Genomic DNA, 144,179 nt, shown 5'->3' with positions numbered 1-144,179 from the left:
GAACATGTTTAACACGAGTTAAGCATGTATTAGGAGACTATCCTCAAACGAGAACGTTCATGAGCATCGTTGCTTGGCAATGACAAAATAATTTTTATGCTTTTTGTTTTTTTTTAGAGAGAGAGAGAGAGCACAAGTGGAGAAGGGTGGGGGGGGGGAGAGACAGAGACAGAGAGAGAGAGGGACAGAGAGAGAGAGAGTCTTAAGCAGGCTCCACACTCCGCACAGAGCTGGTCCTGGGGCTTGATCCCATGACCCTGGGATCATGACCTGAGCCAAAATCAAGAGTCAGACAACTCAGCCGACTGAGCCACCGAGGCATCTCAAGGCTTTTATTAAATCAAATAAAAAAATGTTTCCAGTTAACGCCTACTCATGTCCTCAGAGGTATTGTTAATATTTTAGTGAGTTTTCTTACAGACCTTTGGGCATGTCTATATGAAATTGTACTGTAAAAAATATAATTTATGTATGAAATTGTAGTTTTTAATATCTAAAAACCGTAAACATCTAATACATTTACCTAAACTGAATTTTACCACATATAATGTTCCACAACTTTATTTTTAAACTTCATCAGATGCATATGTTCTGAACCTTTGATATATGAAAACACCTCTTCTTTGCTTTCTTAGGTGAATGCTCTACTGGTGGGGATTGTGCTTTAGGATGACAGCCCTTTCTCAAGACGGTAATAAATATTTTCTCTCTTTTGCGTTCTCATTTTGCATGTAAACAATCCAAAGCCAGTTTGTTTCCCTTATAAAGTATATTTTGAAATACGTACTCTTGGAATTCTTGGGCACTTATTCTTGGAAAACATTCTCGGATACATTTTGCCTATCAGACCAAGGAGCATCAGTGGTGTCTGTGTGCATTACACGTGTTTAGATTGACCATTCGATCTGAACAATTCACCTCCTTTTTCACCCAATGATGGCTTACCCTTATTTTGTTTCTGTGATTATTGCCTCTGCTCTATCTCTACCTTCTCTTTTTCTTGAATTCCCACTTTTTATAGCTTAACAATCTGCGTATTCTGTTCTCCAAATCTTTTCTCTCCCCCCCACCCTGGGTTGCCGTCATTTTTCTTCATTTTTTGCTTGATTTATGATGGTCTTCCTTCATATATCATGGTCTACTTTTCTTTTTGGTACATCGACTTATTTTTGTAAAACTCAGAATCAAGTTCTTAATATCTGGAACGTTTTAGCATTGAATTATATCACCTTGAAATTACCAATTATGTTTCTAAATATTCTCTTCTAATTAGTATACTCATTCTATCCTAGTAAGAGTCCCTTGTTCACTGTGATGGCCCCTGCACATGCTAATGATTCCTGGTTTTCTTATTTCTTGTCTATGTTGCAGGTACTCAATCACCCCCTCCCACCCCATTCTTCCTATCCCATCTGAGGTTGAGGATTATCCCAAATTTTTGATACTGGCCAGAAGTCTTCTCTGAATCACCTTCATTTTCCTTATTGTAGCTCTGGGACCTACCAATCAGTCTAAGGATTGAATCAAGGAGTGTTTCCTCTTTTTTCTCTTCTCCTGGTGAGTTTCTGAAAGATTGGCATGATCTATTCCTCGGAAACTTCGTAGTATTCAACTGTAAAGTCATCTGGGCCTGCTATTTACTTCTCAAGAAGATCTATACATTTTTACTTGACTTTATACACTAATTATAGGATTATTCAAAAATTCTGTTTCAGGCTGCCTGGGTGGCTCAGTCAGTTAAGGGTCCGACTTCAGCTCATGATCTCACAGTTTGTGAGTCAAGCCCTGTGTCAGGCTCTGTGCTAACAGCTCAGAGCTGGAGCCTGCTTCAGATTCTGTGTCTCCCCCTCTCTCTGTCCCTCCCCCATTCATACTGTTTCTAGCTCTCATACATATATAAAAACTTTTAAAAAATTAAAAAGATAGTTCTGTTTCTTCTTGAGCGATTTTTAATAACTTACATACTTCTAAGACTTCTCATGTCATGTAAGTTTTGAAAGCTTTTAGCATAATATTCTGCATGGTATCATTTGATTTTCTTTTTCTTTTCTTTTTTTTTTTTTTAACGTTTATTTATTTTTTGAGACAGAGAGAGAGACAGAGCATGAACGGGGAGGGGCAGAGAGAGAGGGAGACACAGAATCGGAAGCAGGCTCCAGGCTCTGGGCCATCAGTCCAGAGCCCGACGCGGGGCTCGAACTCACGGACCGCGAGATCGTGACCTGGCTGAAGTCGGACGCTTAACCGACTGCGCCACCCAGGCGCCCCTTGATTTTCTTTTTAATCTTCATTAACTATTTAGTTATGCTATCTTTAAAAATCCTAACATTTGTTTGTCTCTTCTCACTTTCCCCTTTCAGTTTTGGCTGAGGCTTGTCTATTTCAGCAGTCTTTAAAGTATACATGTTATCTTTGTTGTACTTACTATATTTTGTCTTTTACTGATTTTTGCTTTCAAAATTTTCTCCCCTCTACTATTTTCTTCAAATTTAGTCTACTGTTACGTATCTAATTTTTTAGAATGGATTTGCGCTTTTTAAAGTAATTATTTAAGGCTATACATCTCTTTCTAATTACTAGTTTGGATGGATCCCATGGGTTTTGACAAACATTGGATGTGTATTTTTTTATTGTTTTGTTCTAAATATCTTAAATTTGCATTATGAATACTTGTTTTGCAAATGAGCTATATAGAACTGTGGCTTTTTTTTAGAATTGTATTTTATATTTCTAAAAGTATGGGATACTTTATTTAACTTTTGTGTTATTTTTTTAAAAAAATTTTAATCTTTATTTATTCTTGAGAGAGAGAGACAGGGTGTGAGCAGGGGAGGAGCATAGACAGAGGGAGACACAGAATCTGAAGCAGGCTCCGGGCTCTGAGCTGTCAGCACAGAGCATGATGTGGGGCTCGAACTCACGAACCTTGAGATTGTGACCTGAGCCAAAGTCAGACTCTCAACCGACTGAGCCACTGAGGCACCCCTACTTTTGTGTTATTGAATCCCTTAATTACACTGCAGGTAATATAGTTTGTATAACAATTATTGTTTACGATTAGCTGGGATTTGCTTTTAGCTTGTTACATGGTCGCCTTTTTTGTTGTTGTTCCATGTGCATTTGAGCAGATGTGTATTCTCTAATATCTGGATGCCAAATCAATACAATTCAATTTTTTATACTTGGCCATTAAATGGAGACAGATGTTTAGAAATCTTTCACTTTTTGTTAGATTTGTCAACGTCTCATGTTTAAATAAAATTTTGCTTTCCATATTTTGGAGTTATTTTATGGGTGTATAAGTGTCTAGAATTATATTTTTCTGATTACTGGAAACTTCTTTTTGTTTAATGTTTATTTATTTTTGAAAGAGAGAGAGAGTGAGAGAGAGAGAGAGAGAGAGAGGGAGAGAGGCATAGAGCAAGGGGGACACAGAATCCAAAGCAGGCTCCAGGCTCTAAGCTGTCAGCACAGAGCCCTACACGGACAGGGCTTGAACCCCTGAACCGTGAGATCATGACCTGAGCCGAAGTCGGATGCCCAACAGACTGAGCCACCCAGGTGCCCCTGGAAACTTCTATCACTATGTAGAGATGTCTTTGTCTCTAATACTTTTTGGACTAAAGTCCATATTTCTAATATAAAATAGATATTACGGAGTTTTTTTGTTGCAGTTCTTGATTTGGCATATCATTTTCCATGTTCTTAACACATTTGGATCTTTATTTTGTAAATGTGTCTCTTGTAAACATAACATAGCCAGATTTTTAAAAGTTCATCCTTAAAAAAAAAATCTATCTTTTATTTGGAACATTTAGTTTTATTTTATTTGTTTTGTTATTTACTTTATTAGTATGTGTTCTAGTATCTTATATTGTGCTATTGACTTGTTTTTTTCTATGCTTTTAAAAATTCTCCTTTCAAAAACATAGATACATAAAAATAAATAAAAAATAAAAATTCTGCTTTTTAAATGAATGTATTTTGCTTTTGCTTTTCATCCCATTAGGTTGGATTTGAAGGCATACATTTCCAGTTTGTTCTTTCAATGGACATGCTTGAACTTGTACCATGTGCACTTAATAACCTAGCAAGGTCTGAAGTTAGTCGACACAGTTAACCTTTTCTTTTGAAGAAAGCAAAGATACTGCCCATTAACTGTGATCACCCTTCTCTTGAATTGTATGCTATTGTTTTCCAGTATTTCAATTCTTTCTTCCAACCATACGAATATGATAATAATGATTATTTTGTAAATATTTATTACTCTCATCCTTATTAATTTCTTACCATTCCTTCTTGTATCTCAGATAGTGCTTCTGACATCATTTTGTTTCTTCCCAATATTGATCTTTTCAGTGAGAGTCTAATGGTGAACTTACATTTCTTAATGTAAGAAAATCTTTATTTCACATTTTTTGAAATAAAGATTTGCCGGATTCATGATTATAGGCACATAGCAGTTTCTCTCAAAACATTGAAGATTTTATTTTAAAATTTTCCTTATTCAATTTTTGCTCTTGAGAAATCTGCTCTTAATTTATTATCTTTGCTAGTTTTTTTTTAGTGAATAATTATAATGTCCTTTTTTTATCTTCAATAATATACCTTTTCACTACAATATGTCTAGGTGTTAATTTCTTTTGTTTACCCTGAATGGCATATTATATTTTGATTTCATTGCCTAAGGCTGCTTATCTTGCAAGTCAGGGAATTTTTTTCAGCTGTATCTCTTGAATATCACCTCTCCTTCATTCTTTCTATTCTCCCCCTCCACATTTTGAATTTGATGTGTGCTAGAAAATCCTATTCTATACGTCTGTGTTTTCATGGAGCTTTTGCATATTTCATCTCCAAGTTTCACTTTGTTTTCATCTTGATTTCTTCATAATTACTTAATTCTTGATAATTTCTTCACACGGTCCTTTCATCTCTGCTTAATCTCCTATTTAATCCATCCACTAAATGTTTAATTTCAATGCTTCCATTCTCTAAATATCCTACCTGATTCTTTTTCAAATTTTCATCATTACTTTTTTGTCCTTGTGCATTGAAAGAAAAGTCAATCTTTTATTTTTAAAAATACTTAGTACATAGCTGTTTTATATTCTGTATCTGATAGCTCCAATATCTGAAGACTTTAATAATACTATGTGTTACTTCTGGTGACTCTTACATAGGGTCACATGTTTTTATGGTGTTTTTTGTTTGTTTGTTTGTTTTTTAATTTTTTTTTCAACGTTTATTTATTTTTGGGACAGAGAGAGACAGAGCATGAACGAGGGAGGGGCAGAGAGAGAGGGAGACACAGAATGGGAAACAGGCTCCAGGCTCTGAGCCATCAGCCCAGAGCCTGACGCGGGGCTCGAACTCACGGACCGCGAGATCGTGACCTGGCTGAAGTCGGACGCTTAACCGACTGCGCCACCCAGGCGCCCCTGTTTGGTTTGTTTTGTTTTTTTTGTTTCTTGAGAGAGAGAGAGCGTGTGCATGTGCACACCTGAGCGGGGAGGGGCTGAGAGAGAGAGAGAGAGAGAGAGAGAGAGAGACTCCCAAGCAGGCTCCATGCTGTCAGCACAGAGCCGCACGAGGAGCTTGAACTCACAAACCATGAAAGCATGACCTGTGCCAAAATTAAGAGTTGGTTACTTAGCCAATTGAGCCACCCAGGTGCCCCTTATGGTATGTCCTTGATCACTGTAGCTCTTCACCAAATCCCTTTTGAGAATTCATAACCCCTTGATTATGAATATGCTTATAATCCCTTTAAGCATAGAGCAGGATAGTTTAATGGTTTTCTATTTCTTAGTGTATTATCTTATTTTCTTCTCCTTTTGTTCATTTACAAAGGTTTTTGTAGCTTCTGGTTGAGGGTCTCATGTTGGACTCTTTATGTTTGTTACTAGTCTTGAATGAAGAAATTAATGTTACCAGCCCTTAGATTAAGAGCAGTGTGGAACACACTAATGGCTTGAGTCAGGGCCATGGACAGCTTCAGATTGCGAATGGTGCCTCACTAGTCCTCATCAACTCAAAATTGTTTATTGACCTTGTTGCATGGTTCTTTTGGGGGTGAGCAGGTGAACTTGTCTGAGGTCATCTTGGGTTTCAACAGAGCCTCTTGGCTTACTGTGGTTTTAGAAGTGATCACTCTGGATTTATTTCTGCTCAGTTGCATTCATCTTTAACTACAAATCTGGTCTTTGTTCTCTTTATTCTTCTTCTTCTCATGTTACCTCCAGATGGATTTTTTGAGATCAAAACTTTTTGAGCCTCGGTATCAATTACTTCTATGCTATTTGCTTAGTGTTGATGTTGACTCTCTTAGGGCCATTCCCCAAGTCTTTTGTGGACTGCCATGCCTTTATTCCTTCTTATTTTATTTAAAATATCATTGGAAACATCGTTAGCAATTCTCTGGCTTACTTTAAATATGTACGTTTATAGCTTTTGCCTTCATTTTGGTCAACATTGTACAGAAATTGGTAGATTTTGTGAATATGGTCCCATGATTTTTTGTTTCTATGTTTGTTTGTTTTATAACTCTTTTCTGAACTTGTAATGCTCTTCCCCATTTAAAAAGCTTTTGACACTTTTCATAGATGCCAAGGAAAAATATAGAATAAATATGCCTTTAATCTAATATTTCCCAGAAATTCCAAATCAAACAATTGTAGAAGGATAGGGCTATATGTAAAGCCTGTTTCTTTTTTAATGTAAGCCTTCGGGATAGTCCTTTGATGTGGTGTAAAATGAGATGCCATCTAAGGTGGCCAACCTGAATGGCAAAGTTAGAGAAAAAGTGCATACGCTATTAACTTCTTAGAAAACATTTTTAGGAGGGTCTCTTTCCCATGTTACTTTGATCATAAAGAAATGGCACCTTGCATTCCCGTTTCCATACACCAGAGTCTTATAAATATTTTGGATCACAAAACAGTATAGGGGCTTTCACTTATAGCTTCCTTTCTCCATAGAAATTGGACACTAGTTCACATGGACAGTGGGATTGGAACCAAAGGACAAATCCAAGTAGGATTAACCTCCAACAACTGTAGCATTTTAACAGTGTGTGATCAGATTGAGTTCTTTCCAGAAAGGTTCACTCTCGTTACTGTAACTTGGTTCTACATGGACCTCAAGAAACACACAAAGATATTTATATAGAGTTTAGAATTTCTACTCAAAGAACATTGTTGGGTAGAATTAAAATTTCTGTTAGCATTTATCTAATGCTTACTATATGCTCTAGAACTTTTCAAACTCTTATCTGTACTTTATGTCATATCTATTCATCTTACTTTGAGAGCCAGTTATATTATTGTTCCCATTTTTCAAAAGAGGAGATTGTGGAACAGTGAGGTTGTATGTCTTGCCCAAGAGTGTAAAATGTAAAATGTGACTTTAATCAACTTTTACAATGATCAACTTTACAATCAACTTTTACATGATGGAGACTTTGGGTTTGTAGGTGCATAGCTCTGGAATCAAATCCTGCCACTACTTGTTGCTAGCTTTGTAATGTCGGGCAAGACAAAAACTTACCTCCTTCGAGCCTGTTTCTTTCACCATAACGCGGAGATAATAGTAGTGTCTACCTGTAGAGATCTGTAAGAATTAAATGGGATAAGTTATATATAAAGTTTAGCACATACTAAGCTCTCAATAAATGTGATCTACAGAGACGGTAACTAATTATTACCTCTACTGAAAGCAAGAGGTTACCTCACAGGAGAGAATTTCCTGCAAAACAATCTGACAATCGGAGTTCCCTGAAATTTGTACCTAATAATACTTACAAGAGGAGAAGAAAATGGATTGTGTTGTTTATAAATTCACTTAAAATAGGAATCCCAACATGAGACTTTACAGGCGCCTAAAGAAAACAAGGACAAATTATCAGACTGTATCCCATATCATACTGCTCCTTTTGAAGAATTCATTCCCATAAAATATGGCTAAATACCAGGAGGCTGTGTAAGTGGAAATGTTTCAGTGGAGGCTTCATGACATGTACTGGTGTTACCGAACAGTGCAATGAAGTAGTCAAGAGCTAGGACTTTGGAGTCAGATGCTGGTATCCTCTGTCTAAAAATTATATGATCTTGGCCTACTTTGTTAACTTTATTCTTATTTTCTTAATATAATGTATTGTCAAATTGGCTTACATACGACACCCAGTGCTCATCCCAACAAGTGTCCTCCTCAATGCCCATCGTCCGTTTTCCCCTCTCCTCCAGCCCCGCATCCACCCTCAGTTTGTTCTCTGTATTTAAGAGTCTCTTGTGGTTTGCCTCCCTCCCTCTCTGTTTGTGACTATTTTCCCCCCTTCCCTTCCCCCATGAACTTTTGTTAAGATCCACATATGAAATCATGCCATTTGCTGCAATGTGGATGGAACTGGAAGGTATTATGTTGAGGGAAATAACTCAATCAGAGAAGGACAGATATCATATGTCTTTACTTTGTTAACTTTAAAATGGATGCCAAGGGGTACCTGGTTGGCTCAGGCAGGTAAGTGTCTGACTCTTGATTTTGGCTCAGGTCATGATCCCAGGGTTGTGGGATCGAACCCTGCATTGAGGGCATGGAGGCTGCTTGGGATTCTCTCCCTCTCTCTGTATCTGCCCCTCCCCTACTCATTCTCTCTCTCTCTCTCTCTCTCTCTCTCTCTCAAAATAAGTAAATAAGCTTCGAAAAACAAAGAAGCTTTCAGCCTAGTGCCTGATCCACAATAAAGATTCAGTAAATTTAACTACGTTTAAAAACTGTAACACTTCAGTTTCTATCTTCCCAACCCTTTTAAAAAGGTGAAAGGGCAGGGGCGCCTGGGTGGCTTGGTCGGTTAAGCGTTCGCCCTCAAACATCCGACTTCTACTCAGGTCATAATCTCGTGATTCGTGAGTCTGAGCCCCTGGTCAGGCTTGGTGCTGACAGCTCGGAGCCTGGAGCCTGCTTTCAGATTCTATGTCTCCCTGTTTCTCTGTCCTTCCCCTGCTCATGCTCTGTATCTCTGTCTCTCAAAAATAAATGTTAAAAAAAATTTTTTTTAAAGGTGAAAGTGCAGAAATCTTTTTCGTTGGTTCTAGAATTTCTTTATTTATGGCTAATCCTACTTGAGTTCTCAGAACTCAGGTCATTATCCAACTAATAAAAGTCACCTTAAATAATTCCACATTTAGTGCTCTTCTCTAGCAGATCTGATCCCCTCTCTAAAAGTACCACTGAGAGAGAAGAAATTGCGTATCTCGTTAGCCTCTTGCTTTAACTTATTTCCTTCATTCCTAAACCTGTAAAAAAAAAAAAAAAGGCAAGTTTCCCACTGTCTTTTATCCTGAGAGTCTAAGGTAGCAGGAAGAAGTGCATTTATATAAAGGGGTGGTTAATTCATTGCCACTAATAAAATCCCTCAGTATACTTACAGAGGAAGATACAGTATATTAAAGGGAAATGAAAATATGGAACTCTTTTAGTTTTCTTATTTCTTGCATTAACACAGATTTCTTTTAAATACAAATTGATATAGTTTTGCTATACTAGTGAAGACATTGAGAATTAGATGTGAATGTGTTTTCGGTATTATATACCATTGGTCAGCTGCTTTTAAGGTGATATCTCATTTATGTCCCCCAATATCTCCATGAAATTCATTTGGACTCCTAATTTTAGAGTTAAGGACCTCAAGGCTCAGGAAGGTGAAATAACTTGCCCTAGATCACCCGGATGGTAAATAATGGACGCAAACAGGTGTTTCTTACTAGATACCCGTGTTATTGATTGATTGATTGATTGACTGATTGATTGATTTTTGCAAAACCATATGGCCTTCTATAAAGTGACCCCAAAACATGAATTAAGCCTTCATCTTGCTTAAGCATCTCGCTTTTGATATTTTCCCCCAGATTTTTCTTTCACCATCCCTATTTATAGTTCTTTTTCCTCCACTGATGGAAAATATTGCTTCTAGAAGAGCAAACTGGTACTAGAAAAAAAGAAAACTTGTTCTCTACTTTTATATCACACAAAAAAAATAATGTGTCCCTCCCCTCCAGCCCCATTATCCAATTTACCTTGACCATTTTACCATTAATAATATATAAATACTTATCTAGTGTAGCAACACCTCCAATTTTAATTCAAGTACCACTTTGTGTTATTTATTCATGTTGACAAAATATCTTCTGTAATTGTTTAAAAAATGAGTTAAGAGAGTTCAGAGCTTTGAACCTTTAAATTTCTTCCTGTCTTTATTCCATGACTAAAAGCAGCTGACTTATTTCCCAGATGCAATGAACTGATAAAACTGGATGTTTACAATTACCTTGAGACTTACAGAAGTAAAGCCTTATAAAATGTTCTACAACCCAAGTCTACTTTCATGACCTTCTTATTGAAATTCCCTTGCATCCTTTGTAAGGCTATGGAACTAGGTTTACCAAAATACCAATGGTCACAAAGTTCAAGGAAGAAGTTTTCTATGGGAAACCTTGTGCGATCATATTTGTACTTCAAAGACTTAGCTGGCGATGCCACACTATTCTTCCATTAAGTACAATGGGTCCTGGTCATTATCCCTGTAATACAAATACAGATTGCAGACTTTTTCTCTTGATTGTTACTGTTTACCTCTACAAATACAAAGCCTTGACAGACATAATGTGATTATTTCAAATTCCCGTCACAAAGAGTTCAGACCTTTGCATTGCCTGGCAGCCTGACACAGAGTTCTCAGATTAGCCAACAAAGAAGATAAAAAAATAAAATAAAATAGATCAAGGGGAAAGGCCTAAACTGCAATGGTTTGCAGCCCTAATTCTCTGCAACATTTTCCTTTCAGGGTTTCAGAAAAGTTGGCTCACTAGACTTGTCTTTCACTAAAGAGAACTAACCTAAAGAATTAGGTTCAGATTTTTTTCCCCCCACTGAGAAATTCATTAGAGGGCTTGTAGATATGCTTCTCTTGAGTAGATTCACTTTAAATTTTTCGATTAACAAAGACACTTTATCCGTCTTGGCCACCTTTTGAACTCACTCCGTTCAAAACCCTCTCGGTTCAAAAGTACACAGAAACTGATGATTAGAAATGAACTTTCTTTGTATTCCCCAGGCGTGTGTCAGGCTTCTCCCCTCTCTTTCTTCCATTCTCTTTGCTTTTGCATATTTTTGCACTCTTATTTTGTTTTTTCTTTTCATTGTCCACATCGATGCTGATCAAATTTTGTTCTGTTTTGTTGTTTGCTTTTTATGCTGATGACATTTCATTGAAATTAGATAATAGGGCTGTGTGCTTAAAACAACATTGTGCAAAAATTATAGTCTTTTTTAAAGTTTATTTTACTTATTTTGGTGGGAGCAGCAGAGAAAGAGGGAGAGGGAGGGAGAGAGAGGGAATTCCAAGCAGGCTCCGCTCTGTCAGCGCAGAGCCTGACATGGGGCTTGATGCCACGAACCGTGAGATCATGACCTGAGCCAAAATCAAGAGTCGGAGTCTTAACCAACTGAGCCACCCAGGTGGCCCAAAAGTTATCATCTTGGGTAAAATGTAAAGACACAGTAGAGTCATCTGTTACTATACAGGAAGGAAGTAGAAAATTCCACAAACTCATAATCTCTGGTCTTCCTACAGTGATCACAGAACCAGAAGGCTCAACCCTTCTATTATGTGACTACTCTTTTTTTTTCTTTTAATTATTATTATCAGCTTTGAACTCCTACTATGCAATGCACAGACCAGTATAAAATAAATTGGTCCGTGTTATTCAACGTTTCCAAAACGGAAATGATTTCCCTAAGTCTATTCCTATCGCCAATAATCAGAAGAAACTAAAACATGTAGCTCTGATGGGTGCCTTGCTAAAGCTCGAATTGCTTCCCATTGAATTTAGATTAAACACAAACCCCTCATCACGGCGCACATGCGCAGGTAGATTCTGGCTGTTGCCTGTCTCGCTGACCACATCTCCAACCGCATTCTGTTTTCTGTGCTTCAGCAACATTGGCCTCTGTTCCCTGAGCACACCCTGCCCCTGTGGTTCTCTACGCTTTGATGACTTTTCCTTCCAGTGTGCGAGCGGCGGGCTCCTCATCACTTGGTACCTCCCTTCTGAGGGCCTGCCATCTTCTCCTCATCTAAATAGGTTCATCCCTTTCCCTGTTGTTTTCCCTTATTCTGTTTCCCACTTTCTTTTCTTTCTAGCATTTCATTCCATCTGGAATTCTCTATTATTTCCTTGTTTACAGTCTGCCTTTCCAAAACAGAATTGACAGTTTACCAGAGGAGAAGGCTCATCTGTGTTTTTGACTGCAGTATCCTTAGCCCGGGAAGAAATGCCTTAGCCCGGTGAGGGCTCAATAAATGTTGGTTGACTGAGTGAATATCTCAAGATAATAATGTATTGAGAAAAACAATGCATAGCCTCTCCTACTCTGATGTGAATTCTTTATGAGTTAGCCACAATGGGACGATTGATCTGAAACAAATCTATTGTCATAAACATAAAGATATTTAAATAACCCATCCATTTGTCTTTTTAGTAATCAAAAATTTACTGCAGCTTCCCAGCTTCTCACTGAAATGATTCCCAGAGGCTAAATGTGGGGCATATTAAAATAAACATTTAAAAAAAGGCTGAGATGCGTGTATGACAAAAACCACACAGGAAATCTATATTTAGTGTTAAGTCATGTGATTCTTAATTATTATCTCTGCTTGTGCCAGAGAACAATGTGTCATGACAGTCTCTTGGGTATTTCCTCTAGGATTTATTGTCCAGATTGTAACTCAACTTGGTTTGCAGAGATTAATATGAAATATAAACTAATTGGTGGTTCTATACTTTTGAATCACGTAGGAAATCAAACAGCAGACCATGAGGAAGATAAAGATAAGAATCAAGGCAGAACTACTGTCTGGTTGTAGACATCTAGAAGGATGCCTGAATTTATTGTGCTCCTTTGAAAATTTCAAATGCCCAGTTTTCTTCTGGTCAGAAAACAGGCACTGTGCATTTGCTTGAAAGAACTTATTTTGCTAACTGGATACTGAGGGAAACAAAATCCTGTGATTTGAATCATTTCCGGGTTATCGGTTAAGGCATTACAGACATTTTTACAACTTATACAGAATTCTCATACTCATAAAATTTGATTCTCACACCCTGAAAGTCAGATCATAGTCTCCATTTTTCAAGTTAGGAAACCGAATCTCAAAGATACTGAGATCTGCTTAAATTCAGCAAGTAAGAGCCAGGGTGGCTTATGTAAAATAGAAACTTGTGTCCATGTATATTTACAGCTTATTCTCATTTCTCTCTTTTGTCTCACTTGTTAATAAATGTTCTGGATTAGAGACTTCTATTGGAAGAAGTAAAATTATGTTCAGTTATGTTTTGTACCAAACATGGTACCAGTAATCCATTATTTCTATAAGACTTAAGATTTAGTTTTTCAGTATGAAGAAAAAACAATGGGTTAGAGTTACGCTCTAAGATAATAGAATATTGGTGTTAGAAGGGACTATACAAAAGGTACTATTTACTCTCTCATACAAAACAGAAGTACCTTCTGGAGCATTTCTCTGAGATGGTGGTATTTGGTGGGCCATCTAATGTGTCTGCCACTTATAGCCCCTCTTACGAATGTCTCTCATACAGGTTGCGGTGTTATTATCACATCACCCTGGTCACAACTGGGTAGATCATGGCTGAGTGGCTGTCTCAAAGGCCGCTGTCCGGAGAGATCAGTCTGTAAGGCATTTGTAAGAGAAATCTAACGGTAATGTGCTCCCCTGGATGGTTAGCAGGAAAAATCCAATAAGATGATCTTTCAGGAGGTTTTAAGGTATGTCATAGAGAAAATCACCAGAGAGCACAGATGTCAGAAGCCAAACAACAGAGAAACTAGTGAGGAGAAGCCACCAGGAAGGTTCTCCTGCCTTGAAGTATAGGAAGCCATGAAAGGGAAAGACGTTAGTCGGTTGTGGGGCAGGTCAATGCAGTTACAACAGCAAAGAGGAGAAGCACTGTAGCAAGCATAGTCAATGACTGAAGTCACCATGGGGTCAACAGAAGAGTTATTTGATAAACAAAGATGCTATTCAATTCTGGACCAGTAAATACACTTTTATTTCCTTTTTGAACATGGCTATGGCATAAAAAAATATATTTTTTTAATTTTTAATGTTTATTTATTTTTGAGACAGAGAGAGGCAGAGCATGAGCAGGGGAGGGTCAGAGAGAGAGGGAGACACAGAATCTGAAACAGGCTCCAGGCTCCAAGCTGTCAGTACAGAGCCCAACGTGGGGCTCGAACTCACGGACCGTGAGATCATGACCTGAGCTGAAGTCAGACGCTCAACTGACTGAGCCACCCAGGCGCCCCTTAAAAAATATTTTTAATGTTTTTATTATTTGTTTCAACACAGAGACAGAGCACAAGCAAGGGAGGGGCAGAGAGAGAGGAAGACACAGAATCCGAAGCAGGCTCCAGGCTCTGAGCTGTCAGCACAGAGCCCAACCTGGGGTTCAAACCCACAAACTCTGAGATCATGACCTGAGCTGAAGTTGAACGCTCAACCGACCGAGCCATCCAGGCTCCCTTGGCATTTTTGAAAATTCCTTTTTCACTACAGCTGAATTTTCAGAGTGTATTCCCATTAAGTGAAGTAACTAGAAAAACACCTCTGCTCCTTGGTGACTTTTAAGAGACTAACAAGCCCGATCTTTCATCCGTCCATTTTCTTCTGAGTCATTTTGTTATGTGACAACTAAACTTAATCCCTTATAACTATAAAGTGTTACTCCTCATTCAGGACTCTAGGAAAATACCAAGTAAGTCTATTATCCTTAAGTAAGTAAGTCATTATCCTTATCACAATCTGTTAACTGTGGGAAGAATGTTAACTACCGCATCTTAGCAACCTCAAACCTCCAAATAGTTACATCAATGAAATAGTCCCAGATTCCCCAGTAAAGTCATGTGACATAGTTTCCAGAACTTTCAACTTCACTGTCAATGTCTGATCCTCCTTTAATTTGTCAACATTCTATTTCAAGGTTTCATTTATGGCCAGACATATACCTTACTCTCCCTTGATATAGACAGCGTCCTCTTATTAAGGTGTCTAAGATTTCATTAACTTTTAGCTTTGTCATCATCTTTGGCTTGTAGTAGTCCTTCTCCTGGGCATTTTAAAATACACTGTTGGCCTGAATTTTGTTCTTATATAATTACACTTTTAAAATATCTAATATGTGATTTAAATTTATCTGTATTAAATTTAGTCTTATTGGTTTAGTTCCATTATAGCATTTTGCTGCCTTTTCAAAATGCTTCTAGTAGAACATTCATGTGCTCACAAAGGTGGTAAGTACACACACACACACACACACACACACACATTTCCCATCATGTTATAAGTTTGAGAAGTTTTGAATTAAAGAGATATTTAAAAAGTTAAAAAGATTGATCTCTGCATGACCTCTCAGAGTCTAATCTCTAGAAGAGAGAAACAGTATGATCTGCTTTTCAAAAAAATTATGTACCATGGAACTCTTTTTGTAGAATACCTGCCAACGTTTGTGGGAACACAAATATCTTTGTGACTTCAGACATGTTATGAATCTTCCAGAATCATGACCTCCTAATCTCTAAAGTAGGAATAATAATATTCACCTCCCAGGTTCTTAATGAATATTGAAGGAGGTGGTGGTTTGACCCATAGAGAAAGCTCGAAGTTTCCTCATGTTTTATTCCCTTCTGTTAAGATTTTTACTTCATGATTTATTATTTTTTCTTGATGTATTGTCACATTTAGTCATCTCGGCCCACAAAAATGTTTAATTTGTCTCCAGTTGTCCAATGGCATTATCAGACTCCTCTAAGACTCTTTCTCTATTCTTCACAGTATTCACTTTTGCCTAGAGTTATTTTAGCCTTACAATCAAATATGAAAAAATCAGGTGGAAATTCCACTTTGTTAGCTGTTTTTAATTAAGTTCAATTCAACCGTTGTTTCTGGAGAATGCTTGCCAAGCATGTTGACATGGCCTTCTTTGCCATGTATCATGTTTCATCATATCCCTCTCCATCCTCTTTTTACATCGTAGAGTGCAATCACATTGAGTCCAGGGGCTCTCAGAGTTGCTTTGACGGTCTCGCCCCAACCTCTACATCAGACATGCAGCTCATTCCTATTGACATGAAGAGCTGGTTGCAATAAAGTAATTATTTCAATTAAGAACTCAGTGTGATCTTGGCTGATATTTGCAAAGCCTTTTCAAGGTTCGGTTTCGTTTGGTTTTGTCCCTGTTTTTCCTGTGGTCGAAATTGAAAGAAGAATTAAAGAAATGCGTGAAAATGAGACAGGGATCAAGACCACTTTTGCAACTTCTCTGTTTTGGTGGATCCCCTTTTCATCTAAAAGTACCGCTGCCTCCCCTGTCTCACCCCACCCAGGTGTCTGGGGCAGTCTCAGAGAAGGCCACAGCTGCTGCTTCGGCTGTGGTGTGCAGTGACCCAGAAAAGACCAAGGTGGTGAAGGGAAGCAAGCCAGGGCATGGAGAAGATGTGGCCAGGCTAACACATTTGCTCTAAAATACAACTCTTACTCATTTGGAATGTTAGAATCCATTTTACTTTATTTTCTCATTGCCCCCTTCTGGTACTAATTAGTCCACAGCAAAATTTATGGTAGGAACTTATGTGTATTGGCAGAACCCTTGAAATTACTCTGAGTCCGCCCTTTTCTCTCCTTTGGGAAACTGTAATCCCCAGGCTGGGTTACTATGTTGGAGAATTTTATATGTGCACATTACCCTCAGCCCTTCACCTGCCAGGTAGTTTATGCAGGTGATCTGCGTGCTCTGAAGCACACAAGGGAAATCGGCTTACCCACTTTTTCATGCCTCACTCTTTCCTTTACCGTTTCAGAGCAGACTTGCTTCCTCAATCCTAAAGAAGGAAGCTGTGTTAGACCCATAGTTACATCACTATATCAGTCAGGATGCAACCGGAACAATAGAAATCACTATGGGGGACATAGTGGGCTCCTTATGACTTAGAACACACTGTTTGCACTTCAGAGAGATGTGGAAGTCTGTTCTTATTGAGAACTGAAGAGGGGTGGTAATAAGCTGTTCCAATAAATGATAATAATAGTGGGCTCTTAAAAACTGTGGTCCAAGGACTGCCAGAACTTCATAAAAACATTCTTGGTGTAAGAGATCCTGTTGGGGCTTCTTCTAACAATTGGTTTATGAGAAGAACTCAGGGAAGGGTGCACAAATATACACATACACACACACACACACACACACACACATACACACACACATACAATCCATGTACTTTAGGCTACCTCTACATGCCATAAACAGGTGCCAACATGCATTCCTGGTCAGAAAATTTGGGAGTCACAGACTTACATATGGAAGCTTTCAGAAGGAAGCCAGTTGTCCCAAGCTTTGTTTTTCTCTAGGTGAAACTGTGTCTTCTTTGAGAAAGCTGAAGGAATCATAGAATATTTCCCAAAGTTCAGTATATATACATGGGAGGAGTATTATTTGCAGGCTGCTCATGCTTATTCCAAGTGCTGTTGGTCTGTTAGAGATGCTGTTAATGAGCTCCAGACACATGACTTTCTTAAACTTGACAAATAAAGAAACAGTGAAAAGTTATGCATGGTAAACACACACACACACACACACACACACACACACACAGAAGGTAAGTAGAAAAATAGAACTTGAACAGAAGCTTGGGATTCTGAATGATGGACCAATTATAAGCATTAGTAAAATGAGGGAGTCCATTTATTGTCTGTTTTCTGCAGAAGGGACAAGGGCATGGTAGCCATCTTTGTTTCTAACCACATGTATACGAACTGACAGCAATAGCATTTGAACAAAAGAGCTGTTTCACCATCAAAAGTTGCCAGAGAGGATACTAAATATCCTCGGAGAGTTGAATTTCTGATTGGACAGATGAGGAAGAATAGTTGCTTCTTAAGGCAAGTGATAAGCTAATATTGGATGCAAGTCAATTGAAATACTTCTTTTAATATTCTAAGACATTCTTAAGATTGACATTATGAATAACACTGTTACGGAGCTGGCTGTCGTAATAGGAAGAGAATGGATTTTGTATTCAGACAGACCTGGATTTTAACCTTGCTCTGCCCTTCACAGTTCCATAACCTTGAGTAACTTATTTAACTTTCCAAGTTCAGGTTTCTTACTCCATAGAAAACAGCCAGCAAGATTACTTCACTGGGCTGTTGGGAGGATGATGGGAGAAATTAAGGGCAAAATGGAGCTTGGTCTTTCACAAAGTAGTTAAACCAGATTCCTACCGGAGGGCAGATGGGAGTCTGGTGGAAAGCTTGTTATCGGCGAGCAGTCAGCCAGCCCAATATTCAAAGGATTCAGAAATCTAGGCTCCAATGAACAACCTAGCATGCCAGACAAATGTCAGAATTTTGGATTCTAGCCAATTATGTTATTTTGGCAGTCATCCATGTCACTTTTTTTATTAAGGGCCTTAAGACCAAGAGTCAGAAATAAAAGGAAAAGCAAAGTACTAGTTGAGAAGATTATATAGGCTTAAAGAAGAAGCCAGTCAAATGGAGTTGGTGTGAACCCTACTGCCCTGGCTTCAAGGGCAGCGAATTTTAAATCCACCTCGGGCTGGCCTTCCTCAGCAGCTTTTGGATTTCCTTTTAGATATTCTAATGACAAATAATGCTTCTCATGAATATTTAAATATCTCCCATGATGAGGTTCTGGAAACATTTTGCATTTCTTTTTGGCTTAGGACTTTGAGCAACCTTCTTTGTGATTAGAATGTAGAAGAGTTATTTCCCTTTTCCTATTGGTTATTTGGAATTCAGGTATTTCAGACATTAAAATGTCAGGATCCCACAGAGAGTATGGATATGGATGAGATCCCTGAAGAGTAACATCAAAGGTCTCACCTTACCTGTTGATAAAGGTTCTCTTTACGAGATATGTGTTGTCATGGTGATGGGGGTAGAGACCGAGTTGGGAAGGAATTAGAGAAGACAGTATAGCATGGTAACCAAAGGCTTAGCATATCTAAATTATGGAGAAAGTACACTTCCTTGAGCTAGTCTTAGACATCACACACACTGCTTACAGGCTACTGGCTCACGATATGAAATCAACAAATAGCTGAAGAAATGGTTTCTTTCTTCTCTACTTTATCTGAGCTATAACTTCAAATTTGAGAGAGTGGAAGTTAGGTGTGGAAATTGTTCTGGTAGTTGACATCTGAGAAGAGCAGGAGGTATTCCTATCTTAAACAAATTTTCTTGATACGTCTAAATGTCAACTCAAACATTTGAATATTTAGTTAGCAACAATTGTGCATTCAACGCTCAGATGGTTACTGCAGGTCATGCAAAGGAGGCAGGATATTACCCTCAACTTAAAGGAGATAAAATCAGGTATCACATGCAAATTGTATTTTCATTATTTATTGATGAATCCTTTTAAAATTCTGTGGAGGAAGCTTTGAGAGTCAGTCTTAGGAATTTGTGCCAAGCACCAAAGAACTAGTTTCCTTTATTAATAAGAAACAACTTGATAATTAGAATATAACTTCATTGGCTGGGGGCACCTGGGTGGCTCAGTTGGCTGAGCGTCTGGCTTTGGCTCAGGTCATGATCTTGCAGTCTGTGGGTTCGAGCCCCGCGTCAGGCTCTGTGCTTCGGATTCTGTGTCTTCCTCCCTCTCTGCCCCTCCCCCGCTCATGCTCTGTCTCTCTCTCTCTGTCAAAAATAAATAAACATTAAAAAAAAAGAATATAACTTCATTGGCAATGCTAGTATAATACATTTAAAAATGTGTACATTGAATTATAGACTATTTCCACAGTCTTTTATACACTAAGTTCATGATTTTTGCCAAAGCTCAACTCACCTGTACTAGTTTTCACTTGTTATTTAAAATAAATCAATTAAAAATGTTTTAAATTACTTTATTTGAAAAAGAAATGGGAAATTGAAAACAAATATTGCTTGGCATAAATAGAAGGCAATGGTAAAAAGAAATACAATTAAAACAAAATAATGTAATCAAATCGTAGATAAATGCCATTGCCTGCTGAAGAAAGGCCTTTGACCTAGTTTCTCTCTGTTTAAAAGGGAGATTAACAAGTGCTAGAAAGGTGTGAAACCGTACTAACACTGAACGCAGACTTTCTTCTTTACGTAATTAGAAGGACTAAAGAGAACTGAAATGATTTTCTTACTATGTGACTTAATGCTATTTAGTACACGTCCAACAGCTGTGTAAAGCATCATGTTCCAAACTTTGGAATTCACTGTCTTGAGGCACTAAGGTCAAGTTCATGTAGTTTGTTTTATTTACCCTTAACCTTCTGAGGTTGGCACTAACAGCATATTCATTTATTTATTTATTTATTTTAAGTTTTGTTCATTCTTTTGAGAGAAAGAGAGAGAACATGCATGCAAGCGGGAGAGGGGCAGAGAGAGAAGGAGAGAGAGAACCCCAAGTAGGCTCTGTGCTGTCAGTTTGAGGAGGGGCTCAAACGTAAGGAACTGAACCATTAGATCATGACCTAAGCCAAAACCAAGAGTCAGACGTTTAACCGACTGAGCTGCCCAGGCTTCCCAGCATATTCATTCATTAACCCAATTTTAGAGATGTAGAAGCAAAGGTACAAGAAGTTACAAGGTCCCTTCTATGTTTAGTCAATGGTTGACAGCAGACAAACCCAGATTTTTGAAAAACAAAGCCCTTTCCATTATAAGATCATGTATTGTATTATGGTATGCACTATGCAACAAATGTTTCCAGCTCTTTTTTATTCTACACCCCCCCTGCTTTATTGAGATACAATTGACTTACAACACAGTGCAAGTTTATAGTGTACAATCTGTTGATTTGATACACATATATATTGTGAAATGATTACCATAATAGCATTAGCTAACACCTGAATCGTGTCACATAATTACCTTTTTTTGTGATGGGAACATTTAAGATTTACTCTCTTAGCAACTTTCAAGTATATAATACAGTATTATTTACTATAATCACCATGCAGTACAATAGATCCCCAGAACTTATTCATCTTGTAACTAGAAGTTTGAACTTTTTTTTAATGTTTATTCATTTTTGAAAGACAGACAGACAGAGTGCAAACAGGGGAGGGACAGAGAGAGAGAGACAGAATCCAAAGCTGTCAGCACAGAACCTGATGCGGGGTTTGAACCCAAGAACCACAAGATCATGACCTGAGCCGAAACCAGAAGCTCAACCAACTGAGCCACCCAGGCGCCCCGGAAGTTTGAACTTTTTAACCAACATCTCCCCATTTTTCCCACCCCACAACCCTGGGGAACCACCATTTTACTCTGTTTCTATGAGTTCAGCTCTTTAAAGATTCCACATATAAGTGACAGAATACAATATTTGCCTTTCTCTGACATTTCATTGAGCTCTTTCATTAATAAATATCTCATATAAGTAACATAGAAATTAGCAAATTTTTTTTAATCAAGAAACAGGAAACTGAGCTTCCTTATATCACTACCTTAATGATAGGCATTTTATTAACTAGAGAGATATTCAACCTCTGCTAGTGATTTGTTTCAAGAGGGATATAGACTGGAAGTGAGCTTTATTCATCTGCATTTGTATATAGTGTAATAAATGTATGGAGAAAGAAGAGAATTGATATGGGTGGCAATACAGAAATCATATTAGACTTCTCCAATTGACCTTAGATTTACAGCAATGGAAACAAAGGCTCTTAATATTAAAAAAAATATATATATAAGGTGACAACACAGGGGAAAGCAAAGTTCTGAAGATCAGATTTAGAAAGGCTCAGGTCCAAAATGGGTTGCAACTTATAATAAAACCAAAACGATCAAAAGATCTTAGCTGCAGGGCTCCTGGGTGGCTCAGTCACTTGAGCGTCCGACTTTGGCTCAGGTCATGATCTTGCGGTCTGTGGGTTTGAGCCCCATGTCCGGCTCTGTGCTGACAGCTCAGAGCCTAGAGCGTACTTCGGATTCTGTGTCTCCCTCTCTCTCTCTGCCCCTCCCCCGCTCAAGCTCTGTCTCTCTCTCTCTCTCTGTCAAAAATGAATAAACATTAAAAAAAAATAAAAAAGGAGAGAGGAGGGAAGATGGCGGCGTAGGAGGACTCTGGGCTCACCGCGCGTCCTGCTGATCACTTAGATTCCACCTACACCTGCCTAAATAACCCAGAAAACCGCCAGAGGATTAGCAGAACGGAGTCTCCGGAGCCAAGAGCAGACGAGAGGCCCACGGAAGAGGGTAGGAAGGGCGGCGAGGCGGTGCGTGCTCCATGGACTGGCGGGAGGGAGCCGGGGTGGAGGGGCGGCTCGCTGGCCAAGCGGAGTCCCTGAGTCTGGCTTGCAAAAGCGGAGGGGCCTGACGGACTGTGTTCCGACAGCAAGCGCGACTTAGCGTCTGGGAGGTCATAAGTTAACAGCTCTGCTCCGAAAGCGGGAAGGCTGGAGGACAAAGGGAGGGAGAGCTGCTGAGCCCCCAGACCACGGAGCTCAGTTTGGTGGGGAACAAAGGCACTCGCCAGCGCCATCTCCCCAGCCCATCCCCCAGCCAAAATCCCAAAGGGAACCGGTTCCAGCCAGGGAAATTGCTCGCTCCGCGCAAACACCCAACTCTGTGCTTCTGCGGAGCCAAACCTCCGGCAGCGGATCTGACTCCCTCCGGCTGCCACAGGGCCCCTCCTGAAGTGGATCACCTAAGGAGAAGCGAGCTAAGCTGGCCCCCCCTGCCGCCGTGCACCTTGCCTACCCACCCCAGCTAATACGCCAGATCCCCAGCATCACAAGCCTGGCAGTGTGCAAGTAGCCCAGACGGGCCACGCCACCCCACAGTGAATCCCGCCCCTAGGAGAGGGGAAGAGAAGGCACACACCAGTCTGACTGTGGCCCCAGCGGTGGGCTGGGGGCAGACATCAGGTCGGACTGTGGCCCCGCCCACCAACTCCAGTTATACACCACAGCACAGGGGAAGTGCCCTGCAGGTCCTCACCACACCAGGAACTATCCAAAATGACCAAGCGGAAGAATTCCCCTCAGAAGAATCTCCAGGAAATAACAACAGCTAATGAGCTGATCAAAAAGGATTTAAATAATATAACAGAAAGTGAATTTAGAATAATAGTCATAAAATTAATCGCTGGGCTGGAAAACAGTATACAGGACAGCAGAGAATCTCTTGCTACAGAGATCAAAGGACTAAGGAACAGTCACAAGGAGCTGAAAAACGCTTTAAACGAAATGCAAAACAAAATGGAAACCACGACGGCTCGGATTGAAGAGGCAGAGGAGAGAATAAGTGAACTAGAAGATAAAGTTATGGAAAAAGAGGAAGCTGAGAAAAAGAGAGATAAAAAAATCCAGGAGTATGAGGGGAAAATTAGAGAACTAAGTGATACACTAAAAAGAAATAATATACACATAATTGGTATCCCAGAGGAGGAAGAGAGAGGGAAAGGTGCTGAAGGGGTACTTGAAGAAATAATAGCTGAGAACTTCCCTGAACTGGGGAAGGAAAAAGGCATTGAAATCCAAGAGGCACAGAGAACTCCCTTCAGACGTAACTTGAATCAATCTTCTGAACGACATATCATAGTGAAACTGGCAAAATACAAGGATAAAGAGAAAATTCTGAAAGCAACAAGGGGTAAACGTGCCCTCACATATAAAGGGAGACCTATAAGACTCGTGACTGATCTCTCTTTTGAAACTTGGCAGGCCAGAAAGAATTGGCACGAGATTTTCAGGGTGCTAGACAGAAAAAATATGCAGCCGAGAATCCTTTATCCAGGAAGTCTGTCATTTAGAATAGAAGGAGAGATAAAGGTCTTCCCAAACAAACAAAAACTGAAGGAATTTGTCACCACTAAACCAGCCCTACAAGAGATCCTAAGGGGGATCCTGTGAGACAAAGTACCAGAGACATCACTACAAGCATGAAACCTACAGACATCACAATGACTCTAAACCCGTATCTTTCTATAATAACACTGAATGTAAATGGATTAAATGCGCCAACCAAAAGACATAGGGTATCAGAATGGATAAAAAAACAAGACCCATCTATTTGCTGTCTACAAGAGACTCATTTTAGACCTGAGGACACCTTTAGATTCAGAGTGAGGGGATGGAGAACTATTTATCATGCTACTGGAAGCCAAAAGAAAGCTGGAGTAGCCATACTTATATCAGACAAACTAGACTTTAAATTAAAGGCTGTAACAAGAGATGAAGAAGGGCATTATATAATAATTACAGGGTCTATCCATCAGGAAGAGCTAACAATTATAAATGTCTATGCGCCAAATACCAGAGCCCCCAAATATATAAAACAATTACTCACAAACATAAGCAACCTTATTGATAAGAATGTGGTAATTGCAGGGGACTTTAACACCCCACTTACAGAAATGGATAGATCATCCAGACACACGGTCAATAAAGAAACAAGGGCCCTGAGTGATACATTGGATCAGATGGACTTGACAGATATATTTAGAACTCTGCATCCCAACGCAACAGAATATACTTTCTTCTCGAGTGCACATGGAACATTCTCCAAGATAGATAATATACTGGGTCACAAAACAGCCCTTCATAAGTTTACAAGAATTGAAATTATATCATGCACACTTTCAGACCACAATGCTATGAAGCTTGAAATCAACCACAGGAAAAAGTCTGGAAAACCTCCAAAAGCATGGAGGTTAAAGAACACCCTACTAACGAATGAGTGGGTCAACCAGGCAATTAGAGAAGAAATTAAAAAATATATGGAAACAAACGAAAATGAAAATACAACAATCCAAATGCTTTGGGACGCAGCGAAGGCAGTCCTGAGAGGAAAATACATTGCAATCCAGGCCTATCTCAAGAAACAAGAAAAATCCCAAATACAAAATCTAACAGCACACCTAAAGGAAATAGAAGCAGAACAGCAAAGGCAGCCTAAACCCAGCAGAAGAAGAGAAATAATAAAGATCAGAGCAGAAATAAACAATATAGAATCTAAAAATTGTAGAGCAGATCAACGAAACCAAGAGTTGGTTTTTTGAAAAAAATAACAAAATTGACAAACCTCTAGCCAGGCTTCTCAAAAAGAAAAGGGAGATGACCCAAATAGATAAAATCATGAATGAAAATGGAATTATTACAACCAATCCCTCAGAGATACAAACAATTATCAGGGGATACTATGAAAAATTATATGCCAACAAATTGGACAACCTGGAAGAAATGGACAAATTCCTAAACACCCACACTCTTCCAAAACTCAATCAGGAGGAAATAGAAAGCTTGAACAGACCCATAACCAGCGAAGAAATTGAATCGGTTATCAAAAATCTCCCAACAAATAAGAGTCCAGGACCAGATGGCTTCCCAGGGGAGTTCTACCAGACGTTTAAAGCAGAGATAATACCTATCCTTCTCAAGCTATTCCAAGAAATAGAAAGGGAAGGAAAACTTCCAGACTCATTCTATGAAGCCAGTATTACTTTGATTCCTAAACCAGACAGAGACCCAGTAAAAAAAGAGAACTACAGGCCAATATCCCTGATGAATATGGATGCAAAAATTCTCAATAAGATACTAGCAAATCGAATTCAATGGCATATAAAAAGAATTATTCACCATGATCAAGTGGGATTCATTCCTGGGATGCAGGGCTGGTTCAACATTCGCAAATCAATCAACGTGATACATCACATTAACAAAAAAAAAAAAGAGAAGAACCATATGATCCTGTCAATCGATGCAGAAAAGGCCTTTGACAAATCCAGCACCCTTTCTTAATAAAAACCCTTGAGAAAGTCGGGATAGAAGGAACATACTTAAAGATCATAAAAGCCATTTATGAAAAGCCCACAGCTAACATCATCCTCAACGGGGAAAAACTGAGAGCTTTTTCCCTGAGATCAGGAACACGACAGGGATGCCCACTCTCACCGCTGTTGTTTAACATAGTGCTGGAAGTTCTAGCATCAGCAATCAGACAACAAAAGGAAATAAAAGCATCAAAATTGGCAAAGATGAAGTCAAGCTTTCGCTTTTTGCAGATGACATGATATTATACATGGAAAATCCGATAGACTCCACCAAAAGTCTGCTAGAACTGATACATGAATTCAGCAAAGTTGCAGAATACAAAATCAATGTACAGAAATCAGTTGCATTCTTATACACTAACAATGAAGCAACAGAAAGACAAATAAAGAAACTGATCCCATTCACAATTGCACCAAGAAGCATAAAATACCTAGGAATAAATCTAACCAAAGATGTAAAAGATCTGTATGCTGAAAACTATAGAAAGCTTATGAAGGTAATTGAAGAAGATTTAAAGAAATGGAAAGACGTTCCCTGCTCATGGATTGGAAAAATAAATATTGTCAAAATGTCAATACTACCCAAAGCTATCTACACATTCAATGCAATCCCAATCAAAATTGCACAGCATTCTTCTCGAAACTAGAACAAGCAATCCTAAAATTCATATGGAACCACAAAAGGCCCCGAATAGCCAAAGTCATTTTGAAGAAGAAGACCAAAGCAGGAGGCATCACAATCCCAGACTTTAGCCTCTACTACAAAGCTGTAATCATCAAGACAGCATGCTATTGGCACAAAAACAGACACACAGACCAATGGAATAGAATAGAAACCCCAGAACTAGACCCACAAACGTATGGCCAACTCATCTTTGACAAAGCAGGAAAGAACATCCAATGGAAAAAAGACAGTCTCTAACAAATGGTGCTGGGAGAACTGGACAGCAACATGCAGAAGGTTGAAACTAGACCACTTTCTCACACCATTCACAAAAATAAACTCAAAATGGATAAAGGACCTGAATGTGAGACAGGAAACCATCAAAACCTTAGAGGAGAAAGCAGGAAAAGACCTCTCTGACCTCAGCCGTAGCAATCTCTTACTCGACACATCCCCAAAGGCAAGGGAATTAAAAACAAAAGTGAATTACTGGGACCTTATGAAGATAAAAAGCTTCTGCACAGCAAAGGAAACAACCAACAAAACTAAAAGGCAACCAACGGAATGGGAAAAGATATTTGCAAATGACATATCGGACAAAGGGCTAGTATCCAAAATCTATAAAGAGCTCACCAAACTCCACACCCCAAAAACAAATAACCCAGTGAAGAAATGGGCAGAAAACATGAATAGACACTTGTCTAGAGAAGACATCCGGATGGCCAACAGGCACATGAAAAGATGCTCAACGTTGCTCCTCATCAGGGAAATACAAATCAAAACCACACTCAGATATCACCTCACGCCAGTCAGAGTGGCCAAAATGAACAAATCAGGAGACTATAGATGCTGGAGAGGATGTGGAGAAACGGGAACCCTCTTGCACTGTTGGTGGGAATGCAAACTGGTGCAGCCACTCTGGAAAACAGTGTGGAGGTTCCTCACAAAATTAAAAATAGACCTACCCTATGACCCAGCAATAGCACTGCTAGGAATTTACCCAAGGGATACAGGAGTGCGGATGCATAGGGGCATTTGTACCCCAATGTTTATAGCAGCACTCTCAACAATAGCCAAATTATGGAAAGAGCCTAAATGTCCATCAACTGATGAATGGATAAAGAAATTGTGGTTTATATACACAATGGAATACTACGTGGCAATGAGAAAAAATGAAATATGGCCTTTTGTAGCAAAGTGGATGGAACTGGAGAGTGTGATGCTAAGTGAAATAATCCATACAGAGAAAGACAGATACCATATGGTTTCACTCTTATGTGGATCCTGAGAAACTTAACAGAAACCCATGGGGGAGGGGAAGGAAAAAAAAAAAAAAGAGGTTAGAGTGGGAGAGAGCCAAAGCATAAGAGACTCTTAAAAACTGAGAACAAACTGAGGGTTGATGGGGGTGGGAGGGAGGGGAGGGTGGGTGATGGGTATTGAGTATTGAGGAGGGCACCTTTTGGGATGAGCACTGGGTGTTGTATGGAAACCAATTTGACAATAAATTTCATATATTAAAAAAAATAATAAAGTAAAAAAAATAAAAATAAAAATAAAAATCTTAGTTTCATTTAGGACAGGAATAAGATCATCATAAGAACAGACTCAGGAATAGGGCAGTATTTCACCATTAGGGTATGAAGCCAATGGCTGACATAATGGAGTAGAACCTTTAATTCCTATTTTGCTTTGTCTTTTTCTGTGAAAGAGACTGACTTCTACACTGGACTATGCAGAGTAAGCATTAGTATGGAAGAATAAAGATAAAGATGAGATAAATGGTATAAGATGATCCTGCTGCTAAAAATGAGCTCAAGTTTTCTGCTGTGGGAAAACCAAACCCCAGAGTACAATATCCTAGGGTGCAAATGAGGAGAGTAATATATGAAGAAATTTTAAGGATAAAGCCGAAATGGAAGATAAGAAAATGCAAATGTAGATTCAAATTTTAAAAAGAGGAACAAAAAAATGTATTCTGTCATTCCAAATTAGTGAACTTTAAATTAATGTTGGGCACGGTTCCAGAATGAATTATTAAAGAGATGATTCATAAAATCCTAGAAGAGATTCCAACAAAAGTTCACTATGATCAACTTATGACAGAATTCATCATTTTGTTTTTTAGCAAAAAACATTGCCTGTTTTATATCTGATATTCCACAGGCATATTGGAATTTTTTCATAAAGTTTCTGGGGAAAGGATGAAAAAGTATGTATTTAAAGCAACCTATTGCAAGATGGTTCACATATGTCCAAACAAGGGATGCTTAACAGAATGATGTCATTCAAAGAGGATTTTTAATGTTGCCTCCCAGGATCTGTGCCTGTTTAACATTTTGTGCGGGACAGGTCTGCTGGTGATGAATTCACTCAGTGTTTGTTTGTCTGAGAGAGTCTTTATTTCTCCTTCGCTTTAAAAAAAAATTTAATGTTTATTTATTTTTGAGAGAGAGAGAGAGCAAGAGAGTGAATGGTCAAGGGGCAGAGAGAGAGGAAGACACAGAATCTGAAGCAGGCTTCAGGCTCTGAGCTGTCAGAGCAGAGCCCAACTAGGAGCTCAAATTCTTGGACTGCGAGATCATGACCTGAGCCAAAGTCAGATGCTTAGCTGTCTGAGCCACCCAGGAGCCCCATATTTCTCCTTCACTTTTAAAGGATAATTTCACAGGAGATCTAGGTTGGTGGATTTATTTATTTTTTTTCTTTCAGCAATCTATTTCATTCTACTCTCTTCTTGCTTGCATCGGTTGTGATGAGAAGTCTGCTGTCATTCTTATTCTTGTTCCTCTACAGATGCACTCCCCCTCCCCCAGCTTTTTTCATGATTTTCCTTTTTTGTTTGGTTTTCTGCAGTTTGAATATGATATGACCAGGTGTTTCTTTTGTTTATATCATTTATCCTGCTTGGTATTCTCTGATCTCCCTGGATCTGTGGTTTAGCGTCTATCATTAATTTGGAAAATTTGTGGCCATTTTTACTTCAGATATTTCTTCTGCTCCATTATGGACTTTTGAAATTGTTCCATAGTTCTTAGATGTTGTGCTATTTTTTTCCCCTCATCATTTTTCTCTTTACATTTTAGTTTAGGAAGTCACTGTTGACCTATCTTTAAGTTTGTTGATTTTTTTCCCCAGCTTTAGTGGGTCTACTAATGAACCAATCAAAGGCATTCTTCATTTCTGTAACAGGGTTCTTTTCTTTAAGTATTTCCTTTTGAATTTTGTTTGATTCATTTTTCTTCTCGCATTGTTCATCTGTTCTTGCACGTTGCATACTTTTTCCATTAAGGCCCCTAACATATTAACCATAGAAATTATATTATAAAATCCCTTTCTGATTTTCAATATCATTTCAATATCAATGACATATTAAGTCTGGTTCTAATGGTTGCTTTGTCTCTCTTGACTATGTTTTTTGTTTTCTTTTTGTAATTTTTTTGGGGGCGAGGCAGGCAGACAGGTAAATAGGTAATAGGCTTTTTCTGTAAGGATTTATGTGAATCTGGCTACAAACTGGGCTATGCTTAATGTTCACTAAAGTTTCAGGTGCCAGAGGCTTCAAATTCTTTCTTAAAGGTCTCCTCTTTTGATTTGGGCTTCCCCATGCACTTTTCTTCAGAGATACTCTGTGTCTTGCAACTCCTTCATCTGTAATCCTCTGTTATCATACCAGAGCCCCATTGCTGTGGTGGGAGGTATAGGGGAGGGAAAACATTCAATAATTTTATGATTAAATCTCAGTCTTTTCTTTGAGGGGGTACTGTTTCTCTGGGCTGTCACAACTGTTTCTTCAGTGGCATCACTTTTTAATTTATCCCTTAAAATTAACTGGTACAGTGAGGTGAGAGGGGGATGGGCAGGGGGAATGGCCTCATTCGGCTGGAATAAGGCTCAGGGGAAGACTCCCCCCCCCTTTCCGTGGGTAGGCCTTTGTTATGGAGAAGACTACAAGATATTTCACAATGACGATTTTTCCCCTTTTTCCTCCAGAGCCAATAGAGAATCTCTCTCAGATCTTCACCATGAGAACCTGGCTGGGTTTCTGGAGGTAGCACTCAAAAATATGTGGGGCCGCTCCTAAGACTACGGCCCCAGGAGTTTTTCCTCTCACACTAATCCTGACTTAGCCTCTAGCAATTTATCAGACCTACTCTATAAATGTTCCTAATGGCTTATGGTCCCAGTGCCTTCTGTTCTAAGTAAACACTTACAGACTTTGTCTCTCCAGATTACAGAGTAATGTTTTGTTTTGAAACCTGAGTTCTCTGATGGGTACAAGAAAAGTCACTGAGTTTTAGTTTAACCAGATATTTTAATCAGAAGGATGGAAATGATGGTTTCCAACTTCATTACATTGAGGCTGAAAGTGAAGGTCCCAATTCTTCTGTTTAACATCTGTAATTCTTTGTCTGAAGATTTAGAGACTATGGTCAGCTAGTCTGAGGATGAATTATACCAGGAGGAACAGTGACTCTACAGGATGACAGAGTCGTGATACTGACAATCTGAACCCATAGCATAAATTTAACTAAATATAAAACAGGAAGGATAAAATTAAGTCTTTGGCCTTGGGTTCAGAACACATTTTCCAATGGTGGGAAAGGTGAATGGGTCCTTAACAATGACATGAAAATAATATGGGGCTCTGAGTCACCATTTAGATTACCATGACTCAAAAGTGGGGATCAGTTTAAAAAATAATTAAAGCATTGGTTCACTAACGTGTTTTGGGGTATTAAACATCACAAGGGGAAAAACTCAAATACATTAGATAAACCACTTCCTTTATTGAAGACCGTGTTAGAATCTTTAATGTGCTCAAGTTTAACATGATTTTGCAAGAAGATAAAGAACTGGCCGTACTCCCCAAATTTATTTGACCATTGATCTGTTTTTTTTTTTTTTTTTTAATTTTTTTTTTTTCAACGTTTATTTATTTTTGGGACAGAGAGAGACAGAGCATGAACGGGGGAGGGGCAGAGAGAGAGGGAGACACAGAATCGGAAACAGGCTCCAGGCTCTGAGCCATCAGCCCAGAGCCAGACGCGGGGCTCGAACTCACAGACTGCGAGATCGTGACCTGGCTGAAGTCGGACGCTTAACCGACTGCGCCACCCAGGCGCCCCCCATTGATCTGTTTTTTAACTTTAACTCTGGCATTTAATAGTTGTGAAACAATGGATACAATATGTATCCTCTGAGGATCTTAGTTTTCTCATTTATAGAATAAATATAATGATGACTGCTTTACAGTCATGCTATAACAACAAAATGAGAATAATATTTGAAGACACTTGCCATTGTGCTAGGCACAGAAGTGCTGAGTAAATGCAGGGTTTTTTATAGTTTTTTTTTCCAGGCATTACTTTTAAAAAAGATACTTAGGAATGGGTCATGTTTAAAATAGTTAGCAATTGATATGATTTGGTCATTTACCAATCAACAAGACAGTGCTAAGAACAATTCTTAGCTATTGGTCATAAAGATGTCAGAAGGGTCCCAGTTGATAGGGGAGGGCGGTGGTGAGCACTGAGGGAGAGTCTTAGAATCATGGCTTTTTATTCATTATAGTGAAACTATTTCAATATTTTGATGCAGTGTGTCTATAGCAGTGTCTCTCTGCCCATGATCAGCTCTGTACATGGGCAAACAAGAATATGTTCAAAGAACAATGTTGAACAGTGCAAATATACTCCATATAATGTAATATGAGGGATAGCTAAAGGAACCAGAGATGATTATTTCAGAAAAGGGAAGATTTGGGGGACAGGGATGGGCATAAAAGCTGTCTTCAAATATCCGAAAGATTGTTAGGTGGAAGACAGATCAGATTTGTTCTGTGAGGCTCAAAGGGTTTAATCAAGAACAATCAGTGTATGAAAGTTTCAGGGCATGAAAGTTCAGCTCCACACAAGAAGAGGTTTTCAGAACTGAGAGCAGTTCAAATCATGGCTGCCCCCATGAAGTGCTGAATTTTCCATGATTTAGAGATGTTTAAAAAGAAAATAGTCAAATGTTGAACAGATGTTGTAGAGGACATTAAACTTTTGGACGGTACATTTCATAGATTTAACTCAAGTTGCCTTCATCCCTGAGCATCTGGGCAGGGGAGACAAGAGGCAGGAGTTCTCGGTGGTAATTCTTCCATTTCCATGAATTTACACACTCTTCCATTTTCATGAATTACACATTTATATATAAAATATAACTATGTAAAATATAAATAAATATGAAAACATCAATTATTATATGTAATATAAAATAATTTATATAAAATGAAAATATGTATAAAATAACAAGTGCATTCTCTTCTTTAGCCACTAAAATAAAATGAGAGCCAGAGAACTACATAAATTAACCAGTAAGGTAAGGTGCTGGTAAGTTAGACTACAAATTGAGAACCTCTTCACCCCTGAGGTGTATTAACCCAAAGACAGACAAATAAAAGCAATTTGCTATTGTAAAGATGTACAGAAAAAACTCAAAGCTAACTGAAGTCAGCTTATATTTTAAAGATGTGTGTTTAAATGCCTTAATTTTCCTTAATCCACTACATAAACAACATATTTTAGTTACTGATTAATGCCAGTTAGTTTAATGAACAAAGACCCAAGGGAGAACAAGAAGGACTCACAGACATACAGACAAAGGGTGAGAGAGAACTGAGTTTTTCATTTGTAAGAGAAGGAATTTGGGTAAGATGCATCATTTATTCATTCAACAAACACTTATCAAGTTCATATTTAGTGCCAGGCATCTTGTTAGTTCTCTGTGTATGATGTAAAAGTGCAGGTCCTTACTTACCCTCTGTTTCTCCAAGCCCACATCAGTTCAGTGACAAGATGTCTGTGATCCTGGTTTGCCAGGAATTGCTTTTGGAAAGTTCCTTTTTTTTCTTTTACATTTATTTATTTTTGAGAAACGGAGTGAGACAAAGCGTGAGCAGGAGAGGGGCAGAGAGAGAAGGAGACACAGAATCTGAAGCAGGCTCCAGGCTCTGAGCAAGCAGTCAGCACAGAGCCTGATGCAGGGCTCGAACCCACAAACTATGAGATCATGACCTGAGCTGAAGTCGGATACTCAACCGACTGGAGCCACCCAGGCGCCCCAGCTTTTGGAAAGTTCTTAACTGGACTCAGTATGAAATGATTTGCTTCAGTCATATCAAATGAATGCCTGGTTATGAACCCTGGAATGCTCCATCTATACACACATAATTATTATCCCAAAGCCTGTGCACAGACCATGCGGGGTTAGAAAGGAGAAATGAAAGAAATCACTGTTGAATTGCCACCAACTCCCCTTAAGGATGACTATGAGTTCTGACTACTGTCATTTCCTTACTTATTTTCCTCTTCTCCCTTGGGATTTTGGATGAAGAAGTGGCAAGTTGTTCCTTAAAATTGGTTGCAAAATCCAGCCCTATGAATGAATTTTGTTCTTAGCTATTGATCTCCTGAAATACAGCCCAGGAGATGCTACCCATTAAACTATGTCTCTTGCTATAGTTGGTAAAAATGAGGTATAAACTTTAAGCTTTTAAGTACACATTAGCTCTTTCCCCCCAAACCAGCCTTCTATAGAGGTTGTTAGGACCCCATCCCTTCAGCTTCTGTGAACCCTGACTTTCAGTAAGGATGGGTTGGTTTTGTTAGACAGCTCATTTTTAAAATTAGAGGGCAGTGCCTGAGTGGCTAAGTCAGTTGAATGTCTCACTGCAGCTCAGGTCATGATCTCACAGTTCGTGGGTTCGAGCCCCGTGTTGGGCTTTGTGCTGACAGCTCGGAGCCTTGGAGCCTGCTTTGGATTCTGTGCCTCCCGCTGTCTCTGCCCCTCCCCCACTCATGCTTTGTCTCTCTCTCTCTCTCTCTCTCTCTCTCTCAAAAATGAATAAACGTTAAGAAAAAAATTTAATTAGAGGTGCACACACGTGTACAGACTGTTGCACGTCTATCCATGAACATCAGACTAAAACATGGTAACAACAGTAATTCAGCATGGGGATATTGTAAGGTAAAAAAAGTGGAGAGCAACAAATGAAAAGAGGTAATAAAAAAAAAAAGTTGAACGCAGTAAAAGGCTGTCATTGGCTACAGTATTAGTGACTGTTCTCCTGGGGACTTCATTAAATAGAAAAACTCTACAGAAAACTTAGTCCCTCTTGTTGAAGAGTAGCTGTTTAGTCCATGTGATTTGGTTTGGCAGAGAATATTGCCATATTTGTGATGAAGGGTGGATCTGTGTTTAAGAGCATCAGCTCTGGAGCCTGACTTTTTTGGTTTAGAACCTGGCTCTCTTTGCTCTGTTCCTTATAGAGAGACCTTGGCAAGTGACTTAAACTTTCTGTGCCTCAGTTTCCTCATCTGTAAAATGGTGGCAACAAGAGTACCGATCTCAAAGGGTTATTTTGAAGAATAAAGGGCTACTGTATTCAAAGTGTTTTGACCAATCTTGGTGCATAATAAGTTCTAGAGTGTGTTGGGTATGCTTATTATTATTGTTGTTTTTTGTCATTACTGTTCCCAGAAGTTTGTCTTAAGGCTTTAAGTTCTTAAGTAATACAAATAATGAAAGAAGTTTTATCCTTCAAGAGAGTTGCTGCTTTTTATTTTTCCTTGCTTAGGAGTGTGTTGGAGGTCAGTTATCATAGGTGTTTGTTAGAATGTATACCCAAATCACCCAGATATTTGTTATCATATATATGCTCAGGGACTTAACCCAATCAAAATATCTAAAAGCATTGTAGAAATTGTGTTTTAAATGAGGAACCCAGGAGATTTGAGACAAACCGAAATTTGATGGCAACAAGAATATCCTGCATTAGCTTAATCACAGAAGGAGGCTCTTTCTAGAGAATATGTTAGATTCCAACTACTGAGCTCTCTGGACATGATTTTAATCTTCACAAGAGGCTTTTTAAAAATTTTTTAAAACGTTTTTATTTATTTTTGAGACAGAGAGAAACAGAGCCTGAGCAGGGAAGGGGCAGAGAGAGAGGGAGACATAGAATCTGAAGCAGGCTCTAGGCTCTGAGCTATCAGCACAGAGCCCGATGTGGGGCTCGAACTCACAGACTGTGAGATCATGACCTGAGTTGAAGTCAGACGCTTAACCAACTGAGCCACCCAGGCGCCCCTTATCATTACAGGAGGCTTCTATGAACAGGTCCTATCATAATCTCAATTTTTCAGATCAGGAATTGTGGCTTTCAAGAGTTAAATGATTTGCCCAAGGTATACTAGTTAATAGGACTTTGAAAGATGGGATTGGGTCTATCTGGCCACAATCTGGTCTTAAACACGTCAAATAAGTCACATCCTGTCTCAGCACAGGCTCTTCCTCTGCTGGGGCTTTCTACTCTGAGAAATTTGACCCAGAATATCCATCTTCAAATTAGTCAGGGCTGACTTAGAAATCCCTCTAATACATGATACACAATACACTCTTTTAACATGAAGAATGTATTAGCCAATGTGTATTTTACCATGAGGGTCTGTCCGGTGAGCAGCCAGGAGGTGAGAGAGAACAGCATTCTGTGTGGCCTTAGGGCTGTATTTTTATTTCATTTTCTAACTTAAATTCTGCCTGTCTGCCGGTAGGTGGTGTCTTCTGAATCCTACATTGTAGAGAACCCAAGGAACACTTAGATCCTGAATCACTAATATTTGATAAAAGCATATTTATAAAAGAAGGATAGGGTGGCTAGATCAGCACCAAACCATTTTGCACACCTAGAAAACTGATCTGAGGACTAACACAACAATATGCATGATTTGAATCAGAGAACTCAGTAAGTACATGGCACAGCGAGCTGAACTGGGGGAGAGATAAGCCCTGGAAGGTAGGGAGCTGTTTTTATTTGTAGAGAGAGGGCAGAGACAGGGAGGAGAGTATAGGAAAAGCACTCCCTCCGAAAGCAGCTGGAGAGAAAGAGAAAGAGTGGAAACACCCAAAAGGAACTGAACAAGAAAGGGAGAAAGGGAGAAAGGAGAAAGGAGAAAGGAGAGGGTTTCAATACCATTAGGACTCTATAAACAAGGGAGCACAGAGTCGGAAACTCCGCAGCTCGATACCTGGTGGTGCTCTGGTGGGAAGGGTGAGTCCCCAGGAGCAGACAGCAAGGTCTGAGGGGTCCTCGGGCCACACAGGGAGAGGCGGTTCTCCTGCCCTGAGGACGTTTTGTAGAGGCCGTGCAGCCTCCCCACAAAGGTCCCAGTAGACCCCAACTTACAGCCACGTTCGCTGATGTAGGAACAAGAACCCTAGGGTGCAGTGAAGCCTGGCACAAGATGTATTTAGTGATTTACCATAGTCCCTTAACCGCTGCTTCTACACAATCATGCAAATTTTGGGGGGACAGGGTGGGCACCCAGTCACAGTCTCTGGGCCTCTGCAGTGACATGGTAGCATGAGAATTCCCAGGAGTGGGATGGTACCCAGCAATTGCTCAGCAAGACCCTCTCCTAGAGGCTCAGAGTAGGTTCAAGCCACAGGGCCCTTAGAAATGAGGGATTTGGAAACATAGCCCCACCTGAAATAAAATTAGGGAGGGAGGTGCAGCTTGGCAGACTGATGACTTGGTTGTGGACAGTGTAAAGGCAGGGAATGGATAGAAGCTGGAGACAAAGGAGGGGGTGCTCAATTGCTGGTTGGCGAGAGCACAGAGTTCTGATGCTAGAAACTAGGAAACTGGGTGATGCCATTTTCATCTGTCCTGTGCATATGCATACACACATATGCGCCACACCAGTCCAACCCAGTAAGCTAAGCATTGCCACCTAGTGGAAAACGGAGCTGTTACGAGCCTCGTCCAAATGTGCCAACTAAGCTCTAGAGGACCACCATAAGTTTCTCTGTCTGTTTAGCTTATGGGCTATAAAGGGCTTCACAATTTGGCTTCTAGGGGAAACTCGATGTAATTTCGTTTGGATTTCATTCTGTTCTCTGGTCCATCTATTCAATTTTTTTTTTCCCTTTCATATTCTTGGACACAGAAAGAGGAAACACATTTTTATTTTCCATTTTTATAAAAACGATTTTTCTTTAATTTTTTCTGCTATATTTTTTATTCTTTTTTGTAAATTACTTCAATCTTGCTTTATTTTATTTTATTCTACTTTATTATATACTTTTTTATTTTAAATGTTTTCTTCCTTTTTTCCCTTTTTTTCTCCTTTCCGTTTTTTCTCTATTCTATCAAGCTTCTTTCGACAACCAGACCAAAACACACCTAGGATCTAGCTTACTTTCTTTGATTTTTTGTGTTGTTTTTAATTTAAAAAAAAATTTATATTTTCTTAATTATCTTTCTTCCTCCAAAATGACAAAACAAAGGAATTTACTCCAAAAGAGAGAACAGGAAGAAATGACAGCTGGGGACTTAATCAAAACAGATATAAGCAAGATGTCTGAACCAGAATTTAGAATCACTATAAGAATACGATCTGGGGTTGGGGCGCCTGGGTGGCGCAGTCGGTTAAGCGTCCGACTTCAGCCAGGTCACGATCTCGCGGTCTGTGAGTTCGAGCCCCGCGTCAGGCTCTGGGCTGATGGCTCAGAGCCTGGAGCCTGTTTCCGATTCTGTGTCTCCCTCTCTCTCTGCCCCTCCCCCGTTCATGCTCTGTCTCTCTCTGTCCCAAAAATAAATAAACGTTGAAAAAAAAAATTTAAAAAAAAAGAATACGATCTGGGGTTGAAAAAAGCATAGAATCCCGTTCTTGGAGAGAAAAGAAGTAAAATCTAGTCAGGATGAAACTGAAAATGCTAGAACTAAAATGCAATGCCTACAGGATGCCATGGCAGCAAAAATGGATGAAGCGGAGCAGCAAATCGGTGATATAGAAGACAAACTTAGGGAGAATAATGAAGCAAAAATAAAAGAGGGAAACTGAGGCAAAAGAACATGATATAAGAATTAGAGAACTCAGTGATGCATTAAAAAGGAATAATATCTGAATCATAGGGGTCCCAGAAGATGAAAAGAGAAAAAAAGGGGTAGAAGGTTTATGTGAGCAAATCATAGCTGAAAACTTTCCTAACCTGGGGAAAGACACAGACATCAAAATCCAGGAAGCACAGAGAACTCCCATGAGATTCAACAAAAAACGACCATCAACAAGGCACATAATAGTCAAATTCACAAAATACACGGACAAGGAAAGAATTATGAGAGCAGCAAGGGAAAAAAATCCTTAACCTAAAAGGGAAGACAGATCAGGGTTGCAGCAGACCTATCCACAGAAACTTGGCAGGCCAGAAAGGAGTGGCAGGATATATTCAACATGCTGAATTGGAAAAATATGCAGCCAAGGATTCTTTATTCAGCAAGTCTGCAATTCCACATAGAAGGAGAGATAGTTTCCCAGACAAAAAAAATAAATAAATAAATAAAGGAGTTTGTCACCACTAAACTAACCCTGCAAAAATTTTAAGAAACCAAGCCCTCTTTGAGGGGAGAAAAGACAAAACAGAACCAAAAAGACCAAAAGCAACAAAGACTAGAAAGGACCAGAGGACTAGAAAGGACCACCACAAACTCCAACTCTACAGGTAACACAATGGCAATAAGTTCATGTCATTCAATACTCACTCCAAATGTCAATGGACTAAGCACTCCAATCAAAAGACATAGGGTAACAGAATGGATAAGAAAACAAGATCCGTCTATATGCTATTTACAAGACTCATTTTGGACCTACAGACATCTTAAGATTGAAAATAAGGGGATAGAGAACCATCTAGCAAGCTAATGGTTGCCAAAAGGAAGCCAGAGTAGCCATACTTATATCAGACAATCTAAACTTTAAAATAAAGACTGTATCAAGAGATGAAGAAGACACTTATATCATAATTAAGGAGTCTATCCACCAAGAAGATCTAACAAATGTAAACATTTATTTCCCCAACTTAGAACACCCAAATATATAAATCAATTAATCAAAAACATAAAGAAACTCATTGACAATGATAAAATAGTAGGGGACTTCAACACCCCACTTACAACAATGGACAGATAATCTAAGCAGAAAATCAACAAAGAAACAATGGCTTTGAATGACACACTGGACCAGATGGACTTAACAGATATATTCAGAACATTTCATCCTAAAGCAGTGGAATACACATTCTTCTCGAGTGCAGCACATGAAACATTCTCCAGAATAGATCACATACTGGGAGACAAATCAGCCCTTGACAAGTACAAAAAGATCGAGATCATATCGTGCATATTTTCAGACCACAACACTATGAAACTCGTAATCAACCACAAGAAAAAATTTAGAAAGACAACGAATACTTGGAGATTAAAGAACATCCACTGTGTTACCTATAAAGTTGCTGTTCCTGGAGATTGCCTTTGTTCCTTTCTAGTCTTTGTTGCTTTTGGTCTTTTTCCCGCTCAAAGTGTCCCCTTTAATATTTCCTTCAGAGATTGTTTAATGTTCATGAAGTCCTTTAGTTTTTGCTTGTCTTAGAAACCGTTTGTCTCTCCTTAGAGTCTGAAGGGAACAATCAACAAAATAAAAGGCTACTTATGGAATGGGAGAGGATATTTGCAAATGACATATTGGATAAAGGGGTAGTATTCAAAATCTATAAAGAACTTACCAAACTCAACACTGAAAAAACAAATAATCCAGTGAAGAAATGGACAAAAGACATGAATAGACACTTCTAAGAAGACATCCAGCTGGCCAACTGACACATGAAAAAATGCTCAACATCAGGGAAATACAAATCAAAATACAAATCAAAACCACAATGAGATACCACCTTACACCTGTCAGAATGGCTAACATTAACAACTCTGTCAACAACAGATGTTGGCGAGGATGTGGAGAAAGGGAAATTATTTTGCACTGTTGGTGGGAATGCAAACTGGTACAGCCACTCTGGAAAACAGTATGGAGGTTACTCAAAAAATTAAAAATGGAACTACCCTATGACCCAATAATTGCATTACTAGGTATTTATCCAAAGATACAGGTGTGCTTTTTCAAAAGGAGACATGCGCCCCCAATGTTTATAGCAGCACTATCAACAATATTCAAATTATGGAAAGAGCCCAAATGTCCATGGACAGATGAATGGATAAAGAATACGTGGTACGTAAATACCATGGATTATTACTCAGCAATCAAAAAGAATGAAATCTTGCCATTTGCAACAACATGGATGGAACTAGAGGGTATTATGCTAAGTGAAATTAGTCAGAGAAAGACAAATATCATATGACTTCACTCACATGTGAAATATAAGATATATAACAGATGAACATAGGGGAAGGTAAGCAAAAATAATATAAAAACAAGGAGGGGGACAAAACATAAGAGACTCTGAAATATAGAGAACAAATAGGGTTGCTGGAAAAGTTGTGGGTTGGGGATGGCTAAATGGGCAAGGGGCATGAAGGAGGCACTTGTTGGGATGAGCACTGAGTGTTAAACGTAGGGGATGAATTGCTGGATTATATTCCTGAAATCATTATTGCACTATATGCTAACTAACTTGGATGCAAATTAAAAAAAATAATTAAAATAATTAATTAATTAAGGATGGAAAACTGGGTCAGGGATATGTTCAAATGAATTTTCCTGTCACATTCCAATGCCAGAATCTTCTAGGGCCAATTCAAAGCATACGTATATAATGTAGACCATGAACTGGATGCAATGCTTGCCCCTGCATAAATATAAAAATGAATCACACAAAACTTGCAAGGACCTGATAATATATTAATAAATAGCATAGCTATTATAATTCAGCTCTCATCATGTGTCAGGCACTGTAACAGGTTATCTACATTTATTTTGTCACAAAATTTAATCTTTCCAAAAATTCCATAAGGCATTCTTTGGATGCTTTGAGGTCCTGAAAATTACATAATTTTCCTAAGTTCACATAGCATTTCAGTAGGAGAACTGAGATTTAAATGGAGGTCTTTCAATTCGAACAAGTTTTTTGGTAGTGAGATGAAACAATTGCACAAATAATAATGCAAGGCAAAATAATGAGGTATCCATAAAACAATATAAAGATAAATTGTGAAAGAGGCTCAAAGAAAAGTCCAAGTAGAAACTGTGGCTAAAAATGTCATAAAACATTTGGTACAAGATGTAATGTTGGAGCTCCTGGGCAGCTTAGTTGGTTAAGCTTCCATCTCTTGATTTTGGCTCAGGTTACAATCTCACAGTTCGTGAGATCAAACCGCACATTGGCTTCTGTGCTAACAGCATGGAGCCTGCTTGGGATTCTTTCTTTCTGCACCTCCCAGCTTGTGCTCTTCTTCTCTCTCTCAAAATAAAGAAACAAACATTAAAAAAAAAGAAGATATAATGTGTGTGATGTACCTTGAAACATGACTCTGACTTTGGTATTAAGTGAAGACGATGCTAGGGGATGTGAGGAAGAAGGTGTTCCATGTGTGGGAAAGAATAAACCAAGACATGGAAATGGGGCATCATGTTTAGTAGTGTAGAATAGTTGTCTATTACTAGTCTAGAAAAAGAGTGCTGGGAAATTTTTAGTGATAAGCCTGAAAAGTAGCTGTATCATGTTATGAGTTTGTACTCAAAATGATAATCAGTGGGGCAATGGGCAAAAGCTAAGTGTGTGTGTGTGTGTGTGTGTGTGTGTGTGTACCCACATGTAGGAGATTATGGCAAATAGAGAATCTTTTAAAATTTTCCTTTTCTATTGGACGTCTATTATAATGTACTAAGGGGTTATTCAAAATATTTCAATTGGGAGGTGGGGGACAAAGGACTGGAGACTGGAGGTGCGGAACAAGGCAGAAGACTCTTAAAATGGTCCATGTGGACAAATCTGAGAGCCCAAATTTACTTTACTGTGTCGACCCCACTGCTTGAGTGTGTTGTTCTTCTCCCCACATTTCTCTTGAGTTGTTCAGCTCCTATAGTGCATTTTCTGTCTTCAAATGCTTGGGGATGAGTAAGCGAATCAATAGAGCTTTAAAATCATTGCCCCCCTCATCTAAAGGTCAGGAGAATCTACACAGCTGTCCAATGTTCTTTTCTTGGACTCAACACAAAGGCTTTACAAGAGAGGCTAATACATCTACAGATTTATTTCACTCATTGGGAGTATGCGAATTTTTCCTGCTCACCCTGAGACAAAGTTTATGAAACTAAAATGTCACAGGCATCTTAGGAGAGAAATTTTATTTGTTCACGGTCACGTCACTATCACCTTCTTTCAAATGTATAGATGACTTACTTCTTTTTTTTTTTCTTTAAGGAAAAATGTGTTTAATTATTTTGTTGCCTTTCTCCTCTGAAAAACATGTTGCCCTAAACTCCTAGTAACATTCAACATAGTTCAGGAGAGATTCTGCCAATGGTGATACTACTTTCATACAGCTCTGCTTCCCCAGGAGGATTATAAAATGCTTTTAAACTGCCAAACAGTGTATATGCATATACAGCTAAAATTCTCTTTCTGTGGTTTTATAAACACCTGTACACATTCCATTTCTATCCACTGAACACTTAGGGACTCTTCATGAATGGTGAAGCCATGTTTTCCATTAAAATGCATCAAGGGAAATCCCACTGTAGGACAAGATTATAATTTTCTGGCCCAAAGCTCTGGAGAACCCTGTCCACTGGGGACATTTCCTTATGTATGTAAGATAGTATACTCTGAAGCTTATTTCATCGGGCTTCCCTTTTCCTTCCTTGTGTAATTGCTCTCCAATAATCTCAAACACAATTCATTCTCTACTGCATGGATTTGTACGAGAGATAGATCTATGGGTCAGGGTTTAGAGAGTCACCCTATTATTTCATACACTTTTAGGATCAGTTTCTAGCAAGGCAGTGCACTGGTGGGGGGGTGTTTGTAGCGGCCATAGGCTGGGACTCACACACTCATTCCAATCCAAGATGAGAAGGATGAAGTCATGGTACTCATTCCAGTGTGTGTTATTAGATAGAACAGATGCCACCATTGTCTGCAACGATCTTCTACAACAAGCCATTTTAAACGGTTCCAGTGACTGAAATTTTCCTGAAGACAGCAGGAAGGGACAGGACTGAAGCCATATTAGATTCAAACTTCATGTATGTGCAGAAGTCTCAGGAGCCGGCATATCACAGCCTCCAGTTTGCCTCCTACTGAGTAAAAAACAGCCCTTTGGTGATCTAACTCCACCCAAACTACAAGTTTCAATCAAGCCTGTACTGTCAAAAAGATGAAAAGAGAAGAAAATACAACCTTATTATGGGAAGACTTTTTGGCCTGTAGCAAGCAGTCCATGATAGTTGAGATTCAAAAATACATATCCTGCAAATGGTTTGGAAAGCTAAATTTTCTTCCCCTAGCCAGTCAATGAAAATTAAGGCAGAGAAGCAAGGAATTCAGTGTATTAGTTTCCTATTATTGCTGTAACAAATTATCACAAATTTAGTGGCTTAAAACGGTACAGATTTACTCTCTTTCAGTCCTGGAGGTTAGATGTCTAAAATCAAGATGTTGACAGGCCTGTATTTCATTTAGAGGCTTCAGGGGAGAATCTGTTACCTTGCCTTTCCAGCTTTTATGGGCTATCTTGTCACATCTAGTACTCCCTTTCACCTTGTAGCTTCTCTTCTATCAGGGCCCTTATGATTACTACATTGGGTTTGATCTGATATTCCAAGACAATCTCCCCATTTCAAAATCCTTAATTTAATACATCTGCAAAGTCCCTTTTATCATGTAAGGTAACAATTCAGAAGTTATAGGAATTAGAACTTGGACACCTTTGGATACCCACTACACTCAGCTAGAGATAGTATGAGACATGGAAAAAGATTGAACCCTCAGGTTCACCTAAGTACCTCCTAATCTCCTAATACTCACCAGCTTGTGGCCGAGAGAGAAAGGTTACCTGTGACATTGTTTAAATGCTTGGATCCAAATAAGTAGGAAACCAACTCTGGACTTTCTAGTTAAATGATCTGTTATGTTCACAGAGTTTAAGATCCTTTAAATTGTGTTTCTTTAATCTGCAATCCAAAGAGGCCTGATTTGTACACTTGCCAAGGATTATAAAGCAGCAAAGCTAGGATTTCATGTCAGGTCATCTGATGCCTGAGTCCCTCCTCTTGACCACTATAGGGATCAGTGATGATAATGTTCATTTGTCCTCTGAGGGGACAAATTCTAATCCCACACACCTCCCTGCCTTGGCCACAGGAGCTTATGCTGTGGCTTCTTCTTTTTTCGTCTTCAAGAAATACCTAGCTTGTTTCTACCAGTACTTTTCTTTAAAAGCTGTACTGGGGAAGGGTCACCGGGTGGCTCAGTTGGTTAAGTGTCCAATTCTGGGTTTTGGTTCAGGTCAGGATCTCATGGTTTGTGAGTTCAAGCCCCGCATCAGGCTTAGCACTGAGAGTGCAGAGCCTGCTTGGGATTCTCTGTCGCCCTGTCTCTCTGCTCTCTCTGTCCCTTCCCTGCTCACGACCTCTCTCTTTCTCTCTCTCTCTCAAAATAAATAAATAAACTTAAAGAAAAACTCACCAAGGTAGCATTAAAAAAAAAACAAAAACAAAAAAACAAAACGTGTACTGGGGACTCACTGGGATGCCAGGCCTTAGACTCTAGGACCACAAAGAGATATACCTTCACTGGGGTATAAGAAAGTCTGTATCTTAATAGAGATGATGGACAACACCTGCTCCCAACCCCGACTTGCCTCCAAGATTGGAAAGCATGTTTTCGTAAGATGTGGTTGAATTGTCAAATTCTATTACATTAAATTTTTTAAATGTTTTATTTATTTTTGAGAGAGAGAGAGAGAGTGAGCATGAGTGGGGGAGGGGCAGAGAGAGAGAGAGGGTGATACAGGATCTGAAATGGGCTCTGCACTGATAGCGGTGAGCTCAATGTGGGGCTTGAACTCACCAACTGTGAGATCATGACCTGAGCCAAAGTCAGATGCTCAACTGACTGAGCCACACAGGTGTCCCTATTCTAATAAATTTTAAAATCTTACATGCTACTCATAAACTTCACTCTTAGCTTTTTGAGGGAAAAACCCCATCCTTTATACTTTGAAATCTTATATTGCCAAATGAAAGTGTGGTTTTATGCCAGGCATAAGTATAAACACAAAGTATTAAGATGGCATCAGATAATCAACTTAATCTAATTTGTACTAAGTGGCAGGCAATTACTTTTTATGGATATATGGATACTGATAGATTTTATTATGTTATGTTTTATATTGCTGTTTCCTTTAGCTGGGTTGTCCCTCCAATTTGGAATGTTAATCCCTTAAATGAAGCGATTCGGATTATCCTGTCTCCTTCAGGACTGCACATTCCCTTGAGGCATTACCTATTCCCTATATAAGGTTCTATGGGTTTTGGGTAGGATTTTGAGCCGAAAGTTTGCCTGTAGTACCACCCCGGCTCAGAGAGGTGATGAAAGTCCATCGTGCTGATGTTATGTATCGACCTGGCCAGTCTAAACTACATTTCCCCAAATTCTCTTTCCTGATTGTTTTGCTATTCTGTAACGCATACACTCTTATTGACCTGTTGGCTTACCTGTTGCATGGCGGTACTCAGCCTGCAAGCGTCCCACCTTCCCCTGGATCTTCCTTCAGCTTCTCTGATTTCTCGGCCTTGACAAGAGGACCACCTTCTCCTATAGGACACTCCTACCACTGAGGTCAGAGGCAGCGAGAACTGAGGTTTCAATTAGTCCTTGTGTGTTCCAGCTTGTTCTTGTTTTTCACATCCATCTTTCTTTCCCAACTTCCTGCCTTTGTAGACTTTAAGCTCCAGTACCAGACTCAACCACAAACCTACAGAGACCCCTTAAGCAGCACGCACCATTGCGTAAGGTCAAAACCCTTCAGATAGATAGAGAGATCACAATAGATCAAGCTATAGATCCCTTAGTGCTTCTACTTTTCTGTTTCACCCCTGATTGTTGAAATACCCCTTTTCCAGCCATACAAATCAATTTGTATAAGAATTGACTCCAAGCTGTCAGGATCAAAAGCTGATGTTTCAAATTTATTTCTTGTTTTTCTCCAGTGATCATTGGCCATCTTTTAGATACAACACTGACTTGTGGCTTGGCTTTTTACATATTATTAAAAGTTAGGATTTTATGACTTTTCCCCAACTCTTATTTCTGGACCTAATATAGCCTTAACATTTATCATTTGGTATTTGACAAATGGAATATGGGTATTTACATAATTTTATTTTGATACTTTACATTCCCAAACGATTATCCTTTCATTATTATCATATTTTACTATAGATGTGATGATGGTTACATTTATACAATGTCCTATACCATTCAGCATAATAACCAGGAAAAAAAGACAAACACTCCACTAAGTCATCTAAAAAAGTCATATTTCATGCAGTGGAGATTATGCAATAGTATTTGAATTAAGGATTATTAGTGCAAATTCTAAAACTGTACAAGTCATAAGTTTTTACTGAAGAGGAGAAAATATTGTTATCCCAATATATGCTTCTGGAATATTGATTATTTTAAGCTGGTTACTTTTAAGAAACTGCAGAAAAAATAGAGACGTTTTGAAAAACAGGTAGAAATTACCTCCTTTTAAGAGATATTCACCTTTATAGAGGAAATTTCCATTTTTAAGGGTGTCTGTCTGCTCTACCAGAAAGAAGGGAATGACTCAATCTCTAGAAACTCTTATCAATGGAGAAGCCTATGACTTAAATCTGCATAACAAACTTGCCCTTATTTACTGTGCTTTTCCTGGTAAATTCCCATTAGTAACTCCCCATCCCCAATATCTTTTGTCTTGAGCTAAAGATTGTATTTAAGGTGTGACTTCAGCTATTTTGGGGAATGACTCAGTTTTCCTGGGTCTGTCTTGTGTATACGGGAGGTATATGTGTTATTAAACTTTTGTTTTTCTCCTGTTAATTTTTTTCATGTCAATTTAATTCTTAGACCAACCAAAAGAATTGTGAAAGGTATAGAAAATGATTTTCTCCCCAACGTTACAGACAATCGGTGACAGTTTATTACTATTATATCTTTATGGATAAAACACCCTATGTTTTATTTGGTAGTTGGATAGACTCATCTTGGTGCCAAATGTATCTTGTGTCGCCATGTGCTTGTAGGAAAAATAATGTATGTTACAAACGTCTACCTGACCTCCTATTCTGTAGGACAGCATAAAGACTCTGCTTTTTATAGAGGTGAACATGCTGCATAGACAGAACTCTGGATTATTTTTTTATGTTTCAAAGCTGAACTAATTCTAATGCCAGAAAACAACTGTCAAAGCAGGGCATTCAGAAAGAAGATAATCCAAAGAAGAAAAATAAAACTCCCATAAAAACTAAAGTATAAGTTGCATGTTGCTACAGGGTCACGGAAATATAGGAGTAGGAGAGAGACAAATTAAACTCTCTAAGCTCTGCCATATCCTTGAATTGAAGTGTATGGCAGTCTTGAGGGAATGGAGAACGGGAATTGGAGTCAGGTCTTTAAAGCCAATGTGAGCATTTCTCTATGTCTATGTTTACTGCTGGGCATTCAGTTGAACTTGTGCCCCTTCCTGCCCTTAAGGGCCTCACAATTTAGTATATCCCCACATATTTCTAGCTTTGGTCTTAGTGTCTTCATTTCCCCTGATTCCATTCAATATTTTCTTGTTTCTCCAGATCAAGGGCTATTCCAGCTGTAAGTTGTGAGGCCGTCTGACCTGCCTTTGAAGCTTCAGATTCTGATCTTGGAATTAAGTGGATAACCCTGTTATTCCTGGTGGGAGGAAATTTCCTGGCCTCCCAACCCTGTCCACAGCAGCTGGGCTGTCTGTATTGGGAAGGCCTTGATATGGCCTCAGGCCCTCTGCTGCCCTCTCCTGGCTACAACTACTTCTCTGCCAAGGAGATTAATGCATCAGGCTGGATGGAGCCCACTGAGACCTCTGGCCCAAGGAAACATTAGTAGCTAGGCCAAGGATGGCACTAGGTTTCATTTATGCTGCAACCTCATCAGTGAGTTTACTAGCTCTGTGACCTTGAGCAAGTTCCTTTATTTCTCTGTGCTTCATTTCATTAGTGTGCAAAATGGGGATGATAATAGCACCTACCTTATAGCACTGTTATGAAAATCAAATGTGTTGCTATTTGTGAACAGTGTCTGGCATATAATAAGTGCTATATAAATATTAAAGAAATCTTTGAAAACTAAGTGAAGGGTACCAGATTATGCCACCTCAAAATACGTCTCTTTGGCATCAGGATTATGTTGAGCCGATTATTTTTGAGAAGCAGCAGACACTGAAGAAGCTCTGAAAACAAACAAGAAGTTACTCTTTCATAGGGGAAACTGACATTTATAAAGAAAATTTCCTGTTATCTGTCTTTCTCTCTGTATCAGGAAAAGAAAAATGACTCTAAATCACAAAAGAATCTTACTAATGGAAAAGGCACCCACTCAAATGTGGATAACAAACCTCACCCTTGTTTACTATGCTTTTCCTGGTAACCCGTCATAACTGCCCCCACACCAACCCCCAATATACAACTTTTTTTTCCTTTTGTCTTTAACTGAAGATGGTATTTAAGTTGGTAGCTTGGGCCTTCAGGGAGTTACTCAGTTATCCTGGGTATCTCCCTTGTATATATCAGGTACACATGTTAACCAACTTTTGTTCCTTTTTTCGTTAATCTTTTATTGCAGGGGTCTCAGCCAAGGACTTAAAAAGGTAGAGGGACCATTATTTTTCCTCTCCTACACAAACAATCAGTGTGTTGGGTAGGGAAGAGCCGGTGATGATAAGGGAAAGCATTCTAGGGTCTGTTAGACATGTCTTCCAAGGACATGTGACAAGAGGATGAGGCCAGAGTGTCAGATATTTGTCATCTCTGCTATAGTTCCTACTGGGCTCAGCCCTAAACACAATTTTAAAGGTGACAATTTTTAATTATTTGCCAACCTCTATTATTATTCCCTTTAGAAATGACCTAATAGGGAGTCAAATTTACTCAGTTATTCAATTTTATCTATCTATTATCTACCTGTCTGTCTATCTATCTATCTATCTATCTATCTATATCTCTTACCTAGTTCGAAGCAGATACTACATGCTGGAGACCTATGTATACAAGCGAACCATGGTCCCTGCTTAGAAAAATCTTAGATTCTGGTTGGTGAAAGAGATGTCACGCAGATAATTGTGCACTTACGTGTTTAATCATAACTGTGAAGAACACTCTGAAGGACAAAATAATGTGAAACAGGAGTCCCATCTTACCCCTGTGGGTCAGGGAAAGTGTCACGGAAGAGACAATATTTCAGCTGAAGAATTGAGATTTAAAGGAACTGGTTAGGCCAGGGATTTGGCCTTGAGGAAGAGAAGGGCATTCTAAGCAGAGGGAGCAGCATGTGCAAAAGTTTCTGGAATCATTTGCACTATATGAGATCCAAAAAAAAAACAAAAAAAAAACAAAAAAAAAAAAAAAAAAGAAAAGAAAAAAAAAAAAAAAAAAAAAAAAAAAAAAAAATAAAAACTTCCTTTAAAAAGGAAAGGTTGGTAAGTCGCAGGTGTTTTCCATAAGTACCGGTTTCCCTCAAGGGCAGACTGTGTTGGTGCCGTATAATTTTACCAGCATCAGGTAATATCAATAGAGAATATCGAGAATAAATCTGACTGGGGAAAGGGAAAATTTCACGGAGGAAATTCTACTAGGGCTATAAAGGATGGGCTTGGGCTTCAATAGACAAATAAACTAAAGGAAAAGAAGCTACAGACCAAGTGGATTATTCTGAAATGTAAAATTTTTGGTATTAGCAAGATACAGCAAGATTTGTTTTTGTTTTTGTTTTGTGTTGTTTTGCTTCTATTTCGGTCTTTTCTCTGAGCTCCTGAAAGTACACCATGGAATCTGCTGCCAGAACCACTTACAATAAGGTCGTCTTGTTTACAGGTTCGGTAAGCTGTTTTTATTCTTTAATAAATGAGAAATGATGCCATTATCCCCTACAACATAGCTGAGGTTTTACTTGAACAAAATCCATTTGGAAATGTTAAGCTGGTGACACAGAACTAATATGCCTCAAGGTGGTCATTCTCTCTGGATTAAAGCTGTGGAACAATTGTGGCTCCTGTTACAAGGAAAATGACAAAGGGCCATTATGAAAAGGGACAAAAATCTCTGTTCCCAGAGGGGGGACTGACAAGCTGAAAGTCCCCATCTACATGCCAACACAAAAGCCTGATTGCCTCAGATTGTTTGTTTATGTAAATCAAAAGGCTGCCATTAATTCAGCAAGTGGGGCTGCTCAGTGACAAAGAAGGTGGTGATTGGCCGGATGCTTGCTCGTGGGCTGGTGGCAAATCTAACAAATCCTATTGCTTTGGTTCTAAGCTCTATCTGGATACCTTTAAGAAAAGCAGCATTTATTATGTACTAAAGTAAATACTCTGTATTCTTAGAGTAGGGGTTGGAACGCTTCTATCAAGGACCTGTTCACTCAGTTTCCCCAAAGCTGTCTCCACATCGTCTAGCGCAACTGCACATCATGACAGACATTCCCGGGACATTCGGTCAGGCTGAGTGCAACGGGGATACACCACCTGAAAATGGTCAACAACCAATCCCTAAAACAAATGAGGGAGCCAGTGATGTGGATGGCACCCCACCATACTACCGGGTCGAACACCGTCTTGAAGACTTACCCACAGAAGGAAATCAGGAGAAAAATGAAAAACTACAAGGGAATAGGCTTGTCAGCTGGTCCACCGATGGGGAGCTTCTCAAAGGTAAAGCATTTTCCTTGTCTTCGATTTGCTTGATTTGGCTTATAAACTCACTCAGGATTCTCTTTTGATAAACCATTATGACAGGAATGTGCTGTCCTTCCTCCCACCCGTGTCCCAGACCTGAGCAATTGTTCTACTGGAGCTGGATAGCAGAAGGACAAAACTTCTGCCTCAGGTCGAATTCAGGCTTCTTTCTTTGATAGCTCTGGGACCCTAGACAACTCCCCTAGCCTCCTGAAGCCTTAGCTTTCTCTGTTAGCAGAAGGCAGAAATGACAGTACTGACATTTGTACGGTTGTTGCAAGGATTACTCAGTGTTGCTTAAACGTTTGCTGCCGTTATTTATTATTATTGTCTACAGCCCACATATTACTTAAGCAAAGAAAATTCAGTATTTCAAGTTTTTCTTCTGAAATATACCTGAACGTATCCCAATTCATGGTTCTATACCTTTATATAGATGTAAAGTGAGAGGTTATCCTTATGTTTATAAGTAGGAACCAATGAAGAAATGAATTGGAAGAAGTGAAATGGTTACTTTTAGGGACCACAATTGCAAATCAAATAGGTCTACCTAGCTAGAGTCTAAATTGATAATTTATTTAATCCTGAATGGCTTTAAGTATTATGGGATTAATCTTGTGTGTGTCTGTTGTTTTTTGTTTTTCCCCTCAGAAAAACCAGAAGAGAATCTTTTTATTGTTCATAAGGCTGTGGCAGATCTTTCTCTCCAGGAAACGAGTAGTGATGAAATGACATTCAGAGGAGGTAAGATGAACTTCCATTTTGTACACCGAAATTGTTTGACTGAATATGGATGGCAGGTTTTGCATGGGATATTGAGTGAGTGTGGTGTTGAAAAAGCAATCCAGGCAATGCCTTCAAAAACTCAGAGCTGCTAGAGACAGATAAGGGAGTAGTCCTGATTATCTGTGGGTTTCACCTTAAGGAGTATTCTAGGAAGATCAAGACTAATACTGACTGGATTGGCATAACTGATTGACATGCCTTGACCTAACCATATGATATCAGTTTCTCAGTAAGTTAGTCCACTAAATCGATCCTTTAACAAAACAACAACGACAACAACAACATCAACAACAACAGGTTTATTTAGTGTCTCCAAATCTGTGTCAGGTACCTTGCAAAATATGAATGTTTCATAAAGGGATTTGTCCTAAAGTTTTACCTAAAATAACACTATAAATTTATTTTATCTGTAGAAAAATTCCAGGCCTCTGATGCAAGCAGAAGATGGTTATCTAATTCTTGTTAATGAAATCTCCCAGGTGATGAAGTTAATTTTAATTGTGTTCTTTCACAAAATGAGAGAATATTGATTTTTAAATTTTTTTAACGTTTATTTATTTTTGAGACAGAGAGAGACAGAGCATGAACGGGGGAGGGTCAGAGAGAGAGGGAGACACAGAATCTGAAACAGGCTCCAGGCTCTGAGCAGTCAGCACAGAGCCCAACGCAGGGCTTGAACTCACGGACCGCGAGATCATGACCTGAGCCAAAGTCGGACGCTTAACTGACTGAGCCACTCAGGCGCCCCAAGAGAATATTGATTTCTAAGAGACTTATATTTCAAATAAACTCAAGAGACTAAGAGACACAAAATCTTTCAGACTTTACTTCTGAGAAGATATCTATGTTGAAGCAATTTCCAAATCAAGTACAAGATAAACACCTATTAATGAAGCACTCATTTCCTCTTTTGCCGCCATAAACATCTTGTCTCAAAATTGAAGTTGGTTCATTAGACCTGAGCGATTTAGCTTAGTTAAGACCTTAACAGGAAACAATGTGGAAGAGATACATTAAAAAAAAAAAAAATTAGAACATCGCATAAAATAATAGATACTAAAAAAGACAGGGATGTGACTGGCAGTTTCTTGGGTTTGTCCACTTTTTCTGAATGCCTCTCAGACTATCTGCTGTCCATATGTAGTGGTGGAACCTCCATTATTGTAGTAATGTAGTAAGGAACAACCATTTTTAAGCTTTTACATTATCACACCTCATTTATAAAACTTATGCCCTGTGAAGTGAATTAAATAACTTCTTTGCCCTAATCTTTCTGTTCCCAATGTAGCAAGTTCTCAGAGGCAGGGATGTCAAGGTCCATCAGGAGACCCTTTCAAATTTCTGATCAGGAAGTCTGCTGGAGACAACAGTTTGCTGGAATCTTTCATTTTTATCAAACAGAGAATGAATGCAATCTGGATTTTCAAGTAGATGGTCTCAGGGTGAATTTTTCCCGGAATAAATCCTTTTGTGTTTGGTGGAACATATGTTTTTCCTGTAAGACACATGTTGGTGTCTCCTGTTTTCACAATGACAAACAGCTATAAAGTCTCCAAAGAGAATACTCCTGGGTTGAAAATAGCAAGATGCTAAAAAAACTGAGGAAAAACTGTAATTTAAATTCAAGAAGTAATTTCATGCGTGACAACTCCAGGTCTGAGTCATGATATGAGCAAAAAGATCAGCTTTTTCTTCTTCTTCTTCTTCTTCTTCTTCTTCTTCTTCTTCTTCTTCTTCTCCTTTTTAAAGATCAGCTTCTTTGTTTCTGTGGGGGAAAAAAAGTGAATAAAATGAAGCTTAATATTATAGCAAACATTCTAACATATATTTATTTATAATGTAAAGAACATTGACTAGGCACCAACATGCTGATAGGAACCGTGTATAACTAGTTAGGAATGATAATCCATCTTTACTTCTGTCTCTTTTTACGAGTTTACAATCTGGTTCCTGTAGTTGGGAAAACAAAACAATGAAGAAAAGAATGAAAATTCTTAACTGGGCATGGATTTGTGAACATCTTTCAGTAAAAGTAGAAAATCGTGGAGGGGAAAGGCAAAGAGGAACATTGTCTCTCACTTTATTTTAAAGACTCTTATGGTGTTGAAAGGGAATAGTGAACCAAGGTCCAACAAGGGACACAATCCAGACAATATCTTGGAGTCATGCATACGATAGACTGAAACTTCCCACAGAAGTTCCTTTAGAGGGGCACCTGGGTGGCTCAGTGGGTTAAGCATCTGACTTTGACCATGATCTCATGGTTCCTGAGTTCGAGCCTTCTATCGGGCTCTGGGCTGACAGCTCAGAGCCTAGAGTCTGCTTCAGATTCTGTCTCCCTCTCTCTCTGCTCCTCCCCCACTCACGCTCTGTCTCTCTGTCGATGATAAATAAACATTAAGAAAAAATTTAGAAAATATATATATAAAAGAAGTTCCTTTAGTGGTGAAAGCCTAGAGAACAACTTCCACTCTCCATTCTCTTATAATTAGTTCTCTTTAGCATGTAAAATAAATATTGTGCTGATATGCTGTAGTAATTGTGCAGATATGCTGATGTGATCTGCTTGAAAAGTGAAATTTGTGATGAATTAAGCCATGTAAAAGTCACTCCATGATACCAAACCACTTGATTCAGTTGTCTTTAGGGACATGTCTAAAATGATAGGCCAATCTAGCTATATAGAGATGATCTCAGCATGATTTTTAAATCTAGGCTCTCCAGAAATCAGAGGCAGATCTTAGACTGCATTGTGTGTGCTTTGGGGGACTTGGTGTTATAGTTAGCCTAGCATTTGACTCCTGACCACCCATGGCCCAAACTAATTAGATGGTGCAACCCATTTTATTGTGTAAAACATACCCATAGCCCACAGAATAATATCCTATAAAGAATATTGTGGGGAAATGATTGTCCAGAAAGGTAATTTAAAGAATAACAGCTGGGTATTTCAATTACGAATTGATTTTGCTACAGGGTATCAATGGAAGAAGATTCCTCTGAGCGTCAATAACCAGGAAATAAGTAGACAGGAAAGGATTGCTGAACAATCTCTAGAAGAGAAAGGAGAGGAGGACGGGAAGAACAAAGCTCATCAAGCAACTGAAATTGAATGGTTGGGATATCGGAAACCTAGCCAAGTCGATGTGTTGCATTCTAAACATGAGGAGGAGCAAGAGGTTTGGGATGAAGAAATTAATAACGATGATGATGATGGTTGCAATGATGACGAAGATGAAGTTCGAGTGATAGAATTTCAGAAAAAAAATGTTGAAGATTCCCAATTAAAAGAGGAAGGAAATGCAAATGAGGACTCCCCACTGAGCAGCCCTAGTTCCCAACCTGTGACACCTGATGAGCAGCCACCCTTTGGAAAGAAGAGTGATATCTCCAGAAATGCTTATTCAAGATACAATACAATATCCTATCGGAAAATCAGGAAGGGGAACACCAAACAAAGAATTGATGAATTCGAGTCAATGATGCATTTATAAACCAAATGGAACTGAGAAGTTCTTGTGCCCACTAAAGCAAAAGCTAATTCTATTTTCCTGAGATGCGTCTTTGCCTGCCTTATTTGAGTCACCCCCTTTAAAGATGTGAGAGGTTAACCCCTGCTTCACTGTAGAATAATATGGAAATAACCCTAGACAAAATTCAGTCTGGTAACCTCAATCAAAACGCTTTAGATTCATTCTTGGGCATTTGCTTTTTAAAACTTTACTAATATAGCCTCGTGTGGTAAGCACTAGATAGCAAATAGCAAGCACTCTTGGAGACTGTGGCATGATTTGGCTTTAAAAGTAGCAACACTGGAAAACACAGTCTTCAAATGAAAGAGGACTCTTAGAAATGACCTGTATTTCTTTTGGTATCTTTCTTCCTGTACATTGAGGGTGCTGGAAAGACTGGTTCAGTTCTCTTTCTTTTAAATATGCTTTTATAGACTCTGGCAATAAGCTTTCCAAAATACTTTGCCTTTCCTATTATCTTCAGAAAAGATTTTAAGTGGTTTTCCTTGGCATCTACAGAGTGAAAACTCTGTATAGGCCTCCTTCCTAGGTGTTATCATTCACTGAATTTTCTCACTAGAGGGGCTGAGCAATTGTCAGTCAGGACGATTGTTTGACTAAATGTTGGCTTTATGTTCTCAGGATGAATGAAATTCATTGTAAGGTTGGTACAAGGAGGGGCTAGAAGATGGGTGGGCAATAGATTAAAGAGTCAGATAGTTTATTTCTGTGACGGAAAATAAAATCTCATCTGGCATAGTTAAATTCATTAAAAATGAAAATGACAGCTTTGGTGAAATTTTAAGAGGATATCCTTCTCTATTACTATACTTGCTCTTATTAACAGTATCTCAGAAGAATTTTCTTTCCTTAGAAACCCAAGAGAAGTCTCGTCATAACTGTACTAGTTACTATGAAAATGGAAATAATTATCTTAGGGTATTTTCAAAGTAGAGCGTGAGCCTGTATTTTTAGTGAGAAAGCTCTGATAGTTGGGAATATATAATTTACTGGACCTCAGCCCAAATCAAGATGCTTAAAATTGTACTTATGGAGCTTCACTCAAACCGGTGTGTCAAATAATGTATTGAATATTTATGAAAAGGGAGAGTCTATATTTATATTCTTAGATAGTTTCATAATTTTTCATTTCATGCTTCCATATATATCACTCTGAACTTTCTGTCACCACCGTTAAAGATATTTTTGGCCCTGCAAATAAAAAGACAATTCCTTATTGTCTGAATGTAATACAGTCTTCATTGTACTATTCAACCCTTTGTTTATTTCTTTTTCATTTTGTGAAAAACCCTGGGTTAGCCCTTCTTAGATTATTGCTTATTTATGTGTAACAAATCCTGCACATTCTAATGGAAATTTCTTTAATTCTTCCTGGTCATATATTTCCAGGGTATCATGTACTATTATTTACTGTTTACAAGACTCAATTTTGAATTCAAGATTGAAGTGCTCCTTTTATTCTTTCAAACAGATATTTTTCAACCTGATCACGTAAAAGTTCTTTCACTCTTCATCTGTGGAACTTAAAGATTTCATTCTTGACAATGCAAGTTCTCAGAATAAAGCCAGGGAAATAGGGTCTCTCTTGATAAATTTAGGTAGAAGATTAGTGCACTAGGACAATTTCCTATTTATTTAGATCCTCTAAATCATTCCACCTGGACAACCTATTTTCTTTTCTGGATTACTGATGACCCCTACAATTTTCCACTTAACTTCAAAACACAGTATTGTGTTATCCATCATGGAATAGGAGCATTTTGTTAACCTACCATCAGCAGAGCCTATATTATGAACTGTTCCACCAGAAGTGTTGAATCCCTGTGGAATCTGAGTGAGGTGGGTGGTCTACGGCCACCATCTATAGTGTGACACGGCCAAGCAACTAGCTCTTATGGGGATCCAACGCCTAGTAACCGTGGCCTTTTTAGCTTTGTGCTCTTACCAAAAATTAACCAACCACAAAATATTTTGTCAACAAAGACTTTTTCGGGGTAAGCTCAAGGAGTAAATGCTTAGTGCTCATGGATGAGGCAGCGTAGTTGCAAAAGAGCACTGAAACCATTCTTTGACATTAATGCCCACTGCCCTGTGCTTCCATCTTACACGAAGGCCACAGACTTGAGTGATTATAAGTAACATGATGGGGTTAGATGACTGTTTGATTCTTTATAACCTAGGAAAGGCAAGGGTATGATTCAGATTGCACGAGGGATATTTGACATATTAGACACTCCTATGGGATAAATTAGAACACAAATTGGTAATTATACTGGAAGATTTACTGCTTTTGTGATTCAAGCTTTGAGGGTGCAAGAAGGACTCTGGTACCTGGTAGGAGGGAAATTGGTTTATTGTGAGAATGTTGATACTTCTTACACGAGTTTTAATTTTTCTTAGTTTTTGGGTGAACAGGAATTAATAAAAAGCTCTGTTTCATAGTCAATATAAAATTCACCTTTCATATAATGCTACATTTAAAGGCATGGAACATGTCCGAATCTGTCTATCATCTGTCTACAACTTAAATAAAAAACTGCTGTGTCTGACTTGCTCTCAATAAAAGTTTGTGTCCTTGTTTTTGGTGTCTAGAATTTATTTTCTTTAGCTGCTTTTTAAAACGTAGAAAGAGCCCTTGCATGTCAACAGCTACTAAAGATTATTCATAAATGCTGTTTAGAAACCAACAGAACACCTTATTTAAAATCAAAACAGCATTATTTATTTCAAAAAGGTCTTAAAATGGTTGTGTAGAAAATTGCAAAAAAAAAAAAATTTCTGGTGGATACATATGTAATGTTCATTTAAAAAAATCTTTATTATTTTTTATAGGAACTGAGCCCTTGTTTTAGATACATCTTAATTCCAATAACTTGAAAAACATATATATATATATATATATATCTATATCTTTACAGTCATCAAAGTAATACATTTAAACCATGATGACACTTTTATAGTAATTGTTTCTGCATATTCACATGGGGTAGTACTTTTGGTACATTTTCTAATGAAGAACGGACATTTAAGTTTTTCAAAGTGATAGGAAAAAAATATTTAAAATACATAATAATAGAGAATTATGGAAAAAGATGAAGCACTGGGGTATCATAAAGAAGAAACATGTTTGACCACATGAGAAAGGCAACTACTTTTAAAGCCTTAACTTTCATTGCTCTATAAAAACAAGAGGGTTATAAAAAGTAATGTCAAAAGTTACAGCAAACATTTGACAATATTAAAATATCAGACAGTAACATAATAAATATGAATACCAAAATGTGTATATAGCTCATGAAGAACACGAGGTGACTAAGCCACACAATCAATGTAAACACAATGACGTGGGCAGTAATCAACAGCAGCGGTCACCGAACAGATAGATACGTGGCAAGTTACAAAATCAAAGGATGATATCTAGTAATTAACTGCCAGTGTGGGAGAGTTTTGGACAGGAATTTGGAAAGTAATTTGCGGTTTTAGTTCAAAACGTAATATTACGCATTTGATTCTTTCTTTGTAATGACTTCAGTTGGGCAGAGGCAGGACAAAACGGATACTTCAAAATGTTCAAATTACTCTAAATTCCTTTATGCTCCATAGTTTTAATCTCGTTCTGTTAACAGAACGAACAGATGTTTTCATTAACTCTACCTTTGCCTTCTCTTGTTTCTCTGCCCACTTCTTCTAGATAATATGTATAAAACTTGCAACATTTAGGCAGTTGTCTGAAGGAAGAGAATTAAGGCATGTGCATATTCCTGAGTGAATAAGCATCTTGATAATTTAAAGTTTGGTTACTCCCTTCAAGTATGGAAAACAATACCCAGAGTGAAAGTCTACTGGAGACATTTTTGTCCAGAAGGCCAGATTCAGACAAGGCTGTGCACCTAAAATAATTCAAAATATCTAAACACATTTCATAATTTTCTTTATTTGTGAGTAGAAACTCTTGGTTTTATTTTCTCTCACTTCAAAACATAAGAGATAGAGCCTCATATATTTATATATACACACATATATATAAATATATACACATATTTATCTATATAAATATACGTTTATTTACATATATATTTACAAAGATTGATTTTTTTGGTCAAGTAATCTGTGCTCTCAAAAATTAGTGTTAATATCTTATATATAGGTTATATTTTATATAGATATTTATGACTAATATCCTTGAACTGGCAAATAACAATCAATAATAAAATAGAAAGCCTTTGTTATCAAAAAAATTATTTGTTACTTATTTGATGGCAACTATCATCATTAGAAATGCAACATATTAGAAGCTTGCTCTATCTACTGAAAAATGAGAACTTTCCTGTATGTTTTTGCAAAGTGATGATTCACATAAGTTTGCAAACAGACCCTAATTGGGATGGTAACTATTAGCTGCCCCATTAGGTTGAAAACAGAGGCATTAAATCTGCTTGTTGTGAAGGGGTTTCCCCCCCGCCCCTTTCTTTTAGGTCCTTTCTTTTAGGACCACCAACACCTGAAATATCCATTAAACCTCAGCAGGAGTAGATAATGCTTTACATTGGCTTACTCAAACCTGTCCATGGAATGGCTGTTTGCCAGAAATAAATATTTTGTGTACATCAGCTTTGGGTACTGTTCCTTTTCTCATTTCAAGGCATGCAGCTTGTAGCAATGTTTGAATAACCTACACAAAAGTTGTAGAAGCACTATGGTGACAATCTGCACAATGTAGTAAAAGTTACAAGACTTGGTTTGTATTTTAAATTAAAGGACCCTTCAATTTTTTACTTCCCACCTCTGTTCAAACTGGACAATCTTTCAGCTTTGATTAATGGTTGGTAGAAGAAAGGGTCGGCAGTATTATTTACAGAGAAGCAATTTCTCTATGTCCGCTTTTCCTTCTCATATATGTTGTAGGAAATGGAAAAGAGTATGTCCTCCACGAAGTCAAAGAGATGGACTATTGCAAAGCATATGGGGGTAGCTAATCTTAAGCCTACATTTCGGTTGATTAACAGAAAGGATGTAGCCTTTTATCCTATCTATACAACAGCAAAGAAAGACCTAAGAAGCTTGACATCACAATGAAGGGATTTTAACTGAGTCCACCTGAGTTGACCTCTCTACTTAAAAAACAAATAGCAGCATGCTGTAGTCAAAGAGATTCTTTGCTTCTCCTTCTCCTCCTCCTCCTCCTTCCCCTCCTCCTCCTCCTCCTCCTTCTTCTTCTATCTTCTTTTTCTTCCATCTTCTTCTCCTTCTCCTTCTCCTTTTCCTTCTTCTTCCTCTTCTTCTTCTTCTTCTTCTTCTTCTTCAGACAGAATGGAAACTAAATTTTAATCTCTTACTTGTGGGATGATCTTAGACAATCCCTCTCAGCCCTCCTCCTTGTCTGCATATTGGGGAGAAGAAGACCTAACTCATGGAGTTGTGCACAACAGTGAGATGGGGCATAAACAGTGCCTAGCACATCAAAGATATTCAAAGATAATTAGTTCTCATCTCTTTTCCCTTTATTCCCTGTAAATTCCTTGTTTTTTATGGAAGATATTGGGACCCTCACCTGCGGCATATTTCTTTTCTGTGTTTGAATGGGAAGTTAAAGTTGTTAAAACAAATAAAATGGTACTGGCTGGCTGGCCTCAATCCTACTCTCTTACATGAGAGCCCCTTGAAAACCATTCTAAGCCATTCATAAAATCAAGGTGGACTGGAGAGATTGAATTCCTATGTACAGTAGCTGGTATCCTTTTACTCCTCTACAATCCCTAAGGCGATACTATAAGCAAGGGTTTTTCATATCGAGAATATTTCCAGATTAGTTGTGGAGAAGCTAACAATACACTATGATTATGGCATATGGTGGTTTTGGGGCCCTGTGAATGACAGCTGATTGAACGTCAGCAGACAGAAATGAGCAAATTTGATGCTAGTGATGAAACATGGCTGTACCAACAACAGCTCTGTCATCTTTTAGGGAGAAGTTCTGGGTAACTGTTGAAAAAGAGAAAGAAACTGGGCAAACTGAAAGGTTCAGAAGTACTTCGATGGTCTGGTAAGTTAGCTTTTGATCAAACAAGTCCTGTGAAATATTACCAAAACTATGCTTGTGTTTAAAGTAACAAAATGTATAGACGCTTTTCTAAGAAAAGGCAATGACTCAAACCAATTCAGGGAAAACTCTGAAGTCCCTGTAACACTGCCTCCTACTGATGGATTTAGGGCTGAAGAGGACCCTAATGTGTCCCATTCAAGGTTTCTCACTAGAAGTACTAGAGACCTAGTAGCATTTACTCCTTTACTATAGTCTTCTAAAAATAGAATTTAGAGGATAATGCTTAAAAAATGTTGGTAGGAGATTTCACAATTAGTCAATACTCTTAAATTTAGGTCTATAAGATTTCTAACGAGTGATTCATTGCTTGAATCTCAGAGTAATAGAAAAATACATGGTAAAAGCTGTTTTTAAAATTCTTTCTAAGAATAAACATGTCACATATGAAAATAATCCTCTGCGATATTGACAGTATGGATTCAAATATAGCTTCATATTATGAGCATGTCATGGTGAAGTCAGGGAGAGTGTGCACTAAACAGACGATAGAAGTTTTGTTTTGTTTTGGTTTTTTTGTGAAAAACATTCCAATTTCTTTCATTGGTATGCCCAAAGATAAGTGAATCCAAACCATAATTCGTCTTTTTCTGAACAGAGTTGATGTTTTTCATGGAAACGTTTTTTGAATAAAAAGAGAGTTTTTACACTGGGGGAAAAATAAAATAAAACCTTTCAACATTTTTGCAGTCACACAAATAATTGCATGAGGCACTCAGCAGATTCAGTTTGGGTCAGCAATTCAGTTAGTCCTTTGGCAACTGGCTTGTGTTTTATCCGTTTTGAAAAGAATTATCTCATTTTCTAGTCATTCTCTTATCTCATCTGCAATGTCAATTATCAGAACAAAACATCTTAAATACGATGCAAATAGGCAAACCTATTTTCCCTTCTGAGTCATAGTTATAGTTCGGCCTTTGTGTAATTAATTGGGAGATAAAATTAAATTTTAAATAGGAAGTCAGAATTAAGATGCCCAGTTTTACCATCAGCTCGACTGAACAAAGTTTCATTTGTTTTTATATTAACAAGCGTATAGCATGGTTATCCTCCAGAGACCCAACTCCAGCGAAAAGCTTTATGTATCTCTATCTTAAGAATGCTCTAGATCAGATTTGTTTGGGCCAGTGGCTTGGGGCTGTGGAATGAGCCCTCTCTTTAGAGATCCAAATTCTAAGTATCATCTCTCACTAACTGGTGCGGGATTTTTAGACACATAATTCATCTTTTGGGTATCAATTTTCTTACTAAAAAACCAGTATAAAAGATACTAGGATTTCTAAAACCTTTTCTAGTAGGCCTAAGTATTGGCATCCCTAAGATTAGGAGCTCAGTTTGGACCAAAGAAAAATTGGACTTTGTCCCCAATTTATCGGTGTTATCACTAGGTCCACATCTATGGCCTTAGTCCCCACTCCCACCCCACCCCATAGAGGTGCTATATTCCCTTTCTTTTTTGGCCAAGTCTAGATCAATTTTTTTTCTTAACTATCTTCCTGAGGGTTGTATATTCTTATTCTCTTCCCCTTTCATTATGTTTACTTCATTTTATTTCTACTTTGGAATCTTTTAGAGCTTTTTAAACATATTTCAACCCTGTGAATGCTGTTAAATCTAAAATACTATTTTATATAAATCTTTAATATTTTTCAGTGCTTTATTTCTTTTTTAAAAAAAATATGTTTGTTTATTTATTTATTTATTTTGAGAGAGAGAGAGACAGCCAGCACAAGCAGGGGAAATGCAGAGAGAGAGGGAGAGAGAATCCCAAGCAGGATGCAGGGCTCTATTCCATCATGGGATCATGACCTGAGCCTAAATCAAGAGTCAGAGGCTTAACTGACGGAGCCACCCAGGTGCCCCTCATTGCTCTATTTCTGCTTTATTTATTTCAGCTCCTCTTATCTGATCTTGCATTAGAGCATGTTCAACGATTAAGTGTATTTTTCGTGACTACTGTGTATTGTGACCCACCCAGTCTTTTTCTTTGCCTTTTTTCTTTCTTTTTTAACGTCCACATAGGTCTAGGAGGTTGCTACTTAGACTGGTTTTTTTTTTTTTAAGTGTAGCTTTAAAAGCACAAAATGAATTAAAACAATGTCTATGTCTAGAATTGAATCAGCATTTGACTTCCTCACTGAAAATTTTTTTCCATTGACTCATATGGGGAAAAAACAAAACAAAACAACATTATGTAGTCCTCTAGATTAAAGCTCTACCATTGGGGAGTATGATATTGATACTCTTCACACCGGTAGGCGAACATGAGTGTAGTTGGAAGGGACTTCATCAAGATGGCAGCTGCGTGTGTTTCTAAGGTCTTTTCACCATAGGAACTCAAGTCATTGTTTTATTAAAAATAGTAAATAAAGGTCTAGGTTCTCATCGATGATACCAACTTGTGAGGCCCAAGGAGCTGGTTGTTATCAGACTCAGTCATCATGAATATCACTGTGCTTCCTCCAGTCCTTTTGGCTTCATTTCCAGTTACCTGTTTGATCACATAGGGAAGCTTGCAGGCTGAGGTCCAGCACAGGACAGGAAACAGGCAATTCAAAAGGCCACCTAGAGTTGAAGAAGGACTCCAATCCAATGTTAGACTGTTTCCCTGAGCTCACTCTTGGTTTCTTAACTATTGTGGGTTTTTTAATCTCCTATTCAAAGGCTATTAATTTTGAGAATGTAAACTACCACGGAGATACACAGTCCCCACCTCCACTGTAATTTTCACAGTGTCTAATGGGTTTACTGGATAAAAAATATTAGTTGCTCTTTAGTCTTCATAATATTTTTCAAATTTCCACTTCTGATACTGCTTCACTGGGTCACAAGCAGCAACTTTCAGGGTCTTCTGAGAAACATTTCCTTCTAAGCATAACAACTGATGATAGTTTCCGAAAACAATGTGATTCACCTAGAAAGAAAGAGAATCTGGAATGAGCCACAGAATGAATTTGACAACTGCCATATAAAGAAATACAAACTAATAAAAAAAAGATAATTATATTTTTGGTTCCTCAGGAATTCTTCTTGCCTAAATTAACAACATGCACACAGTCTTTAGACTGTATTAAATTTGTCTCTATCTCACTTCGCCAAGCTACAAGGCTGTTAAGACTTTTACGACTTCCTCAGGGAGGAGGCAAAAGATTTATTTTCTGACAATAGGTTTGATTACTCTATTATTTAAAGAAAATAATTCCATACAGCATTTACTATATTTGATGGATGATGGTTCTCTAATTGATGGTGATCATGAAAAAATACCCATTGCAAAAAGTGAGTTAGTTAATGTCTTAATTGAGTTCATACCTTAGAATGCAAACTTGGAATACAAAGTGCTAGAAATGATGTATATATTTATAATCTTTCCACCATAATCTCTGATAGTACATAATACCTGATGTTCAGAAAATCCAGAGGTACTTAGAAAAAAGTCAAAGGTATTTCAGAGAAGTTCTATTATTGGTTAATATTTGCTGAATATCTTAGAAATAATGGATAACCAATTTAGAACATGCTTATGGCTTTATATATTTTTTCACCTTTTAATTCTCTCAATTTTCCATGACTATGACAAAGGTAATCTTAATCATACGTACATTGTTTTGAATTATTCAAAAGAATATATCAAACAGGGGTGACTTCATAATAGTTTGTTTTAAAGATGTTCCTACAAAAACATTGTCATCTGTAGGACTCTGGTAAGACGATGTTTGAGTATGCTCAAGGTTTTGTAAAGGAGTTGGCCTTGAGCAAAATCATCCTGGATTATCTACAATGTTCTGCCAGTGGATTATAAAGTGGTAACTGAACAACTTGTCCCCAACCTAAAGACATTTGATGAGGGAACCAGTAGTGGAGGGTCATTCCATGACCCAGTATTTAGAAGCTACCTATGAAATGATTTCCTTTTAGGTGTCCATAGTCCAGAGCATTTGGGTGGGTGGGCTTAGAGAACATCTTTGAAATGCAGGTTGGAAATGTATCATTTTAACAATGCATTGGTATTCAGGGTCAAACTCACTATTACCCTACTTCCTTCCATGAAGCTTTCAACTCCTAATGCTAAAAGAAAAGATATGTTCTTGTTACTCATAGTCTTATTCTCCATTTCTCTTAACATGCTTTGGAGGATTCAGGAGGTTTAGTATAAAAAGTACCAAAATACTGAAAAAATAAGGAAGGCTATTATTAAGATATTAATCTCCATAACATCTAGCAGCATGGAAATGGGGAACCGAAGGCAGAAGGCAGCTATGTGGCATGATACAAAGTCACAGGCACAACCAATGTCGGGAAACAGCTATCCAATTTTTGCTATCTTAATTAAATTACTCTCTTTACAAACTGGTTTACCATTTAGAGGGACCAAAATAAACCTGTATAAAAATCAGCTAATGAAGGCTTAAGTTCTCAGTGGGGTCAAGCCAGTTTGTAAATAAGACCTATGTGATTTAAGGGCTGCTTACTCCTAAATATTTTCTCTCCAGCCTGAATTTTTTTCCTGGTAACAGACTCACTTCTGGAGATGAAAAATGTGTTCTCATTCTCATCCTTTCTCTCCCCTGCACCCACCGCCTCCCCCAACACCTCCCCCATCCCCCCACCACCTCCTGCTTTTTTGGCATAAGGTTAAGGAAGCCAAAGAGAATATTCAATAGATGTTTATGCATTTTCCCAACACCATGAAATATAAAATTAGTAACTTGTACACTAGCAATACTTCATTTTTCTGAATAAGTCAACAAGAGCCATTATCACTAACAAGGAAAAAAAAATGTCCAGAAGGAACTGAAATATAACAGAGAAAATTAAAAGGGAGGAAGGTTGGGAAGTGTGTTGCTCAGACCCTGGTTTTGATCCCCAGCGGGAAGAAAACTGTCATGAAGGGAGTGGTCACTGGCTGTGACATCAAAAGGAATGGAGGCACTCTAAGGAGAAAAAGAAGCGTGCTGACTTTGGGGACAGGCCTGAGCAAAATGATGGTCTTCATGCACCCAGTACATTTTGTGGATTTGATGGCTACTTGCTAGTGAGATAGTAGAAACTTTAGGAAGGCCCTCCTGAAACTATTCTTGCCACCCCAAGATCTTACACCAAAGCTTACGATTTGATATCTTGTTAAAATAGAATTGCGGAAGGGGTGCCTGGGTGGCTCAGGCAGTTAGGCATCTGACTCTTGGTTTCGGCTCAGGTCATCATCTCACAGTTCGTGAGATCGAGCACCATGTCAGGCTCTGTGCGGACAGCAGGGAGGCTGCCTGGGGTTCTCTCTCTTCCTCTCTCTCTGTCCCTCCATCACTCACACACACACACACACTCACACACACACACACACACACACTCTCCCTCTCTCAAAAGAAATAAATAAACTTTAAAAAATACCATTGAGGGAAACGGTCAGGACTTTGAGAATGAAGAAGATATAGCAGGGGTGGTCTAGGAAATATTAACAGCTGGACCTCTGGACAAACACCCCCAGATCTGTAGCATGGGTTTATGTAATACTCCCATCCTGGCTTGTTTCAAGCTACCAATGTGACGTCATTGAATGTGAAGTTAGCGCACAATTAGCTCCTACAAGCTGGTGGGAGCTGGTTCCAACACCTGTTGAGAGCCAGGTCTCTGGTTACCAGGGTGGGGAATGAGGAAAAGTCATCCCTTGTGGAAAGGAGGCAGAATGCCAAAAAAAAAAAATGGATTCATCCTAAAGTGCAGGCCTTGTAGAAAGCACACTGGTTCTTGTGCAGAAAAGCCTCCTTATAGGCTTTTCTGGTGACCATTGAGAACCAGTTCTAGCCCATAAGCATTATTTTTGCCGTTGTTAGTTGACTGAAGCAAATGACTTACAGAAACAAAGATGCTGATACTAATGTAACCAAGGAACCCGGTGACTTATATTTAAAACAACCTACCTGAAATAAATTTTGTAAAAGAAAAAGAAAGACTTGCCAATTTATAAAAAAAAAAAATCTGTTTCTCTCTCTGTATGAACTTTTATTTTGCCTCGATCGTCACAAGCACATTTAAAGGTTCTGAGTGAGGAAGCCGACAATGAGAGTTTTATGTCCCCTTTAATTGGAAGTTGGATTTGTGATAAAGAAGAGGTACAAATATTTTGCTTACCAGTTCCGGATGAAAGACTGATGTTGATTTATGCAGCCATTTTAGCCCTTTGTTTCTGTTATCACAAGGGTGCAGCCTCACGGCCCCGGTATCAGGGACTGGAGCTAAGCACCACTCTCCATGTTTAATAAGTCTTAGCCAGGTATAATTAAATTGCTGAAGCTGTCGGGAAATGAATAAAGAAAAGGTCACTTTCAGCAGCAAACACAGGTAGGGTCTTTGCTTCACAGTTTTGTTAGCAATGGTTAAGGAGATGGGCACTCTGATCAAATGTTTTGTACCCAAATCCTGGTATTGCCACTTTCAGTTCGGACAGTACGGGCGTGCTATTACCATATCGCATTTCATTCTTGTCATTTTTAAGTTGGATAGCAACAGCGTGTATCTCAGAGAGTTGAGGTAATGACTGCTAGGTGTTTATTTAACACACAGTAAGCCCTCAATAAATGTGAGTTGCAATAATAAAAATTATTTAGTGCAGTTAGTACATAGGCGCAAACGGAGGTCATTTCAGGTAACTCGGAACCCCAGATAAGCCTGGTGTTCTGAAGCAGTGAAACATTCAAACCACCTGCAGCCATTAGGGCTACAAGGAGGTCTAAGTCACAGCCCGAAATTACTTTGGTGGAAATGATTATGCTTCTTTAAGAGTATCCAGATTACTGGACTCCTAGAGGCTTTGTAGGAAAGGCCCACAATCTTTCTTAAGGGTAAAAAATGTTTCTAATGTAAGCAATGTCAAAAATCTTTCTTTGCTGATAGCAGAAAGACTCATCGGGCTCTGCTCTGTTAGCATCCCCTAGTTCCCAAGAATTACTCTTGGAGAAGTCCAGTTTGGGAGAGTTGCTGAAGTCTAAAGTAAATACTGATTCAGGTATTGAAACCAGGTTTTAGATTTTTTTATAAGTACTTTCTCCAGTTATTTACAACCTAGTACTGTCTGGTCAATTACTTTATGGCTCTTGGTCTGGGGGACGTCTGTTGTTTTGCACCAATATAAACATAAAAAATAGACTTCTGGTAAAATCTATCTAAATGTTTTTATCTAGTGAATCATTTGTAATGTAACTGAGATGTAAGTTAGATTATCGCACTTGTCATTGGGTTAGACCTCACCACTCAAAGGGTACTCCCTGGACCAATATCAGTATCACCGGGGAGGTAGTTGAAACGCCTGACTCTCAGCCCCATCATGAACTATTGAATCGGAATCTGTATTGTAACAAACTTTCCAGGTGATTTGTGTGCACATTAAAATTTGAGATGCATGGTCTTATGCCATAGTACAAGGAAGCGAGGTGGCTACAAAGAGAAGCTAGATATTACCTTTAGAAGGGACATCTCAACTGGTTGAAAAGTTAATAGTTACTGAAAAGCTAATAGGGGACTTTTTAGGTAGGGTGAAGGATAGAGCTTGGTGGTTAATCCTAGAAATTTATTCCTTTTGTGCTTTTTTTGGATGAATGTTATTAACTGGTATAAAGTTTAGTTAATTCGGCCCCAGATAAGTTAACTTCCTCCAACTTTCCCTTACTTCTTATTACTCAAACAAACTATAAGAAGCAGAAGCTAAAAATGAGTAACAAGACAAAAAGGGAGATGGGTGTTTTTTTTTTTTGAAAGCAGGGGGCTGCATATTCATATTTTCACCTCCTAGTATCTCCTTGAGAGGCTCAGTGGTTATCCAGACTACAATTTGGGTCTTCAGATGAAATACTGGTTTAATCAGGCATGGAAAATCACTAAAATGATGAGTCTTGAAGGACTGAGTTAAATAATATTTTGCTTTCATATGATGCGGACTACTTGTGGTTTTATAATTTATGACTTTATTTCCTCTCGGAATGGTTAATATGCAAGTTGTGTATTTCAAACGATTTTTGACACATTTCTCTTCCCTCTACCTCCCTTCTTTCCTAATTAAAAGAGAGTTCCCTTAGCTTCAAGTTTATAATCCTTAGCTGAATTATAGCAACACAGATGACAAAGATGCCTTTCTTCTAGTAGCAGCTTTGAATTAAGAGTGGAGAGGAAATGTGCTAAAAAATATAAGCAATGTCTTGGGGTGCCTGGGTGGCTCAGTCGGTTGAGCGTCTGACTTCGGCTCAGGTCATGATCTTGCAGTCTGTGGGTTCGAGCCCTGCATCGGGCTCTGTGCTGACAGCTCAGAGCCTGGAGCCTGCTTTGGATGCTGTGTTTCCCTCTCTCTCTGCCTCTCCCCCGCTCATATTCTGTCTCTCTCTCTGTCAAAACTAAAAAAACATTAATATATATATATATATATATATATAGGCAATGTCTCTAAGTCAAAGCAAACAAGTAAGTCTGGGCAAGCCTAGATTGTCATCACAAAATAATTTCTCCACGAAAGTGTGATCTACAATTTTAGGAAGCTGCATTGTACTCATGTACTGATGTTCCTATGAGTTTTATTTGGCACCCAAACCAATAATATCCCCACAGAATGAGAATGGGTAGGGAACGCATGTTGAAGAGGGAGGTCCCATCACTCAGAGCTCACCTCCAGCACTGCAGAGTCCTTGCCCTGTGCTCCTGGGCCCTCCTTCCTCCCCTATCCATTGTGTTCTGAGTTTGTCAGAGATTTGTTGAAGGGTTTTCCATCATGGATCATGGATTATGTAATTTGCATTACATATGCAAATTACACATGCTCCTTTATATGTATGAGAATGGGGAGGAGGGGACTGAATCAAAACAAAATTCCTCCCTTAGATTATTTAAAAATATGTTCTTCCTTCATTTCCTTTATTATTTTATCTTTATATGTAACTTTTTAAAATTTTTCACATTTTGTGTCTTTATCATTATAACAGTGAACATTTGTGGAGCACTAAGTGTTAAATATCATTCTACATGTTTCATCGGTATCACATAATTTGATCTTCAAACCTGTTTTAGGGGTAGGGACTGTTATCACGACTATTTACCTAAAGGTTAAAGGGTTTGCAAAGTTAACACACTTTCGAAAGCAGTGGAGCCAGCATTGGGTCCCTGGTGGGTTGACTTCAGTACCCACACTTTTACTCCCTTGCTCGCTGTCTGTACGTTTAGTTGTGGGCTCTCTTATCACCAACCGTATGATTATTTAGAAATGTATAAGTTAATTATTGTTTGTAAACGCGAAAATAAATTTCTCAAGCGAGCAGTAAATGTGCCATACCCTGCACTTATCACCTACACCTGTGCCATCTATCCACTGCACCTATGAGAGAGAAAACCCAGGCCAGGTACCTTGCTGCTTCCGTCACAGTCTTCCAAAGTGGCTGTGGTGTTTTCAATGGAAATGCATTTGCCCAAGGCCACATTAATAAGCTAGGAAGCAAAATATAAAATATGCATTAAGAAAAAAATATTTTGAAGTAGAACAAGACATTCAGAAAACACAGGCCATAAAACTATAATAAGGTTAAAAGATAGTTAAGTTGATAGCTTAGCATTACTTAGCACTATACGATTTTATTGGTTGCTATCTCTAACAGAGACATAATGTAATCTTGCTAAAGTACAGCTTCAATCTGTCAATTTAGGCCTATGATTCAGCCACAGAGCCAACAAACAGAAGCTTTTAATTAACCCTTGCCTGGAATGCTGAATAGGGAATGAGCAAAAGGTAGCATGAGAAGTAGTTATTTTCTTGTCTCAAGTTTTTCTGATGCATACATTAAAAGTCAACGCACATACTTGCAATTTAATCAAACCAACAGTTATGGGCTCTGTTCCCTGGCTGACCCCTCCAAGCTATTTCACTGCTTAGGCACTGAATCATAGATAAATGGAGTCCTTCAAAGAACAGCAGAGTCCAGCTGATTCCCTGTCAGAATCTTCCTAATGACTCAGGCAAGCTACAATTCATTATAGGAAAGTCATGAAAGCTAGTACAGAGCCAAGCTTAAAGACACTATCTGGCAGGCCCCCCAGGTTTTTAGTGGATTTACAGGGTCAAATATGGAGGCAGCTTTCTATAAGTCACCATTTAATGCAGAAAAATGTTGATTCCCTTGCCCTCTTTGACATCTTGGGGAAGGCTAATGAGATGGTGAGTTAATAGGGCAATTTAGACTTCTTAGGTTTCTAGAAGAGCTGTGTAGAGTCAAATCTACACTCAGGAAAGCCTTCTGAGCTGGGAGTGGGGGAAAAGTCTTTGTTGGCAGGGACACTATTTGTGCCCTTTCCTGTTCTATCGCGCCTAACACAGAGCTCTAAATCCAGGGTGCTTTATGATGCAACTGTCCAGCTCACAGAGTTGTGAGCCTTCATAACAGCATGCTCACTGGTTGGTCCTCACTTTTACATGCATAGCTTAGGTTGCAAGAAAGTAAGGCAAATATTCAGGGACCACCAAATGCAGAAAACAAAACAAAACAAAACAAAACCTTTTAGCAAGTGGGAAAATGGCAAATACCGGTAAGCAACGGACTGATATTGTAAGGACAGGAGAAAGAACTTGGGCATGGACAAGCCAGAGAGTTGGGATTGCAGTCTTTCACATAAAGATGGACAACTGTAGACCCTCACTAGAATGGTGTCCCGGGGAAAACAATTTACCCAGTGGCACAGGGAGACAACAGGGGAGCTAGATTCTCCCTTGGGAATCTGAACCTTGCATTGACCTTCATTTGGGTTTGAGATGCAAGTTGAACTGCTTGCATTGGATAGGAACTTTGACAGACGTAAAAATAGTGCCAGGGTGGTTACTTCTAGGGTGGCTGGCATGGAAAAGAACTCTAGAAGGACAGAATTTCCATCAGAAATCTCCAAAGAAAGCTCCATTCACAATTTAACGTGACAAATATGGGAAGAGACAATCCACCACCAGTTAATGGAGCAGTCAGGACACACAGAAGGAATCAACTTCAGAGAAGAGATTTAATAAGAATGCACTGAAGGAGGATAATCCTAGAGATTAAAGAAGGGAAATACGATCCAGTTGTTGTCTGGATTTTCACTGAGATAAATATAAACTTCTGTGTTTGTGGATTACTCACAAAATACCTTCCCACGTGTTTGGAAAACTCTGGCTTCACTACAGCTGAACAGGTTGGACTGCTCCAGAACCTGGCAGAACCCCTAGGACGGTAACGTTTAGTTGTCTGCTACACGAGGGAGTGCAGTGTGTTTGCCAAATATATTTGGCCCTGGGATCCTATTTCTGGCAGCACAACTAACCTTGCCCAGAGCACTGTATGGGAACCCCTGGTTTAACTGATTACTTTGTATTTATTTTGTACAGTCCCTTCTGCCAAACATGGAAAGGCATTGGATGGAAGGAGAAGATTTTTCTTTCCCTTACTTACCACTCCCCCCCCCCCCCCCCCCCCAGTTCTCTGAAGATTTGTTTCCCTTCCTCCTGATCAGAGATTTCTGGAGAAACTGCTTTTCTTCATGTATAAACGATTTATGAAGTGCTAAGGGGTTGTTATTCTTTATTGACTTGCGAATGGTTTTAAGCATTGACTTGTATTCAGGGGCGCCTGGGTGGCTCAGTAGGTTGAGCATCTGACTCTTGATTTTGGCTCCGGGCATGATCCCAGGGTCCTGGGATTGAGCTCTGCCTCAGGCTCCATGCTGAGCATGGATCCCTGCTTGAGATTCTCACTCTCTCCCCCTGTGTCTCTCTCCTGCTCATGCTCTCTCTTTGTCTCTCTCAAAATAAATAAATAAACTTAAAAAATTATATTTGTGTTTTTAATGTAAACCATTTCAATCTTTTTTTCACCAGGCAGTATGTAAATTTTTCAATTGTTTTTCAAAATCTATCCATTTTGAATTCTTTCGTTTTCCAATTTAGGAGGTGGAGTTCCCCACAGTTTATCACGGCATTTGCTAAACATTAGGCTATAGGCTGCTTACTAACCATTTAATCCAATGTGTATAAAGACACATTGTTAGTGAGGTTCTTTTATTCATCAAACATTTTTGGTTCAACAATAAACGATCGGTTCTTATAAAAAAGAAAAGAAAACAAACAAAAACCTTTTCACTGGATTTAAATTGTAAAATATTTTCTTGGGATTTTTCAAGACTCTCCACCTAAAATAATGGTTCAGTTAATCTTAAGTTTGAAATGTCTAGTGAAAGATCTTCTTTTTTTTTTTTTTAAGTGGTAATAATGCTCCCTACTAGTTGCTTCAAAGAGAAGCCAGTGGCATCTTGGTTGTAATTTGTCTGAGGAAGGCAACAAATAGAATTCAAAAAAATAATTTAAAAATACTTTGTGCATTTTAATATATTATAGCTCAGGCATCAGCCGGCTGTTTATAGAAGAGCTCTTCAAAAATTTCATGGGAACTCTTAGACACATTAGCCTCACAGAAGAGGCAAAAGGTAGTTTTTTAGTTCCCTCTGGTGGTTAAAGTTCAGTAATGCTCTTGCTGAGATTCTGTGTTAGGACAGAATATGGTGACAATTTCTTTTTTCCTTACTCAGGAGTTGGAATTAAAAAAAAAAGTGTCAGTTTATTTTACAGACAAATAATTTGAATAGTGTATAAATCCATGGTGTTCTCCCTAATGAGTTACCTAGAAAAAAAAATCAGGATAAACCACCTGAAATAGCTGTTATTCTATTTTGACCTATAAAAATGATCATTTTATACTACAGTATGTTACAAACAGATCACTTTTACTATTTGTCAATTGAATTTTCAAGTTTCCTCTTTTTTATACTCTTCCAGGATCTTCCCTACACTGGGAGAATGACTCTACTACGTCCTTGCCATCAGGAATTTTCCTAGACAGAGAGTGATTGGTTTGTGTAATTCACTTTCTAGGGAGAATTGAAAAAAAAACATGGCCTAAAATAGCAGGCTTACTGATGGTCAAGTCTGAGAACCTCTTGCATGAAGAAAAAGAAAACTCTGAAAGAAAATAAAATAATGCTGGGAATATTTATAAATAAAAATTAAATGAGAAAGCAGTAACATGGATTAAAAATATGCATGACTGGGAAAAGCTCTAGGTCAAGTCTTGACTAATCACCTCTAAACCCATTTTATGATAAGTATCCTCACGTCTTGCCATCCTCTTCAAATTAAGCCCCACTCCTAGAATGGGTTTGGAATGGCTTTCATCCAGTTTCTCTACTTTCTTGCTTTAGTTCATAGATTTTGTACTGTGTCCAACCTGTCTAGCTCAGTTTCTTCCTTTTTGGTACATTATGTTGTGCCCTGGAATTTTCTCTGTCATTGTCTTTTATTTTCAGTTCCTGTTTGAAATCTGTGAATATCTAATTAAATCATGTCATCCCAATCTTAACCCTACTCAATAGCTCCCTATTACATTCAGGAGAGAGAAGAAAGAGAGAGAGAGAGAGAGAGAGAGAGAGAGAGAGAGAGAGAGAAAGGAAAGGAAAAGAAAGAAAAGATAGACAGGAGGGAGGGTGGGAAGGAGAGAGGAAGGAAGGAAGGAAGGAAGGAAGGAAGGAAGGAAGGAAGGAGGAGAAGGAAGGGGAAGAAAGAGCAGGGAAGAGAGAGGGAGGGAGGGAGGGAGGAAAAAGAAAGGAAGTAAGAAACAAGAAAAAGAAAAGGAAAGGGAAAGGAGAATCCTTAGTCTGCCTATAAGGACCCATGGGACCACTCTTCCTTCCTCTCCCTCTTCATCTGTTGCCATTCTTTTCTCCTTCACACCCTGACAACATTCATCTTCTTTCCGGTTCTTGAGTGCCTAGAAGGTCATCTAACTTAGAGTTTTTGTACAAGGGGCATCCTCTGCCTAGGGCTCTCTTTTTTGAAGTTTGGCTGACCCTTGTCTTTGAGGGCTAGCATTCAATATCTCCTCAGAGTTGAATATTCTAGCTTAGAAGGACTGGTCACTAAGGACCAGTTCCCTAAATTAGAGCCATTTTACTTTTTATTTAAGCATTACATATTTGTACATGGTTTCCCTTACTCATCTTTAAGCTCCACGAATAGGCATCAAGTCTACTTTATACATATTTACCCTATAATCCAGTTCTGAAATACTGTGTGGTTTATTGATATCCAGTAGGTACTTGCCAAATTAATCAATGAATGTAGCTGCCTAAAAGCCTCCCTCAAGTTCACCTATATTTAATCCTTAACCATGCTCTGTCTCATCTGCCCTCATATTGGATATTTATTTATAGTGTAATCCTTCATTCTTTTCCACACTTTTTTAGGAGTTTTTAAATTTAATATTTATGGACTCACAATTTAACTTGCTCCTTGAACTTACCACACCATTAGCCCTCACAATGGGAGCCTTCAAATCAGGAAAAACATTCTCCAAATACCATTTGAAACTTTTGCATTTTAGTTTCTTTCGAAGTTTCCGTTGTTCGGTGAGGTTTCCAACATCTAACCCTTGGTCTATGAGGTGGTCCCCGTGGCCATAGAATAGCTCCTTGTACTCATCAAGCCAGACCTCAGCAACCCGCACCAAGTTCCGCTCGACTGTCTTCATCCGGTCCTTGGGGAAGGTATATGGATTGTCATTTCTGAATATGTGGCCTACTCGGGAACAGGGAATGATCTCAATTTCACCACCACACATCCATACCTGTAACAGTTTGATAGGAAGCATCAATTATCATATGACTGCCCACAATTCATGGGCAATTAACAATGACAGGAACCACCTGGTGACCCCCCCCCCCCCCCCCAGCTTGAAGTACTACTGTCAACGTCTAAAATCTTTTTCAATGGTTTCAAATTAAGCTCAACAGGTTTATTTAGCTTTTCACATTGCTGTGGAGCATTTTAGGATTCGTAAAATATATATTGTTTTCTTCCCTACGCTGCAGTGTACATCTTTTTTTAATAAAGAAATTCTCACAGAATCCCAATGTATAAAATATATCGTATGAAGTCCTGTTTTGGTTGGATCAGGGTAAGGAGTATATATTTCCTTTTTTTTTCTTTCAATTTTCCCTCCTTACATCTTGGGGTGATCCATATAACTTAATGGAACACAACTTGAAAATGAGCTCAAAGTAATACCCCTTTTACTATATACCAACCCACTCCCTAAGAAAACAGTTGCCTTTTGGATTCTCTTCACTCTGGCTACTGCCAAGGATTTCTTAGGTGTTGATCAATGATCATAAATACCCAGAGCTGTCTGAGATGTCCAAAGTTGCTGCAATATCGCCTGTTGATGGCCTGCTCTGAAGGCACTTTTTGTACCTCTGTCACTTGCACTAAGATGACCCATTACTGAATGCTTTCATTACTTCTGATATATCAGAAAAATGTTCCTGGAGATATTTTGTACGAAGTATGAATCTCACATCATTTAGGTCAAATGGCAGACAATATTCCCCCTATATTCAGATGTAGAAACAGTGTTATAAAATACTAGGGAATTCTGATAAATTTCATGGGAGCTATTGATTCTTCCAAATTCAATCTGGGATAGAAAAACATTCATCTAGAGACCCTAAAGTTTCTGTGAAATTTCTTCCCAGAGACAGTCCCATAGCTGATTATGTTAGTAAAATGAAACCAAACGATAAACTCTTAATTGTAGAAAGAATTTGAGGACCGCTTGGTAATACCTTGAATGAGAGCTCCATATTTTCTCCACCCCAGACATCAAGCCCAGGGTCGTATGTTCCAAGTTCGAAAAAGTAATTTTTATCAATGGAAAATAGTCCACCCGCCATGACGGGACACCTACAAAAAGAAATGTTTGTTTTTTTAAACTTGCATGTCATGCGAATTCAACTTTTTAGAGTGGGTCCCCTGTGCAGTTGTGGTGGAGTTAAGAGACATTTCAAAATAGCTATCGAGTGTGGGGAGGTCTTGGAAAGGAGTCACAAATAGCACTGAAGTGATCAGTTCCGTGGTTCATGGTGGCAGAGATTGATTGGGGTCAACAAAGATGGGGTTTGGAAGTATGATTCTTATTGTCTTTACTCTCTGACCCAAACTCTCCGAATATGTTATTTTTAAAAATGCTTATTTAGTGCTAAGGGAGTACCAGGCACTGCTCTAAGTATTATATATATACACACATACATATACGTATGTATGTATGCGTATATATGTATGTATATATATGTGTATGCATATATATGTGTATATATATGTGTATGTATGTGTGTATATATATATATGTATGTATGTGTGTGTGTGTGTGTATATATATATATATATATATATAACCTCAGACTTTACAAAAACCCTGGAACTATATACCATTAAGAAAGGACAACACAGAAAAGGTTAGAAATGTTCCCAAGGCCACAGATTAGTATGATGTACATCTGGGGTTCAATTTAGGTGGTCTGGTTTGATGTTATGATCTCTCACTCCACCACACTGCCTCAACTGTAGACAGACTTAACTGACAGCTTGTTATGTGGCAAACACTTTTTAAAGCATGTTATATAATCAGATTTAATTCTCAGATAATGGAGGTAGCTACTTCCATTAGTCTTAACGCAGAACTGAGGAAACAGAGATTCAAAGAGGTTAAGTAACCTTTTAAAGCTCACGGCATCAGTCAACAGTACAGTTGAGATTTGAATCCAGAGTCTGACTCCAGAGTCTTCATTACTGTTATAGATCATGGGGGATAGAAACTACACTTGAATCAGCAGTAATCACTTCCCATGGTGTTAAGATTGAGCCAGCTGAAAGGGGTTTGTGTGGAGAGCTTGCCTTGTGTTTAGGGTATACAGCAATCTCAAGGGTAAAATAATTCCTACCCCACACCTACTTCCCTTCCCCTTAGGCACATATTCTGTCTGAATGACAAATGTCCTTTCCCATCTATCCAGAATGCATTCTCTTCCCAATGTTATGTTGGATATAATCTGAGCTTGATCAGTACATTGACCCTCCAAATGGGAGTCTGAAAAAGGCAAAAATGTTCTTTAGGTGTGGGATCAGAGCAAGAGTGTTACATTCAGGCAGATATGGATTTGAATCCCAATTTGTTCTTTTACAAGCTATATATCCCTGGGAAAATTATTTATTTTAAGGCTCAGTGTCCTCATCTCTGTAATGGCAATCCTACCTACCACCTTTTCTAGGGTTATAGAGAGGGCTAAATGCAGACTGCTTAATAAATGATAATAAGCCTACTTGACTTGCTAGGAATATCAATTCTGAATGCATGGCACCTAGCAAAGGATAGGGGGTAAGTTCTGAGAGATAATGCCACAATGCACAGTCTGGGCTGGGCTTTCTCTTTACATTTGTCAGTTCAAGTTCTCTCTCCAACTGGGGAGTCTTTGGGACTCCTGCCACTCTGCCTGAGGCTGGCTTCATGCAGGTCTAGACTCCTGGGGAAGTGTTCAGAAGTCTTCACTTTGACTTCAGGTCTAAGCTGTGTTCTTCAATCCAGCTTCTCTAGCAATAAAACCCCACTTTCAGTTCATATCTGCTTCTGTGTATATTTCTCAATTCACTTACAGAATATGGCACCCCTCCCATGGAAGGGGTAGGGTTAGACACCAAAAGAAAATCCTAACAATAGTTATTATTACAATAATACTTTTATTACTATTATTTACTCTTCTAATTTTTACTCATGTTGCCTTTAATGTTAGGTGTGCTTATATAGCATTTATGCAGCATATTCAACTAGTTTATATTTCTTAGGTTGTAAATCCCAGGGAGAAGGAATAGTATTAGCAAATTTCTCTGGATTCAGGGCTGAATAGGGTATAATTGACCATTTGAAAAAATGAGTTTTGGTAGTGGGAAACTAATTTCTTAGGGAAACTTTGCTTGCTTTTGATCATCTATTGGCTAAAACCATAATTCTTTTTTTTTTCAACGTTTATTTATTTTTTGGGACAGAGAGAGACAGAGCATGAACGGGGGAGGGGCAGAGAGAGAGGGAGACACAGAATTGGAAACAGGCTCCAGGCTCTGAGCTATCAGCCCAGAGCCTGACGCGGGGCTCAAACTCACAGACCGCGAGATCGTGACCTGGCTGAAGTCGGACGCTTAACCGACTGCGCCACCCAGGCGCCCCTAAAACCATAATTCTTGATGGTCTATAGAATGACGGGAAATACTTGTTTCGTGGGATTGCTTCCCACGCCTTTGCAAAAAGATACACGATCGCCTCCTAATCTTAAATCTCACACGCTTACCGTATTATATCAGTTTCTTTAATTCTGTTTTTTGCAACAACATCTGGAGGAATTGTTCTCCAACCAAAGTTCATGGGCCACACGAAGATGCCTCTTTGAAAGTTGTCCACTGTCATGTAACTAATCCAGGAAAAGAACACAAATGCTGCTTGAGATCATACACATATACTTGATCAACCTGACACCATGTCTTGTTAAAATGAATGAAGCAAGTGCTTACACAAATGACTCGAGATTATCACAAACTTTTTATAACATTTCAAGAGAATTTATGAGTACAACTTGCATTAGTGACTAATTGGCTAGATTGCTTGTTTTTAACTTCCACTTTTCTTTTAATAACGTTCTGGATATTGTTGAGGGAAAAAATTAAGAGCATATGTATATTTCCCACAAAAAAGATGAATGAATCTTAAGGGAGATAAATATTTTGGGGCACAGCTGAATAGAAAGAGGAAAGAACTGGACAATGAGTATTAGGAATTCTTGGTATTAAGGGTTAAGCATTTTTTGATGATCAAGTAAACAATTGGATTGACGTTCTCTGATCTCGATATATATATTATGTGTTTCCATTTATGTAAATGGATTAACTGTGTATTTCTCAGATTTGTAAAAGTGTGCAGCCGAGGAATATGGCCAGTACTTTCTGCTGCTGTTAGTTAATGAGTCACTTAGAAGTATCCTGTGGAATATGACAATATTACCTCATATCTTTATCATTGATGACTTCGATTACTGGACAGGCTACCTTCTTTCTACTTAAATAAACTCTTTCCAGAAGAGGTTCCAACCAACCAACGTTACATTCCACGTGAGAATCTAAGAATGTCAACACATCACCTAGAGAGCCAGAAAAAAAAGTTCATTTGAAAAAAGCGATATACTGAGTGTGTGTTTGTTGTGTTCAAAGGTCTTGGAGATTGCTCCAGAAAGGTGATTGCAAAGGCAGTACATTGTAAAGGCCGGAACTATCACCGAATTCCTGGTCCCTATATTTTCATTCTATCATGAAATAAAAGAAATTTTGTTTCTGGAAGCATCATTTTTGTTTGCAAAAAAAAAAAAAAAAATTGATAAGCCACTTTGAATGGGTAGCCAAGACTTTGAAGGGAATCCTTAGTATTAAAAGGGTGGCTGCTTTGTCTCTTCTAAGGAGGGTGGGTCCCATTACCCTGGGGTAGGGGTGGGGGGTCTGTGGAAAACTGAGCTTTGTTTTTCAGAAGACCAGGCAGAGTTTGATAATCCAAGGTTGGCATCAGAAAGGGGAAATACCATTTTGCATAATAGGGGTACAAACAGGCAAAAGGGGAGGAATCAGCAAGGCTAGAAGGCAGTGTGGAAGGGCTACAGGGGTGGGAGGAAGAATAGGGAATAGGTTAATGGGTAGAGAGTTTTAGTTTTATAAGCTGAAAAGCATTCTAGAGATGGGTTGTACAACTGTGTGAATATACTTCAGAGCACTGGACTGTGCACTGAAGAAATACAACTGAGACGGTAAATTATATGTCACCTGTATTTTACCACAATAAAAAATACGAGCGTGGCAGGAGAAAGAGAAAAGAAAGAGAAACTTGGAGGCTAAAAAATACTCATTAAAAATCCTTGTTCTCCTCTTCGTTGTGTGCAGCAGTACTTTCATCTCAATAAAATTCTAAGTAGCATCTACATTGTTCCAAATGATTTATGCAAGTGGATTATGTGTGTGTGTGTATGTGTGTGTGCGTCTAAGATTAATAATAACCTGAGGAATCTGAACTATGACCGAAATCCTATGTATCCTTTCAGGCCTGACCAGAGGCAATCACAGAAGCTTCTCTGGCAGGCCTCGTGGCGGGAGGCCGCCCTCTCACACCAGACACGGTCTGCAGCCAGCGCGCCCCAGCCTCTGAAGGGAATTAATTGCAGTCAAGAGCTCAGGCCCTCCCTCCCACTCAGTGGACATGCCCTCAGCAAAGCTGTGTTTCCAGTCCACATTCTTCCATTTTCCTCCACTCCGAGGACTGCTTCAGGCCAGGAACCCGGCTTCACCATGTGGGAGATGGGTAGATCTCCAGCACATTTGCCTCCACTCTGATTCAGCATTTGGTACTTTCCCACTCCTACCCCTCTCTTTTCTCTCACCCTAGCCCCCAGGGCTATAAAACAGGAGGAGTCTTTTGTTCTGGGCTCCTTTAGGCAGTAAGACGATCCTCACATCTGCTCAATCCATCAGTCCATTTCTCTACAGGGAAGAATGGAACATTGAGGGAGTCAGCACTTTTCTTCTGTTTCAATTCTTACTTACACTTCTTACTTACATTATTGGAGGAAATGATTAAAGACTTGAGCGTTACTTTGATTTTGTCTTGTTTGAACTGACCACTCTAATACCTGGCTGCCCCCCCCCCCTTAGCTCTTGACTAACCAGTAATAACATCAGTTATTTTCAATTAAGTGTTTTTTTCTATGCCAGACAATGGTTCTAAGCATTCTACATGGCTGTCTTGTTTAATTCATGCAACAACCCTGAAGTATAAGTCTAATGTTTATTCCCACTTCGGAAATGAGATGGAGGTCTAAGTTTTATTCCTTTTGAAGAGAAACAAAGAACTTAAACTTTTCCAAGTTTGCACAGCCAAGTGGCAGCCTGATATTAGAAAAGAGTTTATTCCATTGCCTGTGTGCCTAAAAAAAGAAACAAAAAATGGCCAGAGAGAGGAAAAGCTATTAGACCGTGAAGGCTTGAAGTAAAGGCAGAAGATAATAGCAGGCAAAGAACAAGGTGAAATTAGATACCTGGATGATAGATCATGATCCACTAAAAACTGCAACCAACCTCTTAATTAATGGTTCAATATTTTATCAATTAACTGATCAACAATGGAATTTTTGAAAGAGGGTGAAGAAACCGAACTTAGCCAAAATGTTGGTGAGGAATGTTCTTGAGAAGTCTCTTTAGGCCGAAGTGGGTTGTGCTAGACCAAAGTTTCCGTCCCCGCTCATCTTCAATTGTTGGGACACAACAGTTATAACTCCTGATCATGCTGGGGGAGTCTTATTTTCAGAGATTATGGCTCGCTTGATAATGAAAGATCATTGTCTCCTAAGGGTCTCCCCTTGCACAGCCCGCTCCCTGTGTGTGAAGGTTCACAGGGGCCATCTAGTGTGTAAGGTATGCAAGCATGGTCTGCTAAGGTCCTACTTGGTTGGTATATATAACAGGTGCAGAAGATAGTCCCCTTCTCTTACTACTTATTATTTTTTTTTAATTTAAAGTCAAGGTAGTTAACAAACAATGCAGTATTGGTTTCGGGAATAGAACCCAGTGGTTCATTACTTACATATAACACCCCAGTGCGTATCCCAACAGCTGCCCTCCTTAATGCCCATCACCCATTTAGCCCATCCCCCCCACCCATCTCTCCTCCAGCAAACCCTTTGTTCTCTGTATTTAAGAGTCTCTTATGGTTTGCCTCCTTCTCTGTTTTTACCTCTTATCACTGCTACTGCTGGTCCATTTAAACCAAAGAGCAGTCTCTACTAGACTCCCTGTTCCTATCCTCAGGATACGCTTATAGGGTCAAAGAGTCTGGATTGACTTTCTCAGTCTTTGGTGGTAGCTAGATGGGTCCCAAACCCTACATTCACTTCCCACCTGGCCCAGATCCCCATACAGATTTTCATTCACTTGTTGCCAGGACCCAAAGGAAGCAGCCTCTGCCCAAAACATAGACTGGGATTTTATACTGTTTTATTTTGGGCAAGAAGAGAATCCTCCTATGCGTGAATGTCATTGCTCCATTTTCAGACACTTTTTAACTTAAAATAAGATCTCGGGAGCTAGACCAGGGATCTATGTTGCTGACTCTGGTTAGGATTTCCACTTGTGGTGGATATGGTCTGGGGACATTTCACACACTATTCCTATCCTGGAGAGTCACGGTGAAATAGACGTAGGACTGAGGTCATGCAGCTCTGCTTTCCTTAGCCACACTGGATAAGTCACTTAACCTTTCTGAGATTTACCTAATAGAGCTACTTCTAAGATCTACTTAATACCTAAATTCCTTATAAACGGCTAGTATTGTTACTGTTTGTCAATGAGTATTTAAGCAAGAGCTCAAAATAATCTTATCTTGATGGCCAACTGGCAGGTTTTTCTGTTTCCTAAGAGTAGGTCCCAGCAATGCTGGATTGTTTGCAGATGGATTTGATTGTAACTTACTTATTTATTTACTTTTTGACCAGCCCAGAGATGCTTAATGTGCCTAAAGCTTTGGCTTCTTGTTGAGTATGGGCTCCCATATATGTTTAGCTAACCAGCTTGGGATATTGGTGCCAGCACCAGTTTAGTGTTGGTTTGCTGTGTGTAGGGTTCCTTGAGGAATGTGAACCTGTCTGGCTGTTTAAATTTTCATAATAATTTATAAATGATGCTAAGGAAACCATCTGTTTTACCTGCAGCAAAAAACAAGTTGTAGAAATTTACGGAAGGACTGTTGCTTTTCAGGAGACCTCAGGGTTGTCCAGGAATTAGATGCCACTTTAGTCCACATACTTAAGGTTAGCCAACTGATTCTTTGGAATGCTCATAGCAATGTCAAATATTTCCTAAATGCCATTGTTACAAAGGAAATGAGAATCTGATCTCTATTCTGACTCTCTGGAGTGTACTACTGAACCTTCCTGACTGCAGACTCTTCTTGGCAGGGCAGTAACTTGCTCTTTCGTTCAATACTAGCATGAGATCCTGGAGGTTGGCTTATACACTTGCACCTCAATCACTGTGTCTCTTTTTACTTCTGTGGCTTCATATAGAACATGTTCCCTAGAGATCCATTGACCGTGGCATACCCTTCAAGTTTTTAAATCCTGTTTGGCCAGTCTAACTCCTCATTCTCAGGAAATAACTGATGGGACCTGGACCTGATCTTTTTGCCTGAATCAGATCCAGATGAAGGACGTATCGTGCCCTGAAAACTGAATATGTAGTGAACATTGCCAGTTGTCAGAGAGTTACTGTTTTTCCCTTAATATTTTGTACTATGTACTTTCAGAGAGTCTAATAATACCCTGGGACCAAAACAGGGCCACTTGACCAATTTTTGCAGGTCCTTGGATCTTTGATCTCATCCTTCCTTGTCTGTGGTTTCACCTTCCTTTTCTCTGAATCCTAAAGGGTAAATCTTTAGGAAATCATAGCTATTAAGGTCTGTCAGATTTTGGATTCAGATTCTGGTCCTTCATCTCTTTGTTTGGCTGAGGCAGTCTAGAGACATTTTCTGCCCTGATACCTTTGCTGATCTCTGATTACAGAGACTGTTCAGGTCCAGGGCGTCTCCTACTAATGCTCTATTTGTGATGGCTGGGGAATGCTCAGAGGGGAGTCTGGGAGAACTCACCAGGTTGACCAGCCTTGCTCAGTCCAGACCCTGAATAGTCCTTGAATTATTTCCTCACCTAAAGCTAGTACAGGATTCTGAATCCCCTTGAATTTTTCACAGGACTCAAGTACACTTCAGGGCCCTTGAATATATCCTTGGACAAAGCCATTACTAATCCCATTGAAACATACCTTTCTACTTCTTCTTCTACGATAGTTTAGAAGCAACTCTTCATTAGACAGTGACAAGCAATTAAGATGCACCTAGCTGGACTTTCCAAACTAAATTTGGGACCCCTTAGCAAGTCACTACCACAACATAGTGGGATTGGCCAGAATCTAAAAAACAAATAAAACAAAAAGAGAAGATACTAGAATTTGTTGCACATGTTATTTCATGAAATGTCTATTGTAGTTATATGTGTAACATAGGTATGCAGCAGGTTCTGATGCAAAATTTATTTCTTAACATGGGTTATGGTCAAAATAGTTTTAAGAGTTACCAGACTAAAATTGAGCTAATGTGCTCGAGAGTATTAGGGACAAAGAGCCAAATTTACATTATTACATTTGTATTTACTAAATTCAAAGAATGATTTGATGGCTGTAACCGTAAGTACTTGAACAGGCCAAGTAGGCAATTGCTTTGACCAAGTTCATTGCACCCCATCTGAAGAGGCCTCCTGTGTTGTCTTAACAGTATGGACTATTGCGGAGATCATCTCCAGCATGCGTCGTGCTCCATGCAAGGCAGAGAGAAGTTTTTATAAGCATTGCCTTTCTGGCTCTGCACTTATCAGCTTTCTCTACATGGATATCTCATTTTCATCTCAAATTTACATGAACAAAATTGGAACTCAACTGCAATCCCAAATCTGTTCCTCTGGTTATGAGGAACATCCACCAAGTTGCTCTGATTCCAGTCCTAGGGGTTTTTTGTTTTAGTTTTGTTTTATTTTTTGACTCGTTTCATTATTACTCTCTTAATATCTTACTTGATGACAAGTCCTGTGGGCTCCATATCCACAATATATTCTTACTCTGACCACTCCCTTCTTCTGTCCTAGTACCTCCCTGGTGCCTGGACAACTGTAATAGCCTCCTAAATGGTCTCCCTACTTCTTCTCACATTTCCCTAATACCCGTTCTCTACAAGGCAGCCAAAGTGAGCTCTAAATTAAGTCAGACAATTTTATTCACCTGTTTAATGTACTTCATTGGCTTCATATTATACCAAGAATAATGCCTACACTCCTCAGATGACTCATAAAACTTTGCAAAAGCCTGCCTTTGCCTTGCCCCCCAAATGAATCTCATACCACTCTCTTTATGGTCAGCACTCATCAACCATAATAAACTTCCTTCTTTAGCTTGAATAGACAGAACATATTTCTACATCAGGACATTGTACTTCTTGTCCCACTTGCCTGGGGATGTTCCTTATCCAGATCTTAGCCCCAAACTTGTCAGTTTGGACTATTTCCTCACTTCCTAGTTTTGTATCATTTGTGGGTAATTACTTCCCAAAAGAAGTCAAACATGGATTTTTACTTAATTTTTCAAATGCAGTCTATCATTAAGAATCTTATCTGTCCCTGCAATGTTAATTTTAGTGTGATGTGTTTGTAGTTAGTTTAAAATTTCCATTACAGGCCAAAGACATTTGTTAGCAAACCAGTGGGATATGAAAAGTTCCAGATTTGTGGTCTCATTACAAGGTGGTGTAACTCAGGTGAGTAGATAATTTACCATTAGAACATGCTTAAATACAAGCTGGTGGAAATCTGCAATGCCATGGCTTACAGAGGAGAGTGATATCTAAATGTCTAGAGGCAGCAAAATGTAGTAGGTAAGACTGAGGATTCAGAGTTTTCTGGGTTCCAATCCTGCTGTATCACTTACTAGCTGGGAGAACTTGGGCAAGTCATAACCTCACTGTGCCTTTATATCTTCATCTGTAAAATGAGGAAAGTACTTGTACCTGCCTCCTAGAGTTATTGTGAAGATCAAATCAATTAGTCCAGAAAGTGTTTAGAATGGAACCTGGTATGTAAGTTCAGCGATCATCATGGCGTACAGGTCTTTCCACAGCAGGATGTGAAAATGAACCTATATGTTTGGCATTAATGTTAGAGTCCTCATGAGAGAAAAGATTTGCCTCCTCCCTTTCACTCCCCAACACCCACACACTAAAAAGAGGTGAAGAAAAGAGCATATTGCTCTTGGGAAGGTAGAAATTGCTATCATAAGAGCAGACACAGGTCAGGGAAGAGAGAAGTAAACAATTCTAAGTCCTCAAATACAGATAGGATCAGGCCAAGACAGCTTAGGCTTGAGGGGGCTCCTAGTGATCAAATTTGGGACAATTTGAGTACCACAAATAAATAAAGGAAAGAAGGAAAGAAGGAAGGAAGGAAGGAAGGAAGGAAGGAAGGAAGGAAGCTGATAACATACAAATTGAATTTTTGAAAGCATAAATTAATAGTGGGGATTTCCCTATAAGAGGGAAAGAGGAGGGAGGGAGAGAGGGGAAGGGTGGGAGAAAAAGAAGAGGGAGGGAAGGCAGAAGAGATGAACAGCCCTCAGTGCAATAAATGATCCAAGCAATGATCATCAATGGGTGCAAAACCATTGGGTAAAATGTAGGGAAAACAGAGTATTCATGTGGATCAAAGTATTACCCCACAGATTGCTTCTTACTCCCCAAAGAAAAATCTGACTGTCAACATTTTAACTAAGTGCTCAAATTTACCATCACCAACAGTTGGACAACTTGACATCATGTGTCTCTTGATTTGAAGCCATAAGCAGTATTCAAGTCCTACCACCTACAGAGTAGAATTCTATCCAGTATGCATGCCAGAAATGTTTAGCCTGAGTGTAACATGAGGAAACAGTGAGGAAATTTCGGAATGTGGTCAGATGTTCAGAACAAATGGCCTGGACACTGAAAAAAACACAAGTCAGTGATAAGTAGGGTGTTTTCTACTCTAGATTGAGAAACCAAGAAGAGTAAATAACCAAATGCAGTGCATGAAACTTAATTAGATCTCAAATTTTGAAAGACAAAAGCAACTATTAAAAACATTTCAGGAGCAATAAGGGAGTCTGAAAAGAGCATAAACAAGACGATATTCAGATATGAAAGTGTGCTTATCTAATATTTTTTCAGAGATGCCTATTAAGGTACACAGAGTTGTAGGGTCATGATGTCTGTAAATTCAGAAGTTGAGAAAAAAAAAGTGTGTGTAAACAAATGTGTGTATGTGTGTGTGTGTGTGTGTGTGAGAGAGAGAGAGAGAGAGAGAGAGAGAGAAAGCACATATTGCAAAAAGCTAAATATTGGTGGAATGATGATGGCATTATGGTTGTTCCCTGCAGTATTATTTCAAATTTGCTGTATATTTGAAAAAAAAAACTAAAACAAAAAAAAAGCCAAAATACAAAATTAACAGCTTCTTACCTGTTGCATTCTGTGCTCCTGCCAGCCTGGCTCTTATTAAGCCGTGTCTCTCTTTGAGGCGAAGAATTCGAACTTTTGGAAACTGAGACATGTATTTATCCAGATTATCTTTCAGGTAGTCTATATCACAGCAAGAATAGATAAGGAAACACTTTGAGTAACTAGATATGGATAATACTAGCAGTGCCTCCTTAACATCAAATTCTAGAAACTCTGATATTTACTATCGTTGATAAATTTTATTCCTTGGGCCATGATTTTATTTTCTGATGTCATTTTCTTGGATAGGTTTTTGTCTGTATTCAATTCTCTAAGCTATCTGTTTCTTAAATCTCAAATCCTTTTCAGGGTTGCCAAGTTACAGAGGAGGGCTCACCTTTTCTGAGTATTTGTCAGGACAGGGCAAATTTGCCTTGAAATAAAATAAGCTCAGGTTTCTGTACAAACTTCCCAGCTTACAAACCAAGCCAAGCCAAGACCCAGGCAGAAGGCTAAATAAACATTGTATGCAAATTGAAAAATTTGTGAAAGAAAGATATTGCAACTGCAACTGGTTAAGTCCACTGTCACTTCCCTACTATGATGCCCTCTCCATCATACCTCTTTTGTCTTGTTGGGTGGCCAAAGAGGAATCCATCTAAAAGAATGTTGTTGGGGTTCTATGGGGTGTATTTATATGACATGCAATCACTTCTATGTGTAATTAAGCTATTGACAGATATCCTAGGTAAGAATGGCTTCCAAAAGTACTTCTGCTGCTCACTGTCCTACTAATTTTGTGGGACTTTTTCTTTCTTTCTTTTTTTAATGTTTATTTATGTGAGAGAGGGAGAGAGCAAGCAGGGGAGGGGCAGAGAGAGAGGGAGACACAGAATCCGGAGCAGGCTCCAGGCTCTAAGCTGTTAGCACAGAGCTTACGCAGGGCTCGAATTCATGAACCACGAGATCATGACCTGAGCCGAATGCTTAACTGACTGAGCCATCCAGTCACCCCTGTGGGATTTTTTTCTTAAAGAGGACCCTGAAACCATCTAAGCTTTAGGTCCCTCCAAATCTGGACCTGCCATTCATACAGAAGACTATCATTTGCTTGGTGACTAGATACTATTTCTTTGTATGTTCTCAAGGCCCCTTCTCAAAGTTTTCAACCAGTTTTTCTCATGGATTTTCCCTGCTCCCGGACCTCAGTGTGATTCTGGTAGGCACTCTGAGGCTGATGAAACTGGCCCATGTCATTGTGGTCATGATCAAAGCTACGTTGTTCTATTAGGGTTGTCCTCTCTTTGCTATTCGCTAAAGTTTTCTGAAGTGGGTCGCATTTTGGCAATTTGTGGTGTGGTGGGAAGGGGACTTCAGGTGGAAAAGGTCCACTTACGTACACAAATTATGTGATAACCCCAATAGAGAGATTCTTCACTTCTTCTGCACCATGGTGGATTCTGCCTTTGCACTCTGTTGAAGCTTCATCTGTTTGGTCCTATAGACAATTTGTCTTCTCAACACTTAACATGTAATGTGATTTGCTCTTGAGGAAGAAACCACAGACCGTCCATATCTTTGTTTTCCACGGAGTCTAACTCTGACTTGTTACATATATACCAAAGTTTAATTTTCAGGAGTGTTTTTCTTACCTTTGGTGCTGAAGTCATCCACCAGAAGAATCTCCTTGATGAGGTGCGGAGGAGAGCGATTAAGTACACTATGAACAGACCTCAGCAGAGTGGACCACACTTCATCCACAAAGCACATGATGACACTGGTGGTCGGGAGGTTGTTGTGAACTAGCTGCTCTGCACACCTGGGCCAGGACACAAGCAGGGCACAGTGATGTGCTAACAAGAGCCATGAGATGGTTTTAAAAGTCACAGAGTACAATTGTATGTATATACATATAGACTCACACGCCCTGTTTATCTGTGGGTATGTCTATCTGTTTTTCTATCTATCTGTTCATCCATCAATCTGTCATCTACTACATATATCAGTGATAATTTTATCATGTATCTTTCTTGAGGAAGGGTATAAATAAAATAAACCGCAGAGGAAATAACCAGTAATAGTAGTTGCTATAAAAGCAATGCAAGCCATGAGAAGTTCCTGTGGAGGCATCTCGTTGTAGTGGACAGGACATAGGCTTTATTGGTTAGACACTATTTTGAATCTCAACACCAATATTTCTCAGATCTTTATCCTTTGATACCGTACTTAATATCTCTATATGTCAGTTCCTTCATCTTTAAAATTAGGTGAAAGTTCTTATTCAGTAGAGTTTTACGGTCTAGAAAGAATGCACATAAATTGTCTAGCACAGTTCCTGGCACAGGAATTCACCAAATGGTAGCGACCGCTATGCTAATTAGACCATATACCACAAGAGAACACTCCGACATAATTAATGTTACCGAGTAGCTTATGATTGCCCTGCCAACTGGCCTCCTGCCAAGTGCCAAAGGAAATATTCTTTTTCTCACTCTGCACGTGAATGCATGTATGGAGATATATGGAGATATATAATTAAACTCTTCATCTTCCCTATCTACTTAGGGGTTACTTGCTGAGACTCTCTGTGCTACAGAGTAACCACAGTTGAAATAATTTTGCTGGCATAGAGAGGAGGATAAGGCTCCAGTGGGAGTTGGTATTCAGGTAGGTTGTAATTAGTCTTGGTTTTTTACCTTGCCCTGCAGTGCCCACTGCCTCACTGCTGGTTTCTTCCATCCCCTGCCTGTGCTATACTTCTCAGGAGGGTGCCCAGCAGAACCTCACAAAGAATATTCACCATCCTTCTAGCACGGCTACTGTTAGTAATGTCATAATTAAATTATGATGATCCTAAATAAATATTATGGGCACGCTGTATCATTTCAATTTAAACCAACAGGATCTCTTCCCCCTTTTACGGGTGAATAATTGAAATCATGGCGAGGCTAGTTCATGATTGGACTGTTAGTGAATGACACAGTTGGGACTCAAACTCTGCTGCAGTCTGGCTCTAGAAATAGCCATTCAGGAAGCCTTCAGTTCTCGAGAATAAAAGAAGCTGGCAGTCTATGTATCATTTTGTGGGAGTAGACACTTCTGCCAGATAATATAACTACACTTTGCTTAGTCTGTAAAGAAGAAATAGATAAGAGTAAAAACCATAGTAAAACCATATTTGCATGCATCCACCATTTACCCATCATACTTAATAAAGTACTATTATGCAGATAATTGTAACAACTGGTTGTGATCCATATTATTAACCTCTTCTCTAAATACAGCAAACTGACACTTGAGAAGTTAGATTACTTACTCAGCATGATTCACCTGGAAAAGATATATAAGGAAATGCGAACGAATGGTCTTCATTTCACTGCGTTATGCTGATTTTTCTGTACTAAGAGCATGGGTTTTGGCAGCAGATAGATAAGTGGTCAAATATCAGTCCCCCTAATTACTGGCTTAGATAAATTGTACAACTTCTTCAAACCTCAGTTTGCCAGAGATTAAGAACCTCCAAGCAGAGATTAAGAATCCACTTATTGTAGGATTCAATGCAAATATTGTATAAAACTCACCTAGTTTATATCTGACACGCAGCGGATACTTAAGAAAAGGTAGGCAAATCCAGCTTTGGTCTGTAATTCCAATGGTTCCCTAAAGTGGATGGTTATTATAGTGACCTACAAGAGCCTCATGAAAACATAAATATCCAATCTCCATATCCCCAAAATCAATTCAGCAGTAGGCCCTTAGAATATATGTCTTAAAAAACTATCAGTATAAATAAAAATCTACAAACAAAAGGACAACTCACGAGTTGTTAATAGGCCAGTTTGGGAACTTGAGTTCTAAGAGAAAGTGGATTTATTTTACTTATTTTTGGTGGATAATCTTTAAAAAAAATCAACTGAGTGCTGATAGGAGCATGACCTGAATGTTCAAGTGACATAAAATAAAACAAACAAACAAACACGTTTTGATCAGGTATCGCGATCTAGTGATCAGGTATTTAATGTTAACATTAACTAACAGGCAGCCTAAACTAATCTTATCCTACACTAAAGATCCACAGATTGGCATTTCTGAATAATATGAGATATTCTTGACTTCACTAAGGGCTATATTAGTTTCCTGTGGCTGCTGTAACAAATTACAAGAAAAAAAAATCTGCTTCTCAGTTTCTTCCTCAATTTATCTTTCTTCTCACATTTTACTATGAACAGAAACACCAGGCCACACCTTCAACGCTTGGCTTGGAATATTCCTCAGCTAAATATCCAAGTTCATGACTTACACATTCTTCTTTCCACACAGCTGTAGGACACAATTTATCAAGGTTTCTGCCACTATCTTGCAAAGATCATCTTCCCTCCATTTCACACTAATGTGTTCTGCATTTCCTTCTGAACCCTCACAAAAGGCACTTAGAAAGGTCATCTTTTTACCAACATTCTGTTCAAGACAATATATGTATTCTTAAAGCATTTTTTAAATGTTTATTTATTTTTGAGAGAGACAGAGAGACAGAGTGTGAACAGGGGAGGTGCAGAGAGAGAGGGAGACACAGAATTCAAAGCAGGCTCCAGGCTCTGAGCTGTCAGCACAGAGCCTGACGTGGGGCTCAAACCCATGAACTGCGAGATCATGACCTGAGCCGAAGTTGGACTCGCAACCAACTGAGCCACCCAGGCACCCCAAATGTATGTATTCTTAAAGAGGACAGAAACTTTCTTTTCTGTGCTCCTCACTTCCTTCTAAGCCCTCACCTGCAGCATCACTAACGTCTGTGTTTCTGCCAGCAATTTTCTTCAAGGTAAATGGATGACACTTTCACAGTTTTAGGTATTTATTATAGCAGCAACCCATGTTTTGATTCCGAGCTCTATCTTAGTTTCCTGTGACTGCCCACGATGAACCTTCTGGCTTAAAACAACAGAAACATGTGGTTTCACAGGTTTGGAGGCCACAGCATTAATTTATTGATTTTATTTCATGTCTTCTGCATCTAGAATTTCCTGCTTACTACAACGCCACAAGCTTGTAGCATAGTTGCACGTAATTAATATTTGATAAATATACATTAAATGGATGGATGGAAAAAAACGGAGATGGCATGGAGCTTAAATCAAAAGATTAATGGTGGAAGAAGAGGTATTTTTCTCTGAGATCGGAAGAAAAAACGTGGTAATGTATATAGATGAGTTTATGCACATGGGATGAGAAGTTGAAAGAATTTGTAGCTCATGTTGGAGAAAGGGTTATTTGTTAATGTAATAGGGTAGGGTGTTGAGAAGAAGAGAGAATATTGAGACACTATGAATAAAGGGAAGGAGTACTGACTAACTACACCTAAAAGGATTTTTGAGGAGCGTTGAGTACCCTCCTGAATTGGGAGATTTCAAACCTCTAGTGAAAATACCCGGTGCGATTTGCTCCACCAGGGTCGGTCAGCCCCCGGGGTAGGAGAAGATAAAAGCAAATTGCTGAACTAATCCAAATCCAGAGGTCATCAGAGAAAATGAGGTAGAAAAGTGGCAGCGGATTTTGAGGATACTGGTATAAAATAGATAAATGTGCCATTGTGGGCTCTAGGCTGGGAGAGAGGAAGTAAAGCTAAGAGGAGTGTAATAGCCTGAGTGAAAGGAAGCCTACGGAAGACGTCGGTGACTTCCTGTGACTTCTTCATTTCTAATTTTATAACGCAAGTGGATGTAAAATGCATTTCACACTTAAACGTTCCTTATAACATTTGGTACTGAGAAAAAAAAAATTCTAAAAAGGAAGGGTCAGCTGCCCAAGTTCTGCCTGAGCCATCTGAACCAATAAGCCTCCACTGGGAAGTCCTGAGAGTTTTTTCATTGTTAAAATTAGAAAATCTAGCTACAAATGAGAATACATTGGGGAGGTAAACAAGCGGGCTAACAGATGAATCTTCTTGGATAATAAATCAGTAGGTTTTTTTATGTCTCTTTTAGAAGGAAGTTCTAAGACGTGTCATAATGCTAGACAGTTTGAAACTGGAGGTAGAAACAGCTCTCAGAGATTTGGGAGATTCGGGGAAAGCGCCTCCCCTGGCCAAATATCTGAGCTTCCATTTACCCTATCCTATCATGGTTCCTTAGTTTCACCATTAGGCATGCACATGGGTGGGTCCTGAAGGATTCTCCTAGATGCCAGTTTCCTAAGAAATAAGTAGGACCTGTGCCAATTATTGACAGATACATATTCCAGATGCATGGACGGAATCCATTCAAAGAAGGTAATATTGCACAGGCCATACTGGTGCCTGGAAAAAGGGGGAGCATGAAAGGATGGGGAAAAGGGGCACAGAAGGAGGTGAAAGAGGTTTGAAGTACAAAGTTGCAGAGCGTGCCTTGCTTCAGGTGGCTGGGATATCAGGGCACTCTAGCATTTATAGGTACCTGGTTTCCTGCACAACTCAGCAGGTTAAACATGTTTCCAGGTGTCCAGAAAAACCAGCAGGCCAGTAAGACTTTCCATGTTAACTCTCGCTCCCTTTCTTATGTACAGTCATCTAGTTTCTGCAGTCTGTAAAAACTGTTTCAAAACTGACCCAACTAAAACAAATTTCCTTTCTTCCAATGTGCCTGTTGGAAACCTTTCTGCTGTATTGAAGGGAGGGGCTGAAGCCCAAGTCAAGTCTTATTTAAATGCAAGATATTTCTGGGTTGGTAATGTTTTTTGAGGTTAGGGAGTCACATCTTTCTTCCGTATGCTCATCCGTTACACAAATTAGGTGTTTAGAGTCCACAGATTTCATGCTGCACCTAAAAATGAACCCAATCTGTATTGTTCGGGGGAAGCCTAGACTCACATTATGGCAGCCAATCTAAGTACTTAGTACAAATGGGGAGTACCGTCGTGGGACAGCTTTCTGGACTTTGTCTAGACTTGGGAAAGATGACGAGGGACCGAGTTTTGATTCCTTTCTGACACTTATTGACTGCGTGACCATCAGTAAGTCGCGTAACTGTACGGACCCTCAGTTTCTTCACTTTTAGGGTGAAGATCACAGTACCTGCATCACAGAATGTCTGAGAAGATTTGATGTGATAATGGATATAAAAATACCGTGTAAGTTCCATAGTCAAAACCCGCATGAGGACCTGTGATTACCTACAATGCAAACACACCCATTTTGACTGGGTATATTGACCTTTTCTCAGGCCAACCTTTAATTCAGCTCTATCAAGGGCTCATCCTTTATCAAGAGACTCAGAACAGTGATGCGTTTTGCCTTCTTGGCTTGTGAGGCTGAATGCTCAGCCACTCACCTGATTTGAATGTCGTCTCTCCAATAAAGAAGGTTTCAAATCATAAGATTGGGGGAACGATAACATTCTCTCATTTTTATGAATTTTTCATTTTATTCCAAAACCATCAAAATGCACTATGTGGGTCAAGTCTCAGTCTTCTCAGGTTTGAACAGAAGGTCGAGGAGAATGTTTCTCAACTTTGATTTGCAATTCAACTAGTGCCTGGAGGTGAGCCTTCAGGGGCCTTCACTCCCCAAGCTCTGCTATCTTCAGGAGGATCAGAAGGAGAATCGGGCATTCAGCTGAGGAGCTCTGTCCAGTATTCTATTCTTTTCTATGAGAACTTAGCTGTATTGGGGCTTCTTTTCCTCTCCCTGACCACAGGGCATAGTTACATAAAAAGTTTACTTTTATATGTTTTGTTCTTTCTAGGGTAGACTACCTTGGCATTCGGTCAGAATTGCCCAACTAATTTATAAGATTTCAGTCACGCTCACCACCTCTACTCCAAAGGCTTTCGCCAGCTGAGGCTGTGGCTCCTGAAGTAACCGTATATCCATCAAAGCCACTGGACTCAGGATCCACATGCACCACTTTAACAATAGTCTATTTTGAGCAGGCAGCTGTCAGAGTGAGACTGGGATGAAAGGGGGAAGAGCGGGGGTGGAGTAATGTGGCAGAAACAGTTCTGGGTGGAGGTCAGGGCACCTTGGGGGTAGGTAGCTCTGTCTCTCCTACGGTGTGTGACCTTGAGCAAGTCACTTCCCTTCTCGGACTTCTCTGTCACATAAGGGACTGGATTAGATGGACTTCGAAGCTTCATCCAGTACTCACGTTCTGTGATTCTCTATACGGCGTTAGCCTCATTCACCCATAAGTGATTCCTTCTGGGTCATGAGACCCTTGAGAAAAGGGAAATTAAATTCCTATTACTATGGCTTTAACCCCTCCCACCTTTTCTTGCTGGCCCTTAGAAGAACCTTAACAAGATCCTGAGTGATCTGGATTTGGCTGATCTTCTGTGGTCTCATTTCCACGGCCCTCTCCCACCCCATGTCACATTTCCCTCAGTTTCTTAACGGATCATTTTAAAAAAATATCTTTCCCCCACTTCTCCAACTTCCTACCCCTTCAGGTCACATTTCAAACACCTCTGTCCTCTCTCAGGCCGGGTTTGGCCTCTCTCTTCCTTACTCCAGGAGTACCCAGTGCTCCCACATAACGTTTTGCTGTATGCACCTTGGAGGCAGGGGCCACGTTCAGATGTCAGATCACAGAGCGGGAGCCTAGGGATGTTCACTGCTGAGGTTGTTGGCAGTGTTGGACTCACCTTTGCTTAGTGCTGTGCAGAAAATAATTTCCTACAAGTTTTTTCTCTGAAGAGGTACCTGACATGCAAAACTAACTCCCTTCCTACACCTCTGACCCACGTGTAAGGAAGAGAAATAGAGATGTCTTTATTTCTGTCAAAGTTATAGGATTATAAGGAAGCAAAAGAAGGAGGAGCTGTATCTTTATGGAAAGACCATTAGAATTAGCTGTCAGGAAATTTTCTTTTGAATCTCAGCTCGGCTGTAGGCTTGCAGGGACAGGAGATATATCATTTGTTCCTTTAGAGCCTCAGCCTCATTTTTCTCATCTGTAAATCATACGAGAGAGAGGATATCTTTCATAGCACTGCTGTGAGGATTGGTTAGAATAAAAGCATGCACACACACACATTTAGAAAATCTACACACGCACGCACGCACATCACTGCCCAGAACATAAAGGAAAGGGACTGCCCCCGGGGAATTATCTGCTGCCATCTCAGATCTCAGGTGCCTCTTCTAGGTCCTGTTTCTCCATTGGTAGAGCTGGGATGATGATAGTACCTGCCTTGGAGAATGGTCTTAAGGACCAGATAAGAGGAGGCAAGTCAGAAAGGCCCTCGTAAATACTGCTCCTTCTCACACGTGTCCACACATAACATTTTAGAAGTGGAGGCCATTTGGAAGATACTTTCATTTGGAATAACAGAGATTTTTTTTAAACATAGAGGGGACTCTGCAAAGCCTCTTTCACTTTGAGAGCAAACAACAAAATAGAGCTTCTAAACACTGTTATTTTCCCCCAACTTCCTGACCCTCGAGTGAACAACGTTTCATTCTTGAGAGGCTCTGCTCTGAATGGATCTCCCAGAACAGCCCAACAGGCACTTATTTTCTGAGACAAGAGCGGCAAGAGTTTGATAAAATTAGGTTATATCAGGCACACGGATTAGATGTGTAAAAGAGACGTGTAAATAGTTTCGGATTCCTGCATTTACTAATTATTCTCTCCCAGAAATATTTCTAAGTCTCTGGCAGTGTTTGGGAGAAAAAGTCCCCGATCTGCTGCAACAGTTTTCTCAGTTTAACATTAATGAGGCATGGTTTAGCTGTTTCCTTCTCTCTGAGCTAGTAGCAGAAATGTGTTTTAGGTCCTCTGATCATCTTTCTCCTTATTACTCTTGCGTGATGGGGAGGGTGTGATAAAGGTGAGTATGGAAATGTTCTGTGTCATCTTTTGGCCCCATTTAACCTTTGTCATGCCATGGTCTAGTCAGTACATTTTAAGCAATTTTTGCTTTTTATTTCCTGCTCTCCGCCTGAAATAGCACATACAAACACGCAAATGCACACAAATGAGCATACACGCACACACACACACACACACACACACTCCAAAGCACCAGAAATAACCCTTTTAAATCACCTTGTCAGATTTTTCTTTCCCACTCCTGTTTCATTTTCCAGGGAGATCCTACAGCATCACCAGTCAATTCTAGATAATATTCCCTGATCACTGTTAGTCACAAGAGTGGTCTCATTTCATCAATTAAAATATCTATCCCATGAAAAAATAAAGCATTTGAACTTTATTTAACTTTAAAGTTTCTCTTTTTTTCCCAGCCTGATGAACTTGTAGGAGCCCAATCCTTGGAAAGATGTGTGGTCAGTTTTTATTTTTTTTTCTCTCCCGATCGTTCCTCGTCCTCCAGTAATTTATTAGTTATGGTTTTTGACCTCAGTAGGATTGAGAGGGGAGGAAGGGGTGGAAATTAGGGTTCTAGAAAGGTTTTTCTTTCCCCTCAGTAATTTAGACTGGTTTGTGGCAAATGCCTGGTGCTATCGTTTGCTTTTCGTATGAACCAAAAGAAAACTCTCTGTAGCTGTGTAGGAAGGAATCAAATTATTGGTTGACAATCCCAGGACTGGGCTAAGAGAGTAAAGACTGGTTTTAATTGCTTTATAGAGGGGCTTGCCAGAGTTCTGTAGGAAAAGCAAAGCATTAAATTAAGCAATCGAGTAACCTCATGACGGCGCAGCAGTCGTAGAACAGCATGCTGTAATTCTTATTGTACTTTAAAAACCAAATGCTGGCAGCAAAAACCTTCTTGAGTCATTTTCCTCTAGAACAGATTCCGGAAGTGCACTCTGAAAATAAGTTCATTTTTGGACTTTCATCCTAACTATATAGCTGCAGGCCAGAAGACAGACTTCTCTCTGTAGCATGGCCCTACACTTTCCATGGACAGAGCCACGTTTTAGCAAAATCTGTGAGTATTGATTGTTGCTGACTGAAACAAACTTCAGTAACTAAGAGCAAGAACCGTAAGGATTAGCTTTTTATAAAGAAAAGAAAATTGCATGTGGAACTTTAAAATGACTATCAACAGTTTTTTATTTGAAGAGTATTTTACAGGCAAAACTTCTAGGCAAAAAATGAAATTGTACTTTACTTACTGACATAAAGCATCATTGTCAATAAAATACGGAGATTTTTTTTCCTCCCTTGAAAGTCAAAACACTGAAATGAGAAACCAAACAACGAAACTATGAACTAAAGAATAATGAATAGATAAAATAGATCAACGAATAGATCATAGTGTTAGAACAGGATGTATTTACCTTAAACCAGATACTAACATAGTCTATATATTCAAAATGAAAAATTAGGTCGTCATTGTTAATTTATAAAAAGATGTCTTGCATGCCGTAGTTGAATAGCTACCTCTCATGTACGGTTTTAAGATAGGACGAATTTTCAAAAATCGTTTCTGAGAAACATACCTTTTAAAACCATGTTGCTCGATGCTAAGGGGGTAGAAGAGGAAGGAAGAGACAGAGTTTCCTTCAGAAGCTTACACTTTCAGTGAGAAGAAAAAACGGATTCTCAAAGCTCCAGTGAAGAAAGAGCACACAACAAGGAGTGGTTCGGTAAATGTGAGCACATTAAAGGTCATTGGAATTTAGAGGTCGGAGTCGATAAACTACAGTTGGATTTTGAGTGATGTCAGACTAAGGTGTGCAGGAGAAAAGTGATGTCAGACTAAGGTCCTCAAGGTAGGGATGGTGGGGGTCTGGGAGAAGGCGCCAGTGAAAAGGAACATCAGTAGATGGTACGAGCATCATAGGCAGGCAAGGGTAATGAGATACTTTCTTAATGCTAAGGACCCACAGAAGAGAGAATGTCACATGCAGAAAGCTACAGCCACACTGCAAGGGACAGAGACTTGGGTGGCACTGAAAAGGAGAGTGAGAATAATGCTGATGACAGACAGGAGCGCTTGTGCTTTTGGAAAAGGCCACGACTGCATCTCAACAGCTTAGAAATGGTTCTCTGGGACTCAGGAGAAAAGGAGGGCAGGGCAGTTTTGGAGAAGAGAGTTTGATTTTGGAACTAGAGCAGGTGAAAGCGTCCTGGGCATCCTGCCTGTCTCCTGTCTTTGTCAGGGCCAACGTCATCCCTCCTAGCATATCAGTTAAATCATCCTGAAGAAGTTATTAGCTGGTAACTGGTTAATATCTTTACTCAGGGGAACTGATTCCAAATGAACATACTAGCAAATCTATGGTCTTTACCCTTTTCTCTTGGTTCAGTGTGCATTCAGTAGACAGATATGATATGCCAGTTATTGTGTTAATCATTCCATAGCAGTGGATTTTTGGAAATATCAAGAACAGTGGGGGAGATATCCCCCAGAATTCTTAACATTGAAGGGTTTCAGTGGGGGGCTACTGTAGCTACTTTTAAGGCAAGCCCTCCTGTCCACCTGTGTTCTTAACAGATCTCTCTCTGTGTCTGTCTCTGTCTCTCTCATACACACACACATATTTTCTTGCTATATTCTATAACAATTTCCCCCTCACACTGACTTTAAAATGCATTAGCTCCAAAACTCTTCTTGTGTGCATTCTTGTAAACCATTTCACAAACTTTTTGAGCAAGGCTGAAAATAAATAAATTCGAAGTCAGAAGGCCACAGATCACGGCAACCTGACGAGTCAAATGGTTTTCATTTGTATTTTCTTCCAACTTTATCAATATGAATACATAATTTGCACATATTTGTAGGCAGGGTGTTTGGGTAAAAGAAAAGCAAAATAACGTATCCTCTTTCAAGGAAGAGTGGCACACAGGGCTGTAAATAGTCCGGTGGGCCCTATACCTAGGATCCCCTGTGGCTACACTGTCCCCTCCACCCTGCTGGTGTAGAGCACGAGGGAGGCAGCTGGCCGAGAGAGAGCGCCTATGTTTAGCCAAGGTGGGTTGTGTGACAAGAGGGAGGGGGCCTGGCCACATGCTGCCTGACTCATCCTGTCAAGCCTACGTGTCAGTTCCTCCTCAGCTGGGACAGCCTCCTTCAGAAGACAGAGCCTGACTGTGACGTTTCCACGAACTTCATCTTCCACAGACCAATTTGCAGAAGCTACGAGGTGCTGGGCACCACTGAGCCCTCAAAAAATCGCATGGCTGATAACATCATTATTACTTGCTGTTGGCCCTCACACAATTGCCCTTTCTCTGGTTGGGAACTGGGGTCCGTGCTCCTGGGCGCTGCCTGACTCTTCCCCACGCTCCATAGCAGTCTGCCAGACCACGGTAGGGAGGTAAAACTGAAGCCGCTTTGCCTACTGCTTCGCTCTCTGGCATTTCGTGTTCAAAGCTGGCAAATTTATGTGTGCATACATAAACCAAATGTGTGATATATGATATCCAGGATTTCAGATCAGAGCTGGTCCAACATAATTTTTAGGATCCTTTTGGGCAGGGGGGGGAGTGGGGGGGCGGTAATCGGCAAGAGATAAGCGATAAAGAGCACAGCATAATTTCGGGAACAGATTTTAATAACTTCTTTAAATTTACTGCTCTCTGCCCACGGACAATATAACTTCCCAGGGCTTCACTTTTACCATGTTTAGTTTGGGCATGTTTGTGTTCTCCTCCAGGTTGTGAGCCCCCCAGGGTGAGGGACGTGGGGGGCACAGTGCTTGGTCTCAGCAGGCGTTGGTGCTTGGCTGAAAGCTACTTGCCAGTTGCTCAGAGAGCTGACAAGGGCTTCCCTTAGCTGAAGAGGCTCCTCTTACTAACATGACAGGCACATCTCTGTCTGCCTTCCTCCTAGGAACGCTGACTATCTCGGTCATAAACAAGAGTTTTCCACCGAGGATAAACAAGGCCACTGTTTACATACCACTGGTGCTAAGTCTGAGTCTTGACGTTCCCTAATTCCGACCTTTAGGCAAACATTGTGTGGCTCAGGGATTGCATATCCAGGCATTCATGGATCTGTATTATCAGTTAACTGTATTAACTGTATTGATGGAGAGCGAACATACGCCTACAACGTACTTTCATTTATGAATGGGCCAAAAGGGACAAGGAACCAAAATGCATTTGAATCAGGAGGAGATATTTTGTGATTTGATCCACCTCCCATTGATGTAGTTAGAGGAATTTAGTTCATTGAAGAATTGGTTGGCGAAGCCTCATCGGGAAGCTTCAGAGTTGTGCTATCCTGGGGAAGTGATATGATTTCTGAGTGTCCTCTATTACCTTGAACCCATAACAACTGCCGGCTCCTTTCTAGGTCTCTTATGAAGTTCACGTGATGGGTATGCAGGCTCTTTGTAAATGGTGAAATTCTAAACATTTAAGTGGTTGGGAATAGGCACTCGTACACCCTTCAGGTGTTGTAAGTTATTGACCGATTGACTTTTTCGACATTATTTTTCCTGTAGAAATGAACTCCCAATATGTCTATCATCCCACCTACAAAGGATATTAAGTTTTAGGGAGTAAAGTCATTTCTTCACTTGCTATTCTGGTGATCATTAGTCACGGTTAGGCAGAATTCTCCTGGTTAAGATATAATTCCAGGGAGGCCTGGAAGGCACCTTCTCTACGCTCATTTCCCAAATACATTCCTGACAAACCCACTAATCATGTATAAGTTCTGAAATTGGGAATTCACTTCGTTGTCACTATTTTAATGGAATTGCATTCTAAGCTCTATCATTCATATATACCTTATTAGGAATTAAGTTCATCTAATAAGTTTAATAGGTTTTCAGTAGCAGGAAGGAATGGAACATGAGCTAATAGAGGTGGGAGCCAAAGTCTCAGAGAAGTTAAGTGTAGAGAGAGGACACCGTGGGTGTGGTATATCAGAATTATTCTCTCTGTGGATGGTAGACTATTTGGACTGTGTCTAATGATTCATGTTGCTTTAATTCTCTAGGTGACCAAGACTCATGCAAAATTGTCTAGAAATATATATTCTCTACATAAAGAGCCGAAATACTTTGGGTCGAGGAAAGAGAAGAGAAACGGATCTTACCCAGCAGGTCTTGTGTCTTCAATGGCTCTGTCCACTGGAATCAAATCACTGAGGTAGACATTGAAGTTTCCTTCCTTCCATCTTCTTTCCACCTCCTTCTCTTTGCCCCGGGGGACAACTACAGGACGTCCAAATTGGCCTGGAGCTTTCGGGTCCCTTGGAGAAAGTGTCAGGTCAATTCTTAACACATGGTGCATTCCATGTTCTTCAGGTAAAAAAGCTTTTATATGGTTTTGGTTGACTTCTGCAGGTTGGGCCTTGGCAGTCAAGTTGATTCTTGCTCGCTCTGGCCCCTCAGCTAAGGCTTGATGGGTTTGAGATACTGTCGCTCTCTGTAGAGCAAGTGGAGAGAGAGATGCCTCACTTCTATTCCTGGAAATGTGTTTCCCTTGGCTTTCACCCAATACAAGAGGGAGTGCAGTTTTGTTTTTAGGATTGGGGGCCTCTTTGGAGTCTGTCTTTAGCTCCTCCTCTTTGGTTATAATCACAACGTGGCTTTCAGAGAAATTGAATTTCTTCCCACCAGCCACTTTGGCTCGATCGTCCTTTGGCAAGCCCCCCAACTGTGTTTCATTAATATATTGCTTCTTTGAGCGATTTGAATTGGCAACCAACTTGGAAAAGGGAAGGTTCTTGTTGGCTTTGTGTTTATTTGAGTCTAGTTCTTTGCTCTGAGTCTCAGTTTTATTTAAGGCTACGGCTTCCCTGGGTTTTGGCACGAGTGGGCCGGCAGGGTGTGCCCTCTCATTTGCTACCGCCTGTGATTGCCGCTTTGATCTGTCAGTATTAGGCCCGATGGTCACATTTGGGTTTCTCTCGGCTGCTTGTTTTGATGTGTCACTGCTGAGACTATGACTCTTCAGGGTCTCCTGGTTTATACTGACAGGTCTTGCCTGGACGGATGTTTCTGCCAATTGAGTTTCTCTTGCTGCTGTGAATGGGGTTTTCTGAGCCCCCCGAGTGCCCCCTTGCTTTGCCATGTGGCGAGAGTAGGCTTCAGGCTCGAGGTCCTGCTTCTCTGTCTTCTGCTTGGTGAAAGTCACTGGAAGGCTCTGGAAATACGCAGGATGCCACAAAGGGGCAACCTTGCCCCTTCCCAGGGCGTTCGGCGTTTTTCTTTCCCTCTGGGTTTGGTCCAAGTCATCCTCAACCTTGACCATACTCTTCTCAGTTTTTCTAAAGTTCTCTTTGCCCCACACGCCCTTCCCATGTCCCCTCAGTGGGGGCTTCATTTCTTTCATGCTACTGTAAAGGATCTTCATCTGGCCTGGCTGAACTCTGAATCCCATCCTCTCCCGCCTGACGATGTCTTCCTTGAGGACCCGAGTGTTGATCTCGCTGAATGACAGGCGGAGAGCTGCCATGTCAAAGAGCAGCCAGATGACAGAAGCGACAAATATAAATGCCAGGACTCGCCCACTTCCTCGGAAAAACTTTCGAATCTTGTTCATGGTGCAAAGGCTCCGCTTGCAGCCTTCCCTCCCTTTGAGCCTGCTTACCTTGAGTGGAGAGAGAGCTCAAGTAGCAGCAGCGTGGCCAGAAAGCGCCCCCTCCCCTGAAAACAGCAGGAAACAGCAGTCCAAGGGGGAAAGCTCAGCTCCTAGTGCTTGTCAGTCTCTGCCTGCGTGGCATTTCACAGCAGAGCATCGCTGCCTGCTTGGCTGGCCCCTGGCTACACTGTGCTAAACACTGCCCTCAGGTCACCCTGGAAACAGTTGACTGCAGCCACCAGACAATTCAACATATCACTTGTCTCCCTGAGCCCACATCCACCTTCCTATAAGCCCGAGGAAAGGTGGGGGCCCGGCTGGGACGGCCACTCCTCTCCTCCCAGCTCGCCCGTCTGCACGCTGTAACTCAACACCACTTCTCATAAGGAAAACATTTCAAGCCGTTACCCAGAAAACTTCATTCAGCTCGCACCTTCCGTGTTCGGTGAGTGTGTGTGTGTGTGTGTGTGTGTGTGTGTGTGTGTTTTCAGGGCAATTAAAGGGAAAGAAAACTTGGAGGGCATGTGTTCCTGGTTTGTAACCCCACCTACCCCATGCCTGCTCATTAACCCTGTTGTCCCCAGGTCTCTGAATGATTTGCCCCAGCAAATAATCACTGACCTTAGTGGTTTGGCTCTGAGACGTTAACAATTTAAAGAAGGTGCCATAATCTCTGTGTGCAGAGGTGGGTGTTTAATTATTCAGAAGTTTTTCTCAAGTGGGTCTCAGAATGTTTCTTTACAAGTCAACAGATCTTTAAATTGGCTCCATTGATTTTTGTTATTAAGTTCACCAGACATAAAGGTGACTTGTCACATTGCTGTAGAAGCTGCTAAACGCATACTTACTCTAGGTTTCAGTACTCATCTTGTCACGGATCAGGATCGAGCACTTTGCAGATCGGACTAGCAGTGGGATCGGAGTTGGAATAGCCCTGGTGGACCCCACCCGGGTTTTGCGTAAGAATCATTCTAAAGGGACGCTCGGGTGGCTCATTTGGTTGAGCGCCTGACTTCGGCTCAGGTCGTGATCTCACGGTTGGTGGGATTGAGCCCCACATTGGCCTCTGTGCTGACATCTCAGAGCCTGGAGCCTGCTTCGGATTCTGTGTCTCCCTGTCTCTCCGCCCCTTCCCCGCTCATGCTCTGTCTCTCTCTCTCTCTCAAAAATGAATAAACGTTAAAAAAATTTTTTTAAAGAATCATTCAAAAGATGTCCCCCCAGATTTTGATGGACTGATGGGGGTGGCGACAACAATGGCAGCTGGTCTGGTCTTGTGTTTTTAAGGAGCTTCCCAGGTCTTTATAATGTACAGCCAAAGCTTATTTTTGTGGTTCTGGAACGCTGCTCATAGTTTTTGGGAAATTCCCCCCAACAGAGTAAAACTGCATTTTAACATCACCTGCTATAAATATTGTCCATAAAGTTTGAGAGACACTTCCCAGGAGCACTGTTCTCCCATGAGTTTTGAGTGATCGGTGGCTGGTGTTACCACTTACTACTCTAGTGTCAGGAGGGGTATAGAGTCTTTGCTTTGAGATAAATTTAGGCTCCCAAAGACTTGGAAAGGGAAGAAGGACAAATTATTATTTTTTAAGGTTTTAAAAATTTATTTATTGAGACAGAGAGAGAGAGAGGGAGGGAGAGAGACTGGGAGGGAGGGGCAGAAAGAGAGGGAGAGAGAATCCCAAGCAGACTCTGTGCTGTCAACACAGAGCCCGACACAGGGCTCAATCTCATGAACTGTGAAATCATGACCTGATCTGAAATCGAGTTGGACACTTAACCCACTGAGTCATCCAGGCACTCCAAGAAGGACAAATTCCAGGGGCGCCTGGGTGGCGCAGTCGGTTAAGCGTCCGACTTCAGCCAGGTCACGATCTCGCGGTCCGTGAGTTCGAGCCCCGCGTCGGGCTCTGGGCTGATGGCTCAGAGCCTGGAGCCTGTTTCCGATTCTGTGTCTCCCTCTCTCTCTGCCCCTCCCCCGTTCATGCTCTGTCTCTCGCTGTCCCAAAAATAAATAAACGTTGAAAAAAAAAAATTTAAAAAAAAAAAAAAAAAAAAGAAGGACAAATTCTGAATTCTCCATACTTATGCATTGCTGTAGCATTTGGTCTTTAAATTAGCACCTTGCCCCAAAGCAGAGAACTAGATAAGTGCAGCTATAGTAACATGTTTCTTGAATCCCCAATTCTCCTTTTTATTCAGCAGCTGCTCACTCAGATTTGGGATGTCCACATGGATGACAGCCTTGGTACCTCAGCCATTTCCTCCCTGCTGTGATTCATCCACCTTCCTAATATTTATTATGTTTTATGACTCAGGGCCTGTGTTGGGTGTTGAGGGATATTAAGTAAAGGGCATAGTGCTTGTCTGGGATCTCACACTCTATTGGTGGACATGGACAGGTAGGCACATCTATAGTACATAATAAATAATATGAGAGAATAATCTACTGGATTCTATGGGGACCTCGCTTAGTTTGGGGCTGCATGATAATTTTTGAAGAAATTTTCCTTAACGTTGAGAGATGAATGACAATATAGTTATCTCTGCTCATAATGTGGTCTGAGAAAAGAAATATTAGTTGGATGGTGAAAGGCAGATAAATTAACAGAATCACAGGGGCGCCTGGGTGGCTCAGTCGGTTGAGCGGCCGACTTCGGCTCAGGTCATGATCTCGCGGTCTGTGGGTTCGAGCCCCACGTCGGGCTCCGTGCTGACAGCTCAGAGCCTGGAGCCTGTTTCGGATTCTGTGTCTCCCTCTCTCTGACCCTCCCCCGTTCATGCTTTGTCTCTCTTTGTGTCAAAAATAAATAATAATTAAAAAACGTTAAAAAAATTAACAGAATCACAGAAGTGAAGAGACGTATAATACCTGATGGGAAATAAATTTCTGAGAACAAGCATGATTGGAAACATAGGCTTTGGCTTGAGCGTGCATGAGTGCATGCGTGTGTACCCAATATGTTCCAAACACTTTACTAGTCTCTTTCCATTGAGCATCTCACTTAATTTCCAAACAACCCAGTAGGGAAGACACAGTTAGAACTATCACTTTGTTGGGGCGCCTGGGTAGCTCAGTTGGGTAAGCATCCGGCTTAGGCTCAGGTCATGATCTCATGGTTTGTGAGTCCGAGCTTTGCATTGGGCTCTGTGCTGATAGCTCAGAGCTTGGAGCCTGCTTTGGTTTCTGTGCCTCCCTCTCTCTGCTCCTCCCCTGACTGCACTCTGTCTCTCCTCTTTCAAAAATAAATAAACATTAAAAACATTAATAAAGAGGGGCGCCTGGGTGGCGTAGTCGGTTAAGCGTCCGACTTCAGCCAGGTCACGATCTCGCGGTCCGTGAGTTCGAGCCCTGCGTCAGGCTCTGGGCTGATGGCTCAGAGCCTGGAGCCTGTTTCCGATTCTGTGTCTCCCTCTCTCTGCCCCTCCCCCGTTCGTGCTCTGTCTCTCTCTGTCCCAAAAATAAATAAACATTGAAAAAAAAATTAAAAAAAAAACATTAATAAAGAAAGAACTATCACTTTTTTTTTTTTTATCACAGAAACACAGCTTAGAGAGGTCAAAGAACTTGAAGTGGAAAAGGAGGATTGGGATCTCTAATAAATGACTGTGTGGCACGACAGTCCACGTGGCTAAATGCCACAGAGCACTGCTTCTCTCCCTGTATAATCTTGTAAATTAGTTAATTTTGTGTGTTTACTCTTCCATTAAAAAAAAAGAAGAAGAAGAAAACAAGTTTTGCCTTGCAGGTGAATGTAAAGATTAGAGAAAACAAGTTAAAATTCTTTTTCTGTTGAATGATAGTCACTGTCTCTAATCTGGTTGCTTATCTTTTGTGTGATAGCAGTGGGGGGTGCTTGTGGGAGACTGAACGTGCCCTCTCCTTGAAAATCAGATAAGAAGCCTGATGACTAACATGATTTTGGCAATAGGACAAGAAGTATAGTTGAGTATTTTATTTTTCCTTGCTATTCTTATTTCCTTTATTTTGGGTTCAGTGAACCATTGGTCACCGAGAACTCACTACAGACCCAAAACTTTGAAGTTGGTAACATTGTTTCTGCCCCTAATGGCTTTAAAACTCCACTGAAATAGAATACCTTCAACATAAAACGTAGTGCAACTAATTGGGATCCAAGTTCCAAAATAAAGTGAGAAGTTATTTCTCATATCGTGGATATGTGGTTTATGTTACAATATTGCTTTAAATATGAAAATAGGATTCTTTGAAATATTTTACTATCCAAGATGTAAGTCTTGTCCAACAACATCTCCACCTCAAACGGCATCTGGAATTAATCAAACTCATGTTAGAAAAGTCAACACTTATTACATCCTTACTTCATCTTGACAGTTGTAAAACACTGCTCGAAAAATATCCTGAGTCTTCGATATTCATTTGACCAAAGAACAATGATTTCTTTCTCCCTCTGTCTCTCTGTCTCTGGTTTGTCCATACAAATCAAAACATAAAGCACTTGCAACAGGAGAGAAAATTGTTAAGAAAATTAAAGGAGAGTGTTGGCTTATCTACTTAAGGTAAAGTTCTGTATTAACTCTGCCTTAGTCTTGAGTTCCAGCTGATATAAAATGCAGAATAAGATGTGAAGAGTACATAAGAAAGGAAGGAAGCATTGACCCAGTCCCCTGTAATAGAAGGAGTGGATTGATAGACTTGGTCTAAAGTACTGACTTGATTATTAATAGACATGATTATGGGTACGTCACACATGAAAAAGCTCCTCTACAGGCCTCTTTCAGCCTCTTCCCCATCCTCCCCCCCCCCCCCACCAGTGAGTCTATAAGAATCTGTTAGGATGACAGAAGTTGGTTTTAAACTACATTACAAACCCAACACTATGGATCTTCAGGAACCTAGCAATAATTTCTGTGACCCCCGACAGCTATACATCTCTCCTCTTTTTCCTCTCTTGTGTGGACACGTGATGTTCATATGAATGACAAAAGTGTAAAGACAAAGAAATAGAAAATAAAAAAATTAAGAAATTCTACACTTAATAGAAGTGAATACACACACTATCCAACAGATGACCTTTCAAATAGGTAAAAGGTGCTGTTTTTTTGTTTGTTTTTGTTTCTTGTTTTAGCTGTATTAATGTCCATATTACCAGCAGAAAACATATATGGGTGGGTTGGCTATGTAAGATAGTTCTAGCTGTCATCCCAAATGGTAGCTTTAACTGATCAAATTTCTCAAGAATCTGCACACACTTTGTTGGAGTGGATATCGGTCTATAAACCTTGAGTTATCAAGTAGTCCTTGGGAGGCTTTTGGAGGCACTGTTCTAATTTTCATTCTGACTCTGCCTGTGTAGTAAAAAAAAATAATAATTTTTTTCTTCTGTGAAATGGGTATATCGATAGGAAGAGGGTTGTCCTTTACTTGGTTGCTGTCAAAATAATTATATTAACAGCAACCAAATCTGAAAATTTACTGAGTTCCTGCCACTAGGTTCTCCCAGACGAGTTCATGGACTGTTCAGCAGGACAGCGCTGTGTATAGTGTGGGACCTGAACCTTTATTCTACTTCCATGGCAAATATCTTTGAATCGTCTTCATTGTTAATCGGTAGAGATTAATAAACATGTTTTTATTTCTGTCCTTAAACTTCTCCAGTGGAAATATAGAATCTGAGAAGCACGAGTTCTAGTTCTCTGGCTTCGCAGTGAAATTACTTTCTCAGGGTATTTGAATAGCTCTTGACTATATAAGTAAATTCCAATTACTTAACATCTACTTTCTTTTATGATTTTTACTCAACTGCTTACCTCTAATTACAACAGCTTTAAAAAAATATGTTTAGACATATATTTTACAGAGAATAATGATAATCTATGGATGCATCACTGAATTTGAAGTTAGATATAAATTTATGGATTCTACTTAAAGACAATATGGGATGAAATTATTATTCATTTGGGAAATTCAAGTAAGAATGCCAAGTATATGTCACATATCATTTTGCTTTCTTGTTTTAATATGGTTATGTTTTTTCCTTCAAAATTCTTTTTTTTTTTTTTGGAGATAAAGAGAAATTGTGTTTAACAGGATATCACCATCCTGTGAACAAAATCCACACACAAAAAAGAGAGAAGACTGAATTATAATTTAAGGCTGGAGTTATTGCAAAATCCATGGGTAGACTGAAAATACAAATCAGAATCTCATTCCATTTGGACCAGTTCCTCCAAAGAAGACAATTGACTATAAATTCTGGTAGCCATTTAAGCATTGGTATATGTCTCCTTCTTTAGAATGTTTGAAAGCTGCTTAAGAAATGGCCTCAGTGTCTAAGGCCCAGAGAAGGAGAGCTGTTGTAATATTCCATTAGACATTTGTTCTTGAAAAGGGTCTGGGGCGCCTGGGTGGCACAATCGGTTGAGCGTCCGACTTTGGCTCAGGTCATGATCTCACAGTTGATGGGTTCGAGCCTCACAGCAGGCTCTGTGCTGACCGCTTGCTCAGAGCCTGGAGCCTGCTTCGGATTCTGTGTCTCCTTTTCTCTCTGCCCCTCCCCCGCTCACGCTTTGTCTTACTCTGTTTCTCAAAAATAAATAAATGTAAAAAAATAATAATAAAAAAAAAAGAAAAGCGTTTCCTATGTTAATGGAGGTGAATCACAACGAGTTAAGCCTGTGTTTAAAGAAAGCAAGACCTTCCTCAAAAGAGATTATACCGTGCTTGGACCTCAGTTTTCACTGATCATTGAAGAGTAGAACCAAGTCAACATTTGTGTTTCTATTATAGGCCCGTGGCCAATTTTAATTCTGGATTATTTTATTTTGATTAGGAAAAATTTAATAAATTTAAATGGAAGACATTAATGGAGTATCTCCTGTGGATAAAAAATTGCACTAATAATCAGAAAAAAGAAAATGAAAATGCCCTAAAAGTCAAGTCGTCAATGAGCCCAAGACTTGTAACTCAAATATGAAGCTAATAGAGCCGTTGGTATTGTTAATTATGAATTTGGGGATAAAAAAAGAAAATACTACAGGGTGACTCTTACAAGGGCTTCACTAACTCAGACAGGTTAGGCAGGGAGAACAAGGATAGTTTGAGAGAAAAGAGAAGTTTAGACTTAAGCATGTTGGGTTTGAAATATATATGGAGATTAACACCAAAAAGAAATCAAATAAGTTAAAAAATGGGCAAAGGACTTGAATAGACATTTTTCTAAAGAAGACAGATGGCTAACAGACATGAAAAAAATGCTCAACATCACTAATCAACAGGGAAATGCAAATTAAAACCACAATGAGACATCACTTTACACCTGTGAGAATGGCTAAAATAAAAACACGCAAGAAATAATAGGTGTTGGCTAGGATATAAAGAAAAAAGAACCTTTGTGGACTATTGGTGAGCATTCAAACTGTTGCATCCACTGTGGAAAACAGTATGTGAATCCCTCAAAAAATCAACAATAGAATTACCTTATGATCCAATAATTCTACAATATATGCACTCCTATGTTTATAGCAGCATTATTTATAATAGCCGAAATATAGAAGCAGCTCAACTGTCCATTGGTAGATGAATGGGTAACAATAATGTGATACACACACACACACACACACACACACACGACTATTACTCATCCATAAAAAAATGAAATCTTGCCATTTGCAAAACATTGATGGACCTAGGAAGTATAATGCTAAATGAAATAGGTCTGTCAGAGGAAGACAAATACTATATCATTTCCTTCATATGTGGAATTCAAGAAACAAAATGAACAAAGGAAAAAAAAAAAGAGAAACAAAAAAGACTTTTAAAAACAGAGAACAAACTGATGGTTGCCAAAACAGAGAGGGTGGGGGATGGGTGAAAGATAAAGGGATTAAGAGCACACTTATCTTTATGAGTACTGAGAAATGTATAGAATTGTTAATGATTATATTCTACATTGTACACATGAAACCAATATAACATTATATGTTAATTATACTTGAATTGAAAATGCAAAATATATATGCTGATTATATAAGTGTGTGTGTGTGTGTGTGTGTGTGTGTGTGTGCGTGTGTGTATCACATTATTGTTACCAAATATTTATTGAGTACCAATCATGTACTAGGCTTTGGGAAAACAAAAAAAAACTCACGCTCATAGTTTAGTGTAGTTGTTCCCAATTTTATTGTATATCAAAAAGCTCATGGGGAGGGATTGTTAAATTATAGATTGCCATGTTTTACCCTCAGAGATTTTGAGGTCAGAATCTAGGAATCTAGATTTTTAATTAGATTATTGGATGATTCTGATACAGGTGAACCAAGAACCATACTTTGAGGCTCCATGGTTCAATAGAGGCAGCAAATATATTAATATTAAAACTAAAGAAAGTGAAACAAGCCACTGATTTATTGGGGGGTGGCTGAGAAGGCTTCTGCTGGTGATGATTGTGTATGAATTCACCTTATGGATAGGGAGGGATTCTGGACCCAGACCGAAGATGGAAATTGTGCCAGGGCCCCTTTCCAAGAGTGATGGTGAGGGCTTTAGAAGTATAGAAAGAGGGTGAAAGTGGGTGGGATTGCAAGAGGTGGGAGAACAGAACTCAATGGTTAGGAGGGTTTAGTAATCAATTATAATTATAATTTGAGTGAGACAAGAAATATGGAATAACCCCAGGGAGTATAGAAGAAACTCAAGATTTTTACTTGGGTGACTGGGTAGCTATTATATTTTTATCCAGTGGTTTCCAAACTTTAGCCTGAACCAGAATCACCCAGGGCTCTAGTGGCCTTAAAGCTAAAGTTTCTGATTGAGTGAGTCTGCAATGAATCCCGGAACTTACTAGTAATTTAAAACAAATTCCCTAATGAGGCTAATTGCTAAGAATGAGGAGTGTAGAGGAGAAAGAAGTCTGTGGAGGATGATGATAATTTTGATTGGTCATGCTGAGTTTCATATGCCAATGGATATTTGATTAGAGATGCTTTGTAAAAAAAAAAAAATGGTTTGGATTTTTGTAAAGAAGCCAAGGCTCAAGGCCTTTGTAGAGTCATAAGCATATATTTAGTATTGTATGCATAAGATTACTATAAGATTACTCTAACATGGCAGAGAGAACAAGATCTGAAATAGCTGGGAAAATCATACAAGGAAGGTAGAAGAAGTGTATAGTAAAAAAGAGAATGAGAAAGAATAGAGAACAGGAAGTCTGGAAAAAAGTAGTCAAGAAATCCCAGGGAGGAGGGAACAGAAGACAGTCAACAGGGTCAGAGGCTTCTAAGAAATTAAGCCAAATGTAGTCTAAAAATAATCCTTTAGATTTGCCAGTTAAGAGGTCTTTGGTCATTTTCAAGTGAATCTGTTTTTACTGAGGTGCAATTCATATAACATAAAATTATTTTAAAGTGAATAATTCAGTGCCATCCAATACATTCACAATGTTGTACAGGCAACAATGTTCATTACCTCAAAAGGACACCCCGACTCATTAAGCCTTCACTCCCCACACTTCCCCTCCCCCAGTCCCTGGCAGTCTGATCTGCTTTCTGTGCCTATGGATTTCCCTATTCTGGATATTTCATGTAAATGGAATCATGCAATATGCAACCTTTTCACAACGTTCTGGGCACTGAGACTACAAGAATGACTAAACCAGAGAAGGGTCCATGCTTCTATAGTTCCACTCTAGTGGGGGGTACACAACTAAATAACCTGAGGAAAAATACAATGTCAGGTACTGATGCATGCAAGAAAGAGAAAAGGGAAGAGAAAGGGATGAATAAGAATATAGATCAGGAATGCCTCTTTAAAGAGATAGTATCTAAGCATAAACCTGAACCAAGTGAGGGAGTGACCCATGAGAACATCCAGGGGAAGCGATTCCAGGTGGAGAAAACAGAACGAGCCAAGACCAGAAATTGGGCCCAAGCCTGGAGTGCGGGGGATTGGTGGAAATGCACATGTAGCTGGAAAAGAAGGGGTGAGACCTGGAGTGGAAGGAGATGAATTTGGAGAGGTAGGCAGGGGCCAGATATCATAGCTAATTTATTGTGTACATGATTGAATCGGCTAAAAGAGCGGGCTTGCATTCCTGGCATTACGTACATTACCTCAGGCAGTCTTTTTAAAAAATCAACGGTATCGGTGGGATTTAAGAGGCAAAACAGATGAACATAAGGGAAGGGAAGGAAAAATAAGACAAAAACAGAGAGGGAGGCAAACCATAAGAGACTCTTAAGTACAAAGAACAGACTACGGGTTGCTCGAGGAGAGGTCAGTGGGGGGAAGGACTAAATGAGTGACGGGCATTAAGGAGGGCATTTGTTGGGATGAGCACTGAGTGTTATACGTAAATGATGAATCACTAAATTCTACTCCTGAACCCAGCATTACACTATATACTAACCAACTTGGATGTAAGTAAAATTTAAAAAATAAAAAAAGGGAAAAAAATCAACTGTGTGTGCTAATATCCCTATTTTACAGATAAGAAAACTGAGGCATAGTGAGGTTAAGTAACCTGCCAAAGCTCACACAACCAGTTGAGTATTGGTGGGTCCAGGATGTGAACTCAGGTAGTCTGGATCCACACCAGTATTTCTCAACCTCCTTTTCATTATTGGACCCCACTCCTTGGGAGAAAAAATTAAATTAAAACTCCCTAAAGAGAGATAAATTAATTACTCAGAATTACTATTTTGTTGAGTAGAGTTGAGCTTTGGAGGGCCAGAAACAATTGCAATATTTTAGAATTTTTTGCCCCAAGGTCCAATTATTGCCCCCTTAAAGGCAACATCTCTTCATTGAGAAAAATGTATGCACTACGTTGTAATGCCTCTCATAAGCATAATTTATGGTAAAATTTCTTGTAAATAAATCTTATAAGTAAGTGAATGCTTTTTCTTATAAATAAGATCTTTTAATAAATGCTTTTATTTAAAATTTTCTTACAAATAAGGGAACAATGGGGATAAGTCAGTAACTTGATGAGACTGTCTTTTATTGGAGGTTAGAGAAGAGCTGGGTGTTTTCCAGACTAAGGCAGGAAGATGGTAAGATTAAAGATGGAGAGTAGATAAGGTCTTATCAGATAAAAGTGAAGTCCCAGAGGAGACGGATAATAGGCTTACAAACCCAGGTGGATTCTTTAATTCATTACAAAGGACTAGGGGCAAGTCTCATTTTGAAATTGTACCTGTTCCAGGGCAGATAAGGATGAGTGGATAGGAAGCAAGGGAAGTTGAGAGAATTTGTGCATGAAGCCTTCAGATTGTTTTAAATAAGTACAGGGCAGACATGACAAGTTGGGAGCCAATGACATTTAAACCAATGTCTCTAATCCAGGGGAAAACACACTGAGTGACAACAGAACAGAGTGGGGATCTGGAGATTCGCATAACATTCATGAGGCCGAGTGACAGAGGGTGAGGGGGAAACAGATATGGAGTGTGATTTCTGACCACCTTGGTGGGAAGCAGGATGTCACGAAACTTCTTACCTCTTGGAGGAAGTGGAATGGTTGGATCTTGAAGCATTCATAGAACTCACACAGGTTAGAGTAGGAGGTAGGTACTAGGGTTTTTTGCTGTTGTTGCTGTTTGCTTTTTTTGGTGGAAGGAGGCGTACTTAATGACCACAGGTGTGTAGGGGCTTTACCTTTGAAAATCTATTACCAATGATAGAAAAAATTCTGCCTCTGTCTCTTTTGGGAGAAACTGGATTAATCTTCAGCTGCTCTCTGACATCACTCCCTTAAAAGTTTCAGTGACTTATATGCAGAGTTTGGGTTAAAAGAACAAAGACGTGGCCAGGTCTCTTTAGGGCTTGGCCAGAGCAAAATTGCCAGGTGAAGTGAAAAGAGTGCTTGGTGCCCAGTCCTCTGTCCTGACCCCCAGGGAGCTCCACATGCCCAGTTTGGGCCACCTCTGGGTTCTCCAGGAGCCTATACAAATAATACTTTCAGAACATGTCCTGACACTTCTCTTCTCATCCTTCTTACCCTGGTACCTTTCTGTTCCCTTTATGACCTCCATTTTAACAAAGAGGAGTAGAAAAAGAAGTATCATGGGAGGGGCAGATAGCAAGAGCTATGGAGGGCATTTGAGGGCACTTTTCATGTGCTATGAAGAAGTGGGATGAAATTAAAGCCTTTCAAATACAGCAAGTTGCTGTCCCCCCCGCCCCCACCAACTCAACTCCTGCCCCCAGGAGAAAGATCAAAATAACTGTCTGTGGGCTGAAATGATGACAATGACTTTGGATCCAATTACGTTATCATAACCTTGAAACAACCCTCTCATTTGAGGCTTGTTAAAGTACTGAACTGTGAAACTCAAAAACAGTGTGAGAAATAAAAGAGATTTGAACTCAGGGCCCTTTGGACATTTCCCGCAATATCAAAGTAGATTTTTAAAATCTGAAAACAGCCTAAGAAATGGACAAGTGATATACGAACTGAGGTACGGTGGAAGCAATACCTAACTGGAAATGAAGCTCAGAGTAGAAAAGAAGAATAGATTTAGATTAATGTCAGGCTTGTATTTTATCACAGAATCTGAATTTTGTTTACATTATCACATAGCTTCAGAGTTACTCTGCTCTTCTGACATGGAGTGTCTAAGTGTTTTCTTTCCCTTTGGAAGCTGAGGATTAACTAATTACTCAAGGCTGGAAACACTGGAGACAGAAGCGTGCACACATCCATTCACAGTTGACTTGAGAGAGGGGAAGACAGCTCTAAAGCCCCCCTGCCCCTGATATTTCTAGAGGGATCAAATCACTCTGGAATTAGGGGAACTCCCCCCCACACACATATTGGGGCTGAACTGGACCCACGCTAAGAAGGAACATTTGAGAGGGAAGGAAAGATGAGCAACATGTAGATTTGACACGTGTGCACACATCTATGTCTATATATTTACATGCAAACACACAAACTCCATGTGCCGTTTATGTTTGTGGGCACATATCCGTCGTTACATGCATATGCATGTATGGAGTGCACAAAGCACACCCAAACAAACACACACCAGATGTGCTGATTTGGAGCTCTGGAAGAGAAAGAGTACTATTGAGAAAGAAATGAAACAGGCCTTTTGAAGACACGCTCCTACTACCAGGTATCCTGGTTTTGGAGGACATGTCATATGTTTTGCATATGTTGATTTTGGGTAAAAGAAGACTCGGGGCAACATAACAACTGCTTCAAAATTTTGGAGCAGTAGCATGTGGAAGAAGGATGCAACTTATTCCATATGGTTGCAGAGAGTCGAAATGGGGCTGAGGCGTAGCCGTTTTCTATTCTAAGTGAGAAAGACTTTCTAACAATTAGTACCACACAAAAGAGACACGGATTCCTTCTAAAAGTAGATAATGATCTGCCTTGCTCTTGGAAATGACATGCGGCAGAGGCTGCATGGCCATCTGTCGCAAAAGTTGTCAGGGGCCTTCTTCCATTTGGTGGGCGTTTGGACCGCAGTCATTTGCTGGGTCTGAAATCCACCATTCTGAAATTCAATGGTTCTCGAAAATATATAAACATATTTTGAGACAAGTCACATCAGCTGATGGATTTGGCTTTGTGACTGCTTTTATCTTGTTCAGTGACTTGTGAGCAGTTAGTTCCTATCTCAATAGGTCGTAGAGATAACATTTTTTTGTCTTCTATTTGATTTCTGTTCTTCCCACTTCTTTTCTTCACCTTTACTTTTTATATTTTCTGTTCTTTAAAAATTTTTTTTTACCTTTCCTCTCCTTCGTCCTGCCTGTGCCATCTAGACATGGCGGATGGAGTAAAGGCAATGTTTGTTGAGAAAGTAAAATGAGGAAGAAAAATGTTTGACTCAATTGACTTTTATTTCCCCTTCAAATTCTGGCGGTGTATGAGTACGTGAATATGTATATGTATACGTGGTGTGTGTGTGTGTGTGTGTGTGTGTGTGTGCATGTGTAAATGCTCAGAGAGCTGTGCTATTGCTTGGAAAATAAGGCTTGTAGTGTTTTTAACCTAGACAATTCCTCTCCCAAGTGCGTGTTTGGAAAAACTGGGAATTGGGAACCACTTTTAACCGTCATAACGTATGAGGGCTATGAGTTGCATTTAATGGGAGAAGGGAAGGAATGTTTAATGTCCTAAAATGTGTGGGACAGTCTCATCTAATCAAGTATTATGCCTCCACAAATGAAACTAGAACCCCATTCATCCTGTAAGCGAAGGCTTTGGTGATAGACAACTTGGGTTTGAATCTCGGTTCTGACTTTTTTCCCTGGCCAAGTACTTTAACTTGGTGATGCTGGCCAAGTACTTTAACTTTCCTGGGCTTTTGTTTTTCTCATCTGTAACATGGAGAGTGATAAGAGCATCCACCTCATGAGGCTGTTGCAAAGGAGAAATGAACTAACAAGCCAAGAGATCAAAGGAGCACAGACAAAGAAAACACACACAACAAGTGTCAGCTCTGAGTTTCATGGTTCTGAAATGGCCAGGAATAGGCTACTTGGATTCATTGTAAAATTGAGTTTATGTGAGTTTTTACATGATTTAACCAGTTTTTAGGGCAGTAGGATGGACCAGTATTTGCAGAGGTGTGCCTCACGGACCACTTCAAGTTGTGAAGCGGCTATGATACCACCACGGACACTTCTGTGCAGTAAGCATTGGCAAGATAGAATGAGTCTTTCTTTTTCTTCTCTCACATATGCAAAACATCCCTAACCATTTCCCTAGCACGCGTGCACACACACACACACACACACACACACACACACGCAGCTGTAATTAATAAAATGTGAATGCACTAAAAGTCCTAAGAGTTTTGTCACTATACATTTGCTCAATAAGTGGATACAAAAACAACATGTAGGGACTACAGAATTTTGAAAAAGATTTTTCTTTAATTCCTTATGCTTAGGTTACAATTCATACCACAGACCATTTTTAACCATACCCCGATAATGAAGATTCTTTTTTTTTTTGTTTTTAAATTTATTTATTTATTTGAGAGATAGCATGAGTCGGGGAAGGGCAGAGAGAGAGGGAGAGACAGAGAATCCCAAGCAGGCTCCACACTTAGCATGGAGCCTGACTCAGGGCTCAAACTCACGAATCTTGAAATCATGACTAAGCCCAAATCAAGAGCTGGATACTTAACTGCCAGGCGTTGCAGATTATTTTCTTTCTAAAGAATGACTCGGAAGGTATTTCAAGATTTGCCATATCCCAAGGTCATAATCATGGACTTTAATGATAATTCTGTCATAAGCCAGCTCTGGAAGACACAGTTCATTAAGAAAATCTGTTCAAATATTGTACTGACATAGAAATTCCTTTTAGGAAAATACAATCCCTGGCATTAGCTTGTTTACTTTTCATTTTTAATCTATTTTATGCAGAGTCAAGATTCTTCATAATAATGTACATTTTAGTACGATGAACAATATCTCCAATGGATTTTGTCCTATTTGTTTAAATGATTTCTCTTTCCATTTTATGTGGCCATTTGGAGGGAAACACAAGTACACATGACAATATGTGGTATGAACCGTATTATTCCCCCAACATATGACTATTGTATTTTTCTATAAGTCTAGATTGATTTCCTGCCTTTCCTGGATGCATTAGCTGATCTACCTCTGGCACATGTAGCTTGCATATGTGGATGCCACAAATTCCATGGAGAGAATGGAGACATTTATAGTTGATTAAAATATGTATACTCACCCACTTTTCACTATTTGTTAGGAGAATTAAATGACTTCTTAGAACTCAAGGGCTAGAAAAGCGCAGACAAATGAAACATTGAGCAACTGTCAGCTACAATTCTGATATTTCTGAAATGGCTGGAGATGAGCTATTTGGATTCATCTTACATGTTGATTATATGAGAATTTCTGTAAGCCTTAACTGGTTTTCAGGGAGTTGGAACATGATGAACCAGCACTCAACAAATTCTATGGAAAGGATGGAAATACTGTATAACTTATTAAAATATGAGTACTCTATGTACCACTCTGGTCCATGATCTTGATAGTGGGGGTGGCTATGAATGTTGGCGGACAGGAAGAGTATGGGAACTCTATATACTTTCTGCTCAGTTTTGCTGGAAAATAAAACCGCTCTAAAAAATAAAGTCTATTGGGGCACCTGGCTGGCTCAGTCCGTAGAGCATGCAACTGTTGATCTTGGGGTCGTGAGTCCAACATGCCATGTTGATTTGGCATAGAGTTTACTTAAAAAAGTCTACTAAATGCTCAAACATACTACCAGGACTAAGATTCAGATTGTAAAATAATAATAATGAATAGTTGAGGGTTTATAAAACCAATACTTTATTTAACTTATTTCTTTTCTGTCATGTATACCTTCACCGGTAACTCCCTTGGGGGTGTCACCAGAATTTGACTCTATAAGGAATTTTTATTTACTGATTTCTGTTTGTCTGCCAGTGAGGAAGCCTGGCCTAGGAAGGAAAGCACACAACACCGGTCTTCATAGATGTATGGTTGGCCAGCTCAGGGTACAGCTGGTCTGTCTAAAGTGCTCTGGGTTCATTAGTGTACATGGCTATGAGCTGGCTATAATTTGCATTGTTTTCTTTTGTCTTTACTGTTCTGTTTGTTGGTGTTTTTGTGCATTAAAGTCTAGTTGCATTGACAAATGAGTATTTACCCATAATTTATTTTTTGTAAAAAACCAAAACATTGAGTAGAGAACCACATGTACAAAATTCTCTTAGGGAGACAGCCGGGTATAGTGAAGAGCTGACAGAGTTTGAGGTCACTGAGTCTCAAAGTTATATCTTAGCTGTGCTGTTTTTTTCTTTTTGTGTGTGTTGGGGCTTAGGTACCCCGGTGTCCTCAGGTACAAGCTGTGGATTTTGATGCATATTTGATGCATATTTTGATGCATATTTGTGAGAACTGCAAAACACCTAGCTCTGTGTCTGGTTTTGGTAGATGCACGTGGTAGATGCTTATCAAATGCTAAGGTGGCAATTAATGGCAGTTGCCATGATTCTCTGCATGTACATTTTTTTGATAAATGGTTTTGTTAAATATTGTCATTTTTTTTTCAGTTATGACACTATAGAGTAGTGCTTGCACCAGTAATAACAACAACAAAAAGGTTGGAAACTAAACCCAAGAACTCGCTATATCGTAAGAAAGCAGAAGCCCACAGTTCCCAGACCACATTGGCCACAGACCTTAGGGACAAGGCATATAAATACTACCCTATGTGCCTGAAATGTGTATATGATGAACCTACATCGACACATTGTCATCACTCCAAGTCCATAGTTCACATTACAGTTCATTCTTGGGGTTATTTATTCTGAAGATTTGGACAGATGGATAATGACATGTATCCATCGTTATAGAATATAGACTTACGGTATCACAGTACCATATTTTCACTGTCCTAAAAGTCGTCTGTGCTCTACCTATTCATCCTTCCTCCTATCTACCTCCCGGCAATCACTGATCTTTTTACGGTCTCCACAGTTTTGCCTTTTCCGGAATGTCAAATGGTTTGGATAACAGAGCATGTAGCCCTTTCAGATTGGCTTATTTCACTTAGTAATGCCAGTTAAACCTCTTTCATGTCGCCTTATGGTTTGATAGCTCATGTTTTTAGTGCTGAATAATATTCCACTGTCTGGATCTGTCACAGTTTATTATCTACTCACCTACTGAACGACATCTTGGCTGTTTCCAAGTTTGGGCAATTATGAATAAAGCTGCTGTAAACATCTATGTGCAGGTTCTTGTGTAAATGTAAGTCATTCTCAAACTTCTTTCTTTCTTTCTTTCTTTCTTTCTTTCTTTCTTTCTTTCTTTCTGAAAAAAGACCACTGAGATAAATAAAGAATGGAGAGAAAGAAATACCTGTACTACCCCCAAATCCTTTAATGTTGAAACTGAAAATAGGCCTCCATGAGTGGACTGGCGTCATAGTAGACTGACCTGGGGGACATTCTGAGAAGAGGGGTCTTTGGCTTTTCCTTAAGTCACTCAACCCAAAGAGGTCACTGATTTTGCTGCACTGAGGAATTTCCTTGCTAAATTCAGTGGTTCTCATTCTTTTCGATTTCAGAGTTTGCTACAAATTTTAGTGGTCTACTTAAAAGAATTACAAGACCCACAATTGCACTGGACAAACCAGCAATCGCTATTGCAGTCTGACAATATTCCGGTCTGTCTTGAACAGAACGTATAATTATTAAACTCTTGACTTTTTCACTAATCAAATCCTTTCTCTTATCAGATGCAACACTTACAGCCTTGATCATATCATATATCCTCACCAGGCAAGTTCTTAGAGGAAATGCCATTGCATGATTCTGGCAAGCACCACCACTTTGTTCTTCGAAAGTCGTGCCCTTGGAGTTGTGCGATACTGTAGCTTTGCGTGGTCTGTAATTACACAATATTTATCTGCTTTCGGCTTGACTGTTAGTCCATTCTTCCTTAACTTGTGCTTTTCACTATCTTTTCATACACCTGATTCAGCACAGTGTTCTATCTGACAAACTACAATAACATTGCCCATATTAATTAAAATAAAATGGGATCTTCTTGTTCTTGACTTACGACTAGTCTCAGCACTGAGTCCTAGGGGGTCTGATGGAGTGGGTGGAAAGTGCCATGATTATTTGTTCTCTGATAATTTTGTCCTTATTACATGCTTCCACGTGAATGGAAATTCACATGTAGATTAAATTAAATTAAATTGAAATTAAATTCAAATGTAAATTTTACATGTAGATTAAAAATTACCCACAATACCTTTTAAATATTTTGAACACAGTGGCCTACCTTGCAGTCACAGAGTTTATATATAGACATTTATATGGATAATTTATCAGCATAACCACCAAAGATCATAAACCCCTCAAATCCAGACACTTGGTTTCCCTTTTTGTTGTTTCCTTTACCTTATATAATATTGGGTCCTCATTTTTTATTTCCTTTTAATCATTAGCTGAAGTAGCTTTCTACTTCACACAGAATATTTATCTTGTTCTGCTATTGTCACTACTTTGAAGAGTATCTCATTACTTAAGTAAGAAACTCCTCATCTTTGAGTGTTGAAACATAGCTCTTCATGCTATTTTAAAATTGGACCAGTATGGGCTTAACTAATCAATTTATCCATACAAAGATGACTGTTTTCTCAAGGGAGGAAGTGCTGTTCAAATAGACAGGAATATGTGTTGTATTTGTGGAGAAACTCTGTCTATAATACTTGCAGTGGGAATGTTTGGCCAGGCTAATAGAAATATTTTTCAGAGTTCAGGTCAAGAGCACAAAGTTGAAAAGTATAGAGGGTTGGGGCACCTGGGTGGCTCAATCAGTTGAGCATCCAACTCTTGATTTTGGCTCAGGTCATGATCCCAGGGTCCATCCCAGAGGAATGGAGCCCTGAGTCAGACTTTGTGCTGAACATGGAGACTGCTTAAGATTCTCTCTCTCTCTCTCTCTCTCTCTCCCTCTGCCCCTCTTCTCCCCTGTCTCTAAAAAATAAAAATAAGTTTTAAAAAGTATAGAAGGTTATCTATACTTTGGTGGATTATCAGCTATCCATCTGAGCTGTGTCAAATAATAGACTTCATTTTCTCCAGAAACTTCCTCCATCTTTTTGAACACAATAATTTTTTAAATGAAAATACAGTGGTAGAGTAACAAATTGCTACTGGAAATTTAATTTAGAGAACTTTATAATTGGCAGAAATGTGCATTGTATTCTTTCCTTTCTTATTAAAGACAGCTTCTTATTTAATTTTAATATAGAAATAGCTACCTTATTTAATGTCAGGGTATTCCACCAGGTACTGTATTGAACCCAGCTTTAAACCTCTAGTCCCCCTCCCACTCAAGAGGAGAAGAATTTTATTATAGGAACCATTTCATGATCCTCAAGTATCTGGAGAACCTTCCTTATTTTCTTTCCTCATTTATTCACTGTATCCATGTGCCTGGTATGGTGTGAAGAAGGAATGTGGGATACATTTTTATTCTAGCTACCCAGAAGTTCCCTAATAATGGGGGGATGCAGACATCAAAAAATACCTAAATAAATACCAAGGAAATGGGGCACCAATGGGTCAGTGGAACCACTGAGAAAGGAGACGTGGACTGTGAATATTTGACTTTACTTTCCTGCTTACTCTTTGACCAAGGGCTTTTTTATTGTCTTTGATTGTGAATTCTCCACAGACTTATCTGTACTCTTTTCCCAAGAGTTCTGCCTTAGCATTATAAATCCTGATTTCCAATACATCATTCTTATCATTTATTGCCCAAAGATTAGCCAGTCATTAGCCCATGGAATGTAGTGGCCTAGTTATTATTTGCTTAACCAAGACCCAATTAAACAAATATTGAGCCTACTGAATTTGTGAGTTAAATTATAAACAAAAATAAAGAATACTAATGAAGAGTCAAAGTTCTAGAAAAAAAATTTATGTTGGAGAAATAGTCATTTTCACTCTTTACGTCCCATTCCCATTCGTAGAGCATGAACCCTGAGGTGAGATGATGTGGTTTTGGTTTGAATCCTGGCTGTGACACTTTGCAATTGAATAGCTTTGGGCAAGTTGTCATTGGGTGTTAGTGAAGAAAAAGTAAGATAATGTAGGTAGAGAATACAGCACATTCCTACTTCTATAGTAAGTGTTCAGTAAGTGGGGGCTGCTGTAATTTCCTGATTAGCATTGTCACAAACCTGCTCCTGCGGCTGATGGACAACCCTTCTGCTCAGGGATGGACTTAGGGGGTTACTTGTGTGTTTTAATTTGAGGGACAATTTAAAAAAATGTGTCAAAATATTATCCCACAAGTCTGTAATATCTTCAAGCTCTGTTAACTGTGCTCCGAGTACTTTTGAACTCTAAAGCTTTTTCCACATTTCGTATTCTAAACCATTAACATCCTTATATGCACAGAGAAAGATGATTGATTTGAGGCCCCAAGACATCCTTTCCACCCTATTCTGACATCATTGAGAAAAGTTACGGGCCTTGGGAAAGAGAATCCAAAAAAGACACTCACTAAAGGCAAATTTCACTTATTTCAGTGTTATGGAAATATGGATATCTTTGTCTCTGCTTCTTCACATTGTAGGTATCAGATATAACCCAAGAAACCAAGGGTATCAACCCCCCAAAATACTGTTTAGATACCTTTCTAGTTCCATAATATGGATGTCTTATCAAATTTTGAGGATGATTCAGCTAATGGGAATGTAAGTGCATCAGTTTTTTAAAATATATACATATATATTTAGGCAGAGGTGTCGGTGGATGAGGTATATGAGACCTATCCTCCTGCTGAGAAAAACTAGAAAATTTAAACAAAATATAAAAATTAAACATCCACTTGAACTCTTTAGAACTTTAACAAAATAGAGAGAAATATGGACAGTATGAGAGACAAATAAAAGTGGGGCTGGAGGTGGGGAGGGCAGAGAGACAGGGTTTAGGGATGATTTTCCCCGGGGCGGAGGGGGGGGGGATTAGGTAATTGCAGAGGGAGGACACAGAGAAGATTAGAGGCTGAGCACCACTTTAGATAGTGATGCTCAGAGAGAGGAAAGAATGGAATATATAGAAGAGAGGGTAAGAGACGGGGGGGATACAGTGAGAAGAGTTAACATATGTTTAACCAAAGTCTAATAGGAAAGAAGAAAGTATGAGGCAGAAGCAATAATTGCAGAGATAATTGATGATAATTATCCAAAACTGCTAAAAGACATTAAGCCAAATATTTAAGATACTAAAAACCCCAAGCTATGATGAAGAGGAAACCTAAGAAAATCATGGTTAAAAATCAGAAAACTAAAGCTGAGAAGAAAAACTTAAATGTCACTAAAGAAAAGACACTGGTTACCTTCAAAGGAGTAACAATTAGCTGATAAGTGATTTCTCAAAAAGTAAACAAACCAAAACAGATAAATACAACCAAAACCAAGAAAAAAAAAAGAAACCAAAACCAATACAATAATTTCTTTAAATTATTATTAGCAAAATAATTGCTGACAGATGATTTATCCATAGCTGATAAAAATCTTTAGGAAAAAAACCAAAGAAACAACCCAAGAGATTTATGACCAGCAGACTCACATACTAAAGGACATACTAAGCGATATTTTTCAGAGGAAAGGGAAAAAAAAATAATTCTACATAGAATTCAGAGAAATTCTTGGAGATTCAGAAAAGAACAAGGAGTAATGAGAATAACAAAATTATAAAATATATATAAATCTAAGTGGAACTGACTGTATAACCCAATAGTAATAATAATGATATAAAATTTAAAACACACAGAGAATTAAAATATAAAACAATGGCATATAATATGGGGGTAGTGACTTAAAATAATCCAAGGTGCTTATATTGTTCAGAAAGTGGTAAAAGTACCATGTTAGACTTTGATATGTTAAGAATGCACACTGTAATTTCTAGGCTAAGTGCACAAAGAATGGTAGAAATAAGTAAAACTTGCAAACTAATATAGGGGGGAAAGTGGAAGAATTTAAAATCAATCTAAATGAAGGTAAAGTGTGAGAAATGAAGATAAAGTGTGAAAGAAAAAAGAAAGAACAGGTAAAAAAATAGAAAACAAAAAGGCAAAATAATATATTTAAACCATGAGTATCAGTAGCTGTGTTTAATGTAAAGGGATTAATGTTTTCATTAAAAATATTTTCAGATGACAAACGTTTCAACAATATGATATTTCAAGAGGCACATTATATTAGACTGCAAATCAACCCTCAAATATTTCAAAGGAATGAAAACAGAGTACGTTATTGAACTACAATGCAGTTGGGCTAGATAGAAATCAGTCAGGAAGATAACTACAAAATCCTTATGTATTTGGAAATTAAAATGCATATTTCCAGGTAAACTATGGTTCCAAGAAAAAAAAAATTACAATATAAAATGGAAAATGTATGAATAAAGATGGTAAAGGGGAGCCTGGGTGGCTCAGTCGGTTAAGCGCCGGACTTCGGCTCAGGTCTCGATCTCACTGTCCGTGAGTTCGAGCCCCGCGTCGGGCTCTGTGCTGACTGCTCAGAGCCTGGAACCTGTTTCCGATTCTGTGTCTCCCTCTCTCTCTGACCCTCCCCCGTTCATGCTCTGTCTCTCTCTGTCTCAAAAATAAATACACATTAAAAAAATTTAAAAAAAAATAAATACGGTAAAAACACTATATATATCAAATCTTATGATACATGTATTAGAAACGAAGAATGGTTGAAAATCAGTGAGGCAGACATCAATCTCAAAAAATTAAAAACAGTAAGTTAAACCCCCGTAAAAGTAGAAGGCAGTAAATAATTTTTAAAAAGCAGATAACAATGTAACTAAAAGCAATCATAAAATACACATCAACAAAGCCAAAAATTAGTTTTTTGAAAAGATTAAAACATAGATAAATATCTAGTAAGAATGATCAAGAAAAACAGTAAGAAGGCACAAACAGCCAACATAGAAAATGGAAAAACAAATGACATTGTAATAGATCCTTCAGAAATTAAAAAAAATCAAAAGAGGATATTATGAACAACTCTATAATAATAAATTTGAATATTGATAAATTCCTAAAAATACAAAACTTACCAACACCGATACAAGAAAAAAAATAGGAATGGTTCTTTGACTGTTAAAGATATTGAGCTTTTTTTTTTTTAATTTTTTAAATGTTTATTTATTTTTAAGAGAGAGAGCAAACGGGAGGGAAGAGAGAGAGGGAGGCATAGAATCTGAAGTAGGCTCCAAGCTCTAAGCTGTCAGCACAGAGGAAAATGTGGGGATCGGAGTGTGAGATCATGACCTGAGCTGAAATCGGACGCTTAACCAACTGAGCCACCCAGGTGCCCCAAAGATATTGAGTTCGGAATTAAAAAAAATAAACAAATAAATCAACAAACAAAATTCAATTTGCCACAAAGACTACTCCCAATTCATTTGTCATCTTTGATGAATCCTATCACATAAATTAAAAAGAAATACATCAATTTAGATAAATTCTACCAGAGAATAAAGGAACACCCCCCCCCAACTTGTTTTATGTGGCCAGTGTATAATCCTGACACTGAAAACTCATAAGGGCATTATAAGCAAGGAAATTTATAGGCCAAGCTTACTCATGAGCATAGATATTAAAAGCCCTAAACAAAATATTAGCAAACCCAATATAATAATACCCAAAAAAAGGTTCACCATGATTAAGTTCAGTTTATTCTAGGAATGAGAAGTTGATTTATTAAAAAACAAAGAGTACATTTCATAAATAAACAAAGGAGAATAATCATGTGCCCACATCAATAAATGGAGGAAACTTATGATAGAATTCAGTTCTTATTATGATCAAAAGTTTTCATAAGCTAGTAATAGAAGAAGATTCTTAATTTAATAAATGGTATCTATAAAATAAATCTAGAAATATCATCTTTAGTGGGAAATGCTGAGGCTTTCCTTTTTTTTTTTTTTTAAGTGATTGATTTATTTGGAAAGAGAGTGCAAGTGGGGGAGGGGCAGAGAAAGAGAGAGACACAGAGAGAGACTCAGAATCCGAAGCAGTCTCCAGGCTCAGAGCTGTCAGCACAGAGCCTGACGTGGGGCTCAAACTCACGAACCGTGAGATCATGAGCCGAGCTGAAGTCAGGCACTTAACTTACTGAGCCACCCGGTCGCCCCTGAGGCTCTCCTTTTGATTTGAAGGAATGGAAAAGTTAGCTGAATATCTGCTTCTTTTCAGTGCTGCCCTGCAGAGCCTAACCAACGTAGTCAAGAAAAAGGAGGTATGACAATTGGAAGGAAGAAATGCAATTATCATCATATTTTAGGTGATATGACTGCCTAAACTATTTAGAAGCATCTATAGCTAAATTATTAACCTTTATAAGTTAATTTAGCAAGCTTGCTGTATAAGAGGTCAGTTGAGAAAAATATTGCTTGCTTTCATATATATATGATACACTTGTAGGAGCTGAAATGAACTTCAAAGTGTTAGCTACGCCACTGAGCCGAATGCGAAATTTTAGGCAGACTCAGAAGTGGAATTAATTTTAATCCAGTTGCATCTGTGGAAAGAGTCTATCCCAAATGACGTTAACATTCTCTGAAGTTTGTTTTTTATAGGCTTTCCGCAGCAGAATCCTATAGGTATGGTAAGTTATTTGAAGGATAACTTTAAGTGAAGTTATTTGAAGAATGAGCCTATTTTTCTTTTATCCGGGCATATCAGTATCTGCGCACAACTTCTTCCAAGATGGCAACGGACAGCCAGGTCTCATGCTGGAGAAGCCATCACGGAGCGTTAAATGGGGTTTTGTTCTGCCACGCTTCCTCACTGCTTCTTCTCAGGTGTCAGCATCTCTTTGTGAACAGGCTCTCTCTTTCCAAGCCTTCCCTGTGGTGAACCCAAATGTTGTTTATCAGATGGGTAGAATTCCACCCACTAAAGCACATCCTTGCCAATGGGATTCGTGCTATGAACTCCAACCCCCTCTGTCTAGTGACATATGCGGGCTCTTCTCAATGTGCGTCATGAAGATCCGTAGGCAGAGGTAGGTGGCACCTGACACATGGAAACTTTTTTTTAATATATTTTTGAATTTTTCTTTTATCATTTGCACGTAATGCTGGAGAAAACAATCATTCCTTAGTTATAAAGGATTCGGGGAGAGAGCTGGCTATTGGGGTCACCTCCCAACCCTCACCTGCCTGATGTACCCTGCTTGATCTTTGGAGAGGTAAAACACCATATCAGCCTCACATTCTGCAGTTCATTTTCATCCCTCTCATGCGTTACTGTATTTCTACAGCTGGACTACACTAATCGACCGCACATCTAACTGGTAAGCAGGGCAGGAAGGCAAGATGTGTCCGAACAGAATCTGGGCCTATAAACACAGCATTTACCTCCACTCTTAAATTAATTAAAAAAAATTTTTTTAACGTTTATTTATTTTGAGACAGAGAGAGACAGAGCATGAACGGGGGAGGGGCAGAGAGAGGGAGACACAGAATCGGAAGCAGGCTCCAGGCTTTGAGCCATCAGCCCAGAGCGCGACGCAGGGCTCGAACTCATGGACTGAGAGATCGTGACCTGAGCTGAAGTAGGACGCTTAACCGACTGAGCCACCCAGGTGCCCCACATTAATTTTAAAAATGTAGTTGATATTGGGGCACCTGGGTGGCTCAGTCGGTTAAGCGTCTGACTTCGGCTCAGGTCACAATCTCACCAACGGGAGTTCAAGCCCGGTGTCGGGCTCTTTGCTGGCAGCTCAGAACCTGGAGCCTGCTTCAGATTCTGTGTCTCCCTCTCTCTCTGTTCCTCCCCCTGTTCGCCCTCTGTCTCTCTCTCTCTCTCTCTCAAAAATAAATAAACATTAAAAAAAAAGGGTGGTTGATATTATTTGCCTCTAACATCGACACATTTTTAAAGTGGCTTCCAGGAGTCAGAAAATATAAACATGTTTTTCAAACCCAGCAACCTCCAATCAGTTTGGCAAAAAAATGAGAAATGTGTGAGAAGAAAATGAGAATATGATTTTAATAAAAAAAATTCTGTTTTAAAAAAAACAAACCCTCTTCTAGTACCAGAAGAAGAATAGGAAACTCCCAATATTAGGATTTAGAAAGATCCTCTGTTCAATTAAACCCCGAGGTAAACCAAAAAAACCCTCCAAATATGGAACCTATGTCGTTACCTCTTCTTTTTTTCCAAAACGTTGAATCCAAGGTGAATTTCTAAATGATGTGAACACTTTTTTTCAGATTTTCCAGGTACTACTGCAAACAACCATTCATAGAGTTTAAATAATCTTGAACGCCTGAAAACAAGAAGATGTGGCTTGTTATATCTGAACAAGATCATTTTAGAAATCAGAGTGGTGACATTTGACGAAGGTCTAAGGTTGGCAGAATAATGTCTAGAAAAGAAACAGTAGGTTTTGAAAGTATTGGAAGGTATGTGGTTTGTAATGCAAGAGTTCACCACAGATCAGTTCACTTGTTCAAATTTAAATTCTTTCCCTTTCTTCCAAAGAAGGTGAGTGTTGATGCCTATCATCCCGGTTTCAGATTTGGAACTGCATACCACTTTAGCAACCAAAGTACTGTTTTCAAGTTTTGCTGACAACTGTCGGAGTTGGATTATCTCCTCATGTAGTCAGTGGGTTTGCTGTATTAAAGCAAAGGGGTATTTTTAGAAAGAAGAGAAAGGTTCACGTTTAGTACTTTGATCGCGGAATAAATCCTGAGCTTTTCACTCCCAAGCTTTCGGTCTGTCACCGAACGAGGGAGGACGGCCACTTCTGCTGTGTCCTTGCCTTTTACTTGTGACAGTCTACCAATTTGGGAGTATTGCCGAGGCTACCATACTGTTTCCTTGGAGTCCTCCTCAATATCTGTTTCCAAAAGGCCAAGTCATTACTTGAAATATCTCTATTTGTTGACATTAAATCAAGGCCCTATTTCATTGTGTTTCCAATGGCTTAGGGCTTTCTCACATTTCCCTCTTTCTTTTCACTGCACAGCCTTCAGAGCCGTATCAGGCATAGAATATCGATAGTGCAAAATGTGCCAGAATGCTCCAACACATGATTTTTGGTGTTATTTTAAGCATAAACCTGTTTCTACAGCACAATCCATCGTGGATTTCTTAAGACTTGTATTTTAGGGGGCACCCGGGTGGCTCAGTGGGTTAAGCGTCTGACTTCGGCTCAGGTCATGATCTCCCTGTCTGTGAGTTCGAGCCCCGCGTCGGGCTCTGTGCTGACTGCTCAGAGCCTGGAGCCTGTTTCGGATTCTGTGTCTCCCTCTCTCTCTGGCCCTCCCCCGTTCATGCTCTGTCTCTCTCTGTCTCAAAAATAAATAAAAACATTAAAAAAAATTTAAAAAAAGACTTGTATTTTAGAATTGATTATGATCTGATTATGACCTGAAATCCACACTGAAATATACTAACTTCTTCATCTCCTTTGGCAAATGGTCATCTGCCCCCTTGTCCACAACTCATGATGATTTCACCGGATTAGGGTCATAGTACGGCAGGCTCTCACTTTGTTCAGAGCCTGCTCCCTTGACTCAGCAATGACTCAGCAATGACTCAGCAATGACTCCTCCTGACCTGCTTTACTTCCTGCCCCCAGGGGAACACTTCACTTAGCCACTTCTACTGGGGGTCCTCAGTCCAGAAGGTAACATCTTGGACAAAATCTCATGGACTTGATTTGAACCCATCTACTTTAAGTAGTGATCATTTGGCCTACGGAGAGTTAGGCTTTCTAAGCATACCAGATGCTGAAAGGACAGATTGATCTCACAGCCAAACTGTCTCCTCTTACAATCCCCCAGATCCTTGCCTTCAAAATTTTCCAAGCAGGAAGCGGATGCCCATCTCTTTGTTCATCCATGTTCCCGGTCTCCATGGGACACTTTACAAACTCTCCAATCACCTCATCATGTCACTAACTTCTGGTCCCCTAAAATCTCCTTAATTTAGCAAATATTTAGCTGGGAAGTTAAATGCCTGTCTGAATTTCAGGCACCTCAACCTTTCTTTGCTCAAGGGTGGGGAGCAGTTCCTTTCTTTACTTGTTAGAGAAAGGAAATGAATGACACAGCATTCTCCATTTGATGATCCATCACAAATCGCTTTTCCAATTTACTGTCTACTCTCTATAGGCAGGAGGTGCGTTGTTGTGATTGATAAAATTGTTACATCATTTCTGCTATCTTAAGTCTAGCATAGGTGTATTTAAACATTGTTTCTTCAGAAGGTGAATATGCTTCTTGCTTAGGACTTTCATTATTGGGGCATAGGCAGAATTTCCACAATAGGAAAAGTTCCCTCAACATCCTGCTGCATTACCTTATGGAGTAGTCAGTAGGTTGGCAATTTTCTTGGTTTTGAGAAGAGTTAAGTATTCCTAGTTAGCCATTACTAACTTTCTATTCACACGTTTCTGACTAAATTTCTGCAAACTTAATCCTGTGATGTGATTGAATACATATTAAAAGAAATCATGAAATATTTTTTTTTTCCATTTATCCATTCCATAAGTCTTTCACTTTGCCAGGATATATAACATGGCTTGCCTCCTACTGATACAAAATATCAATTGGAGTTGAATTTGGTCTAATGCACAATGGCCTTGAAACTGGGAGTCTAAACCTCTCTATGTAGAGCGTAAAGGTGACTGGCTGGGCTCCTGTGACTAGGTTTGCACTAGTTTCTTCTTCCTTTTCTTTGCTGGAATGATAGCAAGGGCTTTCTATCAGAGGTAACCCATCGAGTCAAAAGGCAGAAGAACATCCAAGTTCACTGGAAAAGCTGAAGCTCAAATATCAGAAGTAGTAATGAAGTCAAGAGTCACAGATTCAGAAGACTGGGGGTTAATAAAGATAAAATGAGGGAATTGATTAGGAATAATTAAGAGGACGCTAATGAGAAAAGCTGTAAACCTTTGTAGATATTTAAGGTTTGCCTTAAGGGTTTGCGTAATACGCACGTATTTGAGTTGGCCTGGTTTAAAAAGCCAGAGCTGACCATGATGGAAATAAATATGTTTTTCTTATTTAAGTGGATTTTTTGGGTGAACACCCAAGATGCCTATGAGAATGACACTTAAAAGTTCCTTAAATATCTTTAAGGCTAATAGGCTATAGCCTTGCCACGCTAAGTTCCTGGCAAGTTCTTATTTCTTATTTATGGTAACACAAGCCAATCTATTTTAAACATATGCGCTCTGGGAAAGCAACAATAACATATACAATACAGTGAACCTTGGTGGGTCCAGAAGGTAGATTTTAGTCCACAATGTGAAATCAAATTATGAAGCAGGGAGTAAATGAATATCCCAAGTGATAGGTGACAGTCCAGAGCTTATTCCAGGAAAGGGGCTGGCACACTTTGAAAATCTTACCTAAACAATTGTTATAGACGGGGAGCAGATGAAAAGCAGTAACACAACGACAGCCGTGAGAAATGAGAGCTGATTTCAAAGAAGATTAGAGAGCTCCTTGTGCAAAAGAGAAACATATTAGGGACAGTTTACACAGATAAGGCACCCAACCTGTCTCATGAGTTCCTACGTTCAATAATTAATAATCAGAAGAATAACCCTGAGGTTATCATTACAGACGTTTAAATAATTTTCTTTAAAAAGTGGGTTTGGGGGAGCCTGGGTGGCCCTGTTAGTTAAGCATCCGACTTTGGCTCAGGTCAGATCTTGTGGTTGAAGAGTTCGAGCCCTGCATCGGCTCTGTGCTGACAGCTCAGAGCCTGGAGCCTGCTTTGGATTCTGTGTCTCCTGCTCTCTCTCTCTGCCCCTCTCCTGCTCATTCTTTCTCTCTCTCTCAAAAAATAAACATTATTTTTTTTTTTTAATAATTGGTCTTCCTGATAATGCTAGGCATATTAGATTTTGCTGCTTGTATTCCAGATGATGCATTTGAATCTTTGAAGGTTTGGTTGGAAACTGACTGGCATATTACTAATAAGGAAAGCCATTAATTAGGAATTCTACTGTCTCACCAACATAAAGGAATAATACTGCTGAGTAGCTGTGTTTGAAATGGCAGTAAAGGGAAGGGGCAGGGTCCAAGGTTTTCACTTACTGTTACAGTACCTGCAGAGTTAGATCTCAATCTATGAAATCTTTAGAACCAGATTTCTCATTGCCAATGAGTGGTATTCGCTGGATTTTGTGGTATGTTTCTCCATTTTTATCCACTTCCCAGGTTATGGAGTTCAAGAGTAAGGGATTAGTTTAAGAAAGAGGAATGGAGCCAGAATCATCTTAGGACTCAGTTATACCTAGAGAACCAGCTAATTTAGGGACCCTCTATTATGATTGTCAGTGCTTCTTGTATTCTTCATCTCATCATGGGAGGTGCCCTCATAAGACCCTGAATAGTGAGAACCATAGAAACCAGTATCTTCTTTTTGCCCTGGCTGAAAGAGAGCTCACAGCTAAAATCAGTGTTTAAATATGGCAGCCACCTTTTGCTACATAAAAAAAAAAAAAAAAAAAAAAATACAACTATTTCAGGTTATGCTAAAGTGCTTGTTTTTTCCCTTTATTGTGGTGTTAATGGGTTGGTTCTTTGTCTTCTAATGTATGTCTTTTATAGTAAATTTTGATGAGAAATTAACTTGAAGCACTCCATAGGCTTCTTTGAATAGAAAGAAATAAGGGAGAAAAATTCCAAAAGAGAAAGGAAAGAAAAAAGGCTGGAATATTTCAAACAATGGAGGGACTGTGATTATGAACGACGTTAGAAAATGGCAAATAAAGCTTAGAAGCTCTTATACATGTTTAATAAATATCAAAGTCACTTGAGCTATGCCTTTTGAAGCACAAGTTGCCCTGGGTCATAATATTCAATCTATTAGAGGCATTGTGGTTTGTATGTGGTGATATTGCCTTGAACTGGGCACACTTTTTTCTCTCATTCATTCATTCATTCACCCGTCCATCATTGACACGGTCCCTAGTGAAGTGCAGATTGATTGGGTTTTATGAGTTTAGGTGTGAGATTTACATAATATATAATCATGATTTTTTTCCTCCCTCATTCCTTCCTTTCTTTCTTCTGACATAAGTGAGAGAATTTGTCTTTCCCTATGTATGGCCCATTCACAGGTTCTTTCTGTGAATGGGCCATACAATAACTCTGTTATTGAGTTATTGAGAAATGGCAGGGTTGTGATTTGTATGCCTTGCTTTTGGAGTTGTAGATGTAAAATTTAAGAGTGAGTGTTGCTTAGGATGAAATACAAGATATGAATGATGTGCCTTTTTATTTTAAAGACTGAAATTAATTTGAACACAACTAATGAAATAATTTACTGATGAAGTGATTTAAGTGAATGCTAGACTACTAGGGTGGAATTATTCTCCTTTGAATTGAAAGGGTAGTGCTTTTCAGTTCCACTGCCTCTTTTAGGAGATTTTTAGCCCAATCGTTTAATTATGCAAGCCATTGAATATCCATTGTACAATGAAAGATATTTATATAATAAAAATGCTCAGGTTTAAGGGAGGCCAGACTAGTTTATACTATCATTTTGAGCTTAATCTTTCTAGTATGGTTCCCAATTCTGTTTCATCATTCTTTTCAAGAATCTAGTTCCCATTTTTGAGTTATCTTTATTACTCTTCTCTGGGTTATTTAAATTCTCTCTCTATACCAACAGTAAAATAGCAATAGTTACCATAAGAATTGCTAAATTATATAAAAATATGCAAATTGCAGGAGAACCAAGACTGCTTAGCATCACATTACAGTCCTTCAACCTATAGTCGTTTACTTCAAACTCAACTATATCAATACGTACTCGTTTATCTCTATAAATGATAATATCAAACAAAATTTAAGAATAACTTTTCACGAGATGTACGTAAAGGTGTTCTCAGTAGATTTGTTTTAAGTGTGGGGCAGGGAAGGACAAACATAATCTGCAAGTTAAGTGAAGAGCAGGGAAGGACTAATGAACGGCTGATGAGCTGTGTTCAGACAACACTAGTTACGTGTTTAGCCAAGTTGCTAATGGTCATACTTTGACTTTCATCACGTGAACCAAACATTCTTTAAATTTCAATCTCCTCATGGGTTAAATAAGATAAAACACACATTCATGGAACTGAGCTAAAGATTGCCTAAATGGTATATAGCTAGAGATAATCTGAGTGGTGGTAGAATGAGTTACTTATCAAAGGCTTTTACGTCCATCTTGTAAACAGACTTTTGGTAAAGGCACTTAATTGGTCCTTCGGTCGTGTCCAGTCTTGATGCACCTGAGTCATAGGGTGAACACAGCTTAGTGTAGGATGGGAATAATTCTATAACTGTAATTATTTTGTGATTCATTAAGATTCCAAATTGTCTATTTACTCAATTCATTTGGAAGCTTGCTATATATTTTTACCATTATGATTTCAGATATATTTACTTCTTCATACCATTCACTATAAATCAGTAAGCTTGAAAATTCTTGGCTTTGGTCTATGTTATCCAAACAACTTATTGGAGGAGAAATGTGTAAGGCCTTCTATATTTTGCAGCTTTGTGAAAATGTCTTGGATAGGTTATGACATACATCGAGGATTTTTTCCTCTATAACAACATTTTAATTGTGCATATGGAAACAGAAGGTGGTGGTCACCATAGAGAAGAGTACAGTCGTGAGTATGGGTGAATACATGCGTATGGGTGTATATTTGAATGAAGAGTAGTGGTTAAACAGAGAGCTGCTTAGTATTGATGAAGTAAACTTTAGTATTTACTGTGTATTTCATGAAAACATATTAAAGACAGGTTAATATGTTTTGCTTGATTTTTTTTTTCTGAATCACCATGAAAATAAACTCTAAATCTTTGGCAAAGTCAAATGAGATTTTAAGTGTTTTAGTTGTATAAGTGTTACCAGAGCCATCAAACTATTATAAAATATTAATTTAGTTTGATAGGACTTATTTTTTCAGGGCCATTTATGTTTTGTTTTTCAGTGTACTGTTTGATTCAAAGTATTTACAAATTAATCTCATTTTAAAAATGAGAATCATGATATAAATGTGTGTTTGTGCACGTACTATTTTTTTGAATGTAGCAAAAAAAGTGGGTAATAGTATAGTTTGCCTCTTTATGCATTCCACAATTTTGAAAGTAATTCTTATGAAAACACACAGTGAACTTCAGATTGTAAATGAAAATAAAATTAAGCCTTAGTAATTTGTGCAGTGGTTGTGTTTCATTAATATGTGTCTCATATAAGCAGACAGCATGTAAAAATAGATGGCATAGCTGACCAAGAGTTTAAAATTACAAATTATACATAAAATATGTGTTAAATTAATTAGAGAATTAATTGGGAAGCATGAGTTAAAGCGAAAACCAGTAGACGCTGTACATTTGATAATCAGAGTCATTTTTCTACAATTGTTAAATATAATTTATCTCATAATGTTATCCTTTGGTAAATTGTTACAACACTGTATGATATATGTAGCTTATTAACAGTTTCATTAATTGCTATTAGAGGAACGAAGCTACGAAAGCTGGTGCACATAGGAACAAATGTCGAGGCAGATGGTTGAAATTAGTGAAACGCGATCAGTTGCTGAGCTAGTTTACTTAATTAGCTTTCTACATCAGAATAGTTGAAATAGATTTGTGATCTTGTCGTCAGAACATTGAAATTCAGAGGACAATCATCATATAGCATAGCTGTAAAGATAACCAGACAGACGGCAAAGAGCGGTGGGCGCTGACCCATGTCCGTTACTTTGCTCTGTAGTGAGTCCGCTGAACAGGTTAGAAAGAGTGAGAAATTTTCCCATCAAGGAAGACCAATTGCACTGCCATCTCTTCACTGCCTGTTAACAGGGAAAACAGAGGGAGAAGAGCAAGTGGAAGTTGGCCACTGCCCACAAAATGTCCTTGATGCTGTTACTTCTTAATGAACAATTCTTGAACAATTCCTAGAGAGGCTGAAATAGATTTTTGAAATAAAAATTTTAGAGAACGTTTTCATTGTCAGTTAGACTCCAGAAAATCCTAAGGCGTCAAAATTGTAAGAATTTTCATGCTCAGCCCATTCTTGGCTATATTACTGGGGATGAGAGGGAAGCATAATTTTTCCAGGTACTTAAATCTTTGGTTAATTCTTGTGGGTTTGAATTTGGCACGGGCACGCGTAGCGTGAGCAACAATTAGTTGAAGACGGTGGAGATTTTCCTGGAAACATGATTCATATATTGGAGAAAATATGACGCGAGTTTAATAGAATTCTCCAAATTTAGGGGGAATATTACATGGTTTATACCTGCTGAGATTTATGTAATTTTGAAACAATTTATTATCTCTTCCCAAGGGAATGTTGGTCTGTATTTTCTTCTAAAGAAACACTTGCGGGGCACCGGGGTGTCTTAGTTAAGCATCTGACTTAGGCTCAGGTCATGATCTCATGGTTTTGTGAGTTTGAATCCCGCATCGGACTCTCTGCTGACAGCTCGGCTTGGAGCTTGGAGCAGGCTTCAGTTTCTGTGTCTCCCTCTCTCTCTGCCCCTCCCTCACTCGTGCTCTGCCTCTGTCTCAAAAATGAATTAACATTAAAAGAAAAGAAAAGAAAAGAAAATAGAAACTTCTCTTTTTTCATGTGTTCACGCGTATGAATCTGAATAACCATGAACGTGTATCACTCATTAAGGACACATCTCCCCTTTCCCCTTTTAAGATGTAAAGTATGCTTCTTTCTGCTAGTGTTAGTTTATAAATCGTTTGCTTTGGGGACTATAGAGCTGCTGCTACTGGTGGTTTGGCCTTTGACATCTTCCCTGCCTTTATTACCACCCTTGGACTCGGGAAAGAAGGTAGGCGTGAGATTATTTTATTTATGATACGCTTAGAGGCATTGTGCCAAGAACCTTTGAATTTGTTAAGGTTCCAGAGAATGTTTGCCTCCTAAACTTTTAAAAACTGATTCTTATAATTTGATACGGAAGTTGAAACTGACAAGTTTTTTTTTTTTTACTTATTTACAACATGTAATTCAAAAACATAATCAATTGCTATTTTACTAAATTCTTCAGCAGTAGTATGTAAATAATCTTTATTGCGGGGTGCATTTTTTTATGTTGGTTATGAGAAAAACTTTAATATAAGATGTAGCCAATCTCTATCAAGCTACCTTCCTCTTTCCATGCTTTTATTCAGCAAAGAAAACAAGGTGCATCTTTGCCTCGTGATGAAGGCCATCACATTTTAGCTGCTAAATCTAATACTCTTCATAAAAGATAAGATGCTAAGCATGATGCTGGTTGGAATTTAGGAATAAAATTTAGGGAGCCTAGGGGCCCCTGGGTGGCTCAGTTGGTTAAGCGGCCAACTTCAGCTCACGTCAAGATCTCACAGCTCATGAGTTCGAGCCCTGTGTCAGGCTCTGTGCTGATAGCTCAGAGCCTGGAGCCTGTTTCGGATTCTGTGTCTCCCTCTCTCTCTGTTCCTCCTCCACTCACACTCTGTCTCTCTCTCAAAAATAAATAAAGATTAAAAAAATTTTTTTTTAATGTAGGGAACCTAGAATGATTATCAAAAAATAAAGAACCTTAATTTTATCCTTACAAAGGATGACAAATATAAGACAAAGAAAGCTATTACAAATATTCTGCATGTGAAATATCTAGAGATAGAAGCATACCATAAATTATCTTTTCGGGCCAATGATAGTATTATTTTAATATTGAGCAACACAGGACTGGCCTTATGCAAAATTTGAGTGACAAAGCTATTTTTGTAGTTTAGAAAGTGTCTGATCCTGGGTCCTAGCTTAAACAATATCATTATTTTCATTATTCCCACTGGACTATTAGAATTATTGTTGCACACCCAACATTCTCATGCACTACATTTATAATGCCTTAAGAGTAGAGACATCGCATCATTACTTGTCTTTCTAGTTACTGTGAAAAAAATAAAAACAAAGCTGACAGGCGTTTAATAAACATGTCTTGATTCAAGTTTTTTACTCTGAATGTTGGGAGTACTTTGGAAAACTGCCTATTCTTTGGATATAGATCATTCCTAATCTAACAACAAAAATATGGGATAATCTATAAAACCATGATTTATTTGTTGTCATCAAAGAACCGAGGTTGCAGAGCAACTAGGATCACTGAATTCCAAAGGACGACAAGTCCCTCTAAAGAGATGAGGGCCACCAAACAATTACCTTTGGTAGAGCACAGCAAGATAAGGAGGCAGCCATAAAAGCAGATAAGAGAACAATTGTGCAGTCTTTATTTTGTGTGTCAACTTAACTGGGCCATGAGATGCCCAGGTAGTTGGTTAAATGAGTTTTCTTATTATTAAAATTATTATTCCATGTGTCTGTGAGGATGGTTTCTAAATGAGATTAATATTTGAATAAATAGACTGAGTAAAGCAAATTGACCTTCCCATTGTGGGTGGGTCTCATCTAATCCCTAATGGCCTGAATAGAATAAAAGGTTGAGTAAGAAAGTATTCTCTCTCTCTGCCTATCTTTGAGCTGGGACATTGGTCTTCTTTCTGCCTTTAGACTTGAACTTGGACTGAAATGTATACTATTGGCTCTCCTGCTTCTCAGACCTTCAGACTCAAACTAAAAGTATGCCATCAACTCTCCTGGGTCTGGACTTCTCAGCCTTTAAAATTACATGAGCTATTTCCTTATAATAAATTTCTTTATACACACGTACAAACACACACACATCCTATTGGCCCTATTTCTTTGGAGAACTCTGACCAATAGAAACTAAATATTTAATAAATTCTTAAAAATTACATATGCACCTGTATGACAGTTTAGAAAACTTGAAAGCCCCAAAGAAGAATCTGCAGGCACTCACCAATGCTTGCTCATGGGCCCTAGCTGGATGCTTCTGAATGAGAGGCATGGTAGGAGACCTGAGAAACTCTTTAATGGTGCAGGCATGTGGCTGGTGACAGGCTGCTACTGAGGAAAAGGTGTAAATGTCTGGTCCTGTTCTGAATAATTTTATTACATGAATTAAAAAAAAAAAAGGTATCTGCCACTGGGCAAGGGGTAGGTAAATCTATAGCCTCTCACCCCTGATATCAGACAAAACTTGGTTATTATTGGGGTAGGAGTAGCAGAAAAAAACTTTGTCTGCCACTAAGGAATGGAATAGGAAATTTACTTGAGCTTGGAAATTTACAAGATCTTGTAATTTACAAGAGGAAATTTACAAGATCTTGTACTGATAATATCAGGGTTCTGTTACAGGATAGGACCACATGACTCAATTTTTCACAAGAAGCTCAACCACTACAAGGCAGACTTTCACTACCATCATGAAAGGCGAAGTAATGCTAAGAAAGCTAAAACAAGAGACTGAAAATTCTCAGGCACCCACATAAGCCTTGCACTTAGTAAGAAGCTAAAGCAGATAGTCTGTCTCAGCGGGAGGAGAGAGATTCTGGAGAGAGATCCTCTCTGTGGCACAGGCACGCAGAGTGTGCTAAAAGGTGACGATGGAGCAGAAATACTGATAAAACTCCTCCAGCACTCTACGTCTCACACTGCATACAAGATGGTAGCAGTCAACCACTGGAGGAGCTTGAAGTCTGCTGTGAACGAAAGGTAATTAAAGCAATAACCAAATGCACCTGAGTTCAACTACTGCTTAGATTTACCGAACCTTCACATTAATGGACTGACAGAAGAAGAAATGTACCCATTTCCTGTTTTAAATTTACTTTGCTGTCATTCTTTTATAAGCTGCATTTGCTCATTTATTATACAAAACACACAAAAAAGCAGCATTTGATCTGCATTTGACCGTTTCTCATACAATACACAAAAAAAGCAGCGGCAACAACAACAATAACCAATTAGCAGGAGATAAACTGTCAACAGACTCAAAGCAAGATATGACCCTGATTATGAAATATTAGATGAAGTCCTTTGAGATGACTATATTAAACATCTGAAATCATGTAGAAGAAAGGAACAATACATGAATGAACAGGTGGGAAATTTCAACAGGCATATGGAGATTAAAAAAAATATAATGAAAATGGTGGCAATGAAAAACATGCTAACAGAGAAGAAAATTTCAACTGTTGGGCTTAGCAGTCTGGATATAGCAGTGGAAAAAACTGGTGAACTTAAAATTAAACCAGTAGAAATTATTTAAACTAAAACAAAAAATAACAAACTAAAAATAAGAAAGAACAGAATAGGGTATCCAGTAGCTACAGGGTAATATGAAATATTTAACATGTATGTGATTATAGTTTCATGAGAAGATAGAGACTATACCACAGAATTAATATTCAAAGAGATTATGGCCAATTCTTTCCCCACATAAATAAAAGACCGCAAATGGCAGACCAAAGGAGCTAAAGATGGGGTGCCTGGGTGGCGCAGCCGGTTAA

At 39.1% G+C, this 144,179-nt stretch overlaps 2 protein-coding genes across 2 annotated transcripts; one reads left to right on the top strand and one right to left on the bottom strand.

Annotated features, from left to right (window-relative positions):
• Window positions 1-50,896: 50,896 nt before the first annotated feature.
• ERMN (ermin) lies at window positions 50,897-58,274 on the top strand. The gene is made up of 3 exons (XM_030327786.1): window positions 50,897-51,352; window positions 52,028-52,120; window positions 55,139-58,274. Exons 1-3 carry the CDS (start codon window positions 51,112-51,114, stop codon window positions 55,654-55,656), a joined length of 852 nt encoding a protein of 283 aa, XP_030183646.1. The 5' UTR covers window positions 50,897-51,111; the 3' UTR covers window positions 55,657-58,274.
• Window positions 58,275-64,010: 5,736 nt separating this feature from the next.
• On the bottom strand, window positions 64,011-105,544 carry GALNT5 (polypeptide N-acetylgalactosaminyltransferase 5). The gene is made up of 10 exons (XM_030327651.1): window positions 103,747-105,544; window positions 90,471-90,637; window positions 88,840-88,959; window positions 80,719-80,854; window positions 80,012-80,131; window positions 77,459-77,576; window positions 76,138-76,461; window positions 71,177-71,257; window positions 67,925-68,086; window positions 64,011-64,709 (listed from the first exon to the last, which is right to left on the bottom strand). Exons 1-10 carry the CDS (start codon window positions 105,195-105,197, stop codon window positions 64,569-64,571), a joined length of 2,820 nt encoding a protein of 939 aa, XP_030183511.1. The 5' UTR covers window positions 105,198-105,544; the 3' UTR covers window positions 64,011-64,568.
• Between the last annotated feature and the right edge of the window lie 38,635 nt (window positions 105,545-144,179).

The sequence above is a fragment of the Lynx canadensis genome, chromosome C1 (genome assembly GCF_007474595.2).
Source record: "Lynx canadensis isolate LIC74 chromosome C1, mLynCan4.pri.v2, whole genome shotgun sequence".
Taxonomy (NCBI): Eukaryota; Metazoa; Chordata; class Mammalia; order Carnivora; family Felidae; genus Lynx; species Lynx canadensis.
The sequence above is the reverse complement of the archived record's forward strand: the minus strand, read 5'-3'. Positions and strand labels throughout refer to the sequence as shown.

Coding starts and splice junctions, on each gene's coding strand:
- GALNT5 (XM_030327651.1), bottom strand. CDS start 105,197: ATGAACAAGATTCGAAAGTTTTTCCGAGGAAGTGGGCGAGTCCTGGCA. Junction 76,462..77,458: donor ATATGGAGCTCTCATTCAAG/GTATTACCAAGC, acceptor AAACTGTTACAG/GTATGGATGTGTGGTGGTGA. Junction 64,710..67,924: donor CAGTCTTTCATCCGGAACTG/GTAAGCAAAATA, acceptor CTTTCTTTCTAG/GTGAATCACATTGTTTTCGG.
- ERMN (XM_030327786.1), top strand. CDS start 51,112: ATGACAGACATTCCCGGGACATTCGGTCAGGCTGAGTGCAACGGGGAT. Junction 51,353..52,027: donor CGATGGGGAGCTTCTCAAAG/GTAAAGCATTTT, acceptor TTTTCCCCTCAG/AAAAACCAGAAGAGAATCTT. Junction 52,121..55,138: donor TGAAATGACATTCAGAGGAG/GTAAGATGAACT, acceptor ATTTTGCTACAG/GGTATCAATGGAAGAAGATT.